The 134,763-nt window shown below is 36.5% G+C and overlaps 1 protein-coding gene and 1 long non-coding RNA gene across 2 annotated transcripts; both read right to left on the reverse strand.

The window, feature by feature from the left end:
• Nucleotides 1-11,863: 11,863 nt before the first annotated feature.
• Nucleotides 11,864-73,148, reverse strand: LOC149813385 (serine/threonine-protein phosphatase PP1-like). The gene is made up of 4 exons (XM_089990783.1): nt 72,694-73,148; nt 51,958-52,517; nt 51,651-51,875; nt 11,864-12,178 (listed from the first exon to the last, which is right to left on the reverse strand). The coding sequence occupies exons 1-3, from the start codon at nt 72,869-72,871 to the stop codon at nt 51,657-51,659; spliced, it is 957 nt and encodes a 318-aa protein (XP_089846909.1). The 5' UTR covers nt 72,872-73,148; the 3' UTR covers nt 11,864-12,178; nt 51,651-51,656.
• Nucleotides 73,149-97,992: 24,844 nt separating this feature from the next.
• On the reverse strand, nt 97,993-101,230 carry LOC149813386 (uncharacterized). The gene is made up of 5 exons (XR_016428367.1): nt 100,233-101,230; nt 99,552-99,608; nt 99,398-99,446; nt 98,228-98,272; nt 97,993-98,141 (listed from the first exon to the last, which is right to left on the reverse strand). It is a non-coding gene; the product is annotated as an uncharacterized LOC149813386 (long non-coding RNA).
• Between the last annotated feature and the right edge of the window lie 33,533 nt (nt 101,231-134,763).

Below are 134,763 nucleotides of genomic sequence, written 5' to 3' on the forward strand. Positions count from 1 at the left end.
TAGCTTTAGAATACATATCTGATTTCTGTTAGTGTCCTTCACTTTATTGCTAGCTAGTCTATGTGTAATTCATTCATATTACTTTGATTGCCTTAGATTATGTGCATTGCATATAATTTATTTCATTATATTTTATTTATCAATACTAACCTTTCGGTTCTCTTGTAGGATGCGGGAGATAATCAGCATAGAGGAGCTAATGGAGGCATGGATGAAGGGGTAGATTGAGACAATGAAGAGGATGATGCTCAGAATCTTGGCGATGATTAGATTCATGTGATGAATTTGTTGCACCTTCTTGTTGTTTCAAACAAAACTCTTTGTATATGTTCACTTGTAAATAATTAGAACTTGGCAAGGATTATAGTGGATCGCTAAAAAAATTCACCTTGTATCTTGTGTTAAATTTGTTTCACCTGCTTTGTATATGTATTTTTTATGTGTACTTTGTTTTGTATACACAGGATATATAAATTGTATAACGAGAAACTTTTTCTACATATTTATATTTCAAATAAATTTTTTTTATTTTTTGTGACAGATATTATCCGTCGTTAATTAGTATCGGCCTCCAATTTAGCGACGGATATTTATCCATCGCAAAACTGAATCGATCGATGTTTTGTGATGGATTATAATCCATCGCAATTCCATCGCTACAATAGTGATGGAATTAGTGACGGATGTGTATCTGTCGCAAAATCAAATCTCTGCGGATTAACGGCAACCTTGCGATGAATCATAGCATTTGCTAATCTGTCATAAATTAGCGACGGAAGTAGCGACATATATGTTCTGTTGCTAATTAACGACTAGGACATTGCAATAAAAGTTATCCGTCGCTAAATTGTTCAACGACAGATTCACAATGAATTACGACCATCGCTAATCCACAAATTTCTTATAGTGGGGGACATGGTCTTCACCTCTGCCCCGTTTCAAAATCTGAACCTTCATCCCCGCATCCATCCCCGCACGGGGATAGAGTTCAACCTCCACCCCCGCCTCCATCCTCGTTTCATGTCCTCCATCCCTCGTCCAAACGAGGGTGAGGCGGGGCGGGCCCCTGTTTCTCCTTAGTCTATAGTCATCCCTTAAAGGATTGGGGATGGGGCGGGGCAGGGTGGGGAAAAGCTTAAGTCCATCCCCGCCTTCCTCCCCGCACAGGGATAGATTTTAACCTTTATCCCCGCCTCCATCCCAGTTTCATGCCCTTCATCTCGAGTCCAAACGGGGCGGAGCCCCGTTGTCCCCCCGGTCCATTGGTATCCCTAGTTCGACTCAACAAAAGACAACTTGTGAATGTTTTTGGTTTTCCTTGGAGCCACACTTTTTTTTCCAGTTCCAACTGCGCAACTCATTTGAACCCTCGTACCAGAACCCTTTCACAAGAAAATGGAGTAAAGTTTCAAAAAGGAAATAGTGAGAATCAGTAAATTTCAACATCTAGGGTCCCTTGTATCCCTTCTGCCATAAATATACAAAAACTAACTTGATAAGTGGCCTTCAACATCTAGGGTCCACTACTATGGCTTTGTCTTTTTCTTTCTAGGGTCCACTACTATGGCTGTCTTTTTCTTTAAAGGCATATGACATTATTTCTATTACTACATGTAAATATATGGATTTTTGTTTTTTGTATAAACATCATTGTTGGCGATGAAGAGCTCCAACTAACATGTATGGACGGATCGTGACAAAAATTTGAAACATCAAAATAACGTCAGCCAACTTCTCGTGAAGAACTGAAATCTTCTACTCTCACAAATTTATCAGGAAGCTATCAGAAAATTAGGAAAATTATTTAAAAAACAAAACAAATAGACAATGTTTGTCAAGATGTAGCCAAATTAAACGTAAATATCATACAAAAACTATGATACTCTTCCAAATGATAACATCAGAACATTTTGAAAATGTTTGGCTATATAAAATGGGTACTAAAATGTCACTTTTATTACTGCCTTTAAAAACATATTATGTTCTTCCAATATTCGTAACACTGCATGCATGTGCCGGATCTGCTCACCATTGCCATGCATTTCGTACGCTGCAATTAAGATGGCTAATAAGAGAGAAAGGAGTTAGGTTCCACTCATTCCCTATGTCATCCCCCATGTTCATACCCCTCTTAAATGTTATTATGCAAGTTGTTGTGATCAAATCTGACCTTATAAATGGATTCAGCATGGTTGGTTTAATAAGAATCGACCATTGGATCGTATTAGTTCAATGAAAAATTTTGATTTTTTAAATTACAAAATTTCATGTTTTATCAACCGTTGATTTTCGAATTGCAAAAAAATCATGTATATAAGTCGGATTTGGTTGACTTAAGCGACGATCTTCACTAAATGAATGATGCACATCATTGCTTCAATGAAATTCAATTGAGGGGTATGAAGATAGGGATGACACGAGGGATGAATGAAACCCAACTCGAGAGAAAGTGGCTCATCGCCAGAGGGCAAATCAACTGCAATAAATAAGGACAAGTGGGTTGAAATGCTACCGCTACCCCAATTTGGGTGGCCACCACGTGTCATCATTTGGTATTGGGGCCTCTAAGGATTTGAAAGGCAAGATGGGGTTAGGCAGACTCATACTAGTTATACAAGATATCATTGAGATTTGAAAACGCCCCAATACAAGGTGACGTGCCCTGTCTGCTGCTACCAGACAAGTTGCCCTGCCCCTTGGAGGAAATACCAAAGGACCAAAAAACATTTAATTGTAGTAACTACTACTACTACTACTACTCTCTCTCTCTCTCTCTCTCTCTCTCTCTCTCTCTCTCTCTCTAACATTGGTTTGGTAAACAAGTCAAGCTTAGGCTGTACGAACTAGGCTCATTAAGGGTATTAAGGGTATATTTGGTAACTTGTCTAAGATTCGACAAAATGAACAAACAAAATAGATAGAATCATAGAACATAGGTTGTGTTTGTTTTGTAATAACGGTAATTCATCCAATGCTTGTTTCGACCATCCACAAAAGTTGTATTCTTTATGTCCAATGTTTGTTTTATGATATGCGAACAACATGAATACATATAGATAATAGGTCGGATAACTTCATTTTGAATCATACCATTTGATCTGCCCAACCATACGAGTGTTTTAACATGTTTATTATGGATTTTAACTTCGGATATAAATCTCAGATTAGATCTAAAATCTAAAAAATGTTTAAAATTTGAATAATTTGATAAAAATAAGTAATCATATTTTTTGATATATAGATGTTTTAGTGAGTCTCACATTGGATCTAATTATGAAAGTTTATCAAAAAATGATGGATTTTAGACCCAAATATGGATCTCAAACAGGATCCAAGTATGATAAAAATATATAAATTTTGAGTAATTTGAGAAAAAATAAGAATTCATATTTTTTATATACAAATGCAAAAACTATAAATAAATCATTAAACCCTAAAATGCAAGAAAATAAATCATAAATAAACCAAAAAATCCTAAACTACAAGAAAATAAACCATATATAAACTGTAAAATTATATATATAAAACCTTAATAAAATTAAATATAAAAATTTGATTCAAACCCCTAATCAAATAAAAAAAAGTCTTAAAATTAAATATCTAAAATCATAATTAAAGATATTTGATTCAAAGCTCTAATCAATGAACATCAAAGCAAAAACCCTTAATTAATAAAAGTCAAAGAAAAAAACCAAATCAATAAAAATAAAAATAAAAACTCTAATCAATGAAAAAAAAAACTTAATAAATAAAAATAAAAAAATACCATAATCAATGAAAATCAAAGAAAAACCTTAATCAATAAAAATTAAAAGAAAAAATTTCTAATCAAAGAAAAAATCCTAATCAATGAAAAAAAACATAATCAATGAAAATCGAAGAAAAATCCTACTTAATAAAAAAACTAATGAAAGAAAAAAAAAACTAAGAAGAAGAAGAAAGAAGAGTATGTGAGAAAGAGAAATGAAGAAGAAATGAAAGAAAAAAGAGAGAGAGAGAGAGCTCCTTGCTAGCCTCTTCGATAGCCCTCACCATCGGCCTCACTGTTGGCTTCTTTGTCAGCCACTCCACAAGAGAGAAGGATAGAAAACGGGGAGAATGAGAGGGTTGGGGTTAGACACCCCCACCTCCACCTGATTTTTTTTACTCAACATTGTTCTCCTCGTCCATGTTCTCAGTGTAATAGGAGGTGGAACGGTGTTGAGTCCTAAATAAAAACATAAAGGATGATGTTTTGCGCGTCCACCACATCAACTATTGTTAGCAACAGTGTTCTTGAGAGTTGTGGCATCCTGCGCAATGCGCTACCAAACAAGACCTAAAGGTACACTTGGGCTCGTTATCAGCCTAGCTTAGCCACTTGGCTTGTTTTTTAATTATTTTTAGTGAGAGGTGAGCTTTTTTCAAAAAAAGAGCACCACACGAACACTAAACCAGTGTGACAAATATCTCGAGATTTACGAAAATCTCACGGTAATATCGCGAGAAATTGTCTGAAAGTTTAAAACAGCAATTTCTCAGGAGATTTTCAAAATATTGTGAGATTTATGAAAAAAACCTAAATACCACGATTTAAACACAATATTTATGTTTTAAACGGCTATTTATCGCAAAAAAATCATGTACTTTTATTGTTAAATAATTTTTATTAATATTTCCTTATAAAAAATATTTTTATATTTTAAAAAAAAAATTATTGCTGAGATTTTGCCAAAAATGCGAGATTTATGGATTTTTTTCAATTTCTCGTGAGTTCTTGAAAAACGAGAAATTGCCGATAAAAACGTCTGTCACTATGCACTGAACCCATCATTCGAAATATGATGTATTCCATCATACATTCAATCCTATTGAATCCGGCACTGGCCCTTCATTTATTGATGCCACGTACTTGCTTTACTGGATTTACATCCCTGCTGTGATTTTATGTCTAAAACACCCCTGAAGCAATGCTATAAATAGGTGCTTCTGTGTGATGTACACCACCATCTTAATCCTAAGCACAGCAATGGCTTTCCTCAGTCGCTCCCTCTTCCTGCTTGCTGCTTTTTTGGCTCTTGCCACCCTGACTCATTCAGAGGATGAGAATGAGGCTGGCCTCTTTTTCCATCCTCGGCCCCACCCATTCCCTCACTTCCCACCAAAGCCATATCACCCTTACCACCCACCAGGGCACCCACGCTACCCTCCTACCACGGCCAACCCGGAGGAGCTAGAGCAGGATGAGTCGGTTGATGAGGTCGAGCAGTATTACGGCAGGCCCCCTCCCTACTAGAGCCCTCCTCCCTTCTATAGCCCTCCTCCCTTCTATCGCCCTCCTCCCTTCTACCCCCGCCCTCGTTACCCTCGCTACCCACCTGCAGATGAGCAACAGTACGTCCAAAACCAAGCTGCGCCAGTGAATAAACCTAATTTTGAAGAGAAGCACAACTAGGAGGACTGGTCTTAAGCCCTTGTATCCAATCATACTACTGCATGACGAATAAAAAAGTAATAGTGATATATGCAATAAACCCTTAATGTGTGCATGGCCAGTGTCCTATGTAATGTTGAGGCTGTACTCTGCTTCTCTGAAAAGAAATGTTGTTCTTGCATCTGCTTAGAAAATTTGTGGGGACCTTGTTAAGAGTCATATCTCTTAGGTGCATACTCTTTTTTTTTTTTATGACGAAGGAACCCTCACCGAGAACATGGTCACTTAATATGCTCGTTGTTTGTATGAATTTCACCACCAAATGTTGAATCTAACCGTATAAGTCTGTTCAGTATGGTTTGTTTATTATGTTGGTAGGTTTAGTCAAATTTAGCACACCACATTATTTGATTTCTAAAGCAGCGGAAAATCGATGGCTCTCAATTCATGAAAATGAGGATGGTGTAAAAATGGCCCAAAACCTCATGTCGGAGTCACACATGAAAAGTAGTAAATTTAACATTTAATGCAAGAGTTTATTTTTTTGCTGTTAGAGGTTAAATTTATGGAAATAAAGATTGTTCAACAATCAGATATAGTGGTTTAGTACAAAAGTAGATGCACCCCATATATATATATATATATATATATATATATAGTGGTTTAGAACAAGGATCCGAAAACTTGGCTCGACTCAAGCTGAAAGCTCGAGCCTGGATCGGCTCTGCTGGAGCTGGCATTAAATTACATAAAAAAAGGAATAAAGTTGCTTAGAGGGCAGAATTTGAATCCAGGACCTCACAATGCACGCAAAGACGTTAACGACTTGGCTAAAAGGAAAATCCTATGTTTATTAGCTAACAAAAAGTATACATATCCTAAAAGTGATCCCCATATGACACTATTAATCGAGCCTAATCGGGCTAATCGAGATTAATCAAGCTCAGTTCGTTTATTCACATTATTTTGTAAAATGTGAATAAGGAATGGATTAATTTGCAAAATGTGAGAAAATGACTCTTATACCCTCATACAAATAAGGAAGGGACTAATTTTTTAAAAGTGAGTAAAAACTAATGAAATGATCACTCTGCCCTTATTCAGGACCATTTTACAAAAAACAAATAAGGGACTGATTTGCAAAATGTGAGTAGAAACGAATGAAATGATCACTCTGCCCTTATTCAGGACCATTTTGCAAAAACAAATAAGGTGGGGACTGATTTTCAAAAAGTGAGTGAAATAACTATTCTGCCCTCTTGGAAAAACCAGTTTATAAAGAATAACTATTGTGAAAAAAATAATAAAAAAGAAGCAACATGATGGTTTTTTCCTTCCATTTTCTACAAATTTGAATTTTTGCAAGGCTATTTAGTCTATTTTATGGGGTTGTTCGAATTTTTTGAGGGGGTAAAAGCGAAACCGAAAAGACACGATTTCATTCACCTTGAACCACAATTCCAAACTAAAAGGATCGACTTGTATTTGAGGTAAGCCAAGAGACAAGAGACCTCTCATTTTCTAACATGGAAATGAGCAACAAAACTCAAAACAAGACACCCTTCTACTTTGTTTCTCTCCTTCATTAACCCCTTGTTAGCAGTCAATTCCAACATCCATCTAGAGAGGGACCTACATTAGGTTAAAATTCTCTTTGGGAGCCCTTGGTTGCTCCCAACATAGTAATAAATTTTCTCTCCTCTCCCCCCCCCCCCACCCCCCCAAAAAAAGCAAAATGAAATGTCTATAAAAGGCAGAAGAAAGAACCGGTCATTATTTCTCCTAAAACTGTACAGAAATCTATAAAAGGTAGGGTGGACAGGTGGCCTCGTCCTCTCACCCTCTTTCCTCTTCTTTCTTGGCATAATCTTATCAAAGGGGAGTGATATCTATCGTTTCTGTCATTGCAGGAGAACGGATTTACCGTGAGTTCTTTCTTCACTCTTTATCTTTCCTTTTTTCCTCTTATTTTTAGGTTGTATTGATGTAGTTATAGTGTTTTCAAGAATCTTTATCTAAAATTTTAACTTAAAAATTTTTGAGATTTTTTTTTAAACAACGAAAACAAACTTTTTTTGGGGTTAAACATTCTGATCATCATCACTAAATTAAAATTTTAATAACATTTATTATTAAGATTTAATTCAGTTATAATAATTTAAAATTTATATCTGAGTATTTTTAATCCAAAATAACAATAAATATTTTTCCAAAACTATCCTTGAAAAAAAATTAACTTGCTCTTAATGCCGTTCAAGCATTTCGCATCTACTATGCAACTATATATCATATTTCACCTGAAACTCCATAAAATGGGTCAAAGTCGTAAAAGCCTAGGAGAGAATACCGACACAGGTAAACCAAAACTAATATACATGATCATATTTCAATAAATTCACACAATTATGCAGACAATTATTCATTCAAGTATGCATATTATCACAGTGCATCACAAGAATATCATTTATAAATTGTTATAGTTTTATACATGAGCAGATAAGCATGCATGCACTTACCATTGCAGGACAAGAGATTATTTATGCATGAATGACTTTAATTATCTTTATTTAAGTTTTTTTTTATATGATGTATGTCGTGCTTAACTAAATCCACAAACAATTAGGGTTTCTACTTCTTAACCCTATGGATACTACACAAGCGATACTTTGATCACGACCATGGCTTAAGAAGGTATATTAAAATAATTTATGGTTTTGCCCTGGCCAGGCACCTAAGTGAGGGACAACCTAATCGAGAGAGAGCTCCCAACATCTTTATCCTAATGTATCAAACTTTTACCCATGAGTTTTGTGAGCAACCACCCCACGACTAATGTAGAGGTCTTTCCCTATCTTCATGGCAAAGGAGGAGTGACCTTCTGTGCTCAAAAATATTTTACGAAGTTGAAAATACATCTTACCCACTCATTATAAGCCCAATATAATTAATGTTTATATTATTATTCTTTTTATCTATTAATTCTATCATTTATTCATGCACATACAAAATGAATCTAATCTATGATTTAGGCCACCAAAATTTGTAGCATAACAAACTCATTCATGCATTCACTCATAGGAATTGATCATGATTTACTATATGCATTTATTCACAATCACATAAACACATAATGTATAACACATGCACTTCAATAACAGTGTGTATTCAAACACGTATATGCAAAATAAGACTTTTCATGGCATGCCCCTTTAGGCACTTAGCACATGTATAAATACATCATTATAGGTTGCATCTACATGTTCATTTAACATTTAGAAACATAGGCTCATATCATACATTCATTTCATGTGTTGCTTAACCGATTTATAACCGGTTCAGGACCCGCTTAGGCCTATATCTACTCTGTTATTCCAATTGTAACAACTTTGTGCACATTATGAGAATAAAGCTTAAATTTTCGTATAATGTGTAACATTTTGTCAGTTTTTCAATGCCATAAACCGTTCATAAAAACTCTTTCAGATGAAAGAGATACGATCAATTTAGGCTCATATATGTTTTGTTATTTCGACTATCATTGTTCTGTGTGCAATTTGAGAATCGCTCTCAAGTTTTCACATAATATGCAAAATTTCGTTAACTTTCCAACACCGCAAGCCATTCATAAAACTCCTTCGAACGAGGGAGATATGAATAATTTACTAGACGTATGTCAAATTTTTTCATATATAGTCGGGAATACACATTCGAGTGAAACGACTAAAACATGTCGCATATTTTCTTTTCACTATTTCATCAAAATAAAAATTTATAAATTACTGACTTTTCTATTCTTGTTATGGGCTGGGTTTAACCAAAACCTCAAATTTGATTTATTCAAGGTTACCAATCATTTTGAAGCAAAAATTTTATATATATTCCTTCAAAAATCGGTTTGGTTTTAAGAAACTAACATCATGAAGTGATTTTTCTTATATATTTTTTTTATCAGTCATGACAAACTGGATGCATGCGTACTCATAAGCATATCAGTTCCACAATGTCAACATATACAACAAGGATGAATAATTTGCAAAACACATACATGATTTCAAAAATATTTTTCGAAGAAATCATTTTTGAAATACTTTTCTAACTTTGCATAATCATCATGGTTTGATTTCATGGTAGACTGTACATAACCATACTCATATTGAATTTACACATTATCAATATGCGAACATAACTATAACAGCCGCACACAACCACTTAGACGAACAAGTCAGCTTTATATATATATATATATATATATATATATATATGAAATGCCTTATCGAACTATATTCATGATCGATTCTTACTTAAATCAGTACATGAATCTGGTCATCAGTTTTGAAGATAGATCCAATGCCTAATAGGTTGAAATCAACATTGGTGCCTCATGTGTGACACTTTATATATGATTTCAAGCCTATACAACCTTGTAATATGCTTATGCATACGTGCTCCGATCTACGAGCATCGAATAGAACCCCCTACCATGTTTTGTCAAAATTGATAGGTTTGAATATCAAAATGATCGATTCAATGACTCGATCAGCACTACTCCTTCGATGTGTAGCTGAAATTCCTTGATCAGTCCACCTTCAATGGAGATTCAAACCTCCTACGCTCAATGGAGGAAAGAGAGAAACAAGAAGAAAAAGTGCAAAAAGAGAGAAGAGAAGAAATAAAATAAGCAAAACTCTAGAAAATCTCAATTTCTAAGCCCCTTTTGACCCATTTTTATAATTGTTCTCCTTTCTTTCAAACATTTCCTAATTCTTAAATTTTCAGCCCAAACTTTCTAAATTCTAAAACTACTTAGCCTAACACTACCACACCACTTAATTGGTAAGTTTTGACTTCTACATTTTTTTCTCTATTTGCTTGTTTTTGTTTTTAGAAAACTTTTGAAATATCAATGTCTAAGAATTTTAACTTATAACTTTTAAATTTAATTTTAGCATGAGGTGCCACATAAGATGGGCCCACATAGGGGGACACCCCACCCTATGGACATCTATAAGTTTATAAAATATAATTAATTCAAGTTTTTTGTTTCATAAGATCCCTATTTGATATTTATATCATTTTAGAATATGGATTTTAAATTCATATAAACTCAATTTTAATTTAATACAATTATACTACATACACATCAAATTAAATCTAAATTCATCTGAAATCATGACTTTATTTCAACAAAATTCACTAATTATTTTATTAAAATTCTAATTTTTCATAAATTTTATTTTGAATGCAAATTTCACTAAGATCAACTTTAATTCTTCATAAAATATCTTTTAAACTTTAACTTATACTAATTTACATTTTTACATTTCTTTCACATAAAAATCCTTATTAATATTATTTTGTATGTTAAAAATACTCTAAAAAATCAACATATTATATCCAAATTCAATTTCAAATTTCAAATTTAACTGCACACTCAATTCAAATTTTGACTAAATGAAAACTCAAATTAAATTCCCATTAAGTAAAACTTAAATCTAAATTAAATCTGATTAAAAATTAAAACCCAATTTAAAATAAAAAGATATCCGATAAGAGTGCCTAACCCCAACTTGCCTTTCAAAAAAAAATTTCTTTCTCAACCACCTCCAAGAAGGATGTGAGATCAAAAAGTAAGACCATCAAGCACATAAAACCAGAAAAGGTTAGCACAACAAAAGCCAGAAGCTAAATATACTTTTTAATATTCTTGCTTATCATGTCAAGATAACCTTGTAGAACCAGATGCCTTACTAAGCAGCAATTCTTTCCTTTATGTGGAAAACTAAGATTAAGAAAATAGAGAGACTCAAACGAAGGCACCACTGCCATGTTCAGCCCTACTCAACAAACTAGATGCTTCACCTAACACGGAAATGCTCAGTTCTACAATGAGAATCAACAATCGGTAAAAAGGGATAAGTATATAGGGTGGATGTGCATGTGGTGTCAATGAGTTGAAACTCATAGCAGCAAGTTGTTTAGACTCAATCTGACCCTACAGATGTGTTCGTCATCGTCATGGTCAATTTGTTAGACATTGACCCTTCGATCGTGTTTTTTCAACAAAAAAAAAACCTTTTCTATGTCATAAGAATTTAGTGCATTTATGACTTAATTTTTTAATCACAAAAAAAAACTGTAAGGACACCAGATTATAGCGATTCAAAAGTTTATCCCCACCAAACAGACCAAGTAGATTGTATCCATAAGGTGAGACTCACTTAAAAACCCACAACTCATTGATAACGTATGCACATCTACACCAGAGAGTTGTCCGGTTAAAAGTGGTTTCTTTTTTATGGAACCCATGTTAGAAACTTAACAAGACCATGCATTCAAAGTATCATTTCTGGCCCTTGATCTTCCTAAATAGATGTTGCACAGAACACACTGGAGGCTGAGCTGGGGTGCATGTGGGGAACACAATGCAGATTTAAGAAAATACAATCCAGAAAAAGAAAAAATGTAAGGCCACTGCTTATAACACCAATAAATGAAAATCACATCTGTAAAGCAAGTAGAAATCTGCCACAACTAATATACATGGAAATCGGAGCGCTCCCATATGCAGTCCAAGTCCCAACATTCCACCGTAATATCTTGTGAGTATTTCATAACAAAACAAAAGGCTTTTACACTTGCTCCCAAAGAAATTGAATGTCTTGTCAATTAGACGAAATGAAAGAACGCCAAATAAACTGGAGTCCATTTGATGCGCAAAAGCATCTTCTTGAAATCTCAATATCATGCTTTGGATCCCAAGAAAGGCTGCACATCACGAGAATGAAATTGATGAGAAAAAAAAAGTCAAATAAAGAAATGGAATGACATACACTACTAACATGAGTGCATATATGCATGTGTGATAGAGCAAAGTCCATAGGGCTAAATCCATGGCCTACATTCTACACGCCAGCAGTACACATCCATCTTTTCAGATACGATAAAAGAAAATAAAACGCATATGGTGGCACCTATAATGGTTCCTTCTGTTAATGTACATGCATTTAACTACATGTTCATTGTATGTATTGATATGTATTTTATATAATATACAACCGATAATGCCATTAGGGGCATTTTTGTCATTTCATAGACGCAGTTTTGTTAAAACTTTTTCTGTCTTTTTACTTTTTGTTTTTTATGTTTTCTAGCTGTTGGGACTATCCCAACAGCTAGTTGGTCCAGCCTTGAGGTTCCTTTGTCTCAAGCACTTCAATATAAAATATTTTATTTATTTTTACTTGTGTAACCCTTTAGTGGCATGTGTTTGTGTAACTCTTTGAGTATCTTGCCCATAAGTGGCTCTTTGTATTTGTACACTCGTGTGTGTTCTTGTAGCATTCTTTTGTACACTTTTCCTTGTTTTATTACATTGTACCATAGCATTGGGCTCTTGAAGCGCATGGACTCAAGATTGTGCTCATGTTGAAGGTTTGAGTGCTCGTGTGAAAGCCCCTTGGTGGAATCTTCATCAACCACTCCAATCTTTCATCTTTCTTTCTTTCTCTTCTCTCTAATGGGGGATTTAGCAGTAGTCATTGTTGTTCCCATCAAGTTCAATGGGAGAAACTGCAACATGTGAAAAAGATCCTAATGGGTAAGGATTTGTGGCAATACGTTGATGGTTTTCGCTCAAGAACCTCAACTTATTATCACAAAAACCATAATAAGAGAAGATGGAGAACCTAAAGAGACACTCAAAGAAAATAAAAGAGAGAAAAGGCTTTGTTGGATAAAAAAAAGCCTATAAAGAATGGGAGGTTGGCCATGCCAAAGTTCTCACCTTTTATGGGTAGCATGCACGAAGAGTCATGCTCTAACATACTTGAATTCGATGCCGCTCACAAATTGGACTTGAGAGAACGGATTCATGCTTGAATTTGAAGCCGCTCACAAATGGGTGGATGAAGCATGGCTGTTTGTCAAACTTGTACCTAAAAAGATGTCGCTCACAAATGGGAATTGAGAGATCGGATTCATAATTGTAAGCAAGGTGACAAGTCCATTAGAAAGTACTATAGAAGTCTCAAAAGGCTCTGGGACCAAATGGTCAAATTGGAGCCTATTTGGGAAACTCCAAATGATCTTTCAATTTATAAGAGGACTTACACCCGAATTTGAACAAGCTTAGGTGAATATCATTCATAGGGAAAAATCTCTTCCTTTACATGAGGTTTTGGCCAAAGTTTGTATAGAGGAGACGATTAAAATCTATATATGAATCCAAGGAAACAAAAGATAATGTGTTGGCCGTATCTAAATCTAGAGCCAACACCAATACTTACAAACCACCTCACTTTTCCAAGCCATATTTTTTAAAGTCTCGCAATGATGATGGGAGGAACAAGATCATATGTCACAATTGTGGAGAACCGGGGCACATTAAGCTCTATTGCCCAAAATTCAAATGAAGAAAAGAAAAGGTTGTACCTTTGGGATCTTCTCAAGATGACATGAGTGGAACAGATGGAGATTCAAAACCCATTAAAACCATAACCTTGACTCAACTAGTACAGACTCTACAACCACTCGTCAAAAACTCCTCTTACTCCATTTCGGAAGTCGCAGTCTCTACATCATCATCTCCCGGAAAAGGTTTCTTGGCTTTTAGATTCCAGAGCATCCTTCGATATGACCCCAAAATACATGTTTTTATCGTCGATGAGTTCTCTCTTGGCATAAAGGGCATTGGGAACTTAAAAAAAAAATCAAACTTTTTAATTCTCAAATTAGATTTGTTCTAAAACTTAACTTGAACCTACTTTTCGTATATCAAATCATCGACCATGGGCGTAGTGCCTCATGAAACCAATGTTGGGTGCAAGATCTCCATTAAGGGAAGCGGATTGGAGAAGGCCATAGAGAAGGGACGTTGTTTTGTGTCATCACATTTTAAACTACATGGATCAACTAATTCTTTTAAAATACACTTGTTGCAATGTGTAACATATGGACGTTATTTTGTGGCATCAAAGGCTAGGACATCCTAGCATTTCTAATTTCTCTTATGCACCACATTTGTAAAACTTTTGTAACGAAGAATTTCATTGCACCGATTGCATTCTTCGCAAAAAGAAAGCTCTTCCTTTTCTAAAAAAGACCTTTTGTTTACCTAAATATTTTGAATTAGTACACTCAGATGTGTGCGGGTCGTGCTCCATTGTTTCAAAAGGTGGTTATGCTCATGGTTGTATGTATCGTATTATACGTATCATATACGATACACCTATGTATTGTGTTGTTTCGTACGATATAGTATCAATGCACTTAAAAAATGTCGAAAGTTGTATTTTTTCATTTCGGCTGTAAAAGGGATATTGAGGGGCGAGTTCTGTTAAAATTTGTAATCTCATATAATATCTCATATGTAATCTCATAGGCTTGTAGTACCTTTCTCTTTTTCCTAATTAGTTTTTAGTTTAGTTAATCTTAGTTAGAACATAACTAGAATTAGGCTAGTTTTTTGTTTTTGGACCTTTTTAAGCCTTCACCTTTTTGACTAGTCAAAAAGGTGCTTTTTGAATAAAGTCAAAAAGCATCTTTCAAGGGAGCCGTTAGACTCCCAACAGCGTTAGGAGTCCAACGGCTCCCTTGAAGGTTTCTCATTCTCCTCTATAAATATAGGGACTATTTTCCCTTGTATTTTATGGTTTTTGTGGGATTGTATCCCAAGTTAATAAAATTCTTTTTCTTTTTGAATACCCTTTTCGGATAGTGTGTGTTCTTATGCTTGTATGAACCCTTGTGGTTCTTGTAACCTCTTCGTGAGTGTGTGGTGAAGAGATAGTTTGGTTGTGAGTTTCATTTTCTTTCATGGTATCAAAGCAAGGTTGGTAGAGGCAATCGATACAAACTTTTTTGTGTGCATTGGGAAACGTGTCGTTCAAGTTTTTTCAAGAGAGTAAAGCCTCTTTGAAGGAGTGGTCGTGTGTAGCCTTGAAAGCTTAGAGGGCTACTTATTCTTGCTCTTTGTGGTAGAGTATTCTCCTCTTTTACTCGTTTATTTCTCTCTTCTCCTTCCCAAGTGTGTAAAATGGATGACAATGAAAATGTCACCATTAAGCCCATAAAACTCAACGATTCAAATTATGTAACATGGGCTTCTATCATGAAGCACCTTATTTGGGGAAAAAGTCTATGGAGATTAGTGGATGGAACCGATGAGGAACCTAAACTAATTCTCACCAAAGGAGGAAGAGAAGTACCTCTTTCGAAAGTAGAAAAAGCCAAAGTCATCTCCACATATGAGAAAAAGTGAAAAGAATGGAGAATGGGTCACGCCAAGATCATGTCTTGGCTTATATCTAGTGTTAATATAAAGAAGTGTTTAAGTCTTGCAAAATTTGAACATGCCAATGATGTGTGGGATTATCTTAAGAGAATGTACTCTCTTAAAGATATTGCCCACATATGTAATCTTCAAGAAAAAGTCCGCAATATGGTTCAAGGGGATAAAAGTATTAGAGAATACTACAATAGCTTGTCCGAGCTATGGTAAGAACTAGCTCTCCTTGAACCAAAGTGGCATTGTCCACAAGACATTAAGCTTCGCACAAATCAAGTAAATGCGGAGCATTTTTTTCAATTTATTAATGGGTTGAGGTCAGAATTTGAATCAACCAAATCCGCTCTTCTACACCGGAGAAAGGTCCCCTCCATTGAAGACACAATTGAAGAACTAAGTATGGAAGAAAATAGACTCAAGAAAAGAGTCGCCAAAAGTGATGATGATACAGTTTTAGCCGTATCTAGACCGGGTAATCATGTTCACACATAAAAACCCCCACATGTTGGGAAGACAAATGATGAAAGGCAAGGAAGCGACTTTGAAAAAAGAAAAGTTATTTGCTATTATTGTCGCGAACCGAGACATGTCAAGACTTACTGTCCAAAGCTAAAAAGGCCTTATGAAAAGAAGGTAGCTTCTGTCGAATCTTCAAGGGAGTCGAATGAGACATCTATTGAAAACATGTCTCTAACTCAGTTGGTGGAGGCACTGCAGCCACTCCTCAAAGGAACTTCTTCTGCCGGAGTCGTTGTTTCTTCCATGGGCATTTCTGATCCCAGTAAATCTCTATGGCTTCTTGACTCTGGTGCTTCCTTTCATATGACACCAAACATAAAATTACTATCACAATGTTATAACTCAAGTAGATCTAATGTTTTAACCGCAGATGAAATGTCTCTTGAGATAAAAGGAATAGAGAATTTTGAAAATAGTTCTCAAAAGGATTTTGTGTTCTAAAGATTAGATATATTCCTAAACTTAATTTAAATCTCCTATATGTTTCTCAATTAATTGACCATGGGTATAATGTTTCCTTCTCTTCTCATGATTGTCGAGTACAGGATCACCTGTCAAGGAAGCTGATTGGGGAAGGCCATAGAGAAGGAGGCTTGTACTATATGGATTTTTGGAAATACCCAAGAATACATTATGCTGCAATGTTCAAAAATTAGGCTTGGATCTTTTGCACCAAAGATTTGATCATCCTTGTATGTTCAAGCTTCAGTTTTTTCCAAACATGAAAAATTTTTGTAATGTTGAAACTTTTACATGTGAAAAATGTATTCTTGGAAAAACAAAAAGACTACCTTTTCAAGAAAGAACCTTTGTTTCTACACGACCACTTGAGTTGATACATTATGATGTTTGGGGTCCTGCACCGGTTATGTCAAAATGTGGTTTTCTGTATTATATAATTTTTTTAGATGACTTTACACGACATACTTGGATTTATTTTCTTAAACATAAGTCCGAAGTGTTTTCTTTTTTTAAATATTTCACAGTATGGTCAAAAATCAATTTAAGAATGATATTTCAATATTTTGCACTGATTCAGGGGAAGAATTCTTATCAACTGAATTTAAAGAATATTTGAAATCATATGGGATTTTACATCAAAAAATTTGCCCCTATACCCCTCAACAGAACGGGTTAGCTGAGAGAAAACACAGGCACATTATAGAAACAGCTAGAACATTACTCATCACACATCAAGTTCTCAAAGTTTTTTGGGCCGAAGCTATTTTAATTTTTGTTTATCTTATTAATAGAATGCCCTCATCCTCGATAAACAATATTTCTCCCACTGAAAAGCTTTATAAACAAACTCCAGATTATTCTAGATTAAGGGTATTTGGGTGCAAATGCTTTGTATTTACAGATAAGAATGATAAATTCTCTTCCTGTGATATTCTATGTGCCTTTTTAGGATATGCAAGTCATAAAAAAGGTTACAGGTGTTTCGCTCCTAAAACAGCAAATTATATGTTTCAAGAAATGTATCCTTTCTAGAAAATGACAGTTTTTTTAAAACAAAAACTCTACTGAAATAGATGAGTATTCCTTCTTATTGGACCTAGTTCCAAGGGAGAGTGAAAGAGAAATTAATCAGGATGATCAAATTGATATGACCGATTCTGATCCAGTTAATAGCAGTCAAGAGTGCATTCAATACTCTAGACGAGAAAACTTAGAAAGACAGTGTGTCCTGGATAAATACACAAGGGTGTAAGAAAACAAAGCGTTCGATAAATGTACACTTAAGGTGCAAATACACAAACTCACTAAGGGGCAACCAAAAGCACATAAAGTGTTAAACCCATAAACCCACAAAAGGGTTAAGCCAAAAGGCTAAAAGAATATTTTTTTATTATGACAAATAGGGTAAAAACCCTTTTACAATGAAGCTAAAGCTCCCACTAGAATACAAATACAAAGGAGAGGACCCCTTTTTATAGGGGTTACATTGAGGGCCTTGGGGGGCTCCAATGTAGTCGTTGGAGCCCCTCCAACGGTCACAAATGTGATCGTTGGAGGGGTCCAACGTCTACATTGCCCCCCCCCCAAGGTGGTACGAATATCAAAAAAGAAAATAAGAAAACAGGAAACAGATAAAAGAAAAAGAAAATAAAAAAAGTACAATCATATTCCTAATGGAATGTGCATAAAATAGAAATGACAAAAATACCCTTTTAGGGTATTACAAGAAAAATATGGGTATTACAAGAATATATAGATAGATAGATACGTATACAATATATGTATATATATATGAATATATATATATATACAAAAGAAATTATGGTTACATTTTAACACCCCCCCCCCTCAAACTTTGTGTGGGGGAACAAAAAGTTTGAAGAAATACAAGAAGAAGAATCTCAAGGCTTCAGGATTCTTCAGTAAGGATGTCATTGAAATTTGCAAATGTTTTCCTCCAATTGTCTTTAATGGTGAGCACCTTCCATGATCTATCTAAGGTACTTCTTTCCATCCCATCTTCAAGATCCTGTGGAAAAAACCAAAAAAATCCAAGTAAAAAATATATTTGCACTTTAATCAAGTGAAATATTCCAATCAAGATGAATCAACAAAACCATATCACATGATTCATCAAAAACACAATGATGCAAAAAGATATTCTATGCATTTCAATATGCACTTAATTACCTTATTTAAAGCACAGGATCCATCAAGACAAGATGATTACTTAAGCATACAAAATGTTTTTAGAAGACCAACTTTCAAAAGTAACATACTTGAAAATAAGTAAAAGTAAGAAAATTTTAAAATATATGCAAAAATGTATAATAAGAATGCTTAATGCATTCACACGGAGCAATAATGGACAAACAAGAACCCATGGAGAATATCGACATAGTCCCGAAGGGACAACATAAAGAGCCTTCAAAGAGGCAACTCATAATAGAATATATGAATCTTCATTGAGTGAGGGATTAAAAAGCCATTGTGAGCATATGCATACGATATCATGTAATGAAATGAATCAACACTAAAAAGGTCATTTAATGAACATGCTTCAATCATATTTTAATCAAGTATATTACTTGAGCTTACAAGACGAGAAAAACAAGTTATTGATTTCAGCAGTTCTCTTGAAGGAGATTTCACAATGGAAATACTCAAGAGCATATGATAAAAGAGAGAGTATAAAGCACAAGAGTTCAAAAGTTTTACGTTCACTTATGAGACAAAATAATCAAAATATATTCTTTGATTAAAAAAAACATGTGCACATAGCAATTGTGCTATAAAATGAACATGAATTAGAAAATCTCATATCAAAGCCAAATTTCAAATTTCCATAAATATGGAATTTTGTAAATCTCAACAAAAGTTTATCCACTGCAAGCAATCACCTTATTAGACCTCCAAAAACCCTCAAATCAAGTGTATAAGCGACTAGAACAAGAACATAAATATAATGCCACCAAAGGGCCAAAGATACACACGAAAGTATGTAAACATCTCTTGTCTACATATAATAATACTTGAAATAAGTGTATCAGTGACTAGAATAAGAGTACAAATGCCAACATGGACTAAAAATCACACATAAAAATGTGAATAAACAACTCTTGTTTACATATAATGACACTCTAAATCAAGTATGTTCAGCTACTAGAACAAGAGTACAAAGTCAACCATGGGCTAAAACACACACGAAGGTGTGATAACACATCTCTTGTCTACATAAAATGACACTTGAAATGAGTGTATCAACGACTAGAACAAGGACACAAAAGCCAACCATGGGCTAACATCACACACAATGGTGTGAAACAACAATCCTTGTTTACATATAATGATGCTCAAAACAAGTGTGTTCAACTACTAGATCAAGAGAACAAATTCAACATATTTCTTGTCTAGATATGATGACACTTAGATAAGAGACATAAGAGGAGAAAACATTTGAGGTAAAAAAGCTTGTAATGGAAATACAATTAAAGAACATCAATTTTTCAATATACCTCGAAACATTATGGTTTCAAACCTTAGACATCTATCACAGGTATACACAATTAAAAGCATCCATAAAATCAACGGCCAAAAAATAAACGAGTGACACACTCATAATCAAAGATCACATAACAAGCCATTTAGAGTCAAACTACAAGTTGACAATCTAAAAATGACATAACACGAGGTGCACATAACTCACCTCAACAATCATCTCTGATATAACAATAACAAGGCCATAAAGGATTGATGCATCTTATAACAACTTGTGATGGACAACATAAGAGTGTCATAAAAGGCAAAAAATACTCTTTTTTAAAAACAACATTCTTTTGAGCAATGCTTATGTGAAAGAACCATTTTTGGGATAATCAAGAGTAAAACCAAGCTTTAATATCTCAGAAGAGATAATGTGTAAAACAAGCACCACCTCCACGAAGGAATATGTGCACAAAGGCACAAAAACACTTAGAACAAAATGTACCCAAGGTACAAATGAAGAACACAAATGCCAAAATATAAAGAATTTTATTGAACAATTGGAGAACAATGCTCCAAGCATTTAATATTCTTTGATTGTAATGAGATATGCAGAAACATAAAAAGTGCTATAATCACTTACAATGTCCTATAATGGACAAATAAAAGAGTCAATAGTCAAGTCCACTATGGAACAATACATACACAAGCCTTGAGAAAGGCACTAAAAATAAAAGCCTCTTTAAAGAGTATTCAAACAAGCACTAATGCTTTCACAAAAGATGTGCACGAAGGCACTCAAACTACACTTGAACAAATACGCACAAAGGCGTAAAATAATGCAAACATGCACAAAGGCATGTAACGAAAATATATTGGAAGAAAGAAGAGAGCTTGAGACTCTCAAGCTTTAATTATGCAATTATATGCTCCACAAGTGTAATTCAATGCAAGAAAATGAGAACATATTACCGCCAATGTAGGCATCCTTTAATAGAAATGATACAATCAAGAGGTTTGGAAATCTTATGTGAAAAAATACAAACAAACAAGTTTATAAACTTGCACCATTTAGAAGAAAATCCAAACTAATGAAATCTTTTATACCAAAAGATCTTATTATGCAATAAACACAATATGAAATTTTAAATAATGCATATTAAGATTCTATATAATGTGGGAAGTTCTTTTAAAAGATCTTTCTTAATCTATGTCACATGGGTGCGGGTGCGGGTGCGGGTGCGGGTGCGGGTGCGGTTGCGGGGATTCGGCACTTCCAAAAAACCCGGGTGCGAAAAAATGTGCAGCCCATTTCATAGGGCAAAAATTTTTTTTTAAAAAAAAGCCAAAAAAATTGGACCAAAATGCCCTGGGTGTGGTCAACGCAGCCAGGGTCGGGTTGACCGCACCCACACCCACGTCGAGTCGCGTCGACGCGGTGCGGCACCCTGCTAGCCGAGTCCCTGTGACATAGTTCTTAATGAGCACAATGGTTCATACAACATACCACAAAAATTTTTCAAGAAACCAAAAACATCGAAGGACCTTTATAATCCTTCTTTTCACAAGGATCGCGGAATTCTCACAAATGGTTATCATTAACAAGAACCACTTAGGTTCATACAAAAAAAGAAAGACAAAGACTTAATTTAAATGTGAGAAATTCATATTCAAGAATTACCAAATTCATATATCAATTTTTCGCAAAAAGTGCACTAAGACACACAAACAAGAGAGAACCTCAAAACAAATTAGGTTTCATACGAGAGTCAAGAGTGTTAAGATAAGTTGACCTCTTAAAGTTTTATTTATACTTAAGACTATTTTGGTATTTTCTAAATAATGAGGGACCCATATATAAATTTATTCTTTTGGCTAATCTCTATTTAAACTAGAGTAGATTAGACCTAAATATGATTAAGATGTCTCTCTCTCTCTCTCTCTCTCTCTCTCTCTCTCTCTCTCTCTCTCTCTCTCTCTCTCTCTCTCTCTCCATGGTATCAGAGCCATCGGCCTTGGGAGCGTGATTTCAGGGTCTGCACCAAAGCTTGCGTGAAGGGTACCAGATCGCGTGAAGGGGATCAAATCTAAGGTGTGTCCGGTGAATATTTTTTTTTGGAACCGAGTGGTACAGGTCTTGATAAGTAAGGTACATGCAGATATTACAAAAAGAGCAGTGTCAGCATAACAGGATTTAAATCCACAATTCAACACAGTTCCACTAAACCGATCATACCATGCTTTAAGAGTTTGTTTAAGCCCATATAAAACTTTTTGAAAATGAAAACTTATTTCATTTTCAATAGTTAGACCAGGGGGAGGATCCATGTAAACTTCTTCATTTAAATTTTCATTTAAGAAAGCATTCTTAACATCTAACTCATATATAGGTTGTTTTATAATCGATGCTACTGCAACTAGAGTCCTAACTGTAGCTATGCAAGCTATTGGATCAAATGTTTTCTCATAATCTATTTCATATTCCTTGGAATATACATTTGCAACTAATCTTACTTTATATCTTTCTAGGGACCCGTCACTCTTTGTTTTGACTTTAAATATACACCTATCTTATTGTCTTTTTTTCCTTAGGAAGAGATTGAACTGCCCAAGTATGGGCCTTGTATAATGCATCTAATTCTATTTTCATAGTTTTTACTCATTTTTTGATGTTTTTAGCTTCTTTGTAGTTAGATGGTTCATGATATAAATGAATTGCTAGAAGACAAGGCCTATAGTTTGGAGAAAAATGATTCATAGAAGACAAACCTATTTGCAGGCCTATGTATCTATTCAGATCTTTTAACACTAGATTCTTCAACATTTGTTAGTTGACTATACCTTTCAAAAGCACATGGATGCTCCCCATTATCTCGTCTAGAGTATTGTAAGAGGTTATATCTTTCTTCACTTCTATTAATAGACTCAAAATTATCAATATCATTATTTGATTTAGGTAACAAATCAAATAAGAAGGCATACTTAGATTCTTCCTTAGGTTTTTCAATATCAAATCCATTTTCATTTTCAATAAATGTTACATTTCTAGAGACATAAAGTTTAGCATTTGTTGGATCATAGCATTGATAGCCCTTTTTTATTTTTGGCATATCCAAGAAAAACACATTTTATAACTTTAGGAGAGTTTGTTATATTTTTCAAGAAGTCCAAAGACCCTTAGTTTTTTCAAATCGGGAGAGATTTTAAAATGTTTTTCAATAGAGGTTTTGTTTTCCAAAGTTTGAGAAGGCATTTTATTTATTAGATATACCGCGATGAGAGCGACTTCGACCCAAAAAAAATTTGAAATTTCTTTTAAAATGAGTAGTGTCCTAGTCGTTTCAATAATATGATGGTGCTTTCTTTCAGAAATATCATTTTGTTGGGGGGTCCTAGGACAAGATCTTTGGTGTAAAATACCAGGAGTTTTTAGATAGAATTAAAATTCATTTGAAAAAAACTCTCCCCCTGAGTCGAAGCAGAAGATTTTAATATTTGTTTTAAATTGATTTTTAATGAGATTATAAAAAATTTTAAATCACAAAAAAACTTTGGATTTCAGTTTAAGTATGTCTAATAAAATCATCTATAAATGTAAGATAATATGAATAACCACCTTTTTGACATAACGGGAGCGAGACCCCATACATCCAAATGTACTAATTCAAATATTTCATTCGTTAAAGAAGTTCTAGATCCAAAAGGCATCATTTGCATTTTTTCAAGTATGCAATCTTCACCTACAAATTCCTTATCCTTACAGAATTTTTCGAAAAAAAAGAAAATAAGATAATTTAAATATACTTGGGTGTCCTAATCTTTTATGCCAAAGATCTAAATTAATATCTTTGATATGATTACAAAAAGAGTTTTTGGGTAAACATAAAGAATCCATATAATAAAGATCTCTTCTATGGCCTTGTCCAATCAGCTTCTCTAACTGGAGATCCCGCACCCAACAAGCCTTAGATGAGAAGAATACTTTACACCCATAATCAGAAATTTGAGATACCAAAAAAAGGTTTAAATCTAATTTTTTAATAACCCTCACATTTGGAAGAAAAAAACTTTTTGAGATATTATTGAGGTTTGCTATAGTTTTAACTTTCAAAGAAGTACCATCGGCCACATGAAAATTATGAATTAGTACAATCGGATAATAGATACTTGGTATGAGTCAAGTGAAAAAAGGCTCCTGAATCCAAAATCCAAGAAGACTTACCTGGAAGAGAAGAAGAAATAGCGACATCGGATGTAGAAGAAGTGGCTTTAAAAAATTATGAGACAGCCTCCGCTATTTGGGCAATTGTTAAATCATTGAAGTTGCCCCCTTTATTTGATTCTTTAGGTTCTTCACTTACGGTGGTTACTTTCTTGAGCTTGAGGCAATCCGGTCTTATATGCCCATGTTCTTTACAATGGTGACATAATTTTACCCTTATATCCTCCATCATTATGTCCTTCTCCATTGAATTTTCATTTAAAGTGAGGTGGTTTATAAGTTTTCACAAAAATTTTGGGTCTCGATACGACAAAAACCTCATCATTAGACTTGTGTATTCCAAGTCTTGTTTCTTCTTAACAAATTTGAGCAAAAGACTTATAGAAGGAGTCGAAGTAACATGAAACAAGGAGGACCTAACTTGCTTAAATTATTGTGGTCAGAGACGATAAAGAAAAGAGAAAAGGTTTTCTCTTTCAACTTGTAATTGTCTCATTTTAATAGCAGAACCTTTCCATTTTGGTTTTAATATAGTTAGTTCATCCCAAATAAGAGATAAAATACCATAAAAGTCTCTTACACCATTATCTTGTTGTTTGGTATATTATGTATCTTGTCTTGAATATAATATAGCCTAGCCATATCTTTTTTAATGAAGATGTAAGAGGATCCATGCATCACATGTCATTTTAAATTTAATAATGTTGGTGGTGATCTTGAACTTCATGGTATTCATGAACCATCAGAGAATTTGAGCATTGCTAGCTTCCCAATCCTCCAACTTGTTTTGGTATTATTGCAAAGCTTTTTCTTTTTCTTTTTCGGATAAGGCTTTGACTTGATCTCCTTCTCTTCTTATTAATTTAAATTGAGGTTCATTAGTAGTTCCACTAACAAACCCCCAAAACTTTTTACCTTTGATGTGATTTTCCATACCGGTCGCCCATATCAAATAGTTGTTTTCGTTGAGCTTGTAGGAGATGACGAAAGCGAAATCGCTTTCTCCCATAATGAAGAAGACTTGTGTTTGAGGACTAAAGATTGAAAAATGCTACCACAAAGAAAGCAATCTCAAGATAGCTTTCACCACTTAAAGAGCCTTGCTCTGATACCATGTAATGAAACAAGAGTGCACAATCACAAATGACAACAAAGGGCTACACAAGTGCACAAATATACTATGGTCTCTAATGGACCGATGACAATCTCATAAAAGAGATATACAAAAGCATAAATTTCACAATAGCACAAAGGCGCAAACTCCACAAGAGCACAATAAAAAAATAGATTTTGTATTCACACACAAAATGCTTTAGAAAAAGCATGTTTTACATAAAGCCTCACATGCCTTGAAGGGAGGCAGCCTGTTGGACTGCCTCTAATAGTCATACCTGTCTCCCCAACAATCCTTTTGAATTTACATAATAAAAAAACAAAAATAAAGAAAACAAAAAAGACTTTACAATCCCTATTGGACTGTACTAAATTGTATATTATTAAATAACCAAAATACCCTTGATATACATATATTGTATAAATATGCGTATATCAGTTAGGTATAAATATATACACAATATTTTAATAGTCTTCACGGTCATGTCATATTAGAGATGATCATGTATGACAATATGACATGAAGTCAAGATCAAAATGTACGTCTATATGATTCTCCATCTATTCCTGCAACTTTTTGTGCTGATGTTATTGCTGAAATAGAAGAAATTCGAAGAAGAATTTTGCAATGAAGTTTTTGGAATATTTAAAATATTTCATTACCTTGTCAAAAATCAATTCAAAACTAACATGTCCATTTTTTGCTCAGACTCAAATTTATGACAAAAAATTTCAAAGAATATCTTGAAACAAATGAAATTTTACATCAAAGGTCTTATGCTTATACACCTCAACAAAATTGTTTGGCCGAAAGAAAACATATGCGTATAGTTGAAACCACTAGGACACTTTTAATCTCAAGACATGTTTCAAAAGAGTTTTGGGCTGAAGCTTATGTAACCAATGTATACCTTATAAACAAAGTCCCTTCAACCAAACTTCAAAACATCTCCTTTTGAAAAACTTTTCAAAATCTCGCATGATTATTCTAAACTAAGAACTTTCAGATGTAAAAGTTTTGTTACAAAAATGACAAACTTTCACCTACGATCATACCATGTGTATTTCTTGGGTGAGAAAACAAAAAAGGATTTAAATGCTAAATAAATGACAAACTTTATGTATCCATAAATGTTTATTTTGTAGAAAAAAAAAATTGATCAAAATGTGGATATTGAATACTCATTCTAGTTGGATTTATTACCCATGTGCAATGATGATTTTGTGGTTAATGATATTGTTAATAAAGAACCACAACTCAATATCCAATATGGTGAAAATCTTGACCAAACTGAACTCGTAGTAATCCAATATCATAGACATGGAAATAAGGGACAATCTAGTTTGTAAGAAAATTATTCCAACCTAAAAAGACAATAATTAGGTGAACTTAGAAAGTCTGACAAAGTCGCTAAACCTCTTGATAGATTCACTTCGTATGAATCATTTTCTCCCCAATATAGAGTTTGTCTTAGCTAAGATCTCATATTTTGAACCAACCACCTATAACCAAGCTAAAAAATAATAGAAAGGAACCATGAATGACAAATTAGAGGCACTTGAGAAACCTGAAAAATAAAAGATTTGCACAGAGAAAAGAAAACCATAGGCTATACGTGGGTTTACAAAGTCAAAACCAAAAGTGACGAGACTTTAGAGAGATATAAAGTTAGATTAGTAGCGAAAGGTTATTCCCAAGAGTATGGTATAGATTAGGACGAAACTTTTATACCTGCAGCTAAGATGACTTCTATTAGGACACTCATAGGTTCTCAAGGGTTGGGTCATATATCAAATGGATGTAAAGAATGACTTTTTTAAATGGGGAATTAAAGGAAAAAAATTATATGGACTCACCTATTGGATATGACATTTCATTTGGAAAGGTACTTTGTTTGGCAAAAGCCTTGTATGGGTTAAAACCTAAGGGACTCGGCAAAGCAGGTGCCGCACCCGCATCGACGCAACGGGACGCGGGTGCGTGTGCGGGTGCGGTCAACACGACCCTAGGTGCGGTAAACGCACCCAGGGTCATTTTGGTCTAATTTTTCGGACGTTAAAAAAAAACGATGAAAAAGGAGGATTAGGGCAAAAAAAAATTGCCCTAATCTCCTCTCCTCTCCTCTACTCTCATCTCCTCTCCCGCGCAGCTCAACTGGAGTCCTCCCGACGCCACCTCCTCCTCTCCCTCGTCGCAGGTACCATCTAGCTCCCTCTCTCTCTCTTCTTGTGTCGGCAATGGAGGGGTCGAGCCCCCCCCTGTTCCCTCTGTTTTCGGCAGGGGAGGGGGTCGAGCCCCCCCTCTCGCTCTCTTGTTGAGTCGGCAGGGGAGGGGTCGAGCCCCCTTCCCTGCTCCCTCTTATTTCAGAGGAGGGGCTGAGTCCCTCCCTGTTTTTGGCAGGGGATATATATATAATATATATATATTATATATTTTTATATCAAGATAATGTTTGTATAATTGATTTGAAATTTTGAATATTTTGTTTTTGTGTTTTCAGGATAAAAATGACGGATAAAGGGAAAGGACTTGCGTCATCCTCATCCCAACATGCTAGTTTTGCTGATAGTTGTAGTGGGACTGATGAGGTGGGGCGATTATGGGTACATGTAGATAAACTTGCAAAAACTGGAGAAGGAGGTGGTGAAAACAAGAAATTTCGATGCAAGCTCTGTGAAAGAGATTTTGTTGGGTCTTACACAAGAGTGAAGGCTCATTTGTTGAAGATACCAGGAAATGGCATTTCAGGATGTAGAAAAGTTGATGAGGCAATGCGAAGACAATACAAGAAAATACAAGAAGAATATGAGAAAAGAAAGACAATGACCTGCTAGTTTATCTTGTTGTGAAAGAAATTGGAACACATATTCTCAAATCCACAACGTGAAGAGAAACAAACTCACAGCAAGCGTGCAGAGGATTTAGTATATTTTCATTGAAATCTTCGACTACTTTCGCGAACTAATGATGAATACAGGTACTAATTTTCTCTCTTAGTTATTTGATTATTTATTTTTTTATTTTTATTTAAATATACTTTTATTGTATTTAACATTTTCAAATTGGGTTTGTAACGCAGACAAGAAACATCCAAATTTTGGGATGTAAACCCAGAAAAGTGTGACTTTGAACGAGACCATGATTTCAACATGACAAACATGGATTTATCTGAGCCTAGTCTTCCTTCTAATGATGCATTTGATGATGAAGAACAAAATTATTAAGATCCATTACTTTTGGTATGTAATTTAGTTCTTTTCTGCTTTACTTATTTGATCGATATTTTGGTTGATTTATGTAATTGCTTTACTTATTTGATTGATATTTAGGTTGATATATTGTATGCATGATGAATGATATTATGACAATGTTAATTGTTAAATTATGATAATGTTAACTGTTAAAACTTCAAAATTATATATATAATATATATTTTTTTTTACATTTTTGCCCTGCCGCACCCTAGATTTTGAAAGTGTCGCACCCCCGCACCCGCACCCTCACCCATGTGACTTAGGTTAAAATGAGTGTTACAGGAAGCTTCTTAGATAGGTGGGAAGCTCGCTTCCTAGAATGGAAAAACAATACTCCTCGCTTTCGAAACTTGATGAGAATTTTGATTCTCTCACGCTTCTCCTATGTTTTCCACATGCTTCATCTATTCTTCTTATATGTTATTTCATTCTGCTTTTTATGTTTTGTATGTGTTTCCTCTCATGCTTCTCACCTACTTTCATATGCTTTCTCTAAATTGGCAGTCATCATTTTTAGATTTTGTTAAAAATTTAATTCTTATACTAAAAAAATTATGAAATTTAAGAAGACACTTTTATTTTAGTTTTTATTTGTGTTTCATTTTGATTCTCATTCAATTCTTATATTGTTTTTTTTTAATTCTTTAATTCCTGCTTCCTAACATTTTAAAATGCATTGCTTCTGCTTCTTGTATCATTTTCCCTTTTCGCTTCCTAGTCTAGCAACCTTGGTTAAAGCATGTTCCTAAAGTCTAGTAAGATAGATTTAATTATGTTATGATTATAATTGGATTTCTTAGAATTTTTTTAGGAATTGAGGTAGCTTATTCTCCTCAAGGATATTTGCTAACTCAAACCAAGTTTGCTAATAACATTATTGACAAGTCCGAAATTAGTGATGAGAAGATGGTGGGTACTCCAAAAGTTATGAATGCCAAGATGAAGAAGATCCCACTATGTATCGCCAAATGATTGGCAAAATGACTTATTTGACTATCACCCGACCTAATATTGCTCATGTAGTTCATACTGCAAACTAGTTCCAACACTCTTCCACCACAATTCACATGTGTTGTGATGAGAATCATTAGATATTTATAAAATTCTATTTCTAAGGGTCTTTTATTATCTTCATCCTCTCTAGAGTTAATTGCTTACTCTGATTCAGATTGGGGAAGTGATCTTAATGACAGATGTTCAACTACTAGTTTCTGTGTTTTTAAGTATCTCTAGTCTCTTGAAATTGCAAAAAGCAATAGAAAGTGTCATCATCATCTATTGAAGGTATCATGCTATGGAAACTATAACATCAAAAATTGTATGGTTGAGAAGGTTGCTTGAGAACATGAGGGTTCACTTGCAAACACCCTCAAGACTATGTTGTGACAACAAGAGTGTTATATACATAGTTGGCAACCATACATTTTATAAAAAGACTAAACACATCGAAATGGATTGTCACTATTGAAAAAGTAGTGTTTTGTGTATTACATGTCATACCAAATGTATTTTGGGTCTGGACATTATACCAGACCGAGACCCATATTGTATAACAAAATATATAAATACAGGTTCTAAGTCACGATTTCTCTATTGGAAATCGTGACAGCCACAGCCCCTCTTCTCCTCTTCATCTCTCTTTCTCGTAAGACAGATTCTGATGAAAATCTGATATGGTATCAGAGTCGATATCCACCTAGGGTTTGAAGCGGCTTCCAAAAGGTCTAACCTGAGAGATCGACCTCTTTTAATCAAGAGAGGTTCCCTTATTTCTTCCCTTCTTTTCTTTTCATAAGTCTTGAAATTTTTTTTTTCTTTTTGTCTGGAACATTCATGTCTCACATGAATCCCTAAAATCATCACGTCTCACATGAATCCCTAAAATCAACCGACCTTCTTTGTCTGGAATATTCAGATCTGCTCGTGCTTCTGCGTCAGATCTGAAATACTCAACCTCTGTGCATTCTCATTGTCTTGAATATTCAGATCGAATCGTGCATCTGCGTTAGATCTGAAATATTTCACCCCTGGGTATTCTCATTTTTTTTCATATAACTTGGCTGAAATATTCAGATCTGATCATGAATTTGTACCAGATCTGAAATATTAAGTTTCTGATTGATATTAGCCCTATATACACCAGACCCTAAGTTAGATCTGTGTTCCGTTTCTATCCAGACTTGATATTTGCCGTCAGGTTTCAAATCTGAGTTTAATCTAGCATTCTGCTCTTTGTCCACATAATACCCATTTGCGATCTGTTCAACGTGTGTTGTTCAAAACTTCTTCCTGCGTCAATCACAAACCTTATAAATACAACAAGAGGAAGAAAACTTTCAGATCTGGTTTTCTCTTCGAATCTGAAAGTTTTTTATCGCTAATTTCTTGAAGGTTGCCCAGCTTCAACAACAAAAAAATAAAAAAAAGGGGGGGCGACCAGCAAGCTTCTCTGGCAGTGGACTGGGCACTTCGTGAATATCTAAGTCAAAATTTTAAATCATGGATTCGTCCCATTCTTCTCAATCGAGTCTTCCTTCGAGTTTCCTCAATCAGCTTGTTTCCGAAAAATTAACCACCTCAAACTTCTTGATTTGGAAGAGAAATCATTCCTTTTATAAGGAGCCAAGGTCTCTTAGGTCATCTGGATGGAACCACTCCAGCCCCGCTAGAATTTGTTACGAGAGAAGAGAAAGATGATAAAGGAGCAATTTCAATTGTGTATGTCAAAAATGCATAATATCTCAACTGGAAAAGGAAGGACCAATCAGTAGTTGCATACATTACCTCTAAATGGTCTCAAGAGGTTCTTGTTGCAATCCCTAACAATTGTACAACCATGCAACTTTGGGAGAGACTGGTTCAGACGTATTCACAAGTTTCACAGGCAATGATAGTTTTTCTCAAGAGGGAATTTCAGCTGCTAAGAAAAGACTTCATGACCATCATGAAATATCTAAACAAGATGAAGACTATCACAGATCAACTTGCAGTTATAGGATGTGCAATGAGCGACAGTGATATGGTGCAACAAACTCTGAGTGGACTAGGATCCGATTATAATATGATCGTTACTTCACTACTGTGCTTGCCTGCTCTTCCTACTTTTGATGAGTTGTGGGCTAAATTAATTCAATATGAAATTACTCTGAAAAGCTTTTTTGAAGAAAATCACGCTCATCCGAATTCACAAGAAGTTTTTGCCACAGGGGTGACTTATGGTCAAGGACGGGGGCGAGGAGGACAAGGGTGAAATGGACACGGGGGACGTGGATTGCTTCTCACTCCAAATATGTCGACCAATGCTCAGGGACAAAGATCTATCCCCACTTGCTTTCTTTATAACAAAAGAGGGCATATCAAGGCGAATTGTTGGTACAATCCTGAAAATAAAAGAAAGTCTCCACAGACAGAATCTAAAAGGAAGTCCAGCAACATCAGAGACAGTGGAGAGATTAGATATTTGTTGATATCCACCTTGTCAAAATTGAATTTAAAGCAGAATGACCAAGGAACTTGGTTTGTTGACTCAGGGGTAGCAACCCACGTGACTGGTAATGCAGGCAAACTTTTTAAACCTATTCCCTATTTTGGAAAAAGATTGTCACTGGAGATGGATCCTACCATCCTGTTTCTCACATTGGAAAATTTGTCATTCCCATGTCACATTCTACCCTTGAACTTTTTGATGTCCATCACGCTCCAAATATCAAGAAAAATATTGTCTCTGTTTCTAAACTTGTTGATGATAAGCATGCTTTAGTCGAATTCACTTCCTTCTCTGTGCAGGTCAAGGACCTTCGCACGATCGCATGAGGGAAATGTTCGTTGAAGGAAAGAGACAAGGCAATATGTATGTCTTTCAAGAATATCCATGTCATTTGGTCTGCTCTGCTCATCTGGATTTGAAATCTTCATTAGAGTCGTGTTCTTTCTCTTCAGCAAATGTTTTTAGTATTTCTGAATGTAATAAGTCTTTCCTATGGCACAGTCGCTTAGGACATTCTGGGAGTCATTTTATTGAGAAACTTGTTTCTAATAATCTCATTCCAAAAGAAAGTCTCAATGTGGATTAGAGAAGTCAAAAGTGTTCCAGTTGTCTTTTGTGTAAAAGTCATGTATTGTCTTTTCACTCCGTTAATAAGAGAGCTTCAAAGCCTTTTGAGATAATATGTTCTGATGTATTGGGGCATGCCCCAGTTGCCTCTGGATCTGGAAGTAGATACTACTTAATTTTTGTTGACAGCTACTCTCGATACACCTGGATATATTTCATGAAAAATAAGTCAGAAGTTTTTCTTTTGTTTCAGAACTTTCTTTCCTTAGTAAAAAACAAATTCTCTGAATCCATCCAATTTTTCCAATGTGGTGGAGGAGAGGAGTTCTCATCTAGTGACTTTATTTCTTTTCTTCAAAATAATAGGATAGGAAGAAGGGTGTCTTGTCCACACACAACTCAACAAAATGGGATTGTTGAGCGAAAACACAAGCATATCGTCAAAAGTGCTATGAGTATGCTCCATGACAGTAATCTTCCCATTAATCTGTGGACATAAGCTTTTCATTCTGTCGTACATGTGATAAATAGACTGCCTATGGTTGTTTTGAAAAATAAGTCTCCTTATTACTGTCTTTTTGGAGTTCATCCTAGTTATCATGATTTACGTGCTTTTGGATGTGTTTGTTATGTGCACATTGATTGGTCTCTGAGAAACAAGTTTCAAGACAAGGCTCAGAAATATAGATTTGTGGGATATGCAGACGACTACAAAGGATACAAGTGTTATGATCCCGCTAACAGACGTATCAAAATCTCAAGAAATGTTGTCTTTGATGAACTGAATTTTGATCACAAAGCTGGCACAACGGATATGCCCTCTACCGCAGTTGAAGTTTATTATCCTTGGCTGAACTCAAAACGCTTTGCTAGTCCCAATGAAGTTTGTTCTTCAGACTGCGTGCAGCAGGAAGAAGAAAGGTCTGAGACTATTAGTGCATCAGGATCACATAATGGGGAAGAAGCACCATCATTGGTACTGGGCAGGTATAAGGGCATTTCCTATACTAGACAAAGAACGACTGCGTCAGGATTCTTAAATCGCACCCCAGCAGCTACACCTACTTCCTCTCATATTCTTGAGGTGAGAAGATCTAATCGCATGTGACATCCTATTGATAGGTGGGTCAGCTATAACTTCTCCATGGATTTTCAACTCTTTTTAACTGCCCTCAATAAGAAAGATGAACATATTATGTACTATCAGGCAGCCACTTCTACCAAATGGGTAGAAGCCATGAATGATGAAATGCAAGCCTTGCACGAATGTGGAACATGGGAAATTGTATTAGAATATGGGCTGGATATGGATCCATTCAATAAAGGATTCATATCCATTCCCAGGCTTTGTATTTTAATGTAATGAGTTACTAACAGAGGGGCATTTTTGGCCACGTGTGAATTGTTGTAACCCTATTAAGGCTAATGATGTATTAGCGCAGACTGTGTGAAGGAAACAGGCTGTCGATTCTCAACAATATCAGCTCTCTCTCTCTCTCTCTCTCTCTCTCTCTCTCTCTCTCTCTCTCTCTCTCTCTCTCTCTCGTCTTTGATTTCTGCAGGAATTCTAATATGGTATCAGAGCAGCGGCAGGTCTGGGCATAAAGAATCTCTTCAGCGAAACGTGAAAAGCACGATCCTTCAGTTGAGCCCCCTTCATCCTCTTCAGCAGATCACCTTCTTCAGGTCGAGTTTCTTGTTTCCTGTTTCCTGTTTTCCAATCCAAGCAGATCATCCTCTTCAGCAGATCATCCTCTTCAGTGGATCATCCTTCAGCCGAGTCTCCTTCATCCTCTTCAGCAGCCCAGTCTTAACAGGTCGAGTTTCCTGTTTTCCAACCAGCTTTGCTTCATCATCTCCTAATACCTATCTTTCTAGTTTCTACCGTGAAAATCTATTGGTCGAAGTTTTTTTTTCAGTTTTCCATTTGTTTTACATCATCATCCTCTAATATATTTTTTATTCTTTAGTTGTGAAAATTTATTCTTTAGTTTCCTGTTGATTCATCATATTTAACGTCTTATATTCTGATTTCAGTAAAATCGAGTTCCCTGGTTTTCCAACCAGGAATCTGCCTTTGATATCGAGTTCCCTGGTTTTCCAACCAGGAATCTGTTTTTGATATCCTCATTCTTTTTCTGTCAAACTTTCCAATATATAGAACTCCCATTTTCCTTGTCGTGACATTGTGCCTATTTCTGCCAACTGTGATAAAACAGCCCAGTTTCAGTCACTAGTATTATTTCTCAAAAAAAAAAAAGGTTGTCAACAAGCCTACAAATGGATACTTCAGCCAATTCAAGTCTTTCTTCCAATTTCTTGGGGCAGCTAGTTTCGGAAAAACTAACTTCAAACAACTATCTGACTTGGAAAAGGCAAATTGCTCCTTTTATTCGAAGTCAAGACCTTTCAGGTCACTTGGATGGCTCCATTCCAATACCCCCAGAATCCATCATAACCGAAGCCAAAGAGGATTGCTGAATATTGTTCGCAATCCTGCCTTTGTTTCTTGGATGAAGCGCGATCAGGCCCTTGTCGCATACATCACTTCCACGTTATCACAAGAAATACTGATTTCCATTCCTGATTATTGCACATCCAAAGTTTTGTGGGAGGCTTTAGCTCAAACCTACTCTCAGATATCGGAAGCCAAAGTGTTGTTTCTCAAACGCGAATTTCAGATGTTAAAAAAGGGGGCAATGAGCATCATTGAATTCTTAAATCAAGTCAAAAGTATCACAGATCAGTTAGCCATGGTTGGATATCCAGTGTCAGATAAAGAAAAGGTGCAGCAAACACTAAATGCTCTGGGACCAGAATATCATGTTCTTGTAACGTCTTTATTGTGTCTACCTACGCTACTCAGTTTTGAAGAATTACGTGCTAAACTCTTTCAGTACGAGATGACTCTGAAAAGCATGTCTGATACTTCAGCACGACAATCATCTACGCAGGTACATTTCGAGTTAGTGATGATGCTAAGGATCTTCTCCTATCTGCGATGGCCAACTTGAATCTAAAACAGAGTGATAATGGAATATGGTATGTTGACTCTGGGGCAGCAGCTCATGTCACTGGCAATGCAGGTAAGTTTTCTACCTTGACTCCTTATTTTGGTAAATCTAATAGTGTAACTGGAGATGGGACTCAGCACCCTATTTCAAACATTGGCAATGTCCTCATTCCTTTGTCTGAGTCATCTATTCCTTTATCTGATGTTCATGCGCCAAATATAAAGAAAAATATTATCTTTGTTTCTAAGCTTGTTGACTCTACCAATTCATCTGTGGAATTTACTCATACTTTTGTCTTTGTCAAGGATCTTCAAACGAAGGAGATGTTTGCTAAAGGAGAGCGACGTGGAAACATGTATATCTTCAATGAAGATTCAGCCTTCAGTGTCCCGAAGCCCAAGCCTGATCATGTCTCCAAAAGCGTCTTAAGTATATCCAAATGTAACAAGCCAGATCTCTGGCATTCTTGTCTTGGTCATTGTAGTCAAGTCTTTATTGAAAAGTTAGTGTCCAATGGTTTTCTTTCAGAGTATGTTTCATCTTCATTGAAGGATAAAATGTGTCCCAGTTGTCAGGTCTGCAAAAGTCATGTACTTCATTTTCATCAAATAAATAAAAGAGCCTCCATGCCCTTTGAAATAATATGTTCTGATGTTTGGGGCCCAGCCCCTAATCCTTCCTCTTCTGGAAGCAAATATTATGTATATTTTATTGACAGTTTTTCTCGTTTTACCTGGATATTCTTTATGAAACACAAATCAGAGGTTTTTTCCATCTTCCATCATTTTCATGCCTATGTTAAAACTCAATTCTACCAAAACATTCAAATTCTCCAATGTGATGGAGGTGGTGAGTATTCCTTACATCGTAGAGTTTTTTGCCCGTACACTCCACAACAAAATGGAATTGCTGAACGTAAACATAGACATATTGTGGAAAGTGCAATGAGTATGATGCATGATTGTAACTTGCCCATTAGTCTTTGGACAGAAGCTTTTCACACTGCCACTCATGTGATAAATCGTCTTCCTATGCCTATCCTTGAAAATCAGTCTCCCTATTACGTTCTCTTTGGTGCACATCCTGATTATGATGATTTACGAGTTTTTGGATGCACATGTTATGTACACATTGATAAATCCATGAGAACTAAATTTCAGGACAAAGCCTCCATATGCCAATTTGTTGGTTATGCAGATGAACATAAGGGCTATAGGTGTTATGACTCTACCAATAAGAAGGTTAGAATTTTCAGAAATGTTGTTTTTGATGAAAATAGTTTTCTGAAAAGTAAAGCAAATCACAATCGAGAACATGGTGACGCAACTGGTAATTGGTATGATCCATGGCTTAGTGCTGAACTTATTTCACATACTGCCGAAGATACTATTTTGATCCCTGAAGGCATACATGGTGAGACAGTTTCAGCTGATGCATCACAAACAGCATGTTTGAGATACAAAGGTAATGTGTATACCAGGAGACCCAAAGAGCAAACAAATGTACCTGCTGAAGAACATGTTGCATTGCCTGATAACAAAGAAGCACCAAGAAGATCAGGCAGGATAAGACATCCTATTGAAAAATGGGTTAGTTATGACAACTTTTCTATGGACTTTCAAATTTTTCTAGCCAAGATTAAGAAACATGATGAACCACTTGGTTTTCATCAAGCTGTCCAATCCAACAAATGGATTGAAGCGATGAATGAGGAGATCGAGGCACTTCATGAGTGTCAAACATGGGAGATAGTTGGCCGTCCTCCAGATAAGAATGTTTTTTGTTCCAAATGGGTATATAAAATTAAATATAAACCGGATGGTAGCATTGAACGGTACAAGGCACGTTTCATAGCCAAGGGTTTCACTCAAGAATATGGTCAGGATTACGATGAGACATTCAGCCCAGTGGTGAAAATGGAAACTATTCGCATCATACTTGGCTTGGCAATTGAACATGGCTGGACCCTTAGTCAACTTGATGTTAAAAATGCATTTCTTCATGGAAATTTAAAGGAAGAGGTCTACATGGAGCAGCCTCAAGGTTATACAGAGGGAGACCCAAAAGAGTATGTATGCAAGTTAACCAGAGCCTTGTATGGTTTGAAGCAAGCTTCCAGGCCATGGTTCGAAAGCTTCTCCTTAGAGATTCAGAAACATGGTTTCTTTCGTTCCCAACTAGATCATTATTCTCTGTTTATATACAGGAATGATACCACCCTGGTTTTCTTACTCATATATGTTGATGACATTGTGATCACTGGTAATGCTCCAGACCACATTCAACGAATTAAAGTTTTATTGAGTATGCAGTTCAAAATGAAAGACCTTGGAGAACTGAGATACTTTCTTGGTGTAGAGGTGGACAGACAAGATAACAAAATGTCATTAACTCAACACAAATACACTCTTGATCTTCTGGCTAAAGCAGGAATGACAGATTGTAAACCTCTACCTACACCCAGTGTTGTCAACCAAAAGCTCAGTATTTGTGATGGTGAGTTATATCCTGATGCAGTCAAGTATCGCAGTTTAGTGGGTATGTTGCAATATCTTACTTTTACTAGACCAGACATTGTATATTCTGTTAATCAAGTATCTCAGTTCATGCATGAACCAAAGACTGGTCACATGGATGTTGTCAAACGCATCCTTCGCTATCTAAAAGGAACAGTAGGTGATGGACTTACATATATTCAATATTCATGGAAGTCACCAAAACATAACATATTGTCCTATACAGATGCAGACTGGGCAGGGGATCCAGATGAGAGGAGGTCTGTTTCAGGATATTGTGTTTTCATTGGAAGAAATCTTGTCTCATGGAGTAGCAGAAAACAGAAGGCTGTGGCAAGGTCTAGCACAGAGGCAGAGTATAGATCTATGGCAGCCACCACTGCAGAAGTGACCTGCATTAGGCATCTACTTACAGAAATGGGGGAGGATATTTCAAATTCGACACTTATGTGTGATAATAAAAGTGCTATACAAATTGCATTCAATCCCATTCATCACAATCGAACTAAGCATATTGAGATTGATCAACATTTCATCAGACAAAAGATAGCAGACAAAGAGATTGAACCAGTTTATGTGCCTTCAGAAGACCAAATTGCTGATATGTTTACCAAAGGTCTTACAAGTCAACGTTTCTGGTATCTGAAGAACAAGTTGCACATGGTTCACTCCCTTGCACAACTTGAGGGAGGGTATTAGAATATGGGACGGATATGGATTCATTCAATAAAGGATCCATATCCATTCCCAGGCTTTGTATTTTAATGTAATGAGTTACTAACACAAGGGCATTTTTGTCCACGTGTGAATTGTTGTAACCCTATTAAGGCTAATGATGTATTAGCGCAGACTGTGTGAAGGAAACAGGCTGCCGATTCTCAACAATATCAGAGCTCTCTCTCTCTCTCTCTCTCTCTCTCTCTCTCTCTCTCTCTCTCTCGTTTTTTATTTCTGCAGGAATTCTAATAAATTGTTCCCAGACCACTTGACAAAAATGTTGTAGAATGCAAATGGCTCTACAAAATAAAGTATAAACTAGATGGGACCATTGAACGATACAAGGCAAGACTCATGGAAAAAGGGTTTACGCAAGAAGCAGGGCAAGACTATGATGAGACTTTTAGCCTAGTGGTGAGCATGGGAACGATTCGAATTATTCTTTCCTCAGTTGTTGAACATGGATGGAAGCTGAGACAGCTTTATGTTAAAAATGCATTCTTGCATAGGGATTTGAAGGAGAAAGTTTACATGGAACAACCACCTGGATATTATGAGCAAGATTGTAAAACATATGTATGCAGGTCAAAAAGAGCTATCTATGGCCTAAAGCAAGCATCTCGTTCCTGGTTTGATAGCTTCTCCCTTGAGATTCAAAAGCATGGGTTTTCCCACTCCCTACTGGATCACTCATTATTCATTTTTAGAAAGCAAAATGTGACCACCTTGTTATTAATTTATGTGGATGATATTGTCATCACAGGAAACTCTGAAGATCACATCAAAGAAGTGAAAAACCTATTAGGTCAGAGGTTCAAAATGAAAGATCTTGGTGCCTTGCGTTATTTTTTTGGAGTAGAAGTCGATAGCTGGGTTGATGGCTTGACACTCACTCAACACAAGTATATGATGGACGTTCTCGGCAAAGCAGGTATGAAAGACTATAAACCTCTAAGAACTCCAAGTGTTCTTCACCAAAAACTAAGTGCTCATGATGGAGACCTCACCAGGTATCGCAGTTTAATAGGGATGTTACAGTATCTCACATTCACTCGACCTGATATTGTTTATTCAATCAATCAAGTGTCTCAGTTTATGCATGTGCCACGTACTGGACATATGGAGGTTGTTAAGAGGTTACTCAGATATCTGAAAGGAACAATTGGAGATGGGTTGATATATTCTCCAAAATCGTCTGGCAAGGATATGCGTGAGCTTACTGTATATTGTGATGCAGACTGGGCAGGGGATCCAGATGAACGAAGATCTACATCAGGATATTGTGTTTTCATTGGAAGAAACTTAGTCTCCTGGAGTAGTAGAAAACAAAAAGTTGTTGCTAGATCAAGCACTGAGGCAGAGTACAGATCCATGGTTGCCGCTACTGCCGAAGTCACATGGGCCAGGCATTTACTAACTGAAGTGGGAAAAATGATCGCTTGGTATACCTTGTTGTGTGACAATCAAAGTGCTCTCAACATGTCATTCAATCCAGTATATCACAGTCGCGCTAAACATATTGAGATAGACCAGCATTTTATAAGACAAAAAGTTGAAGAAAAGGAGATCGAGCCTAAATTTGTTAATACTGAAAGACAAGTTAAGCTTGACAAAAGATCGTTTTTGGATGCTTAAAGGCAAGATGTTCATGGTTCAAAACCATGATCAACTTGAGGGGAGGTGAAAAAGTAGTGTTTTGTGTATTACATATGTCATACCAAATGTATTTTGGGTCTGGACATTATACCAGACCCGAACCCATATTGTAAAACAAAATATATAAATACAGGTTCTAGGTCATGATTTCTTTATTGGAAATCGTGACAGCCACGGGATGGCAGTGGACCGGGGGAAAGCGGGGCCCCGCCCCGCCTCGCCCCGTTTGGACCGGGGATGAAGGGTATGAAACGGGGATGGAGGCGGGGACGAAGGTTAAAATTCATCCCCGTCCGGGGGGTGGAGGCGGGGATGGGCGTGCACTTTTCCCCGCCCCGCCCCGTCTCCGCCACGATCCCCACCTCATCCCCGCTCCGACCACTTTTCCCTGCAATATCCCCGCCTCGCCCCGCCTCGCCCCGCCTCATCCCCGTTTGAATCGGGGATGGAGGACATGAAACGGGGATAAAGGCGGGGGTGGAGGATAAAATCCATCCCCGCCGGGGATGGAGGCGGGGGTGGAGACTTTATCCCCCGCCCCGCCCCACTGTCATCCCTACCGCAGCCCCTCTTCTCCTCTTCATCTCCCTTTCTCGTAAGACAGATTCTGGTGAAAATCTGACAACTATGTACGTGAAGAATTTTTTAAGAAGACTATCATTTTGCCCTGCATCACACCTCAGAATATCAGTTGGCTGATTTCTTCACCAAGGTGCTTCTGTCACCTCGGTTTCACTTTCTTCTAAACGAAATTTTGGTTTTTGCACTGTAAGTTGGAGAGAGAGCGTTAATGTACATGTACATCATATATATTGATATATATCTATATATGAATATATATAGAGAGAGAGAATATACATGTAATAGGGTATGCCCATTAGGGGCAGTTTTGTAAAAAACCTTTTCTAGCCTTGAGGTTCCTCTTTGGCTCTATATAAGGGGGATCTTCCCCAATGTAATGCTTGTCTCAAGCACTTCAATATAAAATATTGTATTTATTTTTACCTGCATGTACCTTTAGTGGCTTGTGTTTGTGTGACTCCTTGTGAGTGTATCTTGCCCATAAGTAGCTGTTTGTATTTGTGCAATCTTGTGTGTTCTTGTAGCCCTTAGAGGCATTTTTTTTACACTTTTCCTTGTTTTATTACACCTGCACCTACAAAACGTTTGAAAGCACCTGCTATGGAAGTACCAAGCAAGGGTGAAAGTACTATAAGTAGATAATCTTAATAGTCATAGGGCTACATCTTCATAGGTTTGCAGTGAGATTTGGGCAAAAAATAGTGCATGTGTATGGAATCTATGTTTATAATGAGCATATATTGGAGCTTGAGAGATGAGAATAGAGAAGAGAGGAAAAAGATTAAGAGAGGAGAAACGTGAGATAAGAGTTGGGGAAAAAATCATACACAAAAATACCCCTAGAAAAAGGAAGAAACCACAAGAATGTTCATACTGGGTAAAGGATAAAAAAAACCTACACAAACAAAACATAGTGAGACCTAGGGGTGGCAATTTCTGACACGACCCGCCAACCCGCCTCTTAGGCGGGTTCGGGTTGGGCTTAAGCCAACCCGTTTAATAAACGGGTCAACCCGCGTAACCCGTTTATTAAACAGGTCGGGTTCGGGTTGGGGGTATGCCAACCCGCCAACCCGGCTGACCCGTTTAATAAACGGGTTAGGCGGGTGGGTCAACCCGCCAACCCGCCAACAAGTCTGCCCGACCCGTCAACCCGCCAACCTGCCTACCTGCCAACCCGATCCGTCAACCCGCCAACCTGACCCGCGAACCTGAAAACCCGTTTACCCGACCCAACCCATTTATTAAATGGGTTGGCGGGTCGTGTCGGGTTACCCGTTTATTAAACGGGTCGGGTTCGTGTTTGCCACAGCCGACCCGTTTAATAAACGGGTCGGGTTCGGGTTGAGGTATGCTGACACGCCAACCCGCCAACCCGACCCGATTGCCACCCCTAGTGAGACCCTACATTACAGTCTCTAACACCTTCACTTAAGTCAGCAAAAGATGTCAAATCATCCCCAATTTGCTAATCATCTCCTGCAGTCGGGATCTACCCATGGCCTTGGAAAAAGTATCTGTTGTATGGAAGCACATGGAAAATCGATTATAGATTAACTTATACTCTTTTCTTTATAAATTAACAACCTATACCCATACGTTTGTTCCTCCCATTGTATACTGGATTAGATACTATTTGGATAGCTGCCTTGTTACAATATAGAGAAAATAGAAGCCCTCACACTCAATCCCATGTCTGGAAATTTTGACTTGAGCTATAGTCTAGACATATCATGTGCAATAGCTCTATATTTTTTTGTGTTTTATCATAATACAACTGTTTGCTTCTTACTCAATGATATTAAATTTTGCCCAAAAAATATGAAATATCGTGATATTGCTATTCAATGCTCCAATGCACCTGTACATTAGCATTTGTATATAATTCAATCTCATAATCTCCATGATTAGCATATAATATCCTTTTCCCAGATTCTACTTCAAGTATCAAAAGATGCAATATAAAACATTCACGCTTGCAAGAACAAGCGACTGCAAAATTGACTGATATTGATGTTCAATCTTCCAATGAGCTTTTTTTTTAATCGGAGAAACCACCCCAGAATCATAGTGTTAAGTTGTATATATATAATCGGTAAATACCCATTAAGGGTATTTTGGTCATTTTATCTTCTTGTAATTAGTTGTGTTCACTAGGGACATTTTAGGGTTTTTACCTTTTTATTTTCTTCCTTTTGTCAAGGGCATTACAGCTTTTGTAATGCCCTTATCCAAAGAGTTGTTGGGAGTGTCGAGTCCTCCTTGTTGTAAAGATGTCTTTAAAAAGACTATGTGCACAAAAGCACTAAGTTCTTAACTTATGATGTGTGCACAAAGGCACAAGATGAACACCTCCAAAAGATTACAAATGCACAAAGGCATAAAAATAAAATGGAATATTTATTGAATGTTAGAGAGCTTTTCCCAAAAGCTTAAAGAATACAAAAGGGATGAACCCCTATTTATATAATAGGAGACCCTTGGAGTGGCTCCATATATAGACGTTGGAGCCCCTTCCAACGGTCACATTATGGACTGTTGGAAGGGCCCAACGTCTATAATCGTGGGCTCCTCAATGGCTTACAAAAAGAAAATAAAGAATAAAAAAATAAGAAAAGATAAAATACAAAAAGGAAATAGAAAGAGCATATCCAAAAATGAATATGCGTGAAGAAAAGAAAAAGACAATTTTACCTTTATAGGGTTTTGCAAATCTCTCTCTCTCTCTCTCTCTCTCTATATATATATATATATATATATCTATCTATCTATCTATATATATATATATATATTACATTTTAACATCCTTCCTAAAAAATGACCGCAAGTTTGCCAATAAGAAAAATGAATCTAGGAGAACAGAGCGCCTTAGTAAAGAAGTCAACCAGTTGATATTCTGATGTCACATAAGTTAGATCAATGACTTTCTTTAGGCATTCTTCGCTAACATAGTGGCAATCCATCTCGATATGCTTCGTGCGCTCATGAAATGTGTGATTCTTGGCAATATAGATTGCACTTTTGTTGTCACAACACAGCTTCGTAGGTCCTTTAATACAAGCTCGCATATCTTCTAGCAATGACTGAATCCAAAAAAAATCATAGTTGTAGTTGCCATGGCTCGGTATTCAGCCTCAGTAGAAGACAGAGACACCTTCTGTTGTTTCTTGCATCTCCAAGAAACCAAAGATTCACCTAGAAAAACACAAAAAACCAGTGATAGAGTGACGGTTATTTGGATCAACTCCCCAATCAGAGTCAGTATAAGCAATTAAATTTAATTCAGAAGATGAAGATAGAAATACTCTCTTATTTATGGACCCTTTACATATCTGATGATTTGAAGAATGGCACTCATATGAATTGATGTAGGGGCATGCTGAAATTGACTTGCAACATGCACGGCATGAGATATATCCAGCCTAGTAATGCTAAGATACATCAAAGATCCAATGAGTTGCCTGTAAGGAGTGGGATCTTCTAGAGGAACCCCATCATCAATCTTCAACTTTGTTTCTACTACTTCAGGAGTTTCGCAAATTTTGTCATCTGTAATTCATGACCTGTCAATAACCTCACAAGCAAGTTTAGTTTGAGACAAAAAATAACCCCTGTGAAAGTAGGCAACTTCAATGCCTAAGAAATATGTCAGAAAACCTAAATTTGACATTTCAAATTTTTTTTTAATATAGACTTTATATTCTTGATTCCTTTGGCATCATCACATGTGATCAACATATCATCAGCATACAATAATAAAATCACAATTTCTGCATCGGATTTCTTGACAAACAGAGCAGTGTCAGTATAACATGAAATAAAACCATTTTCTACCATCAAATTGTTAAATCGATCATACCAAGCCTTGCAAGCCTGTTTCAAGTCATAGAGAGTTTTTCGTAGACGAAGGACTTTACCCTTAGGCACATTCATATCCGGATAAGCATCCATGTAAACTTCTCCATTTAGGTCTCCATTTAAGAATGCATTTTTAGCATCCATTTGATATATGTTCTATTTTTTAATAGAGGCAATTGTAATTAGACACCTAACAGTGACCATTCGCACAACGGGGGCAAATGTTTCATCGTAATCTATTTTATATTCTTGACTATACCCCTTGGCGACTAGACAGGCTTTATATCTTTCAAGAAGCACATCACTCATAGTTTTGACTTTGAAAACCCACCTACACCCTATTGTTTTCTTTCTTTTAGGTAAGTTTTGAAATTCCCAAGTTTTAGCTTTTCTAAAGGCTTTAAGTTCATTATCCATTGCATCCCTCTATTCTATCATTTTCTTGGCTTCTTCAAAATTCTTAGGTTCAACATATGAATGAATGGCACTAAGACATGCTTTATATTTATGTGAGAAGGATTCATAGGATATAAATCTAGAAGGGTTTCTCCTAGTTCTTTCGATCCTGCGAGGATTGTTTATTGAGGAAGGTTTACTAGGTTCACTATATTTTTCAATTGCACTTTTAAAAGTGTTTCTATTTCTATGGGTATAAGTGATTGGTTCACTAGATATTTCTTCTTTGATAGATTGCTCAAGAAATTGAGAATTATCACTCACTTGTGTATCATTACAAAGAGTATCCAATGTCATTTCATCATCACTAGAAATATCCTCATTTCTAGACAATAATTCAAACAAGAAGGAATAATCTGTATTATCTTCATAAGATTTATAATCTTTAAAACCACTAACATTTTCTAAAAAGGTTACATTTCTAGAAACATATAGTTTATCATTTTTAATATCATAACACCTAAATCCCTTTTGTGTTTTCGAATATCTAAGAAATGCACAAGGAATGGATTTTGGTGAAAGTTATTCATTTTTGTCAGTAAGAATAAAACATTTGCACCAAAAAATTCTTAGTTTATTATAATCGGGCTCCTTTTGATACATAATTTTAGAAGGCGATAGTTTATTCAAATTCTTTGAATGAAGGTGGGTTTATAAGATAAACGGATGCAAGAGCCGCCTCGGCCCAAAACCCTTTAGGAATTTTTTAAGAAATAAGCAAAGTCCTCGTGGTTTCAACTATATGTCTATGCTTTCTTTCAGCTAAGCCATTTTGTTGAGGTGTTTTGGGACATGACTTTTTATGGATAATTCCATTAATCTCAAGATAGTTCTTAAAATCATTTAAGAGATATTCTCCTCCGGAATTGGTACTAAGAATCTTTAACTTGCCATTAAATTGATTTTTGATCATCATGTTATAGGTCTTAAAAGACGAAAAAGTCTCATGTTTATTATTAAGAAAATATATCCAACAATATCTAGAATAATCATCGACAAAAATGACATAAAAAGAAAATCCTCCTTTAGATATAATGGGTATCGGCCCCCATACATCCGAATGCACAATTTCAAACGGTTTAGTTGTAAACATAGTTCTTTGTTCAAAAGGCAAGCTTCTCATTTTTCCAAGAATACAATTATTATAATTGAAGTCGTTTTTACATAAATCTTAAAATGCAAATAAGAAAGCTTGGCAATATTGGGATGCCCAAGACGCTTATGCCAAACATTTATATCTTTATGTTGGGCAATGTTACAAAAAAAGTGCTTTTGAATTTGAAGAAATTCTATGTAATATAGATCTTCTTTCCTAGAGCCTTCCCCAATCAACTTTCTGGACCGACGATCCTGTATCCAACATTTATTTGATGAGAATTTGATATCACACCCATAGTCTGATAGTTGAGAAACCGAAAGCAAATTTAAATTAGGTATAAATCTAATTTTAGAAATAAAAAATCATTGATTTTCAAAATTTTCAATCCCTTTGATTTCAAGAAAAGCTCCATCTGCGGTTCAAACAAAAGAAGATATAGTTTTTATGTATTCGAAAAGAGCAAAAATATTTGGAGTCATATTAAATGAGGCACCCGAATCTAAAAGCCAAGAAGTCTTACTGGAAGGAGAGAAGGTGGAAATGGCGGCCCCGAAAATGGATCCCTTGAGAAGAGGTTGAAGAGCTTCCATAATTTGACTTAGTGATAGTGCTCAATTGTTGGAAGTAGATGGACCCTCCTCCTTATGTGATTGAAATGTTGAACACATGGCCACTTTTTTCTTCCATTTTGGACAAACCAATTTAATGTGGCCTGATTCTTTGCAAAAATGGCAAATAATTTTATCATAATCTCTTCTTTGGTACCTTCCATTTTGGCCAACATTTGACCACCATCTTCTCTTACTCCTTAATTTTTAAATTTATTAAAATCAGGAGGTTTATATGTTTTCAAGTTATTCCCCGATATAGAAACGACATAAGCTTCTTCATTTTCATCTTTTGTTGAAGGAACGGCCAACACACTTTGATTGGTTTTGTTTATTCCCAATCTAGTTTCTTCTTCACTTAATTTAGTAAGAATGTCTTCTAGAGGTGGAGATGTAAAAAAAGATAAAAGATAAGATCTAGTTTGCTCGAATTCAGGTCTAAGCCCATTCAAAAAGTTGAATAAGTGATCTTGTTCTAATCGCTTGTATCGTAACTCAATAGCTTCTCCACTCCATTTTGGTTCAAAGAGTGCACACTCATCTCAAATGGATGATAGTTCAGCAAAATATTCTCTAATGGACATTTCCCTTTGTTGAAGAGTTAATGCCCTTTTTTTAAGGTAATATTTATGGGATAGTTGTCTTAAGGTATACATCCTCTCAAGATAATCCCAAATTTGAAATGCCTTTTTAAACTTCAAAATATTGGCATTTATCCTTGTCTCCACCATGGAAAAAAACCATGAAAGGATTTTGTAATTCTTCATTTCTCATTCTTCATGTTTTTTGTTATATTCTTCAAAGGCTTTCTCTCTTTCTTCCCCATCAAGAACCTTAATTTCACCTTTTTCAACTACAGTGATTTTTTGTTCGGGTTCGGGAATCGTACCTTTGACATAGCCCCAAAGTCCTTTTCCTTTAATATGAGCTTCCATATTGCCAAGCCAAACATGATAGTTGGACCCATTGAGTTTGAATCCGAGGGGAAAATGAGAATCCTTTTCTCCCATAGAGATGCTTTTATGAGAAAGAAAGTCTTCTAAATTTGAAATCTTACCACAACGGGTTTTCTTTGAGCTTACTTAATGTATTGCGCTTCACTTAAAATAGTTTGCAATAGCTTTTCAAGCCAAAAGAACGAAAAAGAGGAATGAACACGTTCTTCGAGGTGACCGCCATGATGACGCAATATCCGAGCTATTCTTCTAGAGACCAAGCTCTGATACCATGTGAAGATGTCTTCAAAGAGACTATGTCCACAAAAGCACTAAGTTCTTAACGTGTGATGTGTGCACAAAGGCACAAGATGAACTCTTGAAAAAGTGTGTATAAAGGCACAAGATGAACACTTCCAAAAGATTACAAATGTACAAAGGCATAAAAATAAAATGGAATCTTTATTGAATGTTAAGAGAGCTTTTCCCAAAAGCTTAAATAATATAAAGGAGATGAACCCTTATTTATACAAGAGGAGACCCTTGGAGGGGCTCCACATATAGACGTTGGAGCCCCTCCAACGGTCACATTATGAACTGTTGGAGGGGCCCAACGTCTATAATTGTGGGCCCCTCAATGGCTTACAAAAAAAAATGAAGAATAAAAAAATAAGAAAAGACAAAATACAAAAAAAAAGGAAATAGAAAGAGCATATCTAAAAATGAATGTGTGAAGAAAAGAAAAAGACAATTTAACCATTATATGGTTTTGCAAATATATATATATATATATATATATATATATATATATATATATATATATATTACATTTTAACACTTGTATATAAATAGGGGATGAATCCCCTTATATTTTCATGCTTGTTTCATCCTATATTTTTTATGCTCTTTGTCTTGCCCATTTGTGGTTTTATGCTTGTATTTGACCCATAAGCGGTCCTTGTTTCTTCACAGCTTTTGTGTGTTTGTAAGGCCCATAATTGTTCTTTTTGTATTTCATTACACATAGACCTAGTTGCACTGGCTCTGCCTGCCAAACTTACACACATTGTTCTGGCAGCGTAAAACTCTGAGGACTTACCCCTCGCCCCCAAGAAGTCATCGCGCTTTGGCTTGCGCAGGGAGTGACGCTCATGGGATTTGAACCTAAACCACCCACCTAGCCACCTAGGCCCCATCCCACTACACCAAACCCCTTGGGGCTCTCCAATGAACTTGTATATTAGCATTTGTAACTATTTCAATCTCATAATCTCCATGATTTGCATACAATATCCTTTTTCCAAAATTCTGCTTAAAGTACCAAAAAGATGCGATATACAACATTCATGTCTGCAAGAGCAAGCAATTGCATAAATCAGACTGACACCAACAACATAAGCAATACCAGCTCTAATGATAGTAAGATTAGGGATGTAAATGGTTTGGGTGCAACCCAATAGCCAACCTAATTCTGAGTCCATTAGGCGGGTTTGGTATTAAGTTTTGCATTCAAACTCGAACCCAAATCTGATTAAAACCTGACCCGATTAAGTGTAAATACTGGGCCGATTAAGTCAGACTTGGTAATAGCTAGATCAAACCCAAATCCGAACCATTTACCTCCCTAAGTAAGATGGATAAGCTTACCAGCCTATGATGACTTCCAACATCTTCATAATTTCATCATTATTAAGATTTAGTTAATGACTTTGCCCAATCAGGCTACCCAAGCTCTTGCATCATAGCATCCTTGTCTTTCAAAAAATCAAGTGATTATTACCTTTGTGACAAGTATACTCCATACCAATTCCTAAAAGATAGCGACCCAAGGTCTAATGTCAAAGACTTCATGTAATACCTCTTTAGCCTCATGATCTCTATTTGATCATCCCTTGTGATTGCAATGTCATCTACAGGCAAGATTAGAATAGATATTTTCTCATTTCTCTTTATAAAGAAGTGTATGATCACTATCACTTTTTCATACCCAAATTGAATAGTAGTTAGCTTGAACCTCTCAAACCATGCTTGTACAGATTGCTCCAATTCAAGATGGCCTCTTTCAAGCCATGCTTGTACAGATTGCTCCAATACAAGATGGCCACTTTCAACTTACACACCCCTTCCTTTCAAAGATCAAGTCCAAGAGAGAAAGACATATACAACATTAGGTTTTAGTGAAGGAAAGCACTTTTCATGTCTAATTGGTGAAGAACCTACCCGAGTTGCCAAAGTTATACAAACCCTTATTAAGGTCAATTATGCAATTAGAGCAAATGTTTCATGTGGAACTGATTATAACCTTTGGCCACTGGTCTAGCTTCATAGTATTACTTGGAGCTGTTCACCTCCAATTTGAGGATATAAACCCATTTTCAATCCACAAGCTTTCTTCCAAGAGGTAAATAATAAATATCTTCTACGCAATGTAAAAATCATATTGGAACCCGTAGCAGAAGTGTCGTGGATATGGGTGCATTGTACTGTATCATATTGCATCGTATCATAAAATACAGGCAAAAGAACACTTAAAAATTTTGTAACAAATAAAAAAATTCACAAAAATAATAAACATTTAGAAAAATCATAGAATACAACAAAAAGTTTAAGCATTAAGATCAACTAAATATAGATATGCCATTAACATCAAGTAAAATTCATTATATAAAGTCAGAACATCAAGCAAAAAGCACTGGTAAGTGTTTACAATATATATATATATATATATATATATACGTGTGTATGTGTAGGCAGCATTTTGATATTAACCTGCAATATAATGCTTACTTTCATAAAACAGAATCATGGTAGTAAACAAAAGTCATCAAGCCATGCCACAAAGGAAAATGATGTAAAGGTACATGTCCATGATCGCAGACAATTCTATCATTCTCATGCCGCTATAAAGAACATAAAACCAGAAATATGAGAACATAACATGGAAAAGATAGGTGGTGCTGAAAAAGAAAAGTTGGATAAACCCAACAAGAATGTTGGGAGGAGTAGCAGTTGGCCTTTGACCAGAGACTTAGCTTCCCTTATTTTACTTTTTTTAATTCAGTCCTTGGGAGCATCATGATATCATATTATTTTAGATATTTTTTATGCCAAATTATTTTCATTAAGCATCTTGTATAAGCTGCTTAACAAAGAAATCAAGATGAGCCATATGTCTCTTGCAAGATAACAAACACAGAGAATTCCAAACAAAGTCAGAAGAAAGGAGAAACAAAACATAACAGAGCCCAGCAATTTATCAGGTGGTTATTGAAGGCATAGTCACCATATATTGAAAAAGAAAAAAATATCACATAACAATAGAAAGTTGAACTACCCTAATATGCAATGACAAACATCCATAGAGTATATAAATAAAGTAAACAATAATGACTAATGAGCATACCTTGACTCAAGTTGGAGTTCCAGGTTTTGCTGTAGTAGCAGTTAAATTTCCGTAAGGAAACTTTAATTTCTTTTCTGCAGGCTTTAGTATTTGAAAAGAGCACATTAGAGTTTCATCTACACTCATCATAGCGCCAGCATTATCAAATTCACCACAATAGTTGGGTGCTGAGAATATTGTTACAAGCTGTCTGTCAGCAAAGAATTCATAACCATCCTCCACAACCTGCAAATATTAAAAACACACCAGCAGATTTTCAGACCCAATTTAAAGTGCACTAGAGACATTAAAATTTGATAGGTCATACCTGGTGAGCACGACAAATAAGATCAAGATCATGCTTCTGCAGAAACTCCGAAACCTTATCAGGGCCAAAGGTATAGGAGACACCCCTATCATTCATTCCCCATCCCTGGACATCTTTACTTGGATCAGACCACAAAAGATCACACAGCAAGCCAGTGTCGGGGACATCGGTTGGACGACTTAAATTTCTAATCTGATCTAAATTATTCAGATCAGGGGAAAGACCGCCATGCATGCAGAGTATTTTTTCATCAATTAGAGCAGCTACAGGCAGGAAGTTGAAACAGTCTGTGAAAACTTTCCACAATCGGACATTAAATCTCCGCTTACACTCATCATAAAATCCATATATACGGTTTATAGAAGCACATTCATGGTTACCCCTCAAAAGAAAGAAGTTCTCTGGGTACTTGATTTTATATGCAAGGAGAAGACATATTGTCTCTAAGCTTTGCTTGCCTCGATCAACATAATCCCCTAGAAACAAGTAATTGGCTTCGGGAGGTAATCTACCATAATCGAAAAGCCTCAACAAATCAGAATATTGACCATGGATGTCACCTGAATTGTATAAATTAGTAAAATTAGGCATAAATAAAACCAAAAGCTGTGTAATGGAAAATGTGCAGAACATGCACACATTGTACTACCAGTCTGACAATTGTAAGAGAATGTGCAAGACATGAGAATAGAGAAGCCACTAGAAACCAAAAATGTTTCACCATCTACCAGAAAATACTGCACTTTGAATTCAAACATCAGTTCAACACCTACCAAGAAAATGAAGAAAAAAAACAAATCTATACAGCAGAAAGTTACATTTACTAAACACAATAACAAAAATATTCTTGCATAACAACAAATAGATAATAATTTAGATGGAAAACAAACCAAGGACTAAAAAATGGTTCTTGATGAGGATGGCAATTGGAGGCAGCTACAGGATGAAATTAAAGCACAGACCAATGAAAAAACTAACAATTATGTGGGATTAACAATTATGTGGGACCAGAGTTAAACTTTGACAATGTGTTCAAGTCATAGTCACAAATATCGGTATCGGCTATATCTTGCCGAGCTATTTCCTGCGATAATATAGGTTTGGTGATCAATCTCGGGAAAACATAGGGGCTTAAAAAATATAAAAAAATAACAAAAAAAGTAAGAAAATATCATGTTTAGAAAAAAATACATAAATAATAAAATAAATAAGTAAAAAATGTAAAAGAAAGAAGAAAAACATATTTAAAATGTAAAAAATAAAAAAACAGAAGATATTTGATATTGTCCCGATATTATCGCGATATATATAAATTCCTGATATTTTGAAAATATCACGATATTTTACCTTTAATATCGGTTTGCCATTGCATCGCGCTAATATCGCAATATTTTCAAAATATCGGCGATATCTGTGACTATGGTTCAAGTAGATGGTATCAGCCTATATTTGTAAAATTATAGTTGTCCTCTTTATGAGATTATGTATTACATGTTCAATTTATTCCATAATTAGGCCTCCTTGATATTGTCATTTTTTCTTGTGTATGTTTTTCCTCTGTTATTGACTTTTCAGAAAAATCTAAGTTTTATACTTTTAGCTTTTTAATTTTCTGACCAATTTTAAAATCCTTTTTCTTTATGCATTTTATGATATGATAGGATGTAAATGGTAAGCCTGTTATAACATTATGATATGCTTTTTACAACATCAGTTAAAAATCAACAAAGTTTATGGATACCCAAGGCAAAGGTTTAGGAGACTGCACATCCTATCCATGGATGGCCAATTAAACAAACAAAAATAAATTTGCTAAAAACTAAAACACATAAAATTGCATCTTTATTGAGCAACAAAATAACCATAGACATGCTTACACAATAATTTAGTGCATTTTATCCATAGTTACAAATACAGGCGATATTTTGAAAATATAGTGATAATATCACTATAAATTCATAAAACAATATTAAAGGCAAAATATCACAATATTTTGAAAATATCAGAAATTTATATATATTGCAATATTATAGCAATAATAGCACGATACTGTTAAAATGTAATCTGTAATATATATATATATATATATATATATATATTATTTAATATTTAATATTATTATATTTTCTTTTATTATTTTCTTTTTTTTATTTTTCTTTATTTTCTTTTTTAGCATCTAGTTCAATAGAAACTAGATATTTGATCCAGTCAAGTTCCTGTTGGAACTTGACTGTGCAAATAGCTGTTGGACTGTAGTCCAACAGCTATAATAAATGCTGTTGGATTACATTCCAACAGCTATAATAATAAATGTTGTTGGACTGTAGTCCAACAGCTATATTAAGAGACGTTGGAATCCAACGTCTCTTTTGGAGAGCTCAAAATGAGCTCTCCTCTCTCCCACTTTTTTGTATATATAGGGGTGAACCCCTTCAATGTAAACAACCATGCTTCTTAAGCATTTTGTTCATGAATAAAGTATTATTTATTTTTCAAGTGTTCTTCCTTTTATACCCTTTCAAGGGTCATGCTTGTAGTGTCTCCAATAGACACTTGTTTGTGAGTTATTTGTACATTTGTTGAAGACCACCATCCTTAGATCTTGAAGTGCTTCCACCTCGATTTCCGTGCCACATTTACAAAAGGTGTTTCATCACCTTGTTCTTGGCTCAAGAAGATTTGTTTGAAGAAAGGCGAACTTGTGCTACAAAAAAAATTGGTTTTGTATCCTCTCTTATTCTTTTGTCTACTCTTTTTCTTTTCTTTTTATTTTTCTCTCTCTCTCTCCTCCTATTTATTCCTCTCTTACCCTTGTAAAAGATGGATGACAATGATAAGATCACCATCATTCCTATGAAGCTAAATGATACTAACTATGTAATGTGGGCTTCGATTATGAAGCACCACATTTGGGGAAAAGGTTTATGGGGTATAGTGGATGGTTCCGATTTGGAACCTAAACTATCTCTTACCAAGAAAGAGGGTGATAAAGAGGTTCCTCTAACGGAAGAAGAGAAGAGTAAGGCGTTAGACACTTATGAAAAGAAATGGAAAGAATGGAGGATAGGGCATGCAAAAATTATGTCATGGCTCATCAATAGCATAGACATTAAAAAATGCTCTAGTCTAGCTAAGTTTGAGCATGCCGATAAGGCTTGGGAATACCTCAAAAACATGTATTCCCTTAAAGATATTGCACATGTATGCAATTTACAAGATAAAGTTCGGACAATGACTCAAAAAGATAAAACTATTCGAGAATATTATAATGAGTTGTCCGAACTTTGGGAAGAGTTGGCTCTTCTTGAGCCCAAATGGCATTGTGCCGAAGACATCGAGCTTCGCCAAAATCAACTCGATATGGAACATTTCTATCAATTTGTGAATGGCCTAAGGCCGGAGTTTGAATCCACCAAATCGGCCCTTTTACATCGTGGAAAAATTCCTTCTATTGTTGATACTATAGAAGAGCTCACTATGGAGGAAAATAGACTTAGAAAAAGTACTCTAAAAGTTGATGATGACTCCGTTTTAGCTGTATCTAGACCGGGGAATCATACTCGTACTTACAAGCCGCCTCATTTTGGAAGGCAAAACGGCGACTTTGATAAAAGAAAAGTTATTTGTCATCATTGTCATGAACCGGGGCACTATAGGCCTCAATGTCCAAAGTTAAAAAGAAGAGAAGAAAAAAGAGTTGCATCTGAGTCAAAAGATCAAGATGCACCTGTGTCTATGGCTCAATTGATGGAAATCCTTCAACCTCTTCTCAAAGGGGTATCTTCCTCAACCGAAGCCTCAACTGGAGCGGCAGTTGCATCTTTCTCCGGTCCAGGTAACTTTCCTTGGCTTTTAGATTCTGGTGCTTCTTTTCATATGACCCCAAATGTTAATAGTTTATCCGAATGTCTTAAAAATAACTCAAGTGTGTCGAAGGTTTTTACAGCCGATGGCACATCTTTCAAAGTAAAAGGAATAGGATGTTTTGAAAATCTTCAAAAATCCAAAAGATTTTTTATCCCAGAAGTTAGATATATCCCTAAACTTAATTTGAATCTCTTATCTGTCTCGCAAATATCTGATTATGGATGTAATATCTCCTTCTCTTCTCATGGTTGTTGGGTACAGGATCGCCAGTCAGGGAAGCTGATTGGGGAAGGCCATAGAGAAGGAGGACTTTATTACATGGACTTTTTGGAATTACCCAAGAATGCATTTTGTTATAATATTCAGAAATTAGAATTGGATTTATGGCACAAAAGGCTTGGTCATCCTCATATGTCTAAAATTCAATATTTTCCAAGTTTGGAAAAATTTTGTAATTCTGAAAATTTTTCTTGTAAAGACTGCATTCTTGGCAAAATGAAAAGGTTATCATTTCTTAGTAGAACTTTTGTTTCCTCACGACCACTTGAGTTAATACATTCGGATGTTTGGGGCCCCGCACCAGCAATTTCCAAAGGTGGTTATACATATTATGTCATTTTTGTTGATGACTTTTCTAGACATACTTGGATTTATTTTCTTAAACATAAATCTGATGTCTTTGCTAACTTCCAAATATTTCATAAAATGGTTAAAAATAAGTTTCAAAATGATATTTCTATTTTTTGCACTGATTCAGGGGGAGAATTTATGTCCAACGAATTCAAAGACTATCTCAATTTACATGGTATTACATATCAAAGATCATGTCCACACACTCCACAACAGAATGGCCTAGCCGAACGCAAACATCGGCACATTATGGAAACTATTAGGACATTGCTAATTGCAAATCAAGTTCCAAAAAGTTTTTGGGCTGAAGCGGTCCTAACTGCCACCTACCTCATTAATAGGATGCCATCTTCCTCATTAAAGAATACAACTCCAATAGAAAAGCTTGTTAACTTAACTCCAGATTATTCTAGATTAAGAGTCTTTGGATGCAAATGTTTTGTTTTCACCAACAGAAATGACAAACTCTCTCCTAGTGCAATCCCATGTGCCTTTTTAGGATATGCTGATAATCAAAAAGGCTACAGGTGTTTCGATTTTCAAAATGACAAATTATATGTGTCAAGAAATGTATCTTTTTTGGAAAAAGAAAGCTTCTTTGAATTTGAAAAATCCAAGGATGTCACTGAATACTCGTTTTTAATTGATCCAATTTCAAAATCCAATGAATGTGATGTTGGATGTGACTTTGACAATGATCAAAGTCCTATTGTTGTTGAAAATGATGATAATGAAGAGCAAATCCATAGGGATGTTAGTCTACAATATTCAAGACGTAGAGAGCAAAATCTTCCATGTGCATTACAAAAATACTCTGAAGTCTCACCTAGAAGAACGTCTAGAATCTCTAAACCTCCAGAAAAATTTGTGTCTTATGAATCTTTTTCACCCACGTATAGGGCCACCATTACATTAATACAATCATATGTTGAACCATCATCCTATTCTCAAGCAAAAAATCATATAGAATGGATAGAAGCCATGAAAATAGAATTGGATGCACTAGAAAAGTCAAAACCAATAGGTTGTAGGTGGGTATACAAAGTCAAAACCAAAAGTGATGGGACCTTGGAAAGATATAAGGCCCGTTTAGTAGCAAAAGGATATGGCCAAGAGTATGACATCGATTATGAAGAAACATTTGCTCCTGTGGCCCGTATGACCACTGTTAGAACTTTAATAGCCTTGGCCTCCATTAGAACATGGCTTATCTTTCAATTAGATGTCAAAAATGCTTTCCTGAATGGGAATCTCGTTGAAGAAGTATACATGGAAGCCCCACCTGGTATTAGTATCCCTAAGGGTAAAGCTCTTCGTCTAGAAAAAGCTCTTTATGGTCTTAAACAGGCTCCAAAAGCTTGGTATGACCGATTTAGTCATGTTATGCTTGATATTGGTTTTCAACCTTGTTTAACTGACACTGCTTTGTTTGTTAAGAAATCTGATGCAGGCATCATTATTCTTCTTCTCTATGTGGACGATATGATCATCACCGGAGACCGGAGGCGACAAACAGGGAGTTGCAAATATCAAATCTCTTCTTAAAACTCACTTTGAAATGACTGACTTAGGTTTATTAAGATATTTTTTAGGCATTGAAGTTGCTTATTCCCCTCGGGGGTATTTGATATCTCAATCTAAATTTGCTCTTGATATCGTTTCCAGGTCTGGAATTACAGATGATAAGAAAGTAGACACTCCAGAAGTTGTCAATGTTAAAATGAAAATTGATGATGAAGAACTTCTTGATGATCCTACTCCTTATAGACAGCTTGTTGGAGCTCTTTCTTATCTTTCCATTACCAGGCCAGATATAACTCATGAGGTTCATACAGTCAGTCAGTTTCAGCATGCTCCCACCTCCGTGCACATGGGAGCGATTTTGCGTATTATTAGATACTTAAAATCCTCTCTTTCACGAGGACTCTTCTTGTCTGTTTCATCTTCATTAAATTTAATTGCATATACTGATGCTGACTGGGGAGGTGATCCCAATAATAGACACTCAACTACTGGTTTTTGTGTGTTCCTAGGTGAAACCTTAATTTCATGGAGGTGCAAGAAGCAGCAGAAAGTCTCTCTTTCCTCCACCGAAGCTGAATACAGAGCCATAGCAACTACCACTATGGAGGTTGTTCGGCTCAGACGATTGCTAGCGGATATGGGAGCTAAAGCAACGCAAGCTTCAAAGATGTGTTGTGACAACAAAAGTGCGATCTACATTGCAAGCAACCGGACATTCCATGAGTGCACTAAACACATTGAGATGGACTGTCACTATTTCAGAGAGGAATATTTACATGGAACCATTGATCTGTCATATGTTACATCAGAATATCAATTAGCAGACTTCTTCACCAAGCCTCTCGCTGCTCCCAGATTTCACTTCCTCTTAGACAAACTTTCGCTCATTGTACCGTAAGTTTGAGGGGGAGTGTTAAAATGTAATCTGTAATATATATATATATATATATATATATATATATATATATATATATATATATATTATTTAATATTATTATATTTTCTTTTATTATTTTCTTTTTTTTTATTTTTCTTTATTTTCTTTTTTAGCATCTAGTTCAATAGAAACTAGATATTTGATCCAGTTGGAACTTGACTGTGCAAATAGCTGTTGGACTGTAGTCCAACAGCTATAATAAATGTTGTTGGACTATAGTCCAACAGCTATAATAATAAATGTTGTTGGACTGTAGTCCAACAGCTATATTAAGAGACGTTGGAATCCAACGTCTCTTTTGGAGAGCTCAAAATGAGCTCTCCTCTCTCCCACTTTTTTGTATATATAGGGGTGAACCCCTTCAATGTAAACAACCATGCTTCTTAAGCATTTTGTTCATGAATAAAGTATTATTTATTTTTCAAGTGTTCTTCCTTTTATACCCTTTCAAGGGTCATGCTTGTAGTGTCTCCAATAGACACTTGTTTGTGAGTTATTTGTACATTTGTTGAAGACCACCATTTCATTACAGATACTACCATGATAACATCACATTACTTATCAATTACTTACTTTTTTACTTGTTTTCTATATTTTAAGTATGTTTTTCTTGTTTCTTTTATATATTTTACTTATTTCTTTTATTACATGTGTATTTTATTATCTAAACATGTTATTTTCTTACTTATTTCTGTTATTTTATATTTTTAAAAATTGTTAAGCCCCGAACCATGAGATTTATCAACTAAACCTATATTATCACTAGAAATTGCCTTGCCGAGATATAACCGAGACAGATATCTGTGACTATGATTTTATCACACTATTAGAAGCGGAAACAATTATACATCCCCTTTGAGTCAAAGGATCATGGATCAACACAAGCTATCAATATCAGCATCTACTGAAACTCATATCCTCATTGGAGCAGTGTGAGTGTCAATTTGGCCTATTCCCAAAAAAAGAAAGAGAGCTCTTTTACTACTTGTCTGAGATAATCTTGCAATTTTTTTTCATTCTTGCAACAGCTAATCTAATTTAGATCCTGAAAGTGCAAACAATACTTTGAAGCCATCATAGCAACCCCTTCTGCATACATGTGGGATCCATGAAACATGCACAGGTAGACAACGAGCCAAGCCTCTTGAAAGAGGCTCAGGCTAAGGAAGCTAGTGTAATTTTACATGTGTGGAGCTGAAGTCTGACTTGTGGCTTGTTTATTTAAATGAGTGGAGCTTCAGCTTCAGAATGGGCTCATTAGCAGCTTGATAACCTCATTAAACCTACAGCCCTTTCCTCTCCCAGGCACTTCCATGAAATGAAAATGGGTGGCATTGTTATATGCTTGACACTTGTTACCCTTGCGGCCTATGGCCCATCTGCCACTGCTTGTGATGAATTGATTTTAAATTTTATAGAATTTTATATGTAGGTTTTTTCCAAAAGGTCCTCAACTTATAGCATAAATATAAAAACCACCTCAATTGTCATTATTGAGAATACATGGCTGTGTTTCAACTTTCAAGATGTTAGAGAACACATTTATCCTTTAACATACTTTCATCAATTTAACTATTATCAACCATCGTTCCTTCAAAAAAACTATTTTCAACCATCGGCCACAGATGGGTAAGTGGATAAAATTATAATTTATCATTTCCTTTACTTCACTTTTACCATGACCTTTACCTTTGCCCCACACTTTCCTTCACATCCATATCCTTTTGCACGAATTTAGAACATGTAGATTTTTGGCATGCACTTTTGCACAGGGATTTTCTACTTGTCAAATTATCAAATGAGTCACAAGTTGACCAAATCAGTCGAGATTTGGCATGACTGGGCCGAGAAAGGTTGCCCGGGCCCTGGGCTATGTTATATATAATATCATAGCCACCTGTATCGTTAAAGGTAATTTCTCAGAGAGATTTTCAAAAGTTGATAAATCTCAGGATATCTCGGGAGTTTAAAATTTTGAAAAAAAATATAAATAACAACAAAAATCCAAGAAAATAATAAGTTTTGCATTATTTTTCTGCCAAAAAATATAAAGAAACATGTTTTAAAGGTTTTAAAATATAAAAGAAACAAAAAAATAGGAAATGCAAACTTAAAATAAATAAATAAAATTTTTTCCCAAAAATATTGTGATAATATCGCGATATTTTGTCTTATGGCAATATTTTGAAAATATCGGCTACCTTTCGGTATTTCTCACGATATTTTCAAAATATTGCCGATATCAGTGACAGTGATATATATATATATAGAGAGAGAGAGAGAGAGTAGTAGTAGTATGTAGGTCCTAAATAGTCTTATCCCATCCTAAATGGATTAAAACATCAACTGTGTATGTGTTCGCTTAATCTGAATTTACATGTATTTCTAATATAAGTTATTTAAAATAAGCTTTAGAATTTAGATGTACTTTTCATATATATATATATATATGAGAGAGAAAGAGAGAGTAGTAGTATGTAGGTCCTAAATAGTATTATCCCATCCTAAATGGCTTAAAACAAAAACTGCTTGTGTTTGCTTAATCTGAATTTACATAGATATTCTATATAAGTTAATTAGCAGAAAATAGGCTTTAGAATTTAGATTAAGAACTTTTCATGTTTAGGGCCCTGTTTGGAATACAGGGGAGAGGCAAACCTGGTTTGCCAAAAACCAACCCAACAAAAAAAAAACCAAAAAAAAAGGATTGCCATTTCCCGACCAATGCCGGTCGGCCATTAAACTATGAAAAAAAAAACCAAAAATAAAGGGCTAGCCTATGGCTAGTCGGAAAATGGCCGGGCCAGGTCAAAAAAATGGTTGGCCGACCATTTTCCGGCCAGCCTGGGGTTGCCTGTGCCAGGCGATCCCAAGCCTGCCAGCCACCACCAATTTTGAAAAATGAAAAAAAAAAAAAGAAATTTCCGGCCCGTCACCAGCAGGAACATGCCCGTCTAGTACCGCCTTGCAAGGCGGTACCAGTCTGGCCACTTTCTGGCCAATGACCGGCTTCAAGCCAGACTGTAAGAGAGAGAGAGAGAGAGAGAGAGAGAGAGAGAGAGAGAGAGAGTTGAGAGTGTTTGGCAGGGTGTGGGGGGCTTTTTTCATTTAACCAAGTTTTAGCAAAACTTTCTTTTTGGGCACAAAACCCAGTTTAAAACTGGGTTTTGGGTGTCATCCAAACGGTAGCGAGATGTGTTTTTAGAGTGATAAAAGATCAATTAAAACTTGACAATGAAAATATCAAATTTTTTGGTTAAATTAATTAAATCCAAAGCAAGATTTTTTAAAATAAACAATAGTAAACATATATCAGGTTTAGATTTTGCAAAAAATACTTGTAACTATTGTCTTTTTAAGTGTTTACATGTTTAGGAGATAAAACTGTTTAGAAACTATTAATTTTACTCTGTGCATGTGTTGTTCATGTGATTGATTAACAATGTTAGTATACTATCACATACATATATATATAGGGGAATATGTTGGTTACACTCTTCGGTTCTGAACGCCCTAGCTGAAACTCATAGGGCAGTCCTGTTGACTAAATTAGAGCCCACGAATGTGTTCAACATGATCAAAATAGTAGGAACCAACCTTTGGATTGCATTTTTTCAACGTAAAAATAAGATTTTTTGAGTGTTGAAAGGCATATTGTAGGTCATTGATTTTTCAACGCCTAGAAAATCTCTACATCTAACGCAAGGGCCGGTTTGAAATAACAGTGTCATCAATATCACCGATATTCTGAAAATATCACGATAATATCGGTGATGTAAAGTCAGCCAATATTATTGGCAATATATCACGATATTTTCAAAATATCACCAAAACTCAAAATATCGGGATAATATCATGATATTTTGGGGGAAAACTCATTTTTTATATCTTATGCTTACATTTTCTATTTCTTTTTGTTTCTTTTATATTTTGCAACCTTTTAAAAACTTGTTTTTTTATATTTTGCAACAAATTAATGCAAGACTTATTATTTTCTTATCTTTTTTATTATTTATTTATATTTTTTCAATTTTTTAAACCCTCGAGAAAACGAACTTTTGAAAATCTCTCCGAGAAAAACCCTCGGTGAGAAATTACCTTGAAAGATATAGATGACTATGCTACTAAACCAAACATGTATATCATGTCACATGGATATGGATGTAGGAATAGAAGACGATGCGGATGCGCTTGGTACGATATGGTAATTTTCAAAATTAGGACACAGGATATGGTTGTACACTCACATAGATGTATGTATATGTGTCTAAGTCACTATAATTAGGAACATTAAACAATGAAACTAAGTTGAAATTGAAATATAATGTAATTGATGACAAATTTTAAAAGAAAAAGAACTCAAGTGAATATGTAACAAGTAAATAGGATCATAAAAGGAAATAGATAAAGTTATCGACACAATATTGTCTGTGTCCATGAAGTGTCCAAGTGTTGTGTCCTATGTAGTCAAAAGCCCTGACTAGACACCAACTAGTCCACCTAGTCAGTCTAGGCATAAGTAAAATGCTTAGGCTTTGCAATTCCTAGGTGGGTACCTTAAAAGGTACCAATTTTGTTGACTAAGGTGCCTAGTGGGCAACTAAGCTGCCCCCACCTAGACACGAGGGCAGTTTAGTTATTTATTATTATTATATATATTCTATTATTTTTTGTATACATATAATTATATATACTTGAGTGTGTTTGCGTGATTTGTTTTGTGAAATGATGAAAACATGCTTATATATGTGTGTGTGTTACTTTGCTTTTGGGATTTTTTTTGTGAAACATTGAAAGCATGCACTGATAATTTTAATTGATTATGTTGGTAGAAGATGTGAAAGTATAGTTTTGAGCATAAAATTTCGGAAGGAGGTGAGTCACATTATTAAAACAATGTCTCCTTTAATTGATGTGCTTTGAATGGTTGTCGGTGATGAAAAAACTGCTATGAGTTATATATACTAAAAAATGGACCGTGCAAAGGAACAAATAAATATATAATTTAAGTTTTTTGTATTCTATCAAGTGTAAATTTTATTTTTAAGTTTTAACTTAGTTTTTATAATGATTACTTTCAATTTTGTTACTATTAGTAAATTTGCATAATGATGATGAAAGATATGGCCCAATTTTGGACATAATTAATAGAAGATGGTGTCATTAATTGCATAAACTTTTGCATGCAACATGCTTACATCTGAATCCATCTATATATTATAAGTATGCAAATATCAAGTTAAATAAAGAGATCAAAAAAGGTTTGTATGATTACATTAACCGTCATGTTCAAAGTGAAGAGGATCAAAGTGAACTAGCCCACCAACTTATAAACTAAGTAACTGCCAATTGGCCTTTTGGAATGGAGTTAGCAAAGAAGAAGAGAAAAGTGTATTGGGCAAGTAAGTTGATCATATTTCATATAACTTTAGTTTTGCATTATTTTTATAACTTTTATACTTTAATTACATCTAATTTGATATTTTTCCTTTAAAGTGGAATGGTGGATTTCCTTTGGCATTGGTTGTCCCCATCTCCAAACCTTTAGTGTTTGGATCTTAGGCCTCACATGTAGTGCTTCCATTTGCAAATGTAATTGGAGTATTTTTGAAGCAGTAAACTATTATTTGCTACTAAAAAATATTTGTTAATTTGTATATCTTTTAACTTTATATTTTTTTTTAGATTTATACAAAGAAAAGAAACTGACTTTTGCATAAGAAGTTGAATGATTTGATTTTTATGCAATATAATTGAAGTGAATATATGAAGAGTGAATGAGCAAAGGAGATCTCATCAACCCCATCATCTTAAGAGAAGCCAATGAAAAAGATGAGTGGCCAAGTGAAGATGAGGTGGTCTTTGAAAATGACACTTCACTTACATGATCTCTTGTTGATAAGGCATTTGGAGCGTCGAGGCATGGGCGAGCCCAAAAACTCATACTACACAAGGCATAAAGAAAAAGAGATTGAACAAAGGAAAGAAGGTGGCGAGGATGGAAAAAGAAGAGGAAGAAACTAATCCTACAGAAATTGAAGAAGAAGACCAATATATTCATGAAGATGATTTGGATGATGACGATTGACTTACAAGTTCATCATCCAAGGATTAGATTCATTAGAGTGGAGAGTTTTGGACTAGCTTGTTTGTTGATTCATGTCTTTTTGATATTGTAAACTTATTGGGGTTCTTTCACCCTTACCCTTTAAAAATATATCAGTTTGGATTGGACTATTTTAGAATTGAATGCACTTATGTTGTTTTTTAGTAATTTGAATTATGCATAGGTAAAATACTTATATTGAATGATGCATGTTTTATGCATTGAATGTGCTATATATTTGAATGTGTTGCATATTTTCCTTTTACAACTAAGTTTCTTGCTTGATTTTTTTCTTTTTTTTATTAGTTGAGTTTGTTATGTGTGTGTAGATTTGTTGTTGAATATGTGTATGCATAAATTTTTATTTGATCATTAATTGGTTATGTTTTATTTTAGATTTTTTGATGTCTCCTTCATGTTCATGTCGTAGAGATGATCTTGTATAAGTGTCTTTAAAAAAGACACTACAATCAAGACACAAAGTTCTTGATAAAAAAAGTGTGCACAAATGCACAATAAGAACTCTTAGAACACTTGTGCACAAAGGCACAACCCACAATATCTCACAAATGCACTAAGACATAAAAAGGAATGGAAAAACTTTATTAGATAATGCTTGGGCTTTGTCTCAAAGCCATAAAAATACATAAGGGGAGAGCCCCTTTAAATAGAGAAGTGGTGACCTTGGAGGGGCTCTACTTCTAGTCGTTGGAGCCCCTCCAACGATCATAAATGTGACCGTTGGAGGGGCCCAACGACTAGAGGGTGGGCTCCCCAAGGTACACGATATCATAAAATTTTAAAAAGAAAAAAAATATAAATAAAAGAAAAATAATTACAACACATTCAATAATATGAATATGTGCAAAATGACTAAAATACCCCTATGACTATTACAAGAAATAAATATATATATATATATATATATATTTTTATATATCGGTAGATACATGTATATATATATATGAAATATATATGTGCATGTATCTTCCTATATATATATAATATAGAATTACAATGATTTGGTATTACAATTTAACACCCCCCCTCAAACTTAGGGCATGAAGACTAAAAGTTTGCCAAGAAGAAAGTTGAACCACGGAGAACAAAGTGCTTTGGTAAAGAAATTTGTCAACTGATATTCTGAAGTTACATACGAAAGATCTATGACTCCTTTCAGATATGCTTCTCGAACATAGTGACAGTTCATCTCAATGTGTTTAGTCCGCTCATGAAATTACACTCTTGTTATCACAGCATAGCTTGGTGGGCCCTTCTACATTGATCCCCATGTCTTCTAATAGTTGATGAATTCATACAATTTCCATGGTTGTAGTTGTCATGGCTTGATATTCAGCTTTGGTAAAGGATAAAGACACTTTTTATTGCTTCTTACATTTCCACGAAATCAGCGAGTCTCCTAAAAACACACAAAAACTAGTGGTAAAGTGACGATTATTTGGGTCACCTCCACAGTCAGAGTCAGTATAAGCAATTAATTCCAATTTAGAGGAAAAGGATAAAAATACTCCCTTATTTAATGTGCCCTTTATGTATCTGATAATCCGCAAAATAGCACTTATGTGAACAGATGTTGGTGCATGTTGAAACTGGCTTGCAGCATGAACTGCATGAGAAATATCTGGTCTAGTAATACTTAGATACATTAACAATCCCAAAAGTTGTTTGTAGGGAGTGGGATATGTGAAGAGAATGTCATCATCAATTTTCATTTTGGCTCCTACTATAGTAGGAGTTTCACAAACTTTATCATCTGCAATACCTGACCTGTCAAGAATCTCAGAGGCAAGCTTAGTTTGAGATAAAAAATACCCTCTATGGGAGTATGTCACTTCAATACCAAAAAAATAGGTTAGAAATCTCAAGTCAGACATCTCAAATTTATCCTTTAAAATTGATTTTATGTTTTTAACTCCTTTAGTATCACTTCCAGTTATTAGCATATCATCTACATATAAAAGCAGTATTATTATCCATGCATTGGTTTTTCTAACAAATAAAGCAGTGTCAGTTAAACAGGATGAGAGTCCATTTTCTAACATTACAGAATTAAATCTATCATACCAAGCCTTGGGAACTTGTTTTAGACCATAGAGTGTTTTTCGAAGACAAAGCACATTTCCTTTGGGAGTCTCCATTCCTGGCAAAGCATCCATATATACTCCTTCGTTTAGATCACCATTTAAAAAGGTGTTTTTAACATCCATTTGATAGATGTTTCATTTGTTAATTGAAGCAACAGTGATGAGGCATCTGACAGTGACCATTCGGGCCACAGGGGCAAATGTTTCTTCATAGTCAATCATGTATTCTTGATTATAGTCAATCCTGTATTATTCACTATAGCCCTTAGCAACTAACCAAGTTTTATATCTCTCGAGAGATCCGTCGCTCTTAGTTTTTACCTTAAATACCCATCTACACCTTATTGTTTTCTTACCTTTAGGAAGATCTTGGAATTCTCAAGTTTTCGCCTTGTTGAGGGCTCTAAGTTCACAATCCATCGCTTTTAACCATTCAGCATTCTTTTGGCTTCTTCGAAGTTTTTGTTCTACATAAAAGTGAATGGCACTGAGACAAGTTTTATGTTTAGGTGTAAAAGAGTCGTATAAGATGAACCTAGAAGGAACCTTTCTATTTCTTTCAGTTCTTCGTAGGTTTTCTTCATTTATTGAAGTGGAGCCACTAGGTTCATTGTATTTTTCAACTGCACTTCTAAAATTGCTTTTGTCTCTATGAGTGTATGTTATAGGATCTCTCGATGCTCCTTCATCACTATGTTGGTAGGTAGATGGATGGAAGGAAATATTTTCCTCATATTCATTATCACTAGCCTCATTATGAGTGACTTCATCATCACTATCATCATTTTTATCTAATAGCTCAAATAAAAAGGAATATTTCATATTTTCTTTATAAGGTTCACTTCTTTCAAAACCATTAACATTTTTCAGAAAAATCACATTTCTAGAAACATATAGCTTATCATTCTTAACATCATAACATCGAAACCTTTTTTTGGGTTTCGGAGTATCCAAGGAAAGCACATGTAATGGATTTTGGTGAGAGCTTGTCGTTCTTGTCAGTAAGAACAAAGCATTTGCAACCGAAAATTCTCAACCGACTATAGTCAGGTTCTTTGGTATACAACATTTCGAAAGGCGAGATTTTGTGCAAATTTTTAGATGGTAGCAGATTTATAAGGTAGACAGATGTTAAAGCAGCTTCGGCCCAAAAACCTTTCAGAATGTTTTGAGAAATGAAAAGGGTTCGAGTTGTCTCTATGATATGTCTATGCCTTCTTTCGGCTAATCGATTTTGTTGAGGAGTTTTCGGACAAGATCTTTGGTTGAGAATACCATGACTTTCAAGATAATTTTTTAATTCACTTGAAGGATATTCTCCCCCAGAGTCAGTTCTAAAGATTTTTAAGTTTTCATTAAATTGATTTTTAATCATCATATGATAGGTTTTGAAAGTCGAAAAAACTTCATATTTGTGCTTAAGAAAAAATATCCAACAATATCTTGTGTAATCGTCAACAAAGATTACATAATACGCAAAAAACTCTTTTGATAAAACTGGTGTCGGTCCCCATACATCCGAATGGACAATTTCAAAAGGTCTTGTTGTAAACAAAGATCTTTGACAAAAAGGTAATTTTTTTCATTTTCCCAAGAATACAATCGTTACAAGTGAAATCACTTTTACATTGATATTTAACAAAAGGTAAATAAAAAATTTTTACAACATTTGGATGTTCAAGTCTCTTGTGCCATACATTAATATCTTTGTGTTGGACAACATTACAAAAAGGGTTATTTGGAATTTGAAGGGAATCGACATAATATAGATCTCCCTTCCTAGAGTCTTACCCAATCAACCTCCCGGACCGGCGATCCTGTATCTAACATTTATTAGATGAAAATTTTATATCACACCCATGATCCGAGAGTTGAAAAACCGAAAGCAAGTTTAAGTTTAGTTTTGGTATAAATCTAATTTTTAGGATAAAGAACCCTTGTTTTTCAAAATTTTTAATTCCTTTTTACTTAAAGAGAAGTTTCATCCGCGGTTGAAACAAAGGATGGAAAGAGATTGTTTGAGTATTCGAAAAAAAGTACTAATACTTGGAGACTTATGAAATGAAGCACCCGAATCTAAGAGCCAAGAGGTCTTACCGAGAGGCAAAGAGGTTGACATGGCGGCTCCGAAAATTGCCCCCTTGAGAAGAAGTTGAAGTGCATCCACAATTTGTTGTAACGAGAGAAATGAGCACTCTTCCATTTGATGGTGAGATGTGGTAGTCATAGCTAGCAACTTCTTTCATTTTAGACAAATCGGTTTGATGTGCCTCGATTCCTTACAAAAGTGGCACACAAGCTTGCTATAATCTCTCTTTCCGTCTTGACCACTTGCTCATTGGCTTTGATTCTTGAAGTGGGGAGGTTTGTAGGTTCTCAAGTTGTTTCTCGGTCTTGAGACGGCATTAACACCTTCACTTTCTTCATGGTTGGAAGGTGTTGCTAGAATACTTGGATTATTTTTGCTTATACCCATATGAGTCTCTTCCCCACTTAGTTTTGTAATTACATCTTCAAGAGAGGATAGAAGGGAGGATCGAATTTGTTCAAATTCGGGTCTAAGCCCATTCAAAAAGTTAAAAAAACTATCCTCCTCTAATTGTTTATGCCTAAGTTCAATAGCCTCTCCACTCCATTTGGGCTCAAGCATAGCAAACTCATCTCAAATAGAAGATAATTCCGTTAAATACTCTCTAATAGTCATTTCGTTTTGTTGAAGGGTCAAGGCCATTTTTTGAAGATAATACTTGTGGGACAAATCCCTTGAAGTGTACATCTTTTCAAGGTATTCCCACGCTTGAGAGGCTTTCTTGAACTTGATGATGTTAGCATTAATCCTTGTCTCAACGGATGAGAAGATCCATGATAGAATTTTGAAATTCCTCATCCATTCTTCATGTCTCTTACTATAGTCTTCAAGAGCCTTGGTTCTTTCTTCTCCTTCAAGGATCTTTATTTCTCCTTTTTCCATCAATGTAATTTTAGGCTCCGGTTCCAGAATTGAGCCTTGGACATAGCCCCAAAGATCTTTTCCTTTAATATGGGCTTCATGTTTCCGGCCCAGACGTGATAATTGGAGTCATTAAGTTTAAAACCAAGAGAGAAATGGGAGTCTTTTTCACTCATTAGAGAGGAGAAATGAGAGAAAGAGATATCTATCACAAAAGAATTTTAGATCTTTCTTGGTAAAAGAGGCTTCTAAAATATTGGATAAAGAGAAGAATCCACGCCAATCACCAAAAATTTGAGGGCATGTTTTTCGAAGCACCCGAAAAATATGAAGAACCACGCAATCTTCTTTCTTCAACCTTGCTTTGATACCATGTAAAAGTGTCTTCAAAAAAGACACTACAATCAAGACACAAAGTTCTTGATGAAAAGCGTGTGCACAAATGCACAATAAGAACTCTTAGAACACTTGTGCACAAAGGCACAACCCACAATATCTCACAAATGCACTAAGGTATAAAAAGGAATGGAAAAACTTTATTGGATAATGCTTGGGCTTTGTCTCAAAGCCATAAAAATACACAAGGGGAAAGCCCCTTTAAATAGAGAAGTGGAGACCTTGGAGAGGCTCCACTTCTAGTCGTTGGAAGGGCCCAACGACTAGAAGGTGGGGCCCCCAAGGTACACGATGTCCTAAAATTTAAAAAATAAAAATAAAAAGAAAATAATTACAACATATTCAATAATATGAATATGCACAAAATGACTAAAATACGCCTACAACTATTACAAGAAATAAATATATATATTTTATATATATATATGTAGGTAGATACATGTACATATATATGAAATATATATGTGCATGTATATAGAATTACAATGATTTGGTATTACAATTTAACAGGTCTTGCATGGCAATACTACAGAAGCATTGATAATGAACCAAGGTCATTGAGATGTGTATTTTGTGGTGCTATTATTAGAGGTGGATTGTATAGATTTAAGCAACATGTTGCGGGTCATTGTCAATTTGTACATTCATGTCATTCTCCATCTATTCCTTCTACTTTTTGCGTTGATGTTGAACTAAAAGGAATTGAAAGAAAAAAATTGCAACAATGCAAAAAAGAAGGAATTTCAATCATTGTTTTAGATTCTAAAGATGATGATAATGACCCATCATGGCGAACTCGATTAACTTCACTTGCCAAATAAATGCACCAATATAAAGAGATGGTGGTGCTACAGTTGGATGCAACAATGAGGATTTTTTGTCCTAGTTTAGTTTTAGGATTTTATAGTTTAGAGATGAATATTAGCATATGAGACAGTAGTTAAATGTGATGTTTTTAGTTATCATGAACTATCGGTAGTTCAATTATGACTTATGATATTTTAGTATTGACTTGGATGTGAATTTAATATTGTTAAGGTTTTAATTGTGTTTAAATGATTCAGTTGTCGTTTATTTACATTGTCAGTTGCATGGTTTGTTTATTCAATTGTTCATTTCTTCTTATTTGTCTATTGCTTATTTTGTTTATTATTGTTAATTTTTTTGTATACATTATTTTATTTTTGTATATTGTTATTTGTATGGTTTGTTTATTCAATTGTTCATCTATTCTTAATTTTTTTGAGCAAGTTATTTAATATAATTGATTTACAATGTTCGACAACATGGGTTTTGTCAATTGCTTATTGATGATTGATTTTATGTTGTATACATGTTTGTCATTAATTTTGGCAGTTTGTTTACATATTTTGTGTATTTTTAAAAAAAAATTAATTGGGGTACTGACCTCATTTTGTAATTTCTATTCTAGTTGGCTCTAAAGAAAGATAACTAAGCAAAGTTCTGCAACATATCATGCTAATATTTTCTATGGTTATTATAGTTTAGAGAAGAACCAATTTTGATTTGCTTAATCTTTGATCGCCATGATACATGAACCTAGTCTGTCAACTCCGATAGTATGCTACCTGCTCTGACCTATATTCAGATAAACAAAATAGAAAATTCAAAATATAAATCTTTACATAGAATTATATTTAACCAGCTTCAAGATACAATTATAAGTACTATGGCTTCATAAAAAAAGTAATGATAATTGAGATCATCACAGCTTCTCTTTACCAAATTCTTCACAATAACATCTCGGAAGTTTTGCGCTAGTGCACTTAAACTAAAATTGTCCTTGAAAACCAGATTTCTTTTTTCATACACAGACATTTATATCAGACGAAACCCTAAAAAACAGATAGTAAAAACCATCGGAGGGGAAAGCCTCCAAACATCGCTCTCCAAGGGCAAAGAAGCCATGCAAATAACATTTTTCTCTCACAAAATCCGCTATCTAGATATGAACAATCAAATGCCCAATTTGCATTTTTGGCACTAGAAAGAAAACCAAGAAAAATTTCTTGCACTGTTGAAATCAAAATGACAAATTTCACCAAGAGAAAAGCTAAATAACCTGAACAAACATGTCATTCGAGAAAAGCATTTCAAGATGGAAAGGAAACATATATAACCAACAATACATATGTAATTTTTTTCTCTCATTTCTAATCTGTTTCTGAGAGTTTGAGCCTCTAAAAGAGTAGGAACTGACCACATATTTTGATGGGGGCTTCGAGCTCTAAAAGATTGGGTTGTTGCATGAAAATTTCTTTGGAGACGACGCAGAGTTGCCGGATCTCGCTCTCTGAAAGCTGGACCTGCTTCCCAGGCTTCGACCCTCGCACCTCAAGGAGCCGACTGATGATGTCGTCCAGCAACCCAGGGTCCATCGCCCCAACACACCCTCCTCCTCCTCCTCCTCCTCCTCCTCCTCCTCCTCCTCCCCGCTTCCAAACCGAACGCCCCAACTGTCTTCTTCAGGAGATCGAACCCACAAGACACCAAAGGAACAAAATTAATCAAATCCCTCCAGAATCGGCCTCCCCCCTTCTTCGCCCCCCTTGCCCCCTTCTTCACATGCCCAGAATCAGAAAACCAAGATAGTGGTGACAGTGATAAAACCTCTCTCTCTCTCTCTCTCTCTCTCTCTCTCTCTCTCTCTCTCGACGATGATGGAGGGGTTAAATATGAAAAAAAAAAAAATGAACGAATGAAATGAACTCACCCGAATGAATGAGAATGGTCCCCTTCTTCCCTTTCTTCTTTGCTCTCACCCCTTCTTCCCTTCCTTTTGTTTCGCCTTTGCTCTCTCTCTCTCTCTCTCGTTCTTTTGAGAGAACTATTGAAACATTCCTTGAACCTGTAGATGTATAGTATGTTTGGCTGCTGTTTTCAAAAATGAAATGAAATCACATGAGAATTGAAATCTCATGATATTCATAATAATGCTGTTTGAAATCTCATGTGATTCCAATTCTCATATTTGTTTAACGTGAGGAATGACATTTCAAAAAAAAACATAAAACAAGATAAAAACAGTAAAAAAAAAGTTCAAGGGCTCTATGGTATGCGCCCTTCTTAAGCAGCCATGTCTCCTCGTGGGTAGGGATGGCAGTGTTAAGAAATCATATTTGGATTGGATCGGACCTTGATCCAATCCATACTACCGCTGAAGGCTCACGCGGTGGCATACTTGTAATTTCTTTTAGATTGTAAAGTGTTATAAATAGATCAATACAAAGGGGAATATTATTCGATGCCCTAATCAATCTCTCCTCTCTCCCTCTCTCTCTATCGAGTCTTCTCGTTTCCCTCACGCATACCAAAATCTCACATGGTATCAGAGCACTAACTTCTCTGCGTGCTCATCTTCAGATCATGATTCAGCGTCAAGAGCAAGGATCATCTCCAGCGTCAAACAGCGTCAGATCGTGATTCAGCGTCAAACAGCGTCAAGAGCAAGGATCTTCAGATCGTGATTCAGCGTCAGATCGTGATTCAGATCGTGATTCCACGTGACTATAAGTCCATTTCTTAGCGTGATTTCACGAGTTTGTCCCAGCGTGATTCCACGTGACTGTTACTTCATCTCTTCCAAAATTTCTAAACCTTTTCATTCCTGCCGAGAATTTCAATTTTTTTTTTTTTTTACTCTGAATTCCTTCCTTTATTCTGAAAACATAATTTGCCTTCACCGAGTTCCTGCCTTCACTGTGTTCCTGCCTTCACTGTGTCCTAATTTTTCTAAACACTAATCTTTCTTAAACTTTACCTTAAATCATTCTATGGCTGTCCTCTCTTCCAGCTTCCTTTCTCAACTTATCTCTCAAAAACTCAATCAAACAAATTATTTGACGTGGAAACGTCAAATCATCCCTTTCATTAAGAGTCATCGACTTTATGGCCACATTGATGGCTCTCTTCCTGCACCACCTAAGTTCAATGTAACCGATGTGAAGAATGCTGCCGGGGAAGTTGAAAGCACATTAACTGAGCTTAATCCGGATTATGATACATGGACGGCACATGATCAAGCTCTTGTTGCTTATATCACATCAACTCTTTCCGATGAAGTGCTCGCCGGGATTGATGATGATCTCACTGCCACGGAGTTGTGGCAATCCTTAGCCACAACGTATTCCCAAATTTCTGAAGCCCGATTCCTCCAACTTAAGAGGCAATTTCAAGATTGCAAGCGTGGTACTAAATCAGTTTTGGAGTTTATGAGTGAACTGAAGAATATTAGTGATCAACTGGCTATTGTGGGACACCCTATTAACGATAAAGACAAAGTTCAACAAGTCCTAAGTGGGTTGGGACATGATTTCGATGTCTTTTGTACTGCTTTAGAGGTATTGCCTTCCCTTCCCTCATTTGAAGATCTCAAGGCAAAACTACTTCAACATGAAGCCAGCAGATTGCAACGTCAGGACTTATTGTCACATGGTCAACACAATGTTCTTGTTACCAACACTTATTCTCATCCAGGGAATCGTGCTAGAGGGTTTCATGTGCAACCAGGCATGGGAAGAGGAATTCTTCCTACTCCTCGGGTCAACACACAGGGCAATATCCCACGGAGAATCCCTACTTGTTTTTATTGTAACAAAAAGGGACACGTAAAGTCTGAGTGTTGGCACAATCCTCAGAACAAAGGCAAAGGGGTTCGACGCGATAACGCGCAGACAAGTTCACATGTGCCAGGCAACTATATTCCTCCAGATGTGCAACACATTCTTATGACTGCTATGTCCAAGATCAATTTTAAACAGAATGAGGAAGGAACTTGGTATGTGGACTCTGGTGCAGCAACTCATGTGACTGATAATGCAGGTAAACTTTCTAGTGCTCTCCCTTATTTAGATCAAGGCTCAGTTGTTACAGGAGATGGATCCCATCATAAGATATCTCACATTGGAAATGCACAAGTATCTTTGTCTCACTGTTCTTTACCCTTGAAAAATGTCCTAGTTGTTCCAAATATTAAGAAAAATATTATTTCTGTCTCCAAGCTTATTGATGATTCTAATTCCTCTGTTGAATTTACTCCATCTTCTGTTTATGTCAAGGATGCTCGAACCAAGAAGACATTCGCTGAGGGTGTTCGCAAGGGCAACATGTACGTTCTTGAGGAAGCCCCAACAGTGTCTGCGTCAAGTGTCCCTGTTTCGTCTTCTCCTAGTCCTCATCATGTTGCTTTAACAGAGTATGATAGGTCATTCATTTGGCACGGCCGCTTAGGTCATTGCAGTCATTCTTTTATTCGTGATCTTGTTAATAATGGGCTCATTCCCAAGTCCAGTCTATGTCCTGCCAATAAGTCAGACATGTGCTCAAATTGTCACATTTGTAAGAGCCATGCCTTACCTTTTCAGTTGATAAATAAACGAGCATCCAAATTATTTGAGACAATATATTCTGATGTTTGGGGACCAGCTCCTCTTTCTTCTTCTTCTGGGAGCAAATATTATGTTATTTTTATTGATTCTTACTCTCGATACACTTGGATTTCTTTTATGAAGCATAAATCCGAAGTATTTCATTTGTTTACTCAATTTCATGCCTTAGTCCGCAACAAATACTCCTCTAATATTGTGCATTTCCAATGTGATGGTGGGGGAGAATTTATCTCAAAAGAATTTACTGAGTACTTACTAAATCATGGGATCACTAGACAGATTTCCTGTCCACATACACCTCAACAAAATGGCATAGCAGAAAGAAAACACAGACATATAGTTGAATCTGCACTAAGCATGATACATAATACTGGCATCCCCATGACTCTTTGGACTGAAGCTTTCCATACTGCCGTATATATCATCAATCGTTTGCCATTGTCATTACTTGAAGGAAACTCCCCATATTTCCTTTTACATCATGAACACCCTGATTACAATGTGCTACGAGTTTTTGGGTGTATTTGTTATGTTCATGTTGATGTCTCCTTACGAAACAAATTTCAGGATCGGGCCATTATGTGCAGATTTATTGGTTATTCTGACAGTCATAAAGGGTATAGATGTTACAATCCCAAAACTGGGCGTGTACACATTTCCCGGCATGTTGTTTTTGATGAGCTTAGATTCAAGGATTCGCCAGACACATTTGTGGAATCCAATGCTGATCCTCAGTCCTATGATCCATGGCTAAGTGTTGAAATCCTACCTTCACAAGGGGATCCACATCAATCTTCGGATCCAATATGTCATGACACTCCCTTTGCCTCATCCCAAGTTGATTTAGAATCATCCACATGTGATCCTCGACCACCTGGATATTTTTCAGGGATGACTTATAGTAGAAGGCCTCCTTCTATCCGTGCTCCAGACACAACCAATGTTCTTCCACGCAGATCAGAACGGGTAAGACATCCAATTGACAGGTGGATCAGTTATGACAATTTTTCTTTAGATTTTCAGATCTTTATGACAGAGGTGAACAAAAATGAGGAGCCCAAGAGTTATGATCATGCCTCTCAAGATAGACGTTGGATTGATGCCATGAATGAGGAGATGTCCGCCTTACATGAATGTCAAACTTGGGTCCTTGTTCCTCGACCAGACGGGAAAAATGTAGTGAGTTCCAAATGGGTTTATAAGATTAAATATAGACCTGATGGCAGTGTTGACCGATACAAAGCCCGCCTTGTTGCCAGAGGATTCACTCAACAGTATGGTGAGGATTACGATGAAACTTTCAGTCCAGTTGTCAAGATAGGGACAATACGAGTTATTCTTTCACTGGCAGTATCACATGGATGGCCCTTATATCAGTTGGATGTGAAGAATGCATTTCTTCATGGTTATTTGAAAGAAGAAGTATATATGGAGCAACCTCCAGGGTATGCATCAAGTGATCCTTCTCAATGGGTTTGCAAACTACAGAAATCATTATATGGGCTCAAGCAAGCATCTAGATCGTGGTTTGACAGGTTTTCTCTCCATATTCAGCAGGCCGGCTTCACTCGAAGCGCCCTTGATCATTCTTTATTCTTATATCGGTCAGGTGAAATGGTAACTTGGCTTCTCATATATGTGGATGATATAGTACTCACGGGAAACTCTTCCTCTCATATCACTCATGTTAAAGAGGTCTTGCAAGAGGCTTTTAAAATGAAGGATCTTGGCGAGCTACGATACTTCTTAGGGATTGAACTTGATAGAAAGGATAATGAGATGACTCTCACTCAGCATAAGTATGCTCTTGACATATTAAGCAAGGCAGGGATGTTGCAGTGCAAACCCATAAATACTCCCAGTATTCTTAACTCCAAGTTGCGTACTCTTGATGGAAGTGATGCATATCCCAATCCTCGATTTTATCGAAGTATCGTTGGCATGTTGCAATATCTCACATTTACCCGTCCTGACATAGTATATGCAGTGAACCAGGTCTCTCAATTCATGCATGCTCCCACAGAAGAGCACATGGAAGCAGTTAAGCGAATTTTACGCTACCTCAAAGCTACTATTGGAGATGGCCTTATTTACACAAGGTCTTCAAATGTCCTGGATGGACATCACCTTTGTACCTATACTGATGCTGACTGGGGGGGTGATCCAGATGAGAGACGATCTGTTTCAGGTTATTGTGTTTTTCTTGACTCCAATCTCGTCTGTTGGAGTAGCAAAAGACAACGGGCAATTTGCAAGTCAAGCACAGAAGCAGAATATAGAGCCATGGCTGCCGGCACCGCTGAAGTTGCGTGGTTACGACACCTCCTTGGCGAACTCTTACTACCCATTGCCAACTCCTCCTTCCTTTGTGATAATCAGAGTGCTATTAAAATGGCTTTCAATCCCATTTCTCACAGCCGTACCAAGCACATAGAGATTGATCAACATTTCATTCGTCAAAAGGTTGAAGACGGGGTCATTTCCCCAACATATATTCCTACATCACAACAGGTAGCGGACTTGTTTACCAAAGGACTTACAGGAGAGCACTTCTGGACTTTGAAGAACAAGTTGAGCATGATTCATACCCATGCTCAACTTGAGGGGGGCTGTTAAGAAATCATACTTGGATTGGATCGGACCTTGATCCAATCCATACTACCACTGAAGGCTCACGCGGTGGCATACTTGTAATTTCTTTTAGATTGTAAAGTGTTATAAATAGATCAATACAAAGGGGAATATTATTCGATGCCCTAATCAATCTCTCCTCTCTCCCTCTCTCTCTATCGAGTCTTCTCGTTTCCCTCACGCATACCAAAATCTCACAGGCAGTGGACCGGGGGAAAGCGGGGCCCCTCCCCGTTTGGACCGGGGATGAAGGGTATGAAACGGGGATGAAGGTTAAAATCCATCCCTGTTCGGGGATGGACGTACACTTTTTCCCGCCCCGTCCCTGCCCTGATCTCCGCCTCATCCCTATCCCCGCCACTTTTCCCCGCAATAGCCCCACCCCGCCCCGCCTTATCCCCGTTTGAACCAGGGATGGAGGACATGAAACGGGGATGAAGGCGGGGGTGGAGGTTAAAATCCATCCCCGTGCGGGGATGGAGGTTCTAATCTTGAGGCGGGGCGGGGGTGGAGACCTTGTCACCCGCCACGCAACCACTGCCATCCCTACCTGTGGGCTCCTGCTGGAATCGATTCTGGCAAGCTCTCTCCCACCTCCTTCAGCAGCCAGCAAAAAAAAAAAAACAATTTACCTATTCTTTTTAGCGGCCACTTTTCTCTAGTGATGTTGGGGTTCACCAGCAACACTTGGGTTTTTTAGCAAAGATTGATTTTGTTTTTTCTCCGCTCTTCTTCTTCACTTTGCTTTTTTGTAGAACCCATGTTTCATGGGCGAGTAAAAATCACACCCCTATGGTGAAATTCAAAATCTCATGGGTTTACGTGATTTTGAATCACATGTGATTCAAAAACAGGTCAGCCCAATCCCACGTTCGACACTTTCTCTTTTGAATGATAGTTCTCATGTGATCCAACCAAACATGCTCAACCAAACATGCTTGTAAAGTTGAGTGAATCTCATGTGATGCAACCAAACATGCTTGTACAATTGAGTTGAGAGAGTGGTGGACGTCTTTTACCGTCCTGACCCCTTTTTCCACATAAAATTCTCTCTTTGTGTTTGGAAGAGCCCACTTATCTAGGTTAGCTAAGACATTTTTTTTAGATGATAAAGTTGGGTTAAGCAAACCCCTGCCAGTGCATTAATCAAAAAAGTATATTAAGACCTTACATTTGCAGTAATCAAGACATCCATCTGATTAGCTAAGACAATTGTATTATGAAGTACAATGTTTTTTCATGGAAAAAGATCGTACAAAAAATTTAACATGTTTTTTTTTAAATGCCAAACAATTTACCAAATCCACCAAATGAAAAATTTTACAAGTTCTCAATTTTTTTGAACGCTTTTACCCTTCTCATGTGTGAACCTCACGAATTTAGTAACCCCATGCAAATTTTCTAAAAAATCAATAGAACAATCTTTGTTCTTAGATCTATATCTCAGTCATTCGATATTGAAAACCTACTTCTTTTATATCCGTCGGAAAGCTGAGATATAGATTTTGAACTTTTTTGTTTTGAGTCAGAACCGAAAACCCCTCAAGGGTTCTTGTTTGTGAGATCCAAAATCAGAACAAAAAACTATTATGCAAACCGTTTCAACCAAACAACCTGTGTTCTAGAAAATGTTTCTTTCAAACCGCTCATCAGATCGATATGATCTTAATAGTGTTGAAAAGTTAACATCTTGATCTTCCTATGCTATTTTTTTACTTCTTCAAATTCTTGGCACAGATGACTAGGAAATAGCATATAATCACCAGGATAGACACAACTCTGCCTATTCATCTCTTGTTTTAAGAATGTTCTCAGAGTTATATCTCTACCCCTATTCATCTTTTTTCAGTGAATAAAATATCGTTGAAAAGATATTTTCATCTAGAACCTCTATTATTTTTTGGATTCCTTCATTTTCTAGGTCAAAATAAGTGATAAGATGAAGTACCGCTGATAAAGTGTCATCAATTTGTGTTTCGCTGAAAATGAAACGTCACATTTAATGCGGCAATAATTTTGCATGTTGAAAAGAAATTTGCCATCATTGCATGCAAAACTTCATGAATTTCACAAACTTTTCAAAAATTTCACAACCAACAATGTTAAACTTTTAATGAGCTTCACAAGTAGTGTTGTAATTTTTGTACTATAGATGAGAAAATAGTGAGGAAGTCCATAACCCTAGTGTGAAATTAATAAAAACTTGCAAATTTCTCAAGGAGTATTGCACGGGGGTTGCGAAATTCCTCATGAATTTAGCACGGAAGTTGCAAATTTTTTTTTTCTTGTAAACTTTTTTATTTGCCTCCACCATTCAAAGGAGATTTGTTAAAAAAATCATTGGAGAGAGCCTGAAATTCGAGGTTTACGAAAATAGGGCATTATCAATGAAGTGCCATTGATCTTCTCACCACTGACGCTTTTGTCAAAAAAACTCATCAGCGATGAAGTGTTCTTCATGCTTCTACAGAAAAAACTCACTGTTGATGAAGTGTCACTCATGCCAGGTATTTTTGCAAACCTAGAACATCGTCAGAAGAATTTGGGACCACTGGTTGTGCACAAAAAAACTCTAGGGTTGAAAAAATAAGGAATCTGCATGCAAATAATGGTTTAAGAAATGAATCATCATTTATATAGATAGGAATTTTACAAGAAAAGAGAATTTTACAATACCATTGCGATACTTCTTGAAAATTTTGCAACATAGCACTTTCACAAGTTTTTAGTAATTTCACAATACTTTATGGGATACTCTTTGAAAATTTTGCAAGGTAAAAGATTTTTGCAATAATTTTTGAAATATTGCAATATCTGTTAACGATTTTGTTGACGTGTGTTTCAAAAGTCTATCAGCTTTTAGCATTGTGACTTGTGAAAATTGAAAATTGGTCGAGAGGTAAAAGCATAAAAAAAAACTGAGAACCTACAGAATTGTCCATTGGATGTATTTGGTAAATTGTGAAACATTTTAAAAAATATGTCAAATTTATCGTACAGTATGGTCATTCTTCATTTTTTATGATAAAAGAAAACCCTTATCGAGAACCAGATCAACGACCCAGCCTTATGTGTCCAACCGTGATAAAGCAATGCATGCGCCAACAATATTCTATTATGTGCTTTCAGCTTGACACAAGACCCCACTGACCACATGGGTAACCACGGTGGTGGGTGGTACGAAGAACACTGTTTTATGACTGTATTCTTGTTGGTCTCGTTACATCTAGTGGTGGACATCGGGTCAACCTGATGTCCACTGCTAATTGCATCCAATCACCAACTTATTTTAGGTTAGGATGTAACCTGAGTTTGGGTTGAGCTTGATCTAGATCCAGCTGGTGTCGCCTCCCAAGCCGAATTTTAAGGTGTATTAACCAAAAAGGCCAACCCAATAATCTGGCATGACGATGTAGCTCCAAGACTGGGTCCTTTGAGGTTGGAATCAGGTCAGGACCACGTCAAACCTGGCCCATCTGCATCCATATACAGAGAACTGACAATGGTTCCTAATAGTGACGTGATTTTGACCCAACCCAGGACCCACATAAAAAATGCAGATAGGTTTGATCTGCCGAATGGAATCTGACTTAGATCTGGCCCAACCCACGAAAACTGTTTGAACGTGGACCCATAGAATGGAATCTGATCGATCTAAAGTCTAGCTCAGACCCTGGTCCAGCACAGGCAAGCCTTATCTTGGTTCAATCCAAACCCAACTGGATTTTCCCAATATAAATTGCAACAGTAGTCATATCAAGTCTGTGTATATTAGTACAATATAGATCAAATATACCTTGATATCCCTAACTTGGTAAATACAGTATTCTCTCTTCTTTTTATTCTCCATGTGTTTGAATAGAACCAGTGGAGAAGCAATCAAAATGAGGATCGTATTTGGTAGAAGATGTTTAGAGAGTAGAGAGCAAATTCACGTTTTGGATGTGTTCATTAACCATCAAATCATCTTGCATCTACCTACTCCTTTTGTCTAATCATTTATTATTATATAGCCGTTTTTATGTTTTCTCTTTTTTTATAGTCAAGCTGGTAGTGGCCCCCATGAGATTCGAAACCGAGACCCCTAAGTGATGCGACCTAACCATCCAGCCATCTCATTTGACCCATGGCGTTTTATCCAGCTATCTCATCCGATCCATGGCGTTTTGTATATTGGATTAAGCGGTGGATGATGTGTTTGGGAGATACGTTTTGGCTCACCCTTGTCTTTGGTGGTGAGTGGGTACCGCTCGCTCGTATTGACCTTGTTTTTAATCCGTGTGAAATAAAAATCACGATAATGTATCAATTTGTCATTTAAGTTACTTCAATCATTTAGGCTAGGTGCAATGATACAATATACTTTCTTTAAACGAAAAATGATTGTACTGTTTTATAAAAAAAGCGTATTCGGGCAAAAAACCTACAAATATATCAAAATTTTCTACATGTCCAAAATCAGTGATTCTTGTTTTTTTAGGATCATTTTATGGAATGCCCTATCTTTATAAATGCCTCACAATTTACCAAATCCGTCGAATGAACAACATTGTAGGGCTATCAATTTTACCCTTCGCAAGTGCAAATTTCTGATTTCACACATCATAACACTAAAATAATATACTGACTGAACTCGTCAACAAAATCACATCGGAGGTTAGGATATTACAAAAAAGTTTGCAAAATTCTAAACAATTTGCGAAACTTGTGACGAGTCTCACACGATCACTAGTGAAAATCATAAAGTTTTTGAAAGTCCAATAATTACAAAATTGCTGACGAGTATCACGTGAAGTATTGAGAAATTACAAAAAAATATGAAAATCTGATTTATGCAATTTTTTATTTAAAGTACAACCGTATTGCAAAATTGCTTTTTCCTGCAAAATTTAGTCCAATATAAATGACGCTTCATTTCTCAACCCCTTTTTTTCATATGGATACCCTATTTTCGTAACACATAGCATTCTTGTGGTCCCCAATCCTTCCGGTGATCTTTCAACGACATTTCGGTGATATTCTGATAACATTTGAGCAAATATTTCAGTGGGCAATAACTTTACAAAAATTACTCATTGGTGGCAGTTTATCGATAGCGGTTCACCGGTGGTGGAAATCCTTGAATTTTAGTCCTCTTCTGGCAAGTTTTTTGGTGAATTTTCTATAAATATTTTGGTAAAACCATCGGTAGCGACTTCATTGACGTCTCTCAACCGAGTTTTTTTTGGTAAGGTTATGGACAGTTAGGTTTTTCGGTGAAATAGTTTTTCACTATTGTTTTTTTGGTAAAAACATATTTTTTTTACTGTTATCATTTTTTATTACGAGATGGCACCAAAGTTTGTTGCATGTATATTATCTAGTTGTTATCAACAAGTTCAGTTAAGTGTTTTTTTTTGGGGGTTTTGCATGTATAGGTGTTATTAGTTTTTTGCATGATTATTGTCCAGATTACTATTGTTATCATAGGAATTAAGTTTTTTATTATTACATGGCACCAAAAAAGAGAAAAAACACATAAGTTGCACCTGTCAGCACAAAGAAGAAAAATAACACTGAGTAGAATCAACCTAATAGGCAGAATAAGCTTGAAAGACCTATGGCATTTGATGATTACATGGTGTTTCATAAGACATATCTTGATTCATAGAATAGGCTTGCTACTCTACTAGAGAGGGATCCTGCTCTAACACAAAAAATCTGGTTTTAGATCTTCTCTACCAAGATTACAACTTCAATGTTCTGCAACGTAGAAATCTGCACTATCCAAGCAGACATACGAAGTTCCAACTAATAAGCTGCTAAAATTTTCAGACTAGCCCACAAGTGTTGATAAATCTATAAAAAGTTGATGATATTGTGACCAAATATTTGTCTCCCATCCCGAAAGCATTGAAGGAGGGGGACTCATTGGTAAAACAATTTAAGCCATTGGCTCACGGTGAGGTTGTTGCCAACCTTGATACTCGACTTGAACAAGATGAAGACAATCACTTTTAGTCGTAGTGGCGAGATGGAGATGGGGACGGTTCTTCGGGATGTCTTCGAATTGTAGGAGAGTAGTCGCCCAGATGTAGAGGAGAGTGAAATTGTGGTTGAAAGGCCATTGAGATATAACCCTTTCCTTGAATTTTCACGTGCCTCAATATTGAGACACACACGTGACAATGACAATATAAATGATCAAAGTGGGTTGAGTCCTAATATCAATAGGGCGCCTTGCATAGCATAATTATAGAACATCATTGTTGCACATATAAGTTTTCTTCAAATAATTTGTTGGAGATATTCATTCTTTTGTTAGAGTTATTCATGATGTTTGTTACATTTTAGGCAACGTGGTGTCCCTACATAGACATGGTAGATGAAGACCATGAGGATGTAGTTGTACACGTGAGAGACCTCACAATGAGTAACATTTGGTTGCACAATATGAACAACATTAAGTGGCAACTAGCCAACTGAGTGGTCCATCAGTTTGGCTTTGTTCAACAAACACCCCATCGCCCAGAGTAGTTAGTAAAACAATCTATGGCACAATGAAGGATAAGAAGAATGATTATCTCACACTATTTGAATACAAATTAGAAGATTATACAACAATGGGGAAGACATCAACAGAGAATCCATGGTTGATGTACAAAAGGATGAAGAGAGAGATAAAGTCCACATCTAGAAGAAAGTTGGAGCTACAACAAGTGCAACTAAGAGAGATATAGAAAATGCCCATTTAAGGAAAGAAAATGCTTGTTTAAGAGAGATGCTTAAGTCTCAAGTTATTTTGTCGCTAATTTATAAAATTACATTAACAAGCAACTAGATTAATGAATTTTGTGGTGTACATTAATTGAACTTTATATATTATTGAAATTTGTTATGTACATTAATTGATTAATTTAGCTATATATATTATTGAAGTTGTTTGAATTTTGTTATGTATATTAATTAATTGAGGTAATTAAAGTTATTTATGAATTAATTGTGTAAAACCTAAAAAATTTCAGCAATTATTGAAATAAATAAAAGTAAATTTTTTTATATCGGATATGCATTTAAATAAAATAAATTTGATCCAAATGGATCTTGGATTTGAATAATCATTTGGATTCAGTATTCAGTTTTGGACATGGTAATTAGATCTGGATCTCAGATAGATCCAAAATCTAGTTGGGAATTAAATTGGGACTCTTAGATATCCAAAATATTATGTGATCCAACCAAGATGCAAGATTCTTTAGAAAACCAGAATGTATACAAAGAATTTATGTAGACATAAATTACAACAAAAATAGTAGTGTTGTGGAGGGGTTCATTGTCTTTTTGGGAGATGACTTGAGTTCAAATCCCACCACACAATTTATGTGCTACATTTCCTTTTTGACAAACTTTAGCTACTCTTAAAATACATGTTTTATGTATTATTTGGAAATACTTTAGTTAAAAGAGATGGTATTTAAGAGGGAAGAACATTTTGTGGATTGTGGGGATGCTACTTTTTATTTAGACAAATATTTGGCTTACTTTCAAAACTATACGGTTTATACTTAATTTTTATGAAGTTGCGAAACACACATATGCTTACTTTCATGCTAAAAAATAGCCTATACATTTTTTCAAGATTAGCTGCCATGTAAGCATGGCTGAAAAAATAAAAAGAATGTGTAATAAGAAAACAAAATAAGGAAAGTAGTCAAAAAATGCATTAAAAGTGAGAATTCTGAATAAGACACGTAAGAGAATATAAAAAAATGAATTTGGTTAAGTGAAAGTAGCCCCACACATTTTTTTGAGATGGCGCTAATTCAAATAATGAGAGTAAATAACATAATCCAATTTTCATTAAGGTAATGTTGAACTTCTCCCATGCTTACATGTTTTCTTGCTTTTGAGTTAATTCTAAATTTAATTAAAGGAAACAAAAGGGAATGAGAAATAAGAGAATCTCATCCCACTATGGTAAGAATTGAATTCCTCCCTCATTCACACAATTTTGAGGAATTGCTACCTTGTAAGCATGGCTGGAAAAGAAATAAGGAAGGTTTGGATAAACAAAGAATAAAGCAAGTGTCATAATATATATATATATATATATATATATATATATATATATATATATATATATATATATATATATATATATATATATATAGTGTAAATGAGAGGCCAACCCTCTCACATGCATATTGGAGGGGTTTCTAAACAATATAGGCAACAAAAAACAAAATTTAATTTTGGAAGTTAAAAAAAAAAGAAAACTTCCAATATTTTTTTATGGGTTTCCTTTATGTTTCAAAGCTTTTCACATGCATATCATCTCTCTCTCAAACTTGCATCTCTCTCTTCTTCTCCGCTCTCCCATCTCTCTCTTATTTTCTTCTGTTCTTCCTCAACCATCAAAGGACATCAACTCACCTTGGAGGTGCTGGACAGCTGGGGAAGGCGTCTTCTTGATCCAGCATACTACAAGAGTTTAGTTTGGTGACTTGATTCATCAAAGAAAGGTAAGAGGCATTATATCCTTATGCGTGTGCCCAATGCTATGTAGCACAAGTATGTTGTATACCCTTCGAATATATGTATGAAAACATACATATTATGCCATGGGTCTTATCCATGACTGATGAAGGTTTGTTTTAAACCTTGCGTATGGGTGTACTTGAATTTACTGACCCATATGTAATTTTAAGTAAGCATAGGTAAATTCATATGTTGAGATGAATGTATAGATCTCGTATGCATATTCATGAAATCTTGAATGATTTTTGCAAGAGGTCAATCCAAATGCCCAGTTTGAGTCTGCACAAGAATATCATGAAATGAATGATAAGATGTGATACAGCCATAAGCATGATATGTGTTATGGCCATAAGTTGCAACATTCAAGACTGCACATATGTCTTGATTCATTCACATTATATCACATAGATACATCCAATTTTTTATGAAGTTTTCAATATGACTAGTATATATAAGGGGATACAGTACAAGGGTCAAAATGGAGTATCCATACCATACATTTTCGGTTTTTACCTGTCTATAAGTGATGATGATTATGAGTGAATACAATGACTAGATAAATCATTAAATTATGATGCAAACTAGCACTCATACTATCATGTAAATCTGCCTACCTAAACATAGGTAAATCCCTATGTTGATTCATACGGGGATAGCATATACAAACCACGTATGCATGCCCATGTTGTACATAGCACACATTATTTAGAAATATGTTAGTTTAAAAAAAAAATTATTCATGATTTCAAACCCATGCTTAGCTTAGGTTTAAATCATTTGTACACATGTTGAACGTAGGTGTTATTTAGTGTCACGACTTGCGCGGTTGTGTTTTGATTTCTCCTATTCAAAGTTTTGAAAATATAAGATTTCAGTTTTTGCTTGTGTTATGCTTGTGGTTTAATCATATAAACATACACGCACAACCAAAACTATCATATTTTTTATGCCTCTTATTTAAGTTCAACAAAAACATAGGTGTCAATAAAGTTAAATCTAAATTAAATTGAGTCCCTACCTTATTGTATTCATATACCTATTCAAAGAAAACAAAAATTAGTTGTGTCTATGCTATGCATGGGTGATTATGAAAACAGGCTGGGGACTGTTCAACCCCAACCCATTTTTAATTACTGGTTAGAATGGGGTGTCAAGTCAAACATGTTTGTTCAGCCTGGCTCAAGCCGACCTGGGTCTATCGACCCCTATGCAGGCTGAGCGTGACAAACTGCAAATGCACAACAACTGCTAGTCAGCCTGGCTGGGCGCTGTAGTCCTGACCAGTATTGCATTGTCCAGTTGATTGGGGATTGTCACAACCCAACTTGTTTTTCAAACGGTAATTATGTTTAAAAATATATATACACCTAAATTACATTGTAGATTGGCTGGACTTGTCAACACCTAGCCGACTGCCAATATTGGCTTGCAGCCTACTGTCACGCCTTGTTGGTCAAGGCAGACCTATTCTGCTGTGACAAACAGGGGCAACAACAGTTCACCCAACATGGGTGCAGCGGGCTGGGGTCAACACGATCCCAGTTTCATCCTAGTTGATTCCCAAACAAACCAACGAGGGTTGTGCTTGTCTAGTAGGAGCAGGTAGCGCATGCCACCTTATTGGGACGTTTCAAGTCAGAACCTCAATGGTATCACTCTATAACTGAAAATGTCTTAAAAAAATGGGTTGCTAAAGTTAAGAGAATGCCTTAAAAAAATTAGAATTGATTCGCCGCAGCCCGACCAACCTATATCTATATATATATATATATATATATATATATATATATATATATATATATATATATATATATATATATATGGTATGCAACAAGGTTGTTATTAAATTGATTGATGTTTATCACTTTGTATTGGTGCATTGCGTGTCTCGATCCTTAATGATATCATGGTACACTCAATCAAGATGGTAATTCTATTCAAAAAAACATTAAAATGATGCAAGATTAGTTATTTTATGTTTTTCCCATCTTGTATCTTATCAGTAAAATAAACATACATGAGCATAGTTTGCAAAATGCAAAATTCATTTCATTTGTGGTCGTGCACCCAACAAGGTAGTCGTACATTTGAAAACCCAGTAAAATGGTAAAGGAATGTTTATTTCATGATTCTTGCCACTATGTTATTGAAATGAGTGTACATGTGTGTGTTTCGCAAAAATGCAATTTTCATTGTATACGCACAAAACTAATGTTATGCTGTTACTAAGATTTGGCAAAGAATGATATATCCATGATGCAAATTGTTTCGTATGTAAATTGAATATGTGATTCACATATGAATGCCATGACTACATCCAGTACGTAGACCACTTATTGTTAAATGCATGATTTGGATAATTGCACAGTTATGATCATTGCAGGGTCATGAGTTATGCGAAAGCTTAAAACTGAGCTTATAATTCCGTAGAACCCTTGTGGTATCGTATGGGCACTTGTGGAATTTTGTACTTGCGACATGCCATGGTTGATGCTAAATTTGATGCATATGCCTAGGTATACTTCACCCATAATAGAGCATGTGGTTGCATGATGAGTGAGGTATGATACATACACCCTAATTTATAAATAAAATTTAAAATAATACAAGCACAAGTACTCAGCTCGAATTTGAACCTATAATTTTAAGAAATATTATGTTGGTACCTATTGAGTACTAGGTTGGTAATGTGCATACACTTAGATCACTACGATTATAGGTTTGAGGTTTTGATAATCCCTTGTGGTGCAATGTCTTACACTAAGAAATAAATAAAATTTAATATATGCAAATATAACATAAGGTATCCAGAGATCGCTCTCAACATTGTCATCCCGATGCATCAATTTTCTACTCATGAGTTTCTTTCTTCTACGCTACAGTTTAATGCAAAAGTTTTCCCTATCTTCGTGGTTGGGTTGGCGCAACCTTCCGTGCTCAAAACATTTCTCATGAAGCCCGAAAGTATCGCTTGCCCTCCTCTTGCAAACACCAATATTTAGTGTTACATGTTTAAACTTCTTAAATTAATTACTTTACATGCAACACCATATAGAAATCTACTAAAGGGATTTGGCTGCTTCAGGGCCTATGGATGCACATTTCTAAATATTGAATTTAGTATCATTGCTCATGCTTTTTTTTATTTCAAACTTACATGCATATGCACAAATTATGCAATACATTTTCTTTTATACTAAATGCATCCAAATCATTCCTATTATCATTATGTACATGTACATGTCAGTCATACAAAACAACATGCTTGGTTCATAAAACATTCACATTTGATTCGCAAGGTGGACTCTTTCGTCCCATTCACTAGCGAGAGGCCACGAAGGCAAGCTAGTGCTTTAACATGTCAATCAATTTATGCCTTATAATTGGCACTCAATTCCCAACAACAAACTAGTTTTTAACAGTCCATGAATAGTATAGTAGTCATTCATGAAAGCACACATGAAATAGCATAGAGTTCACAAGTAATCGCTAGTTGGGACTTGAACCAGTTTCAAACTTGTGAAAGTTCAACTTTGTATGACTGTTACAGAAGTTATAAAAAATTTTACATTCGTTGAACAAAGCTAAAATTTTCACAGTTTACAGAGAATTTTGTCAGTTTTTCAATGCTACAAACCATTTGTAAAAATCCCTCTGGATGAGAGAGATACAAATGATTTAGTATAACTCTATACTTTTTTATTCTGACTTTCACAATTCATGAACAAAGCTCAAAATTTTACAACTGTGAAATTTTGTTAGCTTTTCAATGCAAGAAACAATTTATAAAAACTTCTCTGGAGAAGAGAGATACAAACAATTTACTGGTTGGGTGTCAGGCCGAAGATATGTATTAACAGGGAATATGAATTTGGGTGAGCCAAAACAGGCCATCCAAATTCATATCTTCAAATTTTTTTATATAAACACATTAAGTAAAACCATAAAAACAAAACCATATTTATTTTTAACTAATTTATCATAGACAAATCCTTTTTTTGCATCTATTAAGCCAGGAAATAGATTCATCTCCATGAACCCTATTTCTTGACAAATAATTTCAGTATTTTTGCAACAAAATACACCACAATACGTATTTTTTTATGACAAAAATATGGAAAAGCATACTAAGCAGTACAGTACATGCCCATGAATATTAGCAATAACTTCTAACTAAAATTTTGCTACAAATAAATAATCATTATATGTATTTACCAACAATTATAATTTTTATTTTTGACAAAGTCTATAACATGAGATATCTTGGTTCCTTTCTTTTTAAATTTCAATAACTCGTCCGGTAGGGGGGATGAATCAATTCCGTTTAGGGGGAACCAAAATCAACCCTCTTTAATTAAGTACAATATATTTTTTTACAAAAATATTTTTTTAACAATAGTTTGAATCGGATTCAAAAACCTGATTTTGGAGAAATCGGTTTTGAGAGGGGGTTTTCTTTCAAAAACCCTCTCTATTTTATATTTTGACAAACCTTATGCCAAACCTACATATAGGGGGCATGGTATAGAGTTTGTTCTTATGAAAAATTGAAAGAACTTGTGCCTACAAGTTACGATTTAAGTGCAGACAATAAAACTCCCTACCTCTTTTACGAAAATACTCTTGTAGATTGGGAAAATGAGCTTCATACATGAACCAGCCACCCAATACATATGGTGACCACGATGATGTACTCCTTACGCTCTAACAATGCATGTGAATGCCCTCCTTGTTGGGCCAAGCAGAAGAAGCACAAGGAAAACATAGGAAATAGGGAGGAGAAAGGAGGGAAATCAGGGAAGCAAAAGAGGGAAAAAGGGAGAGCAAGAAAGCAAAGATTCTTTCAAAACTAGATTTTAGGTTTAAGTGAAATGACACTAAATGACATTCAAATTACTCTCAAATGTGTGAATTTGTCTTTAAACCAAGATTTTGGCTAATTCAAATTTTTATTTACACCTTTATTGTTTTCTAACCTCATTTCTATTCTTCAGAAATAATTTTTGAAAAAAACAAGAGTTTCACTAGGGATGATAGGACCCTTTGGCTTGTGAGTGTATTTCATAATTTTTTTTCTAAGTCTTACATGCCCTAAAGAATAACACTCAATACAAATTATCATTTTTAATTTATCATACATAAAAAAAATTATAAAAAATTATGAAAATTCCTCAAAAAATCATAGGTATTACACTTCAACTTTTTGAGAGGTATGAAATTCTCTGATAACCTCCTTTGCTCATGTATCTAAAGAATGAGAACTCTTGTTAGTTCAAAAATTGCAATTGCATTGAAAAAATGAGATGTCTATAGTCGACTATATAAAAAGCTTCAAGAATATATGTGATGAGCTTGTGGTTATAGGCAAGCCAATGGATGATGATACCAAGGTATTTTGGTTATTGAATGAGCTTGGAGTTGGTTATGAATCATTTGTTACAACCATGCTAAAGCCACCAACCTCATCATATGGACAAGTCGTTGGTTTGTTGCAAAGCCATCAAGCCAGATCCAATCTTTATGAAGGAGTGAACAAACACTCATCATCTTTTAGTCAAAGAACTGAAAACAAAAATATCGATATTCCAACAAAAAATAACAGTTTTATTAAAAAAGATGTGAGTTCACTCAAGCAGAACAAACCATAAATCGAGAAAATAATTCAGCCCCAAAGAAGAAATTCAATGGTCAAGCAACAAATCAACTCCAAGCAAAAAATTAAAAGAAATGCGTGATCTTCAAATTTGCTTTGAGCCAAATCATAGTGCTATCAAATGTTGGCATCACTTCAATCAAGCATTTCAGATAGAAAATGTCCCTCAAGCACTTGCAACCCTAAAACTCTCTAATGGTCAAGATAATATGTGGTTTCCAGATACAATACAGTAGCAACTGCTCATATGACTTCAAATATAGGTAAACTTGACAATCTTAATAGGTAGTATGGTAAAAAAAAATCATGATTGGTGATAAATCTAAACTTGCTATTACCCATATTGGGATGACAAATTTAAAAGTTAGAAGCAAAAAATTGATACTACAGAATATTCTTGTTGTTCCTGAGATTAAGAAAAACTTGATTTCGGTTAGTCAGTTAACGTCTTACATGCCTTATTCCTTTGAGTTCTTGTCTAAGGGCTTTTTAGTAAAGGATCAAGACAACAACAAGGTGGTGGTGACGGGCAATAGAATTGGTGGCCTGTATGGAGTCGCGCCAGAGAATAAGCAAGTCTACTATTCTACACAATTCTGATCTATTAGCAAGGATGTTTGGCATTCAAAACTCGACCATCCCAATATGCAGCTGGTTGATTTTTTAGTCAAAAATATTTTTATCGGGGTAACCGCACATAATAAATCTCCTTCAATATGCTTGAGTTGTCAAATGGGAAAAATATGTAGGCCATCGTTTCTTCATATTGATGAACATTGTTCAAAATCGTTTGATAAGATTCATTACGATTTATGAGGGCCGACACCCATATATTCCTTTCAATAATTCAAGTTTTATGTTGTATTTGTTGATGAATATTCAAGATTCACATGGTTTTATTCATTAAATGTAAAATCTAAGCTCATAAATTTTTTTATTAAATTTTACAATTTGGTGATTACTCAATTTGAGAAAAAAATCAAAGCTTTTCAAACCGATGAAAGAGAATTCAATAGCCATGTGTGATTTTTTTTTTCGAAAGAAAAAGGTATTAAACATGTTAAAGCCTACCCAAAAATGCCCTTGCAAAATGGAATGGCAGAGCATAAACATCGCTCTATTACTGAACTGGGATTAACTATGGTTTTTCATAGCAATATTCCAACACATTTTTGGGTGGAAGCATTCTCCACGTCTGTGTGATTGATTAATAGACTTCTTTCTCCAAATCTTCACATGAAGTCGCCATTTGAGTTGCTAACAAAGAAACAATCAGACTTTTCTTGCCTTAGATCTTTTGGCTACAGATGTTTTCCATATATTATAGACTACAACAAAAATAAGTTTGAGCCACGATCCTTACCATGTGTATTTTTGGGATATAGTGAATTTTATAAGAGATACAAATAATTTTATCCTCTTATTGGTCATGTTTTTATATCCAAACATGTGTTTGATGAGCATATTTTTTTATATAGAGCTTCTGGTAAACTGTTTGCCTCTATAACTGACAATGAAGAATTAGTGAGTTTTATTTATTTGAATCATTGTCATCAAGCTGACAATGTTATGTAGAGGAGTTGCATTAATGATGATTGCAAAACTAGTGACTTTCAAGATAATGCTTTAAAATTTCCTAGTGAGAGAAAATGATCATCAAACCCTTGATGACCACGAGAATCATGAAAATCCAGTTTCTCTTGAATTTAATGTTCAACATGAAGAAAGTGTTATTCCATCATAAAACTCAGATGTTGCTAGGATAGATGATCAAAACATCCATCATATGGTCATATAGTCAAAAGAAGGAATAGTCAAACCAAATTCAAAATATTTTTTAGCTCTAACTGTGCCCTTGGAACAAACAACTGAGGCATTGAAGAGTTCTGGTTGGCGCCAAGCTATAGAAGAAGAATTGTTAGCATTAGAACAAAATGATACATGGGTTTTGGTTCCTCGCATGCCCAATATGAATGTCATAAGAAGCAGATAGGTTTTTAAGACAAAAATTAAAAGTAATGGGAGCGTAGAATGCCTTAAAGCTCACTTAGTGGCTAAAGGATTCAATCAAATACCTAGAGTTGATTTTGTAGAAACCTTCTCTCTTGTTATAAAACCTCTATCACTTAGAATTATTCTAACAGTTGCTCTTGCCTACAATTGGGATATCAGGTAGTTAAATATATAAAAAACACCTTTTTTTACATGGGTTCCTGAGTCAAGATGTCTATATTGATCAACCACCTAGGTACAAAGATAAAAATAAACTCAATTTTGTGTGCAAATTGAATAGAGCCTTATATGGATTGGAACGAGCTCCACAAGCTTGGTATGACAAGTTTGGTACATTCTTATTCTCTATGGGTTTTTATTCTAGTGTTACTGATTCATCTTTGTTTATTTATAAAAGTAATCATGGGATAATGCTTCGTCTGCTTTATGTAGATGATATAATTTTTACAGAAAATAATCTCACAATGATAAATGATTTTGTTACCAAAGTTAGTAATGAATTTTCCATGAAAGATTTGGGCTATCTCCACTATTTTCTAAGAATAGAGGTCCATTGCTTCACTCAAGGCATATTTCTAAATTAGAAATAATATGCTTATGCCCTATAAGATCGAGCTCAGATGCTAGGCATCAAACTGGTCTCCACTCCTATGGTATCTAACCTTGGCCTCACTAAAGAAAGTAAAAGATTATTCGATGACCGTATATAAGTCTCGTTGAAGGATTACAATATTTGACATTCACTAGACCAGACATCCCATACAGTGTTAATTATGCTGGTCAATTTATGCAAAGTTTCACTTTCAAATGGTGAAAAGAATTTTACGATATGTTCATGGAATTATCAAGTATGAAACATGGTTATTGGCTAACACTCTAATTCAATTATATGCTTTTTTGTTGCGGACTCGACCGATTGTCCTCTTATCAGAAGATCTACCATAGGTTTTTGCACCTTTCTCGATGCCAATTGCATATCATGGAGTGCTAATTAACAACATATAGTGACTCATTCTAGTACTGAAGCCAAATACAAAGCAATGACATCGACAATAGCCAAACTTACATAATTATCGTTTTTTCTTCGGGATATTGGAATATATTTATCTGAACCACCTATTATATTTTGTGATAATATTTTAGCTCTTCAAATGACTATCAAACTGACATTTCATTCTCATATGAAGCATGTTGAGATTGACTTTCACTTTGTTTGGAAAATGTAGCTCGTGAGAGTCTCATCACCAAATTTATCCCTTCCTCTCAACAGGTTGCTGATATCTTAACCAAGGCACTTCCTTATATTGACTTTGATCGACTTAAAAGCAAACTGGAGCTGTGGATTCACCCCAACTCGAATTTGAGGGGGAATGATAATGATAAGGTGATAAGGCGGCATAACTGAATGGGAGATCATGATAAGGTGATGCGGCATATCGTGATGAGGCATAACCAAATGGAAGATCAAGATAATGATAAGGACAATAACCAAATGAAAAGTCTCAAGGCTAAGGCAAATGGAGGTTCACAATAATGCTAATCACATGAAGGAGAATAACAAAGAGAGAGTCTGGATATGATTAAAATATTTATTTGTAAAAAGGAAAACTATATAAAGGACCTTGATAATAGAACCTACTCAAGTCGTGAAATTGAGTAGAGAGCTTGAACCGTGGATGTAGGTGATCCTAACCTTGAACCACATAATATCTTGTGTGAAGTTATTTATTTTCTGTTAAGTTCTTTTTGTTTTCAGACAACATATTTCAAGCATATGAGAAATGATATGAAGATATGTGTTTTTAAAGATTGAATTGTCCCTAGCAAACAAAAAAGATACAACATGAAGAATTATGATTTGTGAAACATTATTAAGAAAAAATTATATCATGACTATGCAAACATAGCATAAGTAAATCATGCCCCATGCCTCAGTGTATAAGATCATTAGAGGAGCACAAAATACCAACAACAGCAAGCAATGTAGATTCACCCTCAGAGGCAAACCACCCACCAGCTGTCAATTGATTGGCACTTGAATCTTCAAAAGCTTTGATCATGAAAATGTCAAATTTTCCTGATCAGTAAATTAGAATTTTCATCATGCCAGTTATAGTGGTTGTGGGTGTTGTTCCCTTAGGCAATGTTATATAGGAATAGTAAATATTGTATTCCTTCATGTTGGAAGAATTTAGGGTACAAATTATAGGTGATTGAGAGATCAACCCTGAACCAAGACACTATAGGATACGACCCAAGGAAGGAGGAATATGACCAGTGCAGCCCACTCGAACAACCACCCCACTAGGAGCTATACACGCATCTTCCTTTGGGTTAAGTCCCACTTGATCTGCATGGAGATGGTATCTAAAATACAGGTAGTGTCCCTGAAAATGTGTATGTTCCCCTCCAACCAGCCGGTTCTTCAATTGAGAAGAAGCCAACACCTCCAAATAAATCTACAGTTTAGACCCCTTCACTAGAAGGGCCCGACAATGAGAAGATCCCTTATGTTTGATGGCTTGTCCAGGGTTGAACAAAATGAACAAAAGGAACGGAACAAAACATTGGTTTTGTTCGTTCCGTAACAACTGTTCCAAGTCCAACGTTTGTTTGAACCGTACTCAAATGATAGTTCTAAATGTTCGTTGTTTGATGACGACAACTTGGATAGTTATGGATAATGGGTCAAATTATTCATTTTGGATCATATGGCCCGATCCATCTACCCTTTTACACGTTTTAACAAGTTTATTATAGGTTTTTGTTCGGATATGGATCCAATTATGAAATTATATCTAAAATCATGATTTTTTGCCCTTAATATGGATTTAAAATTGGATTTTTGCTCTAAATATGGATCTCGAATGAGATTTTTGCCCCAAATATAGATTTTTGCTTCAAATAAGAATCTCAAAGTGGTATTTTGCCTCCAATATGGATCTCAAATTAGATTTTTGCCTCAAATATGATTTTTTGCCTCGAATTGGATATTTTCCCTGAATATGTTTTTTTTCTAAAATATGGATCTCAAATTGGATTTTTGCCACGAATATGGATCTCAAATTAGATTTTTGCCACGAATATGAATATCAATTTAGTTTTTGCCCCGAATATGATTATCAAATTGATTTATAGTAGTACAAGATTGACATCAACAACATTTAGTCTTCGTACGGGTGGTGGAAGAAAACACATGTATTCATGTGTTCGCTCTGCATAGACTAATGCATACAAAACCCCAAAAAAGTATGAAAAATAGTTAGCCATGTCATATTAAAATATTAAAATTCCATAAGGCTAGAAATTATAAGTTTTATTAATCATCAGAGAAGCTGAAACTCTATCAAAAGCTTGGTACATCTTAACAATTATAAGTTCCTGGCACTACCCACACCTTCTTCAGCTTCAAACCCATTGAAATAATATCTTGCTCGTATCACTTTCCTGCATTGAAAACCCCCATCTGGTATTCGTCTCTTGTTTTTCAATAAGCACCTACGATATCTATAATGTCACATGGGAAAACTAACCTCGGACCATAAGCAGGAAAGAACATTCAAATGATGAAGTCATAGCTGCACAGTGAAAGAAGCAAGAACAACCGTTGTAAATTATGAAATTGAAAGTTCCACAGAGTATAACGTGTTTTCCTTTGCACTAAAGTGCGTGACTCAAAATTAACAAATACATGTTTTCCTTTGAACTAATGTGCGTGACTGAAAAAAGCATAGTGATGAGAAATGCAAAAGAACACTAGATAATGTACATGATCTATGAGACATGACTGTTTAGATTCCTACTAGGCATCATCGTTTTCCCCATAGAACACTAATCTAATACAGAAGTAAAAAAAGAAAGAATGACATTATAGCAATTACAATGATATTGTGCACCAAAATACATTTTGTTTATGAAACTTGCTTCACTATCTACTGCTATTCTATAAGAACAATATGGTCATAGTGACTGCCACAGACATAGATGAAGAGTCCAATTCAATATCTTATTTTGTGTATCCAAAAGATAGACATGTCCAATATGTAAAAGTAAAAAAGATGAGAAGAAAAAAGGCAGTTTTTCAACAATCATACAAGATTGCATTACAAATGAGATGCCAAATAGGGCCCTTCCCAGAGACAAACAATTGCAGAAGAGCAAGATGGACAAAAAGTGCATTTTAAGATGCTTCCCATAGACAATTAATCACAAAAGAATAATAGGGTATTAAACCTATGATCAAAAGAAACTAATTATGATTGCATCAACCATATGGAGTAGCAAACATTCCGATTTGGATTCTGGAGTAATTATTTGGACAATACTGTGAAACAAAATTTCTGAAATATCCAAAGTACAAATATTTCTCTGCCAGGAAGCATATACTATTTCAACTGGGTCACTAATTTCAGACTTCCAGATGTCATTCAAACAACATAAACTGAACACTATCTAAGATGCAAATGACACTTGAATCTACACAAAATTCATGCTTATAAATATTGCAAATGGAGATCCAAATAAATTTAATGGAGATCCCAAGAACGATTCTAACATTAACTAAAAATGTCATCTTAGCATAATAGATTTACGTAATCTAAATTCCATCAACCAGAAATGTCCTGCTTCACACACGAACTAAGATCATATATTCCAAAATTAAGAAATTACAGCGAACAAAAGATGCAAGTGACATAACACACCTTCTGAATTGGAAGGTTTTGCCTTTTGAGATTTGATATGGCTAAGATCCTACAGACCAATGAAAAGTAAGTTTTCATTGCTAGAAGTCCGAGACAGACTAAACTGAAACTAAGGAGAAAAATCATTTCTAAGTGCTCAAGAGGATCCAATTACCTGCTCCAAAAATTTCTGAAAGATCACACTTAGGTCACCATTGTTTTGCTCTAGAATCTAATATGACAATGTAAAACATAAACATCAAATTACAACATCAAAGAGGTAAATGCAAAAGAATGTGATTGAATAAAATAAAAAGTACCAGAAAAAGAAAAAGCTCAACAGCATACACTGTTGAAGCCAGATCGATCCATCATTGGATCCACGTACAAACTGCAGGAAACATAAGGGGTCTACAATCACAAATGCTAAACATTCCTTACCCCTTCCACTCTCTCACACACTCTTTTAGTACTTGACTCCTTTCACCAAGGTGAAGTACATAACTGGGATTGTAATGGAGGTCAACATATTCCAAACAGTTAGAAGTTTTCCATTATGCAAAACGGGTGCTTATGAAACTAAAATTTCTTGTATCAAGTTAGAAGTTTTCCATTATGCAAAACGGGTGCTTATGAAACCAAATTTTCTTGCACGTAGATTCTTGACTCTAAAGCACAACCACAAACTCTTTTCTTCCTCTTTTTAGAGAGAGAGCACAAAATCTATTACTTCAAAGTATGCTCATGCGATCTGTATGCGTCTATTTCCTAATCTTGTTAGTATCAACGACACCCACAATTCCTCTTAGCCCAACTCACGCATTCAAAACGATGGTAAGTCTTGTAATCAACTAACCTGTGCAGGCCACCACATACCATCCTCAATCTCCACCCAAAGAAGATGTCCCAAAGGCATAGTAGCATCATTCCGTCCTTCACCCATCTAAAAATCCTAGGCAATATCTCTCCTCACTGTTCCCCCCATGATTTGGGAAGTATCTCGTTTCAGTGATGCTGATTAACAACACCACTCAGCCATATCAATACATGGGATTGCATGAAACAAAACAAAATCATAACAGAAACAGAGAAAAATGTCTTCATATCATAGACACTAAATTGAGACCACCAACAGAAACAAAACCAATGAAGACATACCGCTTCCCCTGAACTCTTGGGTGGGCGCAAAGTGAGAAAAAAGAAAAAGGTGGGGATAGAGCTATGAAACCTTTATTGGGTATGGTGAATGAAACTGATGGTTAAATGGCAAGCAATGGGACCGCTCCCCTGCTTCGGGCAGCATACGTCTAACGGTGGCTGTCACCGGAGAAGGGAGAAGGGAGGTGGGAGAGGAGAGTTCGGTCGAGAGAGAGAACAAAAGAGGGAGCGGGCGGTGCCAGAGACCGAAGAGCATTTTGGCACGCCCGTCGAGAAACTTGTGTTCCTCTCGTCCCTGTTACTTTTGTAACAGGGGGGAGGGTGGAAGGAAAAACCCGCTGTTATAAGGACGCGGCGGAAGCACGGAACGCCGTCCGCCGCGTCCAACGTTTGTTAGAAATCGCCGTTCTCAACGAAATTTTTGTCCAAATCACGTTGAGAACTGCACATCCCAACACTGACCGAGATCCCCCGTGCCAGTGCTCATAGTGTTTTCACAAAGTGCATTCCCAAAATAGGTGATAAGTTGATTCTTCATTTGCCCAGAACATGGTGCATCTACCACTACCAGCAAACCGATAACCCCGTTTCTTGAAAAGAGAATCGGTGGGCAGTCTGTCCAAGAATATAAGCCAACCCAAACATGATGCTCGAAATGGAAGACCCCTGCCCCCACAAAGCCCCGTTTGGTAGGCATGTTGGGCAAAACCCTGTGTAAAACAACATAGACAGGGAGCGTGCCTGGATTCGCCATTGTCCGTGTAGGTAGTTCGGCGTTCTCCTCAGCCGGTCGACGCTCATAATGAGTTCAGGCCTTATGTCGAATGTGAGCAGGACCCTATTCTGCTAAATCTGAATGCAGAACTGAATTTGGGCAGGGAAGTGTTACGAATACTCATCATCTTCATAACCCCTAACCCCTTATATAATGGAGAAATTGGGCAGTTACGTGAATGTGGTCTCTCCACATTCACGTAACTCCCACCCACTATCTCCATTACTCAGCCACTTACGTGACCCACTAAGAGAGTGTCAAACCGGGTCAGACTGTGGGTTGGACCCATAACCCATAATGTCCAACATTCTCCTACTTGACCCATTGACACCAAAAATATACTAAATCGAGGTATATACCATTATCTCGATTTAATTCTTTATGTGGGTTCAGATGCCACCCTTTATCACAAGGATGAATCGTATGAGTCAAGGATATGAACACTCCTTTATGAAATGTCATATTTCCTTGTACTACTCTACAATTCACCTTCAGTGCATAGGCATGTAAAGAAATTACCTTTATGAATAGGTTGGTCTCTCACCTATTCTATTGGTCCTTTAATATTGTTATTCTGCTATTCTCTCTAACCCATATGAGAGATTCATTATGCAAAATCAACAATAACTCAAAACCTTAGAGAATCAAAACATAAACACAAATGTGATTACATAATGTATTGTCATATATCAGAAGGAATAAAAAAGACTCATCCACTTTATATGTTGGGAATACAATCCCGGTGCTAGCCCTTTAGTAAGGGGATCCGCAGTCATTTCCTTCGTCCCAATTATATCAATACATACCAGATGATTCTCAGTCCTTTTTTTAACAACAAAGTATTTTAACTCCATGTGCCAACACGATGTTGAGCTCTTGTTGTTATTTGAAAAGGACACAGTTGCTTCATTGTCACAAAAGATCTTTAGTGGTCTCTCAATAGAGTCCACTATACCAAGACCCATAATGAAGTTCCTTATCCAAATGGCCTGTGACGTAGTCTCGTATAGAGCAATAAATTCTGTCTCCATGGTATGAGCAGCAGTGGTAGACTGCTTTCCGCTTCTCCATGAGATAGCACCACCCGCTAGAAGGAAAATGTATCCAGTAGTAGATTTCTACTGTCAATACACCCTCCTAAGTCCGCATTAGAGTATCCAACGACCTTTAGGTGGTCAACTTTTTTGTAGATCAACATATAGTCTTTCGTTCCTTGTAAATAGCGCATGACCTTCTTCGGTGTCTTCCAGTGCGCAATGCCTGGATTTGACTGATATCTACCAAGCTTTCCCACAACAAATGCTATATCAGGTCGAGTGCAAGTCTGCGCGTACTGTAAACTCCCAACTGCTGAAGCATATGGGACAACATCCATCTGAGCCTTCGCAATATCATCCTAAGGACAGTTCTTCAAGCTCAATTTATCTCCTTTCACTATAGGTGCCGAACTAGGAGAACAATTCTCCATCCCATATCTTTTAAGAACCTTAAGGATATAGGATTTCTAAGATAGGCCAAGGACACCCTTAGTTCTGTTACGACGAATCTCGATTCCAAGGACATAAGTGGCCTCACCCATGTCTTTCATATCGAAATGAGAGGAAAGAAAGTCTTTTGTTTCATGTAAAAGACTCAAATCATTAGTTGCAAGAAGAATATCGTCAACATATAAAACCAAAATTATGAACTTACTCCCACTAGTCTTAATGTAAATACACTGATCAACAATGTTTTCAGTGAATCCAAAGTTCATTATTACCTGATTGAACTTCTTATACCACTGGCGGGAGGCCTGTTTAAGTCCATAAATTGACTTATTCAATTTGCAAACTAAGTTATTCGAGTTATCTATACTGAAACCAGGAGGTTGTTGCATGTATACCTCCTCATCCAGATCCCCATTCAGGAAGGCAGTTTTCACATCCATCTGATGCAGCTCTAAATCAAAATGAGCTACGAGGGTCATGATTATCCTCAATGATTCCTTAGTTGAGACAGGAGAAAAAGTCTCATTATAATCAATGCCCTCTATCTGTGTGAAACCTTTTGCAACAAGCCTAGCCTTGTACCTCTCCACATGACCTTTATAGTCTGTTTTGGTTTTATAAACCCATTTACAACCAACAGGTCTAACTCCATCAGGTCGAGGTACAAGATCCCACACTTGGTTCTTTGCCATAGAGTCAAGCTCTTCTTTCATGGCATTGATCCAATGTGTTGATCTTTCACTTTCAATGGCTTCTGCAAATGTGAAGGGATCTTCATCAATGTCTATGAAATCATTTGACTCTTGTAAATACACCACATAGTCTGGATGGATTGCAGATTTCCTAATTCTGGTGGACCTCCATACAGGTGCTACATGTGGTTCAAAATGAGCCTCTGTATCCTGTTGTTGTTGTATATCCTCATCAACAACTGGATCTAGTTGGGATTGATGTTCATTGACTGGACTTTCTCTTACATTACTCGAAGGAACAATGATAGAGAAAATCGGGTCATTATCCTCAGCAGGTGTAGAACCTGAATCCTGCATTTCCTCAAAATCAATATTTTGAGATGCATCTATCCCAACAGAACCATTTTCAAGAAATCTTGCTTTATCTGTTTCCACTATCTGTGGTGTATGAGATGGACAATAACACGTAAAGTCTTTCGATCTTTCTGGATAACCAATGAAGAAACCACTAGTTGTCCTAGGATCAAAAGCTTTTATATGTGGGTTATACAATTTAGCTTCTGCTGGACATCCCCATATGTGCATATATGACATAGAAGGTTTTCTACCTGTCCATAACTCGTAAGGAGTCTTTTGAACAACCTTCGTAGGAACCTTATTCAAAATATGCATTGCAGTCCTAAGAGCTTCACCCCACAAGGTCAAAGGAAAGTTTGAGTGATTCAACATCGCTCGAACCATTTCTTTAAGCGTACGGTTTCTCCTTTCAGCTACACCATTCTGGTAAGCACTACCAGACATGATATACTGAGTTACAATGCCTTCCTCTTTTAGAAACCGCGCTAATGGACCTTCTTTTTGTCCCATCTCTGTGAAACGACCATAATATTCGCCACCTCTATCTGACCTAACAACCTTAATAACTTCACCGATTTGTTTTTCTACTTCTTTCTTGAAGTTTTTAAAAACCTCAAAGACTTTAGATTTTTCAGATAATAAGTAAAGATACATATACCGTGAGTAATCGTCTATAAATGTGACAAAATACTTTTCACCCGTATAACACGGTGAAAAAGGGCTGCAGACATCCGTATGCATTATTTCTAATTTTCCATTGTTGCGTTTGGCGTCTTTCTTATATGTGTTAGATTGCTTAGCCTTTATGCAGTCAACACATGACTCTACAACAACAACAACAACAACTACGCCTTCATCCCAAAACAATTGGGGTCGGCGATATGAACCAAAAAAGAAAATCATTTTGGGTCTTCCACATGAATCCTTCTCCTCTAATCATTTCTAACCAATGCCATGTCCTCGATGAGGTTCAAAGCATTCATATCCTTTCCTATCACCTCCATCCATGTCTTCTTAGGCCTACCCCGACCTCTTTTAACTAATATATTTTCCCATTTCTCCATCCTTCTAACTGGAGCATCATTAGGCCTTCGCCGAATATGTCCAAACCACCGTAAACGATTCTCTCTCATCTTATTTTCAATGGGTGCAACGCCTACCTTCTTACGTATCTCCTCGTTCCTAATCTTATCTTTTATTGTATTTCCACACATACATCTCAGCATACGCATCTCAGCTACACTCATTTTTTGAATATAATGTCTCTTGGCAGCCCAACATTCCGTACCATATAGTAGACCGGGCCTAATAGTCGTCCTATAAAACTTTCCCTTCAACCGCAATGTCATTCTACGATCGCACAACACTCCAGTTGCACTTTTCCATTTCATCCACCCAACTTTTATCCTATGATTTACATCTCCATCAATTTCTCCATACTTTTGAATGATAGATCCCAAATATTTGAAACAATCATCCACCGGTATTTCTTGCTCACCAAGCTTCACTACACTCCCATCACTACTTCGTTGCTTACTAAACCGACATTCCATGTATTTTGTCTTACTCTTACTCAACTTAAAACCTCTTGCTTCCAATGTCTGTCTACATAATTCTAACTTAGCATTAACCCCAGCTCTAGACTCATCAATCAAAACAATATCATTAGCAAACAACATACACCACGACACATTTTCTTGAATTGATCTCGTAAGCTCATCCATCACTATAGCAAATAGGAAAGGGCTTAAAGCAGATCCTTGATGTAACCCAACCGTTATAGGAAAATTGGTTGTTACCCCTCCACAAGTGCGAACATTGGTTACTACTCCTTCATACATATCTTTAATTATACTAATGTACTTAAGAGAAACACCTTTCTTCATCATTGTCTACCAAAGAACGTCCCTAGGTACTCTATCGTATGCTTTCTCCAAATCAATAAAAACCATATGCAAATCTTTGTTCCTCTCTCTATTTCTCTTAATAAGTTGTCTAAGAAGATGTATAGCTTCCATAGTTGATCTTCCAGGCATAAAACCAAATTGATTCTCCGATATCATGACAACCTTCCTCAACCTAGACTCAATCACCCTCTCCCAAAGTTTCATAGTATGACTCATGAGTTTTATACCACGATAGTTTGTGCAATCTTGTATATCACCTTTATTCTTATATAGAGGCACCAAAGTACTCTTCCTTCACACATTAGGCATCTTATTTGTTCGCCAAATCTTGTTAAAAAGATTTGTCAACCATTCTAAACCTTTCTCTCCCAAGCATTTCCAAGCCTCGATAGGTATACCATCTGGGCCAACTGCCCTTCTTGATTTCATTTTCTTCAAAGCCTCTGCAATTTCTTTCTTTTGAATCTTGCGCATGAAGTCATGATTCATCTCATGAAAAGGAATGAACAAGTCTCCAAGATCCTGAGCATGCCTTTCATTAAATAGCTTATCAAAATAATCTTTTTATCTCTCCTTAATCTCCTCATCTTTGACTAAAACCCTTTGCGTTTCATCTTTGATACATCTAACCATACCCAAATCCCTCGATTTCCTATCTCTCATCTTTGCAAGCCTATAAATATCCTTCTCGCCCTCTTTGGTATCCAACTTATCATAAACCTTCTTATATACCTTATCCCTCGCGTTCCGAACTACTTTTTTAGCTTCTTTCTTTGCTATCATATACTTCTCCAAATTCTCATTATCACGACTCTTACTTAGATTTCTATAACGCTCTCTTTTAACCTTAATAGCTAATTTGACATCCTCGTTCCACCACGATGTATCCTTACCTAGCAGTGCACTACCTTTAGACTCACCTAATACCTCCTTAGCCACCTTTCTCATGCCACCCGCTATGTTATTCCACATTGATTCTGAATCCTCCTCGAGACACCAATCAACTTCCTTAACTACCTGCTCTACAAACATTCTCTGTTTAGCTCCTTCCAGTGCCCACCACTTAATTCTAGGATCTATCATATGTTTATCCCTTTTGCGGCATTGTCTAATTCTAAGATCTAAAATTAAGACTCTATGTTGTGTAGCTACACTTTCTCCCGGTATAACCTTACAATCGATGCAACAACCCCTATCTCTCTTTCTAAGTAGGAAAAAATCTATCTGGCTCGTATTAACCCCACTTTTAAATGTTACTAGGTGAGACTCCCTCTTCCTAAACCAAGTGTTTGCTAAGATCATATCATAGGACAAACCAAAATCTAAAATCCTTTCTCCACTTTCGTTTCTTATTCCTATACCATAACCTCCATGGATACTCTCAAATCCATCCCTACTAATGCCTACATGCCCATTAAGGTCATCGTCGATGAAAAGCCTTTCTCCATAAGATATCCCTTGTACTACTCCATCTAAATCTTCCCAAAATTGACGCTTAATGGAATCATCTAAACCTACTTAAGGTGCATAAACACTAATAATATTAATAATATTCATACCTAATATTAATCTAATAAGTAAAATCCTATCACCCCTCCTACGAACCTCAACTACATTATCTATAAACTCACGACTCATAACAATCCCTACTCCATTCCTATTCCTATTTATTCCTGTATACCAAATCTTATATCCCCAAGGTTCTATCACTTTTGCTTTCTCACTTACCCATTTGGTCTCTTGTAGACATAAAAATATCAATCTTTCTCCTACACATAACATCTACTAACTCTACCAACTTACCAGTTAAAGACCCTATGTTCCAAGTGGCTAACCTAATGTTATGGTCTTGGACTAACTTCTTTACCCTCACCCGTCCAACAAAGTGAGGGAACCCTTGCCTATTTGACACCACACACGGGCGCCGGTGTGACGCGTCGCTTCCGGGCGACGACCTAGCAACCCTTGCCCATTTATCACTGCCTCCAGGCCTATAGAGTACAACGCGTCGCTCAGTAGGGAACGCCCCAACGAAATTCTCATATTGGTTCATATTCATAGGGTATGACTAAGTTTTTATGCTGGCTGTCACAGGCCTACCGCAACCCTCCTCCTTTATCCGGGCTTGGGACCGGCAGTGTATAACTAATCAGTCAATACATGACTCTATATTCGTAAAATCAAGGGATCCAAGGATTCCCTCTTTCACGAGTCTTTGGACTCTCTCTTTCGAGATATGTCCTAACCTCCGATGCCAAAGTAAATAAGATTTATCATCCTTTAGGCCACGTTTATTGCCAATCATTGTGTTATCAATGGAGTGAGATTCCTGAATTTGGAGTTTGGTTCTTAATCGATACAAACCATCACACATATATGCAGATCCTATATTCATTGAATTTTTCATAACAATAAGTTCAGATTTTTCAAATTTAAAAACAAAACCAAACTTGTCAAGCTTTGAAATTGAAATTAGGTTCCGACTATAAGATGGAACATAAAATGTATCGACCAAATCCAATACAAATCCTGACTCCAACACAATTCTGCAGGTCCCAACGCTCTTGACATGCGAACGCATCTTATTTCTTGAGAAGATGCTTCTTTCATGCTCCGTTGGTTCCCTTTTGTTCAGAAATGCCTGCAAAGAGTTGGCAATGTGCACCGTGACACCAAAATCAATCCACCAACTATGCAATGGAACATGAATAAGATTGCACTCATGAGAAACAAATGACTTATTACCTTTATTTTCGAGTCATTTCTTGAACTTCAAACAATCCACCTTCTTATGCCCTTTCTTTTTGCAGAAGAAACACTTTATAGAAGGGCCACCTAACTGGGATTTGGCTTTTGCCTGAGAGTTTGAACTCTCCCCAGTGGATCTCTTCTGATTCTTCTTTTTGAAGGAGCTTTTCTTTGACCTTGACCTCTGTTTATCCTTATGAGAGGCCATATGTGCACTTGGCACCCTCTCACCCTTCAATCTCTCCTCTTCCTCAACACACTTACTCAAGAGGTCATTAAAAGACCACTCATCATTATGTGTGTTATAGGAGATTTTAAAGGGTCCATACTTAGTAGGTAACGAGGTTAAGATCAGATGGACTAAAAAAGAGTCAGAAATGGCGAACTTCATGTCATTCAGTTTAGTCACAATATTCTTCATTTTCAAAATGTGCTGTCGGATGTGACTGTCACCAACATATTTCATAGACACTAATTTGGACATGAGGGTACTGGCCCTTGCCTTATTAGAAGTGACGAATTGAGCCTCAATGGCTCCCAGAAATTCCTTCACAGTCCTACAATGAGGAATTGCGCCTCGAATGTTCTTAGCCACCCTAGATTGCAAAAGCAACATGCTAAGTCTGTTCGAGCGCTCCCACTTCTCAGAGGCAGTCTTCTGATAGACTGTACTCTGCTCTGTAAGAGCGGGAGGTTCATCAATTATAAGGGCTAAATCTAAATCCATATAGCCCAAAGTGAATAACACGATTTCTTTCCAATCAGAAAAATTCGATCCGTCTAAGATAGGGATACTACTTGAACCGTCGATATGGAAGGAACTTGATAAATCAAAAGAACGAAAAAATGAAAAAACATTACTATTATTGCTCAGACGAGACTCGTGTTGAAAAGGTAAAAGTGAGACCCTTTATTTTCACCTTTTCTGAGACAAGCATAGTTGAGCCATTATCGTTTCATTTTGGTGAAAACGACAATACTCATAATTGCTCCGTCTCTTCAATTCTCAAGGAATTGACTTCAGTTGGTGGAACTAGTAGATCATGAATCCAGAGACAATTCAGCACTGTACCTTTGGGTACGAATATGCTTCATGGGCTGAAATGCACATCTACTATCACACCCTGTGTAAATTTGAAACACAACGACCTACCTTTGGGTAGAATCGATGTTTCATAAATTCACACACAATCACAATTACGAATCTTAATATGGTCCAAAGAATCCTTAATTAACACGACTCAGATCACTTTAGTGATTACATGAATCGGTTAATCAAAATCTTTTACCGAAAAACCAATTCGTATTATGGAGCACGCCCATGCATACCTTTTAATGCATGTATATTCATGACTTAATATCAGTTCATACTTCAACAAATATGCATAAACTAATTTTCATGAATTCAGTTACAATTCATGCTTAAAATTATCATGCACAACTTAACCAACACTAAATACATGAATTAACATGCATAAGTCATGCATTATTCAAAATAAATACTTTATAAAGCATGAAAAATAACAAAAACATGCTCATATGGGTAAAACACATGGTTCACTAGTAGAAACCGGTCTAAAAACACTCTGAACCGGTCTGAAAATGCCCCGAACCGGTCATCTAAGGGTTCGAACCGGTCCTGAACCTTATAAACCGGTACTTAATATGAACAAAAGCTCATAAAACCCTATAACCGTATGCCAAAATTCCTGTATTTCTTTATATTTATGAAAACAGGGTCTCAACATCTCAGAACCGGTGAAAAACTGGAAAAAACTAGTCAAAACGGCTCTGAACCGGTTCCAGAAGGGGTCGGATCAGGTTCCTGATCCGATTCAGTCTCAATAGTGTTTGGATCATGCTTTTATGGATCCAATCCGGTTTAAATGGGATTCGGGTATGACCCGACCCTTACTTAATACGGATTAGACCCGACTCGAACAGGACCCGGGTTAGACCCGGTCCGAAACAGTACTGGGTCGGACCCGGTCCAAAACAGACCCGGGTCGGACCCGGTCCAAAACAGACTCCGGGTATGACACGGTCCAAACCGGATACCGGGTTCGACCCGGTCCAAACTGGACCCGGATACGACCCGATCCAAAACTGATACCGGGTTCGACCCGGTCCAAACCGGACCCGGGTACGACCCGGTCCTTCATGGACCCGGGTACGACCCGGTCCTTCATGGACCCGGGTTCGACCCGGTCCGAAACGGACCCCGGGTTCGACCCGACTCTTAATGGGTCCAGATTGGACCCGTTCTAAAATGGATCTGGATCAAACCCAATCTAAATGGAGACCCGATCCTTTTTAGATCAGACCCAGACCCGGTCCCATTATGGGTCTGGGTCAGATCCAAAAATTAATAGCAGACCCGATCCATTTCGGGTTTGGATCGGGCCCTGCTATCGGGTCTTCACTCGGGACTCGATCCGGTCCCCTGATAGAAATTAAACAGAAAACCCGATGGGTTTCTGTTTGAATTTTCAGGGAAACCGAAAAGGGTTTCCGCCCTTTTCGGTTCCACGGCGACCCACGTCGCCGTAACGGTGCCAGCGCCGGACCCCGGCAACCTGCGTCACCCCACGGTGACGCCGGTCCGGCGACAGCCCCACGCCCCGGCTCCAAAAGTTCCAGATGACGGCAGCCATATCCGGATGCCCTAAAATCCGTCGGCGACATCCCAGCGGTGCCAACCAGGCCATCGGCGACTGACGGCGCCCTACGGCGACATGCTATTGTCGACACCGACTACCGGCTGGAATCACCTGCAGACGCCCCGGCGACGGCAACTCCATGGCGGCCTGATGGAACTCCGGGCAGAGAAAAGAGGTTTTTTTATCAAACCCCAGATGGCGGCCATCCGACGTTCTACCCCGGCAACACCTCCGGCATATGCCGACCACCCTGCAACCCGACGGTGCAGGGGATTTCAGGTGACGGCTCCGGCGATGCTCCCGACGACGGACCTCCTTGCAGCCCAACGACCACAGGTATAAAACAATCATTTTTATGAGGTTCGCCTGAACCGGGAATATAATGTCGCCCTTTACGGCAACAGTAGCCGATGAAGACTGTCGCCCCACGGAGACAATCTTCAACTAATCGGTGGTTGTCGCCCTATGGTGACTCCACCGACGCCAAATTGCCGAAACTGACTACACAGTCACGCGCAACGGAAGCGTGGTGGGCCCATAACCCAATGTTGGGTGAAACCCTGTGTAAAACAATATAGACAGGGAGCGTACCTGGATTCGCCATTGTCCGTGTAGGTAGTTTGGCGTTCTCCTCAGCCGGTCGATGCCCACAATGAGCCCAGGCCTTATGTCGACAGTGAGCATGACCCTATTCTGCTAAATTTGAATGCAGAACTGAATTTGGGCAGGGAAGTGTTACAAATACTCATCATCTTCATAACCCCTAACCCCTTATATAATGGAGGAATTGGGCAGTTACGTGAATGTGGTCTCTCCACATTCACGTAACTCCCACCCACTATCTCCATTACTCAGCCACTTACGTGACCCACTAAGAGGGTGTCAAACCGGGTCAGACTGTGGGTTGGACCCGTAACCCATAATGTCCAACAAGGCAAGGTATAGAAGGGCCTCATAGGTATATGTAAGCTGAAGAAGTTGTGAATTCCCCCTTCTTATTAGGATCCCATATGATATTGTCCTCACCATCCATAACAGAAACCGGAGACATGATATTCATGAGGTTCTACCAATGCTGGAAAGTTTGATCCGAAGGGTCCCACCTCAATGCAATATCCCATCCTGACTGACTGGAGGTCACACTCTTGACGGTGAGGTACTTGCCTCTAACTAGATTGTAAAGGGTGGGGAATCTTTCACGCAAGGTTTGATCTCCAAGCCATGTGCTGCCAGAAGAGTGTTTTGTTGCCACACTTGACTACAGTCTTGACCCCTCATGAAAAATATCTGTCGTGTATGGCTGGCATTGCGTATCCAATAACCAAGTAGTGGCTGCTCTCCATTTGAAGACTCTAAAATTAGTTTGGAGTAAGGAGTCAAAGAGAGAATCGCCTTCCACACAAGTCCCATTTGCATTGGACATCCAACGCCGATCTAATCAGCCACCCAATCTGCAAGTTTTGACCCTGATTGGCCATGGATCGGTATTCGACTTCAGCAGATGAGCGGAACACAATGTTTTGTTTCTTGTTTTTTCATAAAATAGGATTATCCCTTAAAAAAGTGGGTGATGAAACACCAAGTAATAGGGCAACTAGCCCAATCTGAATCTCTATAGCAGGAAAGGTGCATAGTTCTGTTAGCATTGAGGTTCCTTTCAAATATTTGAGCAGTTTCATGGCTGCATCTCAGTGATGTTGGCCAGGTTTTGCATGAACTGACTAAGAATATGAACCGAGTGCGTGATGTCAGGTCGGTAATACTTTGGCTTTGAACACGCCCTCCGATGCACTTATCTTGGATGCATGAAATAGGGAGATGGGTTGGGGCTTATGCACACACCTACCGCTATGGTCGGTGAAAATAACCAGTTATTATAGTAAAATAAAAATAAAAATTAACAATTCTGAGTTTTAACTCAACCGTAAATAAACCCTAGATCTCCCTCATTATAAAATATCTAAATAAAATATGGATCAAGTATTTGAATCCAATATCTATTATAAAATATCTAAATAAAAGAAAAATCCAAAACTATGAAAACAGATCCAATTAGATCTTATGGTCTCATGTTGGGGACCAGGTAATGAATTTGGATTTTGGATCTAAATCCAAACCCAAATAAAAAAAATGCAAAATTTCAATTGAATTTTGGATCTAAATTCCAAATCTATGTGGTTGGATTCGGTAAAGATAATGGCATCAGATTACTAGTCTGAATCAAGTTCGGCTGGGAGTTGATTTTAGTAATAACTTTCTTACACCCGACTCTGGATCTGACATATCCAACTAGGTCGAATTCGGTAATTGTTTATATCCGAGCTGAATCTGACCAGTTTTCATTCCCTAATTCAAGGCACAACAACACCAACCGATCGACCTCTGTCACAGAAACGCCCCTATTTTGGTGCGTGTCCTTCGTGACACAAGAGGATGCTCTTAGACACACAGACACAGATGTTGTCACGTACATATATTATTTTAATATTTTTAATAATTTTTTTAACAAAAATGTATTTTTTATTATTAAAATATATAAAAATAACTTTTATGAGTAAAAATTAGAAACTTCCGTGTCTTCGCATTCTCGTGTCCTATGTTTTTTTAAAAAAAAATGAACTCAAGAGTTGAACCCTCATCGCGTGTCATTTGATGCATTTGATTGCCATGTGTGAAGGCTAAGCTTTTGGATGCGTTTGATTGCCACGGATCTTAGGTAAGTGATTTGATACCCTAGGATCTCTGGCATGAACTCCTTTCATCAAATAAGAGATCCACGTACTCAGAGAGTTTTTTTTTTTTTTTGAAAGGCAAGCCTTGGAATGGCAGTGGACCAGGGGGGAATGGGGCCCCACCCCACCTTGCCCCGTTTGAACGGAAGATGGAGGTTAAAATCAAAACCCGTGCAGTGATGGACGCGCTGATGGACGCTTTTCCCAGCCCCGCCACAACTCGGTCCTGATCCCCGCCTTGCCTCGTCCCGTCTCCAATCATTCTTTAGGGATGGCATTAATGGATCAAGGAGAAACGGGAGCTCATCCTGCCTTGCCCCATTTGGATTGGGAATGAGGACATGAAACAGGAATGAAGGCGGGGATGAAGGGCAGGATTTTAAGATGGGGCGGGGGGGAGACCTTGTCCCCCGCCCCGGTCCACTGCCATCCCTAGGCAAGTTGGGGTTATACAACTATACCATTGGGTTTTGAACCTGCCACGTCCAAACACAAGGTGACGTGCACTAGCTACTCCTACCAAACAAGGAGAGGCCCCCGTTGGTACTTAGAGAGGTTATTAGGAGAATCTCAAAACCAAAAATCTAAGGTCTTTTATTTGCAAAAGGAATAAAGCACAGACTCCATATCAAACTCTAGCTCACGGATTTGAGATTAACAACTGAACCCTCATTAAAAGGTTCATGGGCTTGGACCTATATCATAACGACACGGACACAGACGGAGAGTCGATCGATACAAGTTTGAGACATGGATATGTAACTTTCTTTTTGAAAAAAAACTAGGACAAGAGAACACAAATTTTTATAATTTTAATTGATAAAATAATATACTTTTAATAATTAAATGTTATAAATCTAATTGAATATTTTGTTTGATAGCCCCGTGGGTTGGGCACATGTGGCTTGCGACGCTCAAGATGAAAGGACGCCGGATCAAATCCCACATATTTCAAGATTTATCATATTGCTTTCTCTGGTCAGCCCTTGGCAAGCATGAGGTTCGATAGACTACCCGGGATTTACTACGTAGAGGTGCAGAGACCCATTAAGTAACTTGTATTCTTAGAATGGTTCCTTGTCATCAATTTGTTTGATAAAGAGGAACTCTGGACGACAAGTTGACAGCGAAAGCCCCTTGATAGGTCTACTCAAAAATCTAATACAATATTAAAATAATGCAAAACGATTTATAATGTATATCATGTGGGTGGGTGCTTGCAATTCTCTAAGCACGAGACCAATGCTGTCAGTATCGGACCCTGAATGGATTCAGGTAATCGGGCAATTCCGATTCAGGCTGGAATCGTTTCAAATCAGCCAACTTTTAATCACAGGGCACGTGCCAAAAATATTTAAAAATATTTTTAAAACTTTATTTTCAGATTTATTTGACAATTAGCCCGTTCAGGTCAATTTCCTATCAATTTTCTCCCGATACAATACAAATCGGCGCAACGACAAATAATAAACAAATACACCGCGGTGGTTGCCCACGTGGCCAGAGGGGGTGGTTGTGATTAGGAGACTCAATGGGTCAGGTTTACCCAGACTCGACTCGGATAGGGTTCAGGTATAATGAAAAATAAGAAGACCCGATTATGACTCACGTTCGGACCTGAAGGTCCGATTAATACATGAATCCGGTATAATTTGTAAAATTTTATATCAAACCCGAGTTCTGATTAAGACCCATAATTTTTTAATGTAAAAATAATAAAAAATATTATTTTGTCGGATAAGGTCTCGGTCTGATTCATGTAGTTTTTATCGAGTTGGGGTATGGTTTCTTGATTAGACCCAGGTCTGAACCCAATATCATACCCAAAAATCGGAGTTTAAGTTTGGTTTCACCTGAGTCTGAACCAAATCCGAACGATTGACACTCCTAACTGTGACCCCGCTGGCCCACGAGTATATCTGTAGCTTTCAAAGGTGGACCACGTTACACAATGTGGGGCTTCACTCCCGGTTTTTCTAGTTTTCGTGAGAGTTAAACGTCATAAAAAACAATAAATAAATAATTGATTCTTTTTTTAGAGGCGGGCTAGGTAAGGCAGAGTTGTCGTGGGCCCCCACCTGGGGTTTTCCTCTCTTCGTTGAGGATTCCTCGTCATAAAAAAAACAAAAACACAACTTTGATGTAGTGTCCGTCTAGCAGAAGGCCCCCACCCCACAACGCCAACCCTCCTTGGGGCAAAAGATGCAAAGTTTGAAAGAGTTTTAGCTTTTTTATTCTCACCAGAAGATGAAAGATTCAATGCAGGTCCACCCATGGCGGTACGCTCTTCCCTCTGCCTCTTAGCCCTCGGTGTCTAGCTGGTCTTCGTCTTTGCAGTTTTTTCTGAAGAAGCAGCTGTGGCCTCTCTATCAGCTAGTGAGCTAGCCGCTCTTTGGCAACTAATTCATCTAGGTCTCTCAATTGCTTAGCTAGTGTCGATATAATTTCTATCTCTTCATTGCTACCCGAAAAGTTTTTCCAATAGTTGCTGCTTTCAACCGGGCATCGAGTTTCTGTATATCCAGAGCTCTGTTGTCTTAGGAAAAGATTTATTTGCCACAAATCACGTTACTTGGATCTTCTTTTATTGCATCGTCGTCATGTATTTTGTGTATTCTGGGTTACTTAATTTCCTCGATCTTTTCTTTTCTGAGGAAAAGAGTTGAGACGTTGTAATCTTCCTTTTGAAAGAAAATGGTGATGTTGCAAACACTGGTGGTCAGAGTTCCATTCTCATAAGCGTCAAACCTCTTGAATTAATAAGAACAGCCAAAGTTAGGCAACCTTAATGGTTCACCGAGGACATGGCATTGGATAGAAATGATTGGAGAAGAAGGATTCACGTGGAAGACCCAGAATGATTTTCTTTTTTGGTTCATATCGCAGACCTCAATTATTTTGGAATGAAGGCATAGTTGTTGTTGTTGCCTAAAGTTAGGCAACTTCCTGAGGGCAATTCAGGGGTGTGCCACGAATTTACACAGCCAGGAAAGCGGCAACCTTACCGAGTGTGATTATAGCTAAAAATGGGTGTTTTTTTAAAGGCAGGGGTTAGGCAGACCTTCCTACCAGTTATACAACTTTATCATTGGGTTTTGAACCTGCAACGTCCCAACACAAGGTGACGTGCACTAGCTGTTAAAATTAGTTTTATGAGAAACCAAAGACCCAATTAAGTCGCCTCGTTCTCCATTTTAAATTTCTTTCTTTTTCGCCTCAGATATTACAAGAATCGGGGGAATTCAATTAATAAAGCACTTTCTATGCAGCGATACTGCAGGCTTAGCCTGTAGCACCGCTGCTCACAGCCGCCCATCTCGTTAGTCTTGGAGATGAGGGGTAGCCAACCAGTTATGCCAGTTTATTGCCGGTAATTGCCAAAAAAACCCGGAAGTGATACTCTCTCTCTCTCTCTCCATGACACTCTCCTTCTTGATGCTCCTCTGAATGTTCCCCTCATCAACCAAGAATCATCAACCATCTTCTCTTGGTTTTGCGAGTACCTCCAAATCACAAACCTCACCCATCTTCTCTTGGTTCCATAAATGCCTCGGAATAAAATACCTTGCAGCCACCCGCAGCTACACTAAAGCGGTGATTGCCTTCCTCTCTCTTGCAGGCATAATCCATTTCGTTGTCCCTGAAAGCCAAACCCGAGTTTACACCCAACAAGCCTCTCTTCCTCTTCTGTTACCTGGATCTAACCCTAGCCACCCGACCGCCTGCTCAACACCCACAGACGTTACACCCTTCAAGCCTAACAAGTGATGGCACCAACCTTTCTCTACTACCCCATCAACAATTCCTGCGAATTTCGGGACACAACATGCATCGGCATGCAGTACCTTGAAGGAATTCCGACTTCAGGGCTGCCGAGGAGGTCGGTTGTCTCGATGGAACGAAGTGGTTTACCAAATCCCATGAGTTCATAGGGTTGAAACGTGGGTTGTATTCTGAAAGCGGGTTTGACTCAGAGAGTCATTTAAAGATTTCGATGGGAAGAGGCACCTCTGATAGATGTTGATGGAGGCAGTAGAAACACACAGGTCAATGTTCTAAAGTAATAGCACCACGAAGAGAGAGAGAGAGTTCTGTCATCTGTGAGCAACAAAAGTTTGTAAGAATGGAAACCGTAGTTGCTGCTTTGGACGGATGATGGGTGAGCACTGGGGTTCGCCTCCAAGGGTTTCCTCCCTCCTTCGCACGGGGTTCTACCAGATCTAGAAGAGCAGCATCAACTCTCTTCCGATGTTTTGGGTGTCGCTAGATCTAGAGAGAGAGAGAGAGAGAGAGAGAGAGAGAGAGAGAGAGAGAGAGAGAGAGAGAGAGAGAGAGAGAGAGAGGTCATGTGGAGGCAATATCTAATCGTGCTAGGTTGTGAGCTCATGTTGCTGGAGGTACTCCCTCTGCTTCTTCTCCTTTGCGAGACCTCTTTGATGGGTCTGGTCGTGGTTGCAAGGAAGATTGAGAAAATAAAGTTCGTATCTGGGCTGATATTGTTGGTGTGTCACCTTTACCTCCTCTAAACCCTAACCTGCATCCGCCTATGGAGGAAGATGACGGAAGTAAGTCTATTCACTTTCCCCAAGCATATTATGAAAAAAAAGGAAAAAGAACCTTTCGTTTTCATTAGTCTGCAAATGGGATGGAAAATCTAAAAAATATGCTTTTTACACGTATGAGCGTGCTTTCATGGAGGACCTTGGTCTTTAGCAGGTAGAACTCTTATGATTCGTGGGACCTCAAATTCCTAACGAACTTCCGACTACGAATCCCAGTTCCATCGTGTCTCTGATGCGATCTTCTGTGACATCAACTACGATTGGAATGAGATCCCCAGCGTCCAAAATGATCCCTGTTCACTGCTGCAGATCTCCAACATCATCTGGATTGACTTGGAACTACCGGACCCTGCTATGGTTGCAGCTGCTGAACCAATGCCGGACTGGGAAAAGCGTCTCAAGTGCTAGCTGGATGCTCTTGAAAAGTAAACGGGGGTCATTCTGCCTACCAAGAACAGGGAGGACATGGAGGTATGAGCATCTTTGCTGGCTGCTAAGCAAGCATAGCCAGCTGCATACACAAACCGGGTACCACAAAAAACCTTTCCAAAAATGAAAGTTGGTATGTGGAATATACGCGGCTTTGAGAGTTTCAAGAAGCAGACCTTTCTCGCCAATATGATTAAGCAAGAATTTCGACATTTTCTGTGTGTGAGAAACAAAGATTGATCGAACCTTAGATTCGTACTCGATTGGTTGGGAGAAGCTGCTGCCTTTTTCTATTTTAACTCGCACCTCTAGTTTGGGCTTGAACGACAAACCCTAGTCTTGTTTGGGCTCTACTAGTAAGCCCATCAATGGGTAGAAGCAATCCCCTCAAGTACTTCGCTACCCAGGAGAAGAAATCCTCCTTTCATAGCTCCACCAACAGATCCGGCAGGCAGATCCAAAGTGGGACCTTCACTGAGTCCTCAAGGCGTAGTTCCATCCCGGGCTTCCACCTGCAGGCCACCATAGTCCGGCTAACAACTTTCCAGACGCCATCATGGATATGTCAACGGATTGGGTTTGGTTTGGACCCAAGTAAAACCACACTTGGACCCGGTTTTTGAGTACGGTATCGGGTTCGAACCAGGGTCTAATCGGGTCCATTATAAGAAAAACCATACTAAGACTCGATAAGAACTTCATGAATCATACCCGGTAAAACCATATTTTTTTTAAATTTTTACATTGAAAAATTGTGGATCTTAAAAAGAACTCTGGTCGGGTCTGAGTGTGGTATAAAATTTCACAAACTATACCCAGGTTCATTTATTAATGGGACCTTCAGGTCCGGACCCTATAGGGTTTGGTTTGAATCGGGTCCGGTATTCCATTGGTTTATTGTTTTCTCTTCCAAAAAATCTGGCTAAGAGTGTCCATTGATATTCCGCTAACATTTGTTGGTGCCTGCTGGCCGAAATCAGGATCGGCTCCTTGTCATCCTCCCCTTCAATGCAAAAGTTCCCAAAGCCAGAAGAGCTGGGCTTTGATGATGACTCCACTATGGACCTACCAAACAGGTGGAGCCCCGATGGTGTAATTTAGTTGAATTCAGTTTCACTTCTTCCAATCATAATCCGGCTACGACTATGAATCTGATTAGGTCAGATCCAGTAAACGCTACATCCGACCCAAATCTAATCTGTTTAAATTCCTAAATGTTTCCTACCCCTCATCTTCATCATGCTATCACAAAAATGGCTACTGGTAGAGATGGTCATCAGGCTACTCCATGCCACATCTCATAAGGCCAGCTTGTCTGTTAAGAGAAACGTGATGCCATGATAATGGGACTGGGAAAGTTGATTTCCATTCATTCCAAGAAAATGAGTTACATATTTAATACAAGTAAAACAACTGCTACGTCGATGGAAAAATTACAGCTAATGAAAGGTTCAGTTTACAAGAGGATGTGCACGATAAGGTTATCTCGATAGATAGGAAAAAATGATAGCCGAAAGTAGTTGTGAAGATAATATCACCATTCTCATGGTAACCGAGTATATCGGAATTGATGGTGGAGATAATATCGTCATGTGTATGATAACCGTGTGTATCGGATAACACGGCAATAGGTTGCATGAATGTAGCAATGATCAGCACACAAATGTAGCAATGATCAACAGCTGATCAACAGTAGGATAACATAAATGTAGCCAGCAGTGATAGCGCAAGTGTAGCCAGTAACGATGATGTCGTTTAACACTCCCCCTCAAGTTGGTGCTTGAGGGATCAATCAAGCCCAACTTGCCAAGCAAGTAGTGAAGTTGGTCGCGGCCAAGTGACTTGGTGAAGATGTCAGCACGTTGATCCTTTCTAGGGATGGATTGAGTAGTAATAATACTTTGCTGAAGTTTTTCTCTAATAAAATGATAATCAAGTTCGATGTGTTTGGTATGCTCATGGAAGACTGGATTTGCAGCAATAAAGCAGACTGATTGTCACAATATAGAATGGCAGGTTCATTGAGCAAAAAACCAAGATCACTTAATAAATATCTGAGCCAAATAATTTCACTGGTATCCATAGCCATGGATCGGTATTCAACTTCAGCAGACGAGCGGGACATAATGTTTTGTTTCTTGGTTTTTCAGGAAATAGGATTGTCCCCTAAGAAAGTGCAGTATTCGGTGATGAAACACCTGGTAATAGGGCAACTAGCCCAATCTGAATCTCTATAGCAAGAAAGGTGCACAGTTCTGTTAACATGTAGTATAATTCCTCTTCTTGAGGTTCCTTTCAAATATTTGAGCAGTTTCATGGCTGCATCCCAGTGAGGTTGGCGAGGTTTTGCATGAAATGACTAAGAATATGAACAAAGTGCGTGATGTCAGGTCATATAATAGTTAAATATATGAGCCTTCCTACAAGTCATCGGTATGGCGTTGGATCTTTAAGAACTTCGCCATTATGAGTCAACTTTAAGTGTTGCTCCATTGGAATCTCACTGGGTTTGGATCCAAGATACCCTACATCCTTCAATAGATCCAAAACATAATTTCTTTGGTTAAGAGTATTCTGTGTTGTGAGCGAGCAACCTTATAGCCCAAAAAATACTTCAATTTACCTAGATCTTCAATATGGAATTGCTCATGAAGTAAGGTTTTTACTTGGGATACAAGGTGATCATTGTTCTTAGTAATGATGACATATAAACAAGAACGAAGATCTGTTTGGCTTCCTTTATTATGAAAAACAAGGAATAGTCAGCCAAAGATTGTTTGAAACCTGCATGTTTAAGAGCTAGAGAAAATTTAGCAAACCATTGATGGGACGCCTGTTTAAGTCCATAAAGAGACTTGTTAAGACGACAAACCCGTTTCACTTTCTGTGTGGTATATCCGGATGACAGTTTCATATAGATTTCTTTTAACAGACCTCTATGTAAGAAGGCATTGTTGACGTCTAATTGATATAAGGGACAACTAGAGATAACTGCATCTGATAATAAGCATCTCATCGTGACAAGTTTAGCCACTGGGACGAAGGTATCATGATAATCTAAACCTTTTTGTTGCGTGTACCCCTTTGCCACCAACCGCGCCTTGTATCTCTCAATGGAACCATCAAAATTGTACTTAATCTTGAAAACTCACTTATTTCCAATTGCTTTCTTTCCTGGGGGCAAGGTGGTGAGTGTTCAGGTGTTGTTTTCTTCCAATGCCTTGACATCAGCTCTCATGGCCTCACACCATCTCTTATCTTTCATTGCAGTCTGGTAATCCATTGGTTCATCATGGGAGGAAATGGAAACCAGGATAGCTACATGTTCTTTAAAAAACTTAAAGAAAGATAGGTAACATGAAAGTGGAAAGGAGGACTTCTTTACCTTAGAGTCTGACATGTATGCATAAAGTACGACTTGTGAACATTGGTAGTCATTTAGGTATGCAGGTCTGGTTTTGGTCCTGGTAGATCTTCTGCATAGATCTGGTGGATCCATTGGAAGGGATGCAGTTTGAAGGTGTGTATGGTTCATTGGAGTGGACGAGATGATGTTTGGGTATTGATCATCTAAAATAGGAAAGGGAAAGACAATCACTAAGGGATCTCTCAACATGTGAATGTAAATGAAATACTTGTTCATGAAATATGACATCATGACTCACGAAGACTAATTGGTTTTCAAGGTCAAAAACTTTGTATCCCTTTTGTCCATGAGGATATCCCACGAAAATGCATTTACGTGCATGAGCATCAAATTTGTGTTTAAAATTGATGTTGTGGGCAAAACACAAACAACCAAAGACCTTTAAATGATGAGACTTTGGTTTAAATTGGTACACCATCTCATACGACATTTTAAAAAATTCTTTATCCAGCCCTAAAGTAGGCAATCTATTTATCAAATAAGCTACCATGAGAATGCATTCACCCCAAAATTTGATGGGTAAATTGGCTTGGAATCTCAAGGCTCTTGCAACTTCTAGAAGATGTCTATGTTTGCGTTCAACTACTCCATTTTGTTGGGGCGTTGAAACACAAGAATGTTGTTGTAAAATACCATTAGTAGTAAGAAAAATCCGCATGTCATGAGAAAAGAACTCTAAACCATTATCGTACCTAATGCATTTAACTTGAGAGTTAAATTACACTTTAATCATATTGATGAAGGTCTAAACTAGTTCTTTAGTTTGAGATGTGAAACACATTAAAAATAACCAAGTGGCACATGAAAAATCATCCAAAATAGTGATAAAATAATGTGTGTCAGTAATAGAAGGAATATGATATCCTTCCAAATGTCAACATGAATTAAATAAAAAACACAAGAAGAACGTGAGTCACTGTTAGAGAAGGATAAACAAGTCTATTTTGCTAAAGGACATATATTGCATTGGCGATTGTTAGAGGAAATCATCTCATTGTATTGAGACAAATGCCTTAGGCGTTGAAGTGATGGGTGTCCTAATCCCAAATGCCATAGGTCGAAGGATGACATTTGGTCGGTGGAAGTTGCAGCACTATAATCTGGTTCCAACTCTAGGTATTATAATCCTACATGCATTTTACCCATACCAATCATCCTCTTTGATCTATGGTCATGTATTTCGCAATGAGTAGGAAAGAAGTGAACTTCACAGTTTAAAGATTCAGTAAGTTTACTAATGGATATTAAATTAAATTTAAAAGATGGTACACAAAGAACATGGCCCAGTGTAATGTCTGAACCAATGATGGCCTTTCCAATATGGGTCACATAAGAAAGTATTTCATTAGAAAGTCTGATAGGTTGTGAATGACAGGTTTGGATTGCAGACAATATGTTTAATGAGCAACACATATGGTTGCTAGTTCCAGAGTCAAGAATCCACACATTAGAAAAAGAATGGATTAGGTTGACAAAATAATTACCTGTCATGTTCACCACGGGTTCTTTACCTTCTGAAATGAGAGATAAGAATTTTTTGTATTGGTCCATAGTGAGCTGAGGAGCAAGATTGTTGGTTGAAAGTGTTGTCACTGATTGAGCTTGCCCTGCAAAAGCTTGAGATTGATGATTTTCCCCATTTGAGTTCCCAACACGTGGATTAGTAAAGTTGGTGGGTTTTGTAGGAAAACTGTGAATATGATAGCATCGGTCTTTAGTGTGTCCCAACTTTCCACAAAGATCATATTTCGGGTGTTCTCATTGCCCTTTGTTATTGAAGCAAAAATTATTTGGTAGAAAACGGTTTTGCCACCCACCATGATCCACAGTAGTTGCCATGTTATTTTCAACCATTAGCATTATTCTAAGATCTTTCTGTCTTTCTTCTTGCAATAACAAGTTGTAGGCTTTATTAACACTTGGCAATGGATCTATGATTAAAATCTGACTCCTTATGGGAGCGTAAGCTTCATTGAGACCCATTAAAATATCGATAAGTCTCTCTTGTTGAAGTAAATCCAAGAGAGACTTAGAAGCTCCACAAACACATATAGAAAGGGCTAGTTGTGTTGACAACTCGTCCCATAAAGTCTTTATTTTGGTATAACAATTAGAAATAGAGAGATTTTCTTGATGAAGAATCACAATGGAATGACGAATATGAAATATTCATGGTCCATTGGTTTGAGAAAATCATTCATGGAGTTCAGTCCATACCTCAGTTGTTATTTCTCCATAAATTACACTTTTTGTAATTTATAATGAAGGTGGTGAAATAATGAAGGATGAGAAGTTGTTAGCCAAAGTTCGTATGGCACAAAATCACATGCTTTCTCTTGAACCTTTATGTTTTGATCATCATGCCTTGGTTACTAATATTGATGATACATCTACACTATGGCACTTAAGATATGGTCATTTGCATTTTAATGGGTTAAAACTTTTTAATGAAAAGAAAATGGTGTTTGGGCTGCCTTCGATTATATCCTCAAAAAATATATGTGAAGAATGCATTTATGGAAAACAACATCAAATGTCATTTTCAGTTGGAAAGGCATGGAGAGCTCATAGGCTGTTAGAGTTAGTACATGCGGATTTGTGTGGGCCAATGAGGATGCCATCAATGAATAATAGTAAATATCTTCTATTATTCACTGATGATTTTTCTCACATGAATTGGGTCTATTTTCTCTCTCATAAGTCTAAAACCATTGAGAAATTTAAAGAGTTCAAGGTTTTTGTTGAAAAAGAAAGTGGTTGTGTTATCAAAATTTTATGCACAAATAGAGGGGGAGAATTTTTGTCTGATGATTTTGGCAAATTTTTGCAAAGAAAATAGAATTTACAAGCAGTTGACAATAGGAAAGACTCATCAACACAATGTCATCACCAAAAGAAAGAATAGAACAGTGGTGAAAAGGGTTAGAAGCATGCTAAGTGCAAACCAACTTCCTTTGAACTTTTAAGCAGAAGCAATAGATACTTAAGTGCATTTATTGAATATATCACCACAAAGGCTGTGAAAAACAAAACACCATATGAAGCATGGAACAAAAGAAGGCCCAATGTAAGTAATTTAAAACTTTTTGGATGTATTGCATATGCACTAATTGACTCAAATGATCATTCTAAATTAGACAAAAAGAGTGAAAAACATATTTTTGTTGGCTATAGTGATGAATCCAAGGGTTATCAGTTATATAACCCTAGTTCAAAGAAGTTAATTGTTCACAGTGATGTAGTCTTGGATGAAAATAACAATTGGGAATGAAAAGTATTTGATGAAGATGTATTTGGACAAAGAAAAGAAGATCAAGCCTCCATTGATGATGAGTCCACATCTATGCCAAGGGAATCACTGATTTACAATAAAAGGGAAGGCTCAATAGAAGTTGATGGTGATACACCACCTAGAAAGGTACGTTCTCTTGAAGAAATTTACAAGTATGCCTTTACCCTTATGATAGTTGAACCTTTGAATTATGAGGAAGCTTATGAGAATATAAATTGGAGAGAATCTATAAATGAATAAATGCAGGCTATTCAAAAAAACAAAACTTGAGAATTGACAGAATTACCACTTGGAAAGAGTCCTATTGGTTTGAAATGGGTTTACAAAGTGAAATATGATGAAAATGGAAATGTAAAAAAATATAAATCTAGGTTGTTAAGAGATATGTTCAAAAATATGGAGTTGATTTTTTGAAACATATTCTCCTGTAGCAAGGTTTGAAATCATTAGAATAATCCTAGCGGTAGTCACATAGAAGAAATGGGAAGTTTATCAGCTTGATATTAAATTATCCTTATTAAATGGGTACTTGAATGAAGATGTTTATGTGGAACAACCCCAAGGTTTTGTTGTTGCAGGCCAAAAAACGAAAGTATACAAGTTAAGGAAAGCATTATATGGTCTTAAACAAGCTCTTTGAGCTTGGAACAAAGGGTTAGATGATTATTTTTACCAATTTTGTTTCCACAAAAGTAAAAATGAGCCCACATTATATATTAAAGTGGAAAACAATGAAATTCTGGTTGTGTGTGTGTATGTAGATGATATCATATATACTGACTCTTTAAAGAAACTTTGTGATCAGTTTAAGATGAAAATAATAAAAGAGTTTAAAATGACTGATTTAGGGCATTTGCAGTATTTTTTTGGGTCAAGTAAAGCATACTAATGATAAAATATTTGTCTCCTAAGAAAAATATGCAGAAGGACTACTCAAGAAGTTCAATATGAAAAATTGCAAAAGTAGTTCAACTCCCATGAATGCAGGTAAAAAGCTCAAAATTGAAGATGGGACAACTATGGGAAATGAAACATATTTTAGAAGTTTGGTGGGCAGCCTAATGTATTTGACACATACATGATCTGACATTTTTTTTGTAGTTGGGTTAGTTTCCAGGTTTATGCATAAGCCAACTGTTCATTATCTTGGGATTGTGAAAAGAATCCTTCACTACATCAGAGGAACCTCAGATTTTGGCATTTGGTTTAAACCAGTCACTAATTTTAAGTTGTATGATTTTTTTGATAGTGATTGGGCAACACAAGTGGCTTTGTATTCACACTTGGATCAGGCGCTGCATCTTGGAGTTCAAAAAAACAAAGTTTGGTAGGATTATCTACCTTTGAAGCAGAATATGTAGCTTCAACAACAGCATCTTGCCAGGCAATTTGGATAAGGTGAGTCCTTAAAGACATACAAGTCAAACAATTACAAGCAACAAAAATATTCTGCTATAATAAAGCTATTATTTCTATGGCAAAAAATCCAGTGCTACATGGAAGGACAAAACATATAGAACTCAAACATCATTTAATTTATGAAGCTGTAGCAAATGAAGCAATTGCAGTCAAGTATTGTAGCACCGATGACCAACTTGCAGATGGTTTCACCAATTCTTTACCATATAAAAAGTTTATTAAGTTTATAGAGTCATTGGGTGTATCTCAGTTCTCACATCAAGGGGGAGAAAATATGTGTTGATGTTCATGTACCTAGGGTGTTACCATATAGTGTCATAATGGTGGAGTTGTGGTTGGTTAAGGGTAGTGTAGTGGATGCTAAAAAGTAAGAAGTGGAGTAGTGGGTTGGTGTAGTTCCTACTCTCTAGGAATGGTGGTTTTTGGTTATGTAAAAGATAGAATAGTGGCCGCATGTGTTGAGTAGTGACTACATGTGTCAAGTAGTGGATGGTGATGGAGTCTATATATATATGTATGCAGTTTTTGAGAAATATCATGTGTGTTTCTTTTCCACTTTTCAAATACGTCTCCCTCTTTTCTCTATCTTAAACATTTTGCAGGTTATTTTGTGAAGAACAAAAAACCAACAAATTTTTCCTTTGCAAACTAGGAGAGGATCTTGTGAATTCAAGATCTAACTCTTCTAAGACGGTGTTCTTTCCTCACACTGCTGACTATGCAAGATATGACATTGTTCTAAGGTCAATGTTTGCAAAGAAGTTATGGTGATTTTAATAAATACATTAGTTAGACAAAATCTGAAGACATCAACACCCTCAGAGTATCTTTAAATTTGGATTTGGATCTATAGGTTGACATGGGTCCATTTGGGACCTAGGTGAATGATGTACCATCAAGGCTGGTAGACTCTCACTCTCTTGGGGAGGGGGAAGGACAAGATGAGGATAGTTGGCTTCAGAGAAAATTGCTTAATTAAAAAGTTATATTGGATTTCAACTAGTTCAATTATTTAAGACGAACCTCATTGAGAAGTGCAAGCTAAAGAGGTCCAGGTTGAAGGAGAGGACCCATGTTCTTTGAACATGAACTTTCATTGTTTGGCTGCCACTGTGAGATAGGCTGCCAACGGATCAAAACCTCAAAAAGAGAGGCTTCCACTTCCTAGGTGTAGCTTATGTGCACGTAGTGAAGAATGTGCGAGACAACTATTTTGAGAATGGAGTTTTATTCAATATCTCTTAAAAAATACGTGACATTCATCCTCCATGCACTTGGTAACTTGCAAAGTTTAAGAGAACTAATCATCACTAAACACATATAGAAGTTTGGTAAGAAATGGGTCTTAGTTTGGAGATGTTGGTTGTTTATCGTGCGGTGATGCATTTGGAATGAAAGAAACAATAGAATATTTAGGAATGAGTACAAATCTATGATGTGGGTAGGAAACCACATAAGATGATGATAAGGATAATCAAAGTTACATAAGAAAAATCCTATTGATATGTCTATTGATCAGAGTTCATGTCAAATAAAGAATCCCAGTGATAAGGATGATCAGAGTTCACGTCAAATACAAATGAAGAATTCGGTTAGTCTAAGTGGATGAAAAGAGTCCCAGTCAAATAGAAAATTACAATGAGAGTCCTGGTCAAATTAAGGTTATCAAGTTTGTTGCAAAGAGTCCAATGAAGGGTGATAAGAATCACGATAATTCTAGAGGATTCCATGATAATATGAATAATAGAGAGAGTTCAAATATGTTAACTTTTTGTAAAAATCTATATAAAGGTTCTCAATGGAACCTACTCATCCATCATGTTGAGTAGAGAATTTGCATCATGGATGTAGGTGTTCATAAACACCGAACCATGTAAATAGTGTTTCTTCTTCTATATGTTCTTTTGTTTTCATGGTATCCGAGCTCATTGCCTGGTGAAGGATTTTCTTTGCTTTCTTTATTTTTTTTCTCATTATTATGTCTGCTATTCCAATTGAGTCGACCTCCTCGGTGAAATACTCATATCCTTTCAACATAAATGTCATTAATTTTGTGACACTCAAACTTAACCACAACAACTTTCTGTTATTGCAAACTCAATTTCTTGGTCTTGTTGAAATCCAAGACATGGCAAGTTTTCTTGATGGCGAATACCCCATGCCTCCTCAATTCACGCAGGCTCCTACGGGTGCTGCCATGAATTCTGAATATATGGTATAGAGGAAATCAGACCGTCTGCTGAGAGGATGGATTACCGGTACTCTTGCTGAAGAAGTTCTTGGAATCATTATTGGCCTACAAACATCTCAAGAGGTATGGAATGCTTTGATAACCTCCTTCGCCCATGTTTCTAAAGAACAAGAATTCCTACTCGTTCAAAAATTATAACTTCATCAGAAGAATAACATGCCAATAGTCGATTATATTAAAAGTTTAAAAAATATATGTGACGAGCTTGCGGCCATAGGCAAGCCTATTGATGATGACACCAAGGTATTTTGGTTATTGAATGGGCTGGGAGTTGGTTATGAATCATTTGTTATAATCATGCTCAAACCACCAACCCCATCTTATAAACAAGTCATTGGGTTGTTGCAAAGTCATCAAACCAGATGCGATTTGTATGAAGGAGTAAATAATCACTCAACATTTTTTAGTCAAAGAACTGGAAACCAAAAAAATTGATTCTCCAATAAAAAGCAACAGGTTTCTTCAAAAGTCCATGAGTTTACTCAAGCAGGTCAAACTATAAATTGTGAAAATAATTTCATTCAAAAGAAACCCTTCAATGGTCAAATAGGAAATCAGGCCCAAGCAAAAAAAGGAAAAAGACATGATTTGTTAGATTTGTTCAAAACCAAATCACAGTGCTATAAATTGTTGGCACCACTTCAATCAAGCTTTTCAGGCTAAAGATGTTCTCCAAGCTCTTACAACGTTAAAACTTTCAAATAATCAAGAAACTGTGTAGTTCTCAAACATAGGAGTAACTGCCCATGTCACTTCAGATGCATGTAAACTTGAAAATCTTAGTAAGTATCATGGGTCAAAAAAATTTATGAATGGTGATGGATCCAAACTTGCTATTAATCATACGAGAACAATAAATCTAAAAATTGGAAGCAAAGATTTGATTCTGGAAAATGTTCTTGTTCTTGAAATTATGAAGAATCTGATTTCTGTTAGTCAATTAACTTTTGACATGCCTTATTTCTTTGAGTTCTCGTCTAACAGTTTTTTGGTGAAGGACAAAACCAACAACAAGGTGTTAGTGACAGTCAATAGGATCGCCAGTCTATATGAAGTCACACAAGAGAACAAGCAAATCTTCTACTCTTCACATTTTTGGTCTGTTAGCAAGGTTGTCTAGCATGCGAGACTCGACCATCCCAATATGAAACTGGTTGAATTTCTAATTAAAATTAAGTCTATTGAGGTAATTACACAAAATAAGTTTTTATCTATTTGCCCAAGCGGTCAGATGGGCAAAATATGCAGGTTACCATTTCTTCAAGTTGATGAACATTGATCTTAGTTGTTTGACAAGGTTTATTGTGATTTGTGGGGACCATCACCCATATCTTCCTTTCAATAATTCAAGTTTTAAGCTATTTTTATTGATGAATACTCTAGATTCACATAGGTTCATCCTTTAAAAGCCAAATCTGAACTCACATAAAAGTTTATTGAATTTCACAATTTGGTGCTAATTCAGTTTGAGAAGAAAATTAAAGTTTTTCAAATCAATGAAGGGGGTGAGTTCCATAGTCGTGTGCTGAAAAAATTCTTAAAAGAAAAGGGCATTAAGCATATTAAAGCCTACCCAAAAATACTAGAACAAAATGGTATGGCAGAGCGTAAGCACCACTCCATTAGTGAATTGGGATTAGCTATGGTCTTTCACAGTAATATCCCAACACGATTTTGGGTGGAAGCTTTTTCTACGACTATATGATTGATTAATATTCTTTCATCTCCAAATCTTCATATGAAGTCACCATTTGAGTTGTTAACAAGAAAACGACCAAATTTTTCTTGCCTTAGATCGTTTGGCTGTAGATGCTTTCCATATATTAGAGAATATAACAAGAATAAGTTTAAACCACGATCTCTACCATGTATATTCATGGGATACAACGAGTTTCATAAGGGATGCAGGTGCATCTACCCTCCCACTGGTCGCGTCTTTATATCCAAACATGTGTTTAATGAGTATGTTTTTCCATACAGATCTATTGGCAAATTGTTTGCAAGTATATATGACAATAAAGAACTAGTCAGTTTTATTGATTCCAACCATTATCATCAAGATGATATTTTTAAGGAAGTGGGTGATGTTGATAACTGTCAAATCAAGACAACACATCTAGCCCTCCTACTGAATATCCAAATGATTCTCAAAATCTAGATAATCATGAGACTTCTGAACATTTAATTTCTCATGAGCTTGATCCTCAACCAGAATAAGGTGCTATCCCAACCGCGGATCTTAATTCTATTATGTTCAGAACACTCATCCTATGGTTACTTGGTCAAAGGAAGGGATAATTAAACCAAATTCTAAATATTTTTTAGCTCTAACCATTCCCCTAGAACCAAAAATTGTTAGTGAGGCCTTGAAAAATCCAGTTTGATGTCAAGCTATGGAAGAAGAGTTGCTTGCTTTAGAATAGAATGACATGTGGATCTTAGTTCCATGCACACCTAATATGAACGTGATCGGGAGTCGATGGGTGTTTAAAACAAAAATTAAAAGTGATGGATATGTAGAATGCCTTAAAGCTCGTCTTGTGGCTAAAGGGTTTAGCCAAATACTAGGAGTCGATTTTGTTGAGACTTTCTCTCCTATCATAAAACCTCCATCTATTAGAATAGTTTTGACAGTTGCTCTTGCCTATAACTGGGATATCAGACAGTTAGATGTCAAGAATGCATTTTTACATGGTTTTTTGACTCAAGATGTATATATTGATCAACCTCCTGGGTACCGTGATAAAGACAAACTTGATTTTGTGTATAAATTAAACAGAGCTTTATATGGATTAAAACAAGCTCCATGGACCTCGCATGATAGGTTTGGTACATTCTTGTTTTCTATGGGATTCTATTCTAGTGTTGCTGACTCATTCTTGTTTATCTATCAAAGTCATCATGGGATAATGCTTCTTCTACTTTATGTTGATGATATTATTCTCACAGAAAATAATCTCACCATGATAAATGAGTTTGTTGCCAGAGTCAGTCATGAGTTTGCCATGAAGGATCTGGGCTATCTTCACTATTTCTTGGGAGTTGAGGTTTATCATTTCTCTCAGGTCTTATTTTTAAATCAGAAGAGGTATGCATATGCCTTATTGGATCATGTTCATATGCTTGGCGCCAAACCTGTCTCCACTCCAATGGTGTCCAATCTTTGTCCTACAAAAGAAAGTGAAAGCTTATTTTGTGACTGCACGCTATATAAAACTTGAAAATTTTTGGTAATTAACGAAATAAAATTCTTTAAAATAAATATGATAATAGGATAGGGACTTGATCCAAATGGATCTTGAACCCGAATTGGATCAAGTGGATCCAATATTTGGATTCGAATATGGTAATTGGATTCAGATTCCAGAAAGACCCAGAAATCCAACCCAATTGCAATTGGATTTCGATGGATCCAAACATCTTGTGATCTTTATTCGAAACCCGAAAAGCAATAAATGAAAAGTCGTAGGTACATAAGAGGAGTCGAAAGAACCCACTTGGAAACGGGGAAGCCCGTCAAAAGGGAAATGTTGAACGAGAGCTTATATAAATTAATTCTGCCAAAACAAGCAACAAAAGAGAGTGTGGTGAGGCTCGCTTCCTCTTGGGGTTTGACACATGATCAAAACCCACCGTACGCACACGCGTGTTATGAAGAAACACATTTTTCTTTTTGACATAAAAACCAGAAATAGGCCTAGACGAGTTTAAAGAAAATAAAAAATCACACCACTTGCAATGAAATGCGAATTGGTGCAGTGGTGGGGTTCGTTGCCCCATTGGGGACCGACCCTGGTTCACCCCCCCCCCCAATGCCCTAGCTTTTTGCACTTTGGCATTTCAAACCTTTTTACAAAAAAGTGTGAGACTGAGACTCCTACATTTTTGCTAAATAAAAAAGGTAGGTGGTAACGTGGGGAGTTACCACTTGCCAAAAGAATCTCTTTAAAAAGCTAAGATCTCTCCCCTTTTCCACGATTTTAGGGGAGCCCTCACCACAAGTGGAGGAAGGGTACCACGAAAATGAGAAAAAAATTAGTTAGAAGAACAAATGTTTAAAATAAGGGAGGGGCAACATGGGAAGTGAAAGAAAACAAATTATGGTTGATGGGGATGGTTTCATGTGTTTCAAATTTTTTTTTTTGAAACTAACCTACTTTGAGTGAGATAAAGTAGGGGAGTAGCTTTGGGAAAAATCGTGAATCCATGATTTGGCTCCCTTATTTCTCTCTCTCTCTCTCTCTTCTCTCCAAACCCTTCATTGACTTTTCTCACCCTACGAGAGCCTTCAGTCGGAAGTGAAGGAAGCAATACCATTTTCGGGGCACGGTTCTTCAAATCGAAGGGCATAATTGATCTATGAGTGTACATGGTGCTATGGAGAGTGCATGTATGTTGTACACCATCTGCAAACCTATATGAAACAACAACCATGTCTGACAAAGGTTATACGTGGGGTTGGATATGTGGAACATATATATCTATATATATAGTTGCATATAGATTTCAACTTATGCATATGGTTCCTTTTATCAAAGAGTGGTTCTGGTATGGTTGATTTGATTCAGATTTTTTCTAAAGAAAATATAGTAGAGATATATTAGATAATGTTTAGATATAGGATACTTGCACCGTAGCATTTAGACGATGAACCAGCATGTAGGAGCATGCTGGATGCATCTCTATATATGCAACGACCCACCTCAAAAAGAGGGTTGATAAATTTCATTAATAGACCATCAATGCTCATTCCACAATGGTAGGCTTTAGATCCATATTAATGAATTTTTCATGAGTTAAATCTTGATATTTGTCTCACAAATCTGAGTTATTATATATATATATATATATATATATATATATATATAATACAACCTTGATTTGGCTATTAGACTATTCCTATGTAGTATGGTCAAATAGGCTTTTGAATGGTTCTAATTATAAATGAAACGTGTTCACGTTGATTGATTTATTAGTATAGATAGTTTTGAATTAGTTTCAACAGATTGAATGAAATTAGGGTCACGCATATTGACTGAATTCATTTTAGGAAAAAAAACATGTAAAATTTTATGTTTGTAACAAGTACAACGTGATCTTATTAGTCAAAATGATAGTTCTTGTTTAAGAAATATATAATGTGATGTCACTACATAGCATGTTATTTTTCTGTTCATAATAGGCACAATGTGATCCTATTGGTCAACATGATGGTTCATGTTACTTGAAATTGTATGTGTCATACCACTTGACTGGTTAGTTTATACGAGCAGTCTGAAAATGTTGTAAAATGCTTGACCCACATTATTTGCATTCTATTATAATTTTCAGTTAACCGAGAGATTGTTTGGCCCAAAGGATTCCTATAGGCACGAAGGTTTCTGTCAGTCCGATTCAAGATCTAAATATGTGTTCATTAACATCTATTTCTATGGGGATAGATTTCAAGTGATTTAAAATTGTTGTTGTCCATTTGTAGCTGTTTTGGTGT

The sequence above is a fragment of the Nuphar pumila genome, chromosome 16 (assembly GCF_984573655.1).
Source record: "Nuphar pumila chromosome 16, dmNupPumi1.hap1.1, whole genome shotgun sequence".
NCBI lineage: Eukaryota > Viridiplantae > Streptophyta > Magnoliopsida > Nymphaeales > Nymphaeaceae > Nuphar > Nuphar pumila.

Coding starts and splice junctions, on each gene's coding strand:
- LOC149813385 (XM_089990783.1), bottom strand. CDS start 72,871: ATGGACCCTGGGTTGCTGGACGACATCATCAGTCGGCTCCTTGAGGTG. Junction 52,518..72,693: donor AGCCCCCATCAAAATATGTG/GTCAGTTCCTAC, acceptor TATACAATTCAG/GTGACATCCATGGTCAATAT. Junction 51,876..51,957: donor TTATTTGTCGTGCTCACCAG/GTATGACCTATC, acceptor TAATATTTGCAG/GTTGTGGAGGATGGTTATGA.